General features: G+C 38.9%; 1 protein-coding gene across 1 annotated transcript; it reads left to right on the top strand.

The window, feature by feature from the left end:
- Nucleotides 1-34,959: 34,959 nt before the first annotated feature.
- LOC126457830 (acyl-coenzyme A thioesterase 9, mitochondrial-like) lies at nucleotides 34,960-131,251 on the top strand. Its single transcript, XM_050094462.1, has 11 exons — nucleotides 34,960-35,313; nucleotides 35,431-35,483; nucleotides 61,919-62,043; nucleotides 74,131-74,251; nucleotides 77,499-77,614; nucleotides 95,337-95,559; nucleotides 100,849-101,051; nucleotides 102,586-102,671; nucleotides 119,186-119,273; nucleotides 127,615-127,765; nucleotides 131,062-131,251. The coding sequence occupies exons 1-11, from the start codon at nucleotides 35,243-35,245 to the stop codon at nucleotides 131,145-131,147; spliced, it is 1,323 nt and encodes a 440-aa protein (XP_049950419.1). The 5' UTR covers nucleotides 34,960-35,242; the 3' UTR covers nucleotides 131,148-131,251.
- The last annotated feature ends 12,928 nt before the right edge of the window (nucleotides 131,252-144,179 follow it).

Genomic DNA, 144,179 nt, shown 5'->3' with positions numbered 1-144,179 from the left:
AGCTTTATCCTATTTATTGCTTTTGCTGTCCATTCGTCGTAAAAACCACTTGCCATCCGTAATAATTTCTGATAGTAACTTATTTTGTCAGATTTTGAAATTTGACCTGGGTTATAAGGCCAATTTCACCAGTTGGAGGAATACTTTCAGGTAGCGAAATTCGATCTGAAGTACGATTTCTTGGACCTTGTAAAAACAAGAACACTACAATCAGAGTTTCATACAACAGAAAATAGTATTGTTTTAGTAACAGTCTGTCGTTAGTAGCTTTATTATTGGAAGAACTATTCAGAGTATTGATTCTGTTCGCACGACTTAAGGTTTTAGGTTAGAGGGTCTCGGGAAAACAAAAAAAGGACTTCAGTCACAAAGGGTGCAGACCGAACACAGGAAGAACGTAGATACAGGAAACCTCCCAATTCAGACGATACAATTGCTGAAAGGTTCAAAGAAAGCTTGAGTTTGATTTCAAACACATACTCGACTCATTCAATTTTTGTTGTTGGTGACTTAACTTACCCTCGATATGTAGGCGAAAATACATGTATATGAAATTGTGCTAAACGCATTCTCTAAAAATTATTTCGATCAGTTAGCTCATGAACCCATGCGATTAGTATACGGTTGTGAAAACACACTTGACCTCTTAACAACAAATAATCCTGTGTTAAAACGAGCATCAAAACGGATACGATTAGTGAACACGGGGTTGTAGCGGGATTGACTACTGTAATCCCCAAATCCTCCAAAAATAAACGAGAAATATACTTGTTCAAAAAAAGGAGATACAAATCCACTTGGTGGCTTCCTGAGAGACACTCTCCACTCCTTCCAAATTAACAATATAAGTGTAGATCAGATGTGGCTTGAATTTAAACAAACACTATCGGCAGCAATTGAAAGATTTATACCAAATAAATTAACAAACGACGGAGCTGATCCTCCTTGGTACATAAAACAAGTCAGAACACTGTTGCAGAAACAACAAAAAAACAAGCCAAATTTAGACAAACGCAAAATCTCCAACATCGGCTATCTTTTACAGAAGATCCAAATTTAGCACGGATTTCAGTGCGAGATGCTTATAATAGTTTCCACAACGAAACTTTTTCACGAAACCTGGCAGAAAATCCAAAGAGATTCTGGTAGTATGTGGGGTACGCTAGCGGCAAGACACAACCAATGCCTTCTCTGCGCGATAGCAAAGGAGATACTATAGAAGAGAGTGCTGCCAAAGTAGAGTTACTAACAAACACAGCCTTCTGAAATGCCTACACAAAAGAAGACGAAGTAAAAATCCCAGAATTCGAATCAAGAGCAGCTGCCAACATGAGTAACGTGGAAGTAGATATCCTCGGACTAGTGAAGCAACTTAGATCATTTAGTAAAAGCAAGTCTTCTGGACCAGACTGTTTATCAATTAGGTTCCCTACAGGGTCTGCTGATGCAATAGCTCCATACTAACAATCATATACAACCGTTCGCGCGACAAAAGATCCATATTCAAAGACTGAAAGTTGCACAGGTCACACCAATATTCTAAAAAGGTAGTTGTAATTCACCAAATTACAGGCCCATCTCATTAACGTCGATAGGCAGCAGGATTTTGGAACATATGTTGTGTTTGATCATTATGAATCACCTCGAAGAAAACCGTCTATTCATACACAGTCAACACGGATTTAGAAAACATCCTTCTTGTGAAACACAACTAGCTCTTTACTCGCATGAAGTGTTGAGTGCTATTGACAAGGGATCCCAAATTAATTCCGTATTTCTGGATTTCTGGAAGGCTTTTGACACTGTACCACAGAAGCGGCTTGTAGTGAAATTGTATGCTTATGGAATATTATCTCAGTTATGTGACTGGATTTGTGATTTGCTGTCAAAGAGGTCATAGTTCGCAGTAACTGACGGAAAGCCATCGAGTAAAACAGAAGTGATTTCTGGTGTTCCGTAAGGCAGTGTTGTAGGACCTTTGCTATTCCTAATCTATATAAGCGATTTGGGTGACAATATGAGCAGCCGTCTTCGGTTGTTTGCAGATTTCGCTGTCGTTTAACGACTAATAAAGTCATCAGAAGATCAAAACAAACTGCAATACGATTTTTAAAAAATATATGAATGGTGCGAAAAGCGGCAGTTGGCCATCAATAACAATAAGTATGAGGTCATCCACATGAGTACTAAAAGGAATCCGTTAAACTTCGTTTACACGGAAAACCAGTCAAATCTAAAAGCCATAAATTCAACTAAATACCAATCAATTACAATTACAAACAACTTAAACTGGAAAGAACACACAGAAAATGTTGTGGGAAAGGCTAACCAAAGTGTTTTTTTTTTATTGGCAGGACCCTTAGAAAATGTAAAAGATCTACTAAGGAGATTGCCTATACTATGCTTGTCCATCCTCTTTTAGAATACTAATGTGAAGTGTGGGATCCTTATCAGATAGGACTGATGGAGTACATAGAAAAAGTTCAAAGAAGGGCAGCACTTTGTGTTGTTGTTGTTGTGGTTTTCAGTCCTGAGACTGGTTTGATGCAGCTCTCCATGCTAGTCTATCCTGTGCAAGCTTCTTCATCTCCCAGTACCTACTACAGCCTACATCCTTCTGGATTTGCTTAGTGTATTCATCTATTGGTCTCCCTCTACGATTTTTACCCTCCACGCTGCCCTCCAGTACTAAACTGGTGATCCCTTGATACCTCAGAACATGTCCTATCAACCGATCCCTTCTTCTAGCCACAAACTCCTCTTCTCCCCAATTCTGTTCAATACCTCCTCATTAGTTATGTGATATACCCATCTAATCTTCAGCATTCTTCTGTAGCACCACATTTCGAAACCTCCTATTTTCTTCTGTCCAAACTATTTATCGTCCATGTTTCACTTCCATACATGACTACACTCCATACAAATACTTTCAGAAACACTTCCGGACTCTTCAGTCAATACTCGATGTTAACAAATTTCTCTTCCTCAGAAACACTTTCCTTGCCATTGCCAGTCTACATTTTATATCCTTTCTACTTCGACCATAATCAGTTATTTTGCTCCCCAAATAGCAAAACTCATTTACTACTTTAAGTGTCTCATTTCCTAATCTGATTCCCTCAGCGTCACCCGACTTAATTCGACTACATTCCATTATCCTCGTTTTGCTTTTGTTGATGTTCATCTTATACCCTCCTTTCAAGACACTGTCCATTCCGTTCAACTGCTCTTCCAAGTCCTTTGCTGTCTCTGACAGAATTACAATGTCATCGGCGAACCTCAAAGTTTTTATTTCTTCTTCATGGATTTTAATGGCTACTCCGAACTTTTCTTTTGTTTCCTTTATTGCTTGCTCAATATACAGATTGAATAAGATCGGGGATAGGCTACAACCCTGTCTCACTCCCTTTCCAACCACTGCTTCCCTTTCATGTCCCTCGACTCTTAAAACTGCCATCTGTTTTCTGTACAAATTGTATATAGCCTTTCGCTCCCTGTATTTTACACCTGCTACCTTCAGAATTTGAAAGAGAGTATTCCAGTCAACATTGTCAAAAGCTTTCTCCAAGTCTACAAATGCTAGAAACGTAGGTTTACCTTTCCTTAATCTTTCTTCTAAGATAAGTCGTAGGGTCAGTATTGCCTCACGTGTTCCAACATTTCTATGGAATCCTAACTGATCTTCCCCGAGGTCGGCTTCTACCAGTTTTTCCATTCGTCTGTAAAGATTTTGCGTTAGGATTTTGCAGCTGTGACTTATTAAACTGATAGTTGGGGTAATTTTTACATCTGTCAACAGCTGCTTTCTTTGGGATTGGAATTATTATATTCTTCTTGATGTCTGAGGGAATTTCGCTTGTCTCATACATCTTGCTCACCAGATGGTAGAGTTTTGTCAGGACTGGCTCTCCCAAGGCTGTCAGTAGTTCTAATGGAATGTTGTCTACTCCTGGGGCCTTGTTTCGACTTAGGTGTTTCAGTGCTCTGTCAAACTCTTCACGCAGTATCATATCTCCCATTTCATCTTCATCTACATCCTCTTCCAATTCCACAATATTGTCCTTAAGAACATCGCCCCTGTATAGAGCTTCTATAAACTTCTTCCACCTTTCTGCTTTTCCTTCTTTGCTTAGAACTGGGGTTCCATCTGAGCTCTTGATATTCATGCAAGCGGTTCTCTTTTCCCCAAAAGTCTCTTTAATTTTCCTGTTGGCAGTATTTATCTTATCCCTCGTGAGATAAGCCTCTACATCCTTACATTTGTCCTCTAGCCATCCCTGCTTAACCATTTTGCACTTCCTGTCGATCTCATTTTTGAGACGCTTATATTCCTTTTTGCCTGCTTCATTTACTGCATTTTCGTATTTTCTCCTTTCATCATTTAAATTCAGTATTTCTTCTGTTACCCAAGGATTTCTACTAACCCTCGTCTTTTTACCTACTTGATCCTCTGCTGCCTTCACTATTTCATCCCTCAAAGCTACCCATTCTTCTTCTACTGTATTTCTTTCCCCCATTCCTTTCAATTGTTCCCTTATGCTCTCCCTGAAACTCTGTACAACCTCTGGTTCTTTCAGTTTATCCAGGTTCCATCTCCTTAAATTCCCACCTTTTTCAGTTTCTTCAGTTTTATTCTGCAGGTCATAACCAATAGATTGTGGTCAGAGTCCACATCTGCCCTTGGAAATGTCTTACAATTTAAAACCTGATTGCTAAATCTCTGTCTTACCATTATATAATCTATCTGAAACCTTCTAGTATCTCCAGGGTTCTTCCACGTATACAATCTTCTTTCATGATTCTTGAACCAAGTGTTAGCTATGATTAAGTTATGCTCTGTGCAAAATTCTACCAGGCGGCTTCCTATTTCATTTCTTAGCCATAATCCATATTCTCCTACTACGTTTCCTTCTCTTCCTTTTCCTACTGTTGAATTCCAGTCACCCATGACTACTAAATTTTCGTCTCCATTCACTACCTGAATAATTTCTTTTATCTCATCATACATTTCATCAATTTCTTCATCATCTGCAGAGCTAGTTGGCATATAAACTTGTACTACTGTAGTAGATGTGGGTTTCGTGTCTATCTTGGCCACAATAATGCGTTCATTGTGCTGTTTGTAGTAGCTTATTAAACCTACTCCTGCATTACCCCTATTTGATTTTGTATTTATAACCCTGTATTCACTTGACCAAAAGTCTTGTTCCTCCTGCCACCGAACTTCACTAATTGCCACTATGTCTAACTTTAACCTATCCATTTCCCTTTTTTAAATTTTCTAACCTACTTGCCCGATTAAGGGATCTGACATTCCATGCTCCGATCCGTAGAACGCCAGTTTTCTTTCTCCTGATAACGTGTCCTCTTGAGTAGTCCCCACTCGGAGCTCCGAATGGGGGACTATTTTACTTCCGGAATATTTTACCCAAGAGGATGCCATCTTTATTTAATCATACAGTAAAGCTGCATGCCCTCGGAAAAAATTACGGCTGTAGTTTCCCCTTGCATTCAGCCGTTCGCAGTACCACAACAGCAAGGCCGTTTTGGTTAGTGTTACAAGGCCACATCAGTCAATCATCCAGTCTGTAGCCCCTGCAACTACTGAAGGGCTGCTGCCCCACTTCAGGAACCACACGTCTGTCTGGCCTCTCAACAGATATCCCTCCGTTGTGGTTGCACCTTCGGTACGGTTATCTGTATTGTTGAGGCACGCAAGCCTCCCCACCAACGGCAGGGTCTATGGTTCATGGGGGGGGGGGGGGCACTTTGTGTATTATCCGAAATAGGGGAGAGAGTGTCACTAAAATGATACAGGATTTGGGATGGACATCATGAAAACAAAGGCGTTTTTCGTTGCCGAAGTATCTTCTCACGAAATTCTAATCACCAACTTTCTCCTCCGAATGCGAAAGTATTTTGTTGACACCGACCTACATGGGGAGTTACGGTCACCATGATAAAATAAGGGAAATAAGAGCTCAGACGGAAAAATATAGGTGTTCGTTCTTTCCATGTGGTATACGAGATTGGAATAATAGAGAATTGTGAAGGTGCTTCGATGAACCCTCTGCCAGGCACTTAAATGTTATTTTCAGAGAATCCACGTAGGTGTAGATGAGGTAGAGTTTGAACTACAGTATCAACGAAAACAAAAGAGAAGAAGTGAATGAAGTCAGTGTTTAAATACCGATGTGCAATGGCGACAGGAAGCCAAATACAAAAATTGGATTGCTAGAAAGAAATAGGCAGAACAAACACTCCATTGACTCATAATTTTTTGTTAAATGGAAAATGTAGAAAAACGTGAGCTCAGTTGTTTAGCTAAGGATTTAAATAATTCATTGCTTTAAAAATAGCTTTGTTAACGTTTTATACAGTCTAACGTTTAGTTAGGTCCCACACTTTGTTTAGGATATTATATGACATTTGGCATGGTTCAGGAGTAATAGTTTCACAAAGGTTGCGGACCATTTTGTTAGATACTGTTGTGGTAGCCGAAGTTTTGTTAAGTGCTTTGTGATTAGCACAGTGAAGAAACAATAAGTGTATTGTTTTGTAACAACCACAAAGCGAACAGCACCTACAATATCTCTACAGTTTCAGATTCTTTTTATACTGCCCATCTTTCTGGCAACTCCACATACCATGAATGAGCAAGACAATGCCTGGACACACATGTCGAGGATGTGCATACCATCAGGATGTGTGTGCCTTCTTCAAATGACATAAACGGTTTCACTGGCCTAACACTTCAGAAGTTGGCCATCACTGGGGAGATGGCATATTAATTTCATGTTCGCCACAGCTCTCCAGCAACTGTTGTTGACTGATGTATGTTTTTGGGTTTGGAGTTGAGTTGGTACTTGCATATTGTGCAGTAAAAAGTATTTTTCTGCTTGGCTGGGAGTTCGATAAGATTCTATTAATCAACCACAATGAGTAAATTTCCTAAATCAAAAATACTGTAACTGCTTTGTTTACTTGTACACACATCAAATGTACAGAGATTTTGTTGTGTACTAATTCACACACAACGGTAAGAAGAAGTGTGCTATAGAGTGGTGCAGCAGCTGTTATCAAAGGGAAGCTGGACAGGAGCAGAAATGTTACCAAGCATGTAAGCAGTGAACAGAAGTGTTAGTTAACTTGTAGCTTTCTCCAAACATTGTGAAGAAACTTCACAAACGAACAAACAGCAATAAAGTACAGCTGTTACCAGAAGCAAAGTAAAGAGCGTAGTGCAGTGTGAAAGTCCTGCTGCCAATGCACAAGCGAATTGTCGAAGGCTGATTGAAATTGAAGACTGTCCAGGACTACGACTGAGATTGGGCATGTAGCTCTAACGGTCATTCTATATTGCAGAAGCAGAGGGTGCTCCTAGTCGGAGCTGCTGAAGCCATGGCTCAGTAGGCATGCATCAGCAGATCTGCCAGGCCTGTGCGACCGCTATTGGCGGCTGTTGGCCAACACTCGCCTCTTTCTACGCTTGTCTTAACTTGTGTGACGCAAATACCTACACATTATTAGATTGTTTGCGTCATTAAAAACCATATACATGTTTAATACACTGCCTGGCAACAAAAATGAAGCACCTAGAAGACATGGTTGGAAGTCAATGTATCTTTTGGTACTGCACATCATCTGCGATTAGGTATTTGACTAGGGTGACCACCAGAGTGCAACAATACTATTCGCGTTTAATGATGTTACCAGGCCTGGTATGGCATATAAGGGGCAAAAACAGCTTCAGATGTTCAGTAATCAGTGTGAAGAACACGGGGATGTTGGTTACACATGTGAAACACCGTTATCAGGACCTGGCAGAGTTTGAAATTATTCTCATTGTTGGTCTCCATTTGGCTGGCTGGTCGAATTATGCAATATCTCGATTCGTGGGACATTTGGATATGACAGTGGTCCAATGCTGAACTGCACTGGAACGTGGGAGCAGGCATTCTCGTGTGAGGATACTGGTTGACCACGTGCGACCACCACAAGAACAGGTCATCGTATTGTCTGCCAAGCACATTGTAACCCCTACACATCTGCACCTACCATTCAATAACAAATATTGCAGTCCCCGTAACATTCTGTGTCATCCTGCAGCAGCCAGATTAGGGCAGTCCTGTCCCATGTTTAGTCTGTCACGAACGACTGGATTTGGAATGATGGTATGACCAGGAATCAGGAACTGCTGATGAATGGCATCACACTGTGTTCAGCTATAAATCGCGGTTCTGCACTACCCCAGATAACCATCGTCAGTAAGTATGGCAGTGACCTGGGAAGAGTTCCTGTTCTTGCAACGTTTTGGACAGGCACAGCGGTGTTACTCCTGACGTCATGGTGTGGGAAACCATCGAGTATGACTTTAGGTCATGGTTGGTAGTGATTCAGGGAACTCTGACAGCGCATCATTACATCACAGGCATTCTGTGTCCCTACATATTATCTCTCAAGCAACAGTATTTGGTGCCATTTCACAACAGAACAATGTTCATTCACACATGTTGCATGCCTGCATGGTGTTGAGGCACTCCCACGGTCAGCAAGAGACCCAGAAATGTCCCTGATAGAGCTTGTATGGGGCCAGCTTGAAAGTCAACTTCATCCAAGTGCCAGTACCCATGATAGCAAGGACCATATACAACAACTGCGGATCAGCTTATCTCAGGAGAGGTTACACAACAGGTTTATGAACCCTTCCCAACCAAAGCAGCGCAAACATCTAGGCCAGAGTGGTTGCGACGTCAATAGTGATAAGTGGGCTCACACTGCCAGCTTCATTGTAAATTTGACTCAATTTTGTAATCACCAAAACAGAATCACATACTTTCTCAACCAGTGAAGTTTCATTTCGTTTTCTTCTCCCCTTCTGGATGTTTCACTTTTTTGTCCAGTAACGTATTTTTACTATTATTTACCCTTAGCATTAGGTGATCATAAACCAATAAGCACTCAAGCATGGCACCACTTGGTTCTATTTTGGGTCATCCGTTTTCTGGTGTGTGTAAAAAATCTTCTGCTTGCATTTCACTTTTTTCAGAAATATAAATTAGTATCAGTCCTCTTACTGAAAATGTAGCTACTGAATGGATAACTATCAACAAATTCTTCAAGGCAAACAGTTTATTCTAACGGGGTCTTTTGGACGACCGAGTAAAATGTTATTGCGTTCATTTGCTGTTAGGATGGGATGTGTGGGTGTTAGTTCCAGGTAGTGCAGAATGTGGAACACGAAAAACTTAGTTTTACCATTTATTAATAAAGACGGTGCGACAGTGCATTACGCGCGTCTGGTAACCCGTCATCACTGTGTCGGGAACGATACATGTTCGCAACTGGCCGGTATCAGACTGCTCTTCGTAGCCGGTGGCTGTGTACACGCCACGGCGCGCAGCTCAGCTTGCATTTCCCGTCAGCATTCCGCGTGAGAAGCGCACAGCGCGGCGACTCTGGCGCTGTCCGCTACGACCGTACAATTCTGCCGTTACAATCACCCTCCCTCATGAAAACGAGCTACCGAAGGTTGCTCGAGGCGACCTCCTGGGCGTCATGCGTTTGTTTCGCCAATGGCGGCGTTGGGGGGGGGGGGGGCACTTCAACATTTATCCTGCTTGCAGACCACTGACGATGGGCACTGACGAGCGGGTTTTCAGGACAACAATTTCATACATTACATAGGCTGTACATACAAGAGACATCAATAAAAGCACAAAAAACACAACACTGACAATCAAATATGGATTAGCATTATCGGAAGATTCAATAGACTAAATTTTAGTTGCTACTTCTAAGAAATTTAACTCATTATTAGTATTTATTACACTTTCATGGATATCCGCAATTAAATTGTCATTCTCGGGTAAGCTGGACAGAGAATGATTTGCATAGGTCAGTAAGTATGATTCATTGTAATAAACAAGTAACATTCTTGTTAAAGGGAATTTTGCATCTGCATGAAAGGTGGTTGGTAATACAGAAGGCATTTCAAACAGATCACATGATAAATCACAGTGTGTAACATTCAGAATTAATCCACTACAAGTTAATTTGAATGTGAAAGGTAGTTCAGGATCGTCAAACGTTTTACAGGTAAATGTGATTTCGAGAGTTGAGTTAAACGAATTTATTATACCTTCAGAATTTCTTTTAAGGAATGGTTGATTAAGATGCATTAAAATCCTAGGGCAATCACTGGGAGGCGGATTGTTCATGAACAAATGTTTCTCACAAATGTACACTCTAGTATCTAAGAATACTGCCATCTCTGGGCAAATTAGCTTATGACTACGTTTACACTTACGAGCATCATGTTCATTCAGGGATACAAAATATCTTCTATCTTTACTGATTAATAAATAATCTTTAACTGATACATTGCGTGAATACCTACTTGGCTCCATTTCACAGGGTAAGTATGAATTTTACACATTTCAAAATTATGCTTTAATCTGGCAATCGGTATAGAAAAAATTACAGTTAATTGATCTTCAATCATTAAAGAATATGTGGTAGTTAATCTGTAATAAGAATATAAATTGTAGGAATTGACATGGTAAATGATGATGCATCTAGCTTATGTTCAATCAACATCAACATTTGTAAAAATTGGTCTGGGTGCAATAAAACACTACTGAAGCAATCGTTTGAACTACTTTCTAAGGCTATTCTTAAATTGAGAGCATAAAATTTAGTGTTTGATAAACTGTCAGTAATTCTTAACAGTACTGTGTTTAAATCTAAATGTGCACTCACAGCTTGAAGAATTGCATATAATTCACGGATGGTTGCATTCATTTCACCACGAATTGTGTTAAAAAGTGTAATGAATTCTTTCACAATTTGTTCAACAAACAATGTGTCATTAGTAACGGTCTTTTGCATATTTCTTAACATAATTATTTCATTAGAAAGGTAATTGAATTTGTATTAAACTGCTGCTCTAGAGCTAGTATTTTATCCTTTACATCCAATACATCTTGGCTAGTTAAGGTACCAAATACAACATGAAGAACTCTACCTCCAAAATCAAACCAGGCACGTTTGCGCCTAATCAAGCTTTTATGTGGCAAGAGTTTTAAGAAAAGTTAATCTCTTGCTCATAGCTAGCGAAAGTGGATTCTACTTGTATTTTTGCAGTAATCCAGTTGTTAGACCAAGAGGTTCCAGTTTCCAAGACTGTATCATTATTCTTAATTGAACAGATAAAATCAATTTGTTTTTTAACAGAATCAAATTGTTGGTGAATCTCAGACAAATAATATTTAAGCACAATTGTAGCACTGTGCGGTGAGACTGCCATGTCTGATTGTGGTTCAAACAACACAGCTGCATTCTTTGATACTACGTCTACAGCGTTAATGGAATACACTAACATAACAAAGAATGGAATTACAGTAAACATGGTTAATAAGTTCTACACACTAGAATTAAACAATGAATATGAAGAAATATGCGTCTTCGGTGACCTGTGGAACAGATATTATTTACACTTGAGCACCTTGCGCAATAGCTGCGATTTTATGTTGCACAGCACATTCACATATGCACTTAGCTAAACGCAACACACCTTGCATTCACTCACACTAAACACGCTTACGAAGGTTGTGGTAAGTGTGCCTTGGGCTAGATAGCTGGGTTGGCGGCGGCGACACCTCGGGCTCGAAGTCTGGACTGTGAACTCGCGCTGCTCGGCTCCTGGATTTTGGGAGCAGCTGGTCTGTCCCTCGGTCGGTCCTCGTCGTCGTCCTGCGTTGCTACAGGGAATCTACCCAGGTAGGGCTTTACACAGTTGACATGGACGACAACCGAACGAAAAGGCAGTTGGAGCTTTAGGGTGACAGGTGACACTACCTCCCATATCGGGTATGGTCCCTTCCAAAACTTCTTAAACTTTTTGACCTGCGATTTCTTTAGCACTACGTTGCTCAGGTGGACAAAGTCTCCCACTCGATACTGCTGCGCGACTGCTTGGCAATCATGTTCCTTGGCTTGCTGAAGGAAGGACTGATGATTCCGCTGTTTCACTCCCCTCCATGCGTCCTTCAGTTTGCGAGCTAACTCCCTTACGTGTTCATTGCTGATTCCAGCTGTCGATCGTGCAAAGTCTAAGCCCATATACAATTTCATAGGGACTGAGGCCCGTTGATGAGTGCATTTTAGCGTTGTAGACATTTACAACATATGGAAGACAAACGTCTCAATTATCGTGTTTGCTGCTTACATAGTGGCTAAGCATTTTAATGATGGTTCTGTGTACTCTCTCGACGCGGCCATTGCCTTCAGGGTGTGCTGGTGTGGTTCTCAACCGCGTTATTTGCATCAGCTTACATGTTTGGTTAAGTAAATCACTCATAAAATTCGTCCCTTGGTCACTGATAATGCTTAATGGAGATCCAAACTTCAGAATCAATTCCTTCACAAAAACTTTAGCTATGGTTTCAGCACTTTGATCAGATATTGGTACCATCATAAGATATCTGGAGAAATGATCTAATATCGTCAGTATGTACTTGTTTCCATCCTTAGTCTTCGGCAAGGGACCGACGACGTCTAACCCAATTTTTTCAAAAGGTTCACTAGTCTCCGGCAGTTCTCGTAATGGTGCCTTAGTTCTTCCCGAATTATTCCGTCTGTTGCACTAATCACATGGTGAAACAAACTCAAATAAGTGAGCCTCACGACTTGGCCACGAATACTTTTCAGCTACTTTGATATTCATTGCCTTTTTACCGCAGTGTCCTGATAGTAAGGAATCATGTTGTTCATTTAGGATTTGCTCTCTCATGCTTCCTGGAATAACTAGGCGATTCCCTTTGTTAGTAACTTTGTACAGCAGTCCATCTATTTTAGTGAACTGTTGATCATTTTTCCATATTTCGCATTGTGGATCTTCTTCTTGGGCTGCTTTTAATTCCTCTTCACGGCTTATGGCGACACAAACACGAACCTTACGGCTCATCGCATCAGCATTCACATGTTGTTTCCCAGGACGATGGATAACTGTGAATTGGTAAGCGCTCAGTTCTAATGCCCGTCTTGTTAGTCTCGAACTGGGATCCTTTAAGCTCAACAGCCATTTAAGTGCGGCATGGTCTGTGATTACAGTGAATTCTCTTCCCGTTAAGAAACATCTGTTTTATTTGATACCAAAGACCAGAGCACAAAGTTCCTTTTCAGCGGTAGTGTAGTTACATTCCACCTTATTTAATTGCTGGGAAGCAAATCAAATTTTTGGGACAAAATAGCACCAACTGCAAAATTTGAAGCATCTGTAGAGAGGATGAAGGGCTTACTGAAATCCGGATAGGCCAAAACTGGAGCTGTAGTTAGAGCAGTTTTCAGTTTTTCCATTGCATTTTTGCATTCTGTTGACCAATTGAATGTAGCTCCTTTTTTAAGTAACTGTGTCATTGGCCTTGCGATATCTATATAATGGGCTATGAAGCGACGATAGAAATTCGATGAACCCAAAAATGATTGTAGTTCTTTGACTGTTTGTGGTTCAGGAAAAGTTTTGACAGCTTCGACTAATTTTGGATCAGGGCGAACACCTTCACTGGTTATATCATGTCCAAGGTACTTCACTTTGTGCGAAGTGACATTTATCCATTGATAAAGACAAGTTCGCACTTCTGATACTCTCAAATACTGCTTGAAGTCTCTCAGTGTGTTGCCTCATGTTTTCACCAAAAATTATCACATCGTCAACGTATACAAGAGCTTGTGTTGGGGTGAGCCCACGTAAAACAGAATCCATTAGGCGTTGGAAGGTAGCTGGGGCGTTACGTAGTCCAAAAGGCATACGGAGGTATTAGTACACTCCTGCTGCAGGTACAAATGAAGTTTTTGCTTGGTCATCTGGATGCACTGTTAATTGGTGATATCCGCTAGTTAGATCACAGACTGAGAATATGCGACATCTGCCCAAATAGTTCAGGGTTTCTACCAAGTTTGGTAACGGGTCAATGTCTGGTGTGGTGACGGCATTTAAAGCTCGGTAATCAACGCAAAATCGGAACTGTGGTTCGCCCGAAACAGATTTCTTCTTTACTAGGACCACTGGTGATGACCAAGGTGGATCAGTAGGATCTCTTGGTTCAATAATTCCGGCCTCTAGTTGTTCCTTGACCATATCTTCGACCAGTTCTCTTTAACTGAATGGAATTCGGTAAGGCTTCTGCGTGATTGGTGCTGCATTTCCAGTGTGTATTCCATGCTGAACTAAGTGAGTAACAGGTAAATTTGAACGTTCTCTGAAAAGATCTGAATACTCTAACAAAACATGTGCTAAAATCTTCTGATCATCAGCTGACAAATGATCAATCTTCTTCCAAATTTTGTTCTTTAATTCGATTTCATTTTCAGCTCCTTGTTTCAATGTTTCAATATCACTACAAGAATCTGTTTCTGTGACTGCTACATCTGCTGCTTCGTTTGGAATCGGTATTACATCATCTTTACTTATGCTCGACACTTCAGCAACCTTCGTTCCTCGTGGCAAAACGACATCTGTATTGCTCATATTCGTTATTGTTATTGGGACTCTCGCCACGTTCGGACTCTCCATTGTAGCTACGACTTCGGGCAACATAACTATGCATTGTGCCCAATAACTCACAATTTTCCGACCGTTCGGTCAACAACAGAGCTCCTTTTCTGATCAGTGGCGACTTTACTTCAACATGGATTGTCTTTCCTGTTCCCTGAGGAACTTGCTGTGGCTGAGTAATGTGTACTTCGACTCGGAGGCTTCCAATTGATGCGTCGGTCGGCGTGATCGGTCCCTCGATGTCAGAATTTCGGCTGCTTTGAGTGCGACATGAAGAATGATTTTCCAGGTTGTAATTGTTAGACCTAGCCTGATCCTTCCTTCTGCGACAAATATCTCTGCCCCATTTGCGGATAAGAAATCAAATTCAAGTACACCATCGTAGCGCGTTTCATTATTAGAAGTCACTTGCACCGTTGCTGTTTATTTGTCCTGGCCTAGGCACTATTCTACGTCAACTTCTCCATAGTTACGTAGTTTCCCACCGTTCAGCCCCCGCACATTAAACATTGGCGGTCTCAGCTTGTCCCTTTCGTCTATAGAACACCACATTAAAGAGGTCTGCGCTCCCGTGTCGATCAATAATTTAATATTTTTTCCGCGACAAACAGCACCTATCACGAAGTCATTGTCGAATTGATTTTCAGCTGCACTAACAGGAATCACTGCCTCGGGCAAGGGGCGGACGCTGTGGTGGCACGTACGTCCCCACACTCGTTTGAAGATCTGCCGAGTTGTCTGCTGCTCACATTTGGTTTCTTTTTGTTGCAACAGTTCCTCGGTAAGTGACCCTGTATCCCACAGTTGTGGCAGGTCCTGTACTCATTACAATCCTTGCACTTGTGACCGGGCCTATTGCATCGGTTACATTCCACATTTGAGTTGAACACGCGACGTTCTTCTTTTCGCATGTCATTTGGGCGTCTCAGTGCTTCGACAAAACCAACAGCTGCCTCTACTGCTTCTTGAAATGTTTTACAGCGTGCGAGTCTGACTGCTTTGTTTACTTCTTCCCCATACAACCCATGGGTGAATGTGTCAAGTGCTCTCTGATCAGCTTCGAAAAGCTGGATCCTGTTCTCATTTTCGTCCTCTACAGGCTCGTAAGTCTGAGCATTTATGTTTCAGATTCTATCAGCGAATTGCTCGATAGATTCGTGACGCCGCATGCGCAAACTATGAAGTTTCTCACGGTAGAATCTGATTGCATTTTTGCGTTTGAACCTCTGAACCACTACCGTTTTAAAATCATTGTAAACTTCTGTTTTCACGCAAATCGGCTCCGCGCTAATGAAATTTTGTGCGCCTCCTTGGATTTTCAATTCAGCAACTGCTAGCTTATTTGAATCAGTCCACGATCCCAACAGAGCTGCGCCTTCGAGTTTCCGAAAAAATACTTTCACATCTTCCTCAGGTTTTCTGCGGAACACTGGTACAGATGGCAACAGTGAAAAATTCTTTATTGGAACAGAAGTGCCGTCATGTGACAACTCAACCGGGAGGCTACGCTCGCTTTTATCTACTTTTAATTGTTGAATCTCTCTTCGTAGTTCATCTATAATGGTTTGGAGATCGACCGTGTTACTCGCGTTTGCCTCTACCATTTTGAATGCAGTCTATACCGGTCACTCAATACAGAAATATTTAAAATCCGTCACTGTCTTTCGTTTTAAGCCAATCTGAGTAGACTAACCTCAATTCCAGCACTGGTTTGTTGTCGGACGATGTCCTTGGCTGTTGCTGCTTGCTGTGCTGTCGTGAAGATGCTCCGATGTTAAGTTTACACATCGCTGCACTTTTCAGGACTGTAGGTTTTCCGAAAAGAATCCCACACATGGCACCACTTTTCTAACGGGGTCTTTTGGACGGCCGAGTAAAATGTTATTGCGTCTATTTGTTGTTACGATGGGATGCGTGGGCGGTAGTTCCTGGAAGTGCAGAATGTGGAACACGGAAAACTTAGTTTTACCATTTATTAATAAAGACGGTGTGACAGTGCATTACGCGCGTCTGGTAACCCGTCATCACTGTGTCGAGAGCGATACATGTTCGCAACTGGCCGGTCTCAGACTGCTCTTCGTAGCCGGTGGCTGTGTACACGCCACGGCGCGCAGCTCAGATTGCATTTCCCGTCAGCATTCCGCGTGAGAAGCGCACAGCGCGGCGACTCTGGCGCTGTCCGCTACGCCGTACAATTCTGCCGTTACATTATATTTAAATTTCTGAGGGGGCTTGTTACATATAATCCAGCACTTCTCACATAAGTTATCAAACCATACAAACAGTCCATTCAAACAATGAAATGCAAGAAGTAGACAGCGTCAAGTTTTTGGGACTGCTGAAAAAAAAAATAGTGCAGATGGAAAGACGACGTCGATTTTGATCCGATGATGGCATATGCCACCTGGGGGATGGTAGATGTACTGATGATGGTTTCAACGTCGTCCGCCAACAGAGAGCGAAGTGGCATAGCTACCAGAGTGCCATCTGTGTCTACTGTTTAATACGGAATGCTCACAGCCAAAAGGCTCAATGTGGTGCAGATGTGTGAAACAAGCAGGCAACCATGCCACAGAGACGCACTCGTTCTTCCTGCAGCCAACTGAGTGACTTTGAAAGTGATCGAATTGGGGCCTTGCGAGTGGCGGGATGGTTCTTTCGGAGAATTGCCACACAACTTTGACGTGCTGCGTCAGTTGTGCAACGATGCTGGTATCAGTTGTCACGTGGACATTCTCACACCCACAGACGAGGTTCTGAACGTCCTCGCAACACAGAATCGAAAGCATACTTGACCTCTTAGCAAAAAATAATCCTGGACAAATAGGGAGTATCATGACGAATGCAGGGATTATCGACCACAAGGTAGTTGCTGCTAGGCTGAATACCGTAACACCCACAACCATCAAAAGAAACGCAAAGTACATCTATTTAAAAAGCTGATAAAATGCTCTTAATGCCTTTTTAAGGAACAGTTTCCACTCCTTCCGATCTGATCACGTCAGTGAAGAAAAGATGTGGAATGATTTCAAAGAGATAGTATCGACGGTAATTGAGAGATATATACCACATAAATTAATAAGTGATGATACTGAACCCCCATGGCACACAGAACTGGTCAAATCGCTGTTGCAGAAGAAACGAAAAAAGCATGCCAATTTTAAAAGAACGCAAAATCCCCAAGATTGGCAAAGTTTTACAGAAGTTCGAAATATGGCACGTACTTCAATGCGAGATGCTTTTAATAATTTCCACAACGACATTCTGTCTCGTAATCTGGCAGAAAACCCAAAGAGATCCTGGTCATACATAAAGCACAACTGTGGCAAGACGCAATCAATACCTTCACTGCGCGATAACAACGGTGAAGTCACTGATGGCAGTGCCACTAAACCAGAGTTATTGAACGCGGTTTTCGGAAACTCCTTCACCACAGAAGACGAAGTAAATATTCCTGAATTCCAATCAAAAACAACTGCCAAGATGAGAAACATAGAAGTAGATATACTCGGTGAAGCAAAGCAGCTTAAATCACTTAATAAAGGCAAGGCTTCCGGTCCATGTGGTATACCAGTCAGGTTCCTTTCAGAGTATGCAGGTGCAATAGCTCCCTATTTAGTAATTATATACAACCGTTCATTCACATTAAGTTCCGTACCTGAAGACTGGAAAGTTGCTCAAGTCACACCAATGCCCAACAGGGGAAATAGGAGTAATCCGCTGAACTACAGGCCCTTATCACTAACGTCGATTTGCGGTAGGGTTTTGGAACATATACTGTATTCGAACATTATGAAGTACCTCGAAGAAAACGATTTATTGACACATAGTCAGCACGGATTCAGAAAATATCGTTCATGTGGAACACAACTAGCTCTTTATACTCATGAAGTAATGAGTGCTATCGACAAGGGATGTGAAACTGATTCCACATTTTTAGATTTCCTGAAGGCTTTCGACACCGTTCCTCACAAGCGTCTTCTAACCAAATTGCGTGCCTACTGAGTATCGCCTCAGTTGTGCGACTGGATTCGTGATTTCCTGTCAGAAAGGTCACAGTTCGTAGTAATAGACAAAGTCATCGAGTAAAACAAAAGTAATCTCCGGCGTTCCCCAAGGAAGTGTTATATGCCCTCTGTTGTTCCTGATCTATATGAACGACATAGGAGACAATTGAGTAGCCCTCTTACATTATTTGTAGATGACCAAATTAAATTGTAGAATGATTTAGATAAGATATCTATGCGGTGCGAAAAGTGTCAGTTGACCCTGAATAAAGAAGAGTGTGAAGTTATTCACATGAGTACTAAAAGAAATCCTCTAAATTTCGATTACGCGATAAGTCACACAAATCTGAAAGCTATAAATTCAACTAAATACTTAGGGATTACAATTACAAATAACCTAAATTGGAACGATCACATAGATAATGCTGTGGATAGAGAAAACCAAAGAGTGCGATTCATTTGTAGAACACTTAAAAGGAGCAATAGATCTAAGAGTACTAAAGAGACTGCTTACACTATACTTGTCCCCCATATTCTGGAGTATTGCTGTGCGGTGTGGAATCCGTATCAGGTGGGACTGAAGGATGATATTGAAAAAGTTCAAAGAAGGGCGCCTCGTTTTGTATTTTGTACTATCGCGAAATAGGGGAGATAGTGCCACAGACACGATACATGAATTGGAGTGGCAATCATTAAAACAAAGGCGTTTTTCTTTGCGACGGGATCTTCTCATGAAATTTCAGTCACCACTTTCCTCCTCCGATGGCGAAATCATTCTGTTGGCACCCACCTACATAGGGAGAAATGATCATCACGATAAAATAAGAGAAATTAGGGAGAAATTTAAGTGCTCGTTTTTCCCGCGCGCAGTTCGAGAGTGGAATGGTACAGAGACAGCTTGAAGGTGGTTCATTGAACCCTCTGCCAGGCACTGAATTGTGAATAGCAGAGTAATTACGTAGATGCAGATGTAGACTCCCGCTAGGATTGTCGTATTGTAAGGAAAGCAGTGGCAGATCATGCAGCTACCACAGCACAGATAAGAGGGCTTGTAAGCCGAGACATGTCAACTATTACGAACCGGTTATTAGAAGTGGGACTATGGGCACACATACCCCTAGCTTGTCTTCCACTCATATCACAGCAACAACTTGTACAACTCGACTGGTGCCACCAGAGCATCACTTGGAAGATGTAATGATGTACTGCGGTCTTCATTGATGAAAGCAGATTCTGCCTACACAAAACTAATGGTTATTTGTACGTATGACATAAGCTGGTGAGCGCTGTCTCGTAGAATGCATTCGTCCAAGACACACTGGCCCCAACCGAGGCCTTATGGTTTGGGGTGCGATAAGCTACAACTCTCGTTCATCTATGGTGTTTCCGAAGGGGACACCAGCCAGTGCTCGGTACGTGTCGAATGTTGTTAGATCCATTCTTCCGCCATTCTTGAAACAGAAAGGTGACGTGCTGTTCCAATAGAAAAACGCTCGCCCAGACACTGCCCATAACACTCTACATGCTCAGCAAGACATGCAACTTCAGTGGCCGGCACGATCTCCAGACTTGTCACAAATTGAGTGCATGTGGGATATGACGAGACGAGAAGTGGTTTGTCAGCCAACAACTGTTACAGAATTATGTGAATAGATCGAGCAGGCACAGTGTAATGTGTCCCAGGACAGTATTCGAAATATGTACAATCAACAGGATGCCTGAGTCAGCAGCTGCATTGCCACCAGTGGGGGCTACACCACATACTGACATGAGTGTTTCAGAATGTACTAATTCTTTTCCACGAGTGCAAATCAATGTACAAAAGGGTTGCCATAATCTGTAAAATAAAAAAAGGAGTGATGACTCGTTATTTGTTTATAACAACATTTTCAGAACTGAAGTAGGGATTTATATAATATCATACTAAAGTACATAGCCCTTCCATATATTTCACATGATACACAAAATATTACTAGTGCAGAACTGCACATCAAAAGTACACAAAAAGTACATATTTATCATTTTCAAGACTAGTCAGTCCAATTCATATCGAATCTAATTGTATTTCATTGAACTTCTGGTACTTTTTAATGGCTGAATATTACTCTTTGCAAATTTAAAAAATTCTGCACATCACATGCTTTCATGGCTGACTGTCATCTGGAGTTCTGCCTTTGTTAAATCTGTTAAACATCTGTTTCTTGTGTCATACCATTTAATCTTCATGAATAAAAAGATTCGCTCCACAAAGTAGTTGTGACACAGAACAAAAATTCTACCACTATGAAATATTTGGTACACCTTGCTCAGGCACTGAAGAAAATAGCTTAAGAAGTTTGCACCATAAGAACCTTCTTCACAGTCATTTCCACTTTAGTGCATCCACAAGAAAGTAGTTGCAGAATCAGGGTCACTAAAAATATAGGACACAAGTTTGTTTCCACAGTCAAGACTTGAATAACTTATGTTATGTTTCACTACCTGATACACCAAACCAAGTTAATATGCAGTGCTTTTTCATACTCTTGTTTACTGTTTAAGTTAAAGAAAAAGCTTGATAGCTTATTTGAATTTCCAGAATTACACTTTTACTTTGATGTCTCTTGTATTTTGCATGTTGCCTCAGGTCAGTCTGAACCCACGCAAAATACTAAAATGCCTCATTCACGAAATTCAACATAACCAAAGAAACTACACACATAGAAAAAAGTTTTGCATTACCCCAGTTCCCAGAACTCCTGAACATAGACATTGACTGTAGATATTGTATCACAGACACAGTCCCTTTGACTGTTCAGAGATGTCACTAAACCCACCCGAAGATATAAACAACCATCCATGAGTTGCGCCTGTTAGACAGAAGGGGTCCGATAGCTGGTCAGTTCCATTCAGTCCACCAGGAAGAAGGTACATGGCACGTGTTGTCTGTAGTTCAACCATGCCTAGACGGTCAATACCACGGCTCGATCGCGTCCGCATTGTTACTTTGTGCCAGGAAGGGCTCTCAACAAGGGAAGTGTCCAGGTGCCTCAGAGTGAACCAAAGCGATATTGTCAGGGCATGGAGGAAATACAGAGAGACAGGAACTGTCGATGACATGCCTCACTCAGGCCACCCTAGGGCTACTACGCAGTGAAAGACAGCTACCTGGCTTGGAGAAACCCTGACAGCAATGTCACCATGTTGAATAAAGCTTTTCGTGCAACCACAGGACTTTCTGTTACAACTCAAATTCTGTGCAATAGGCTGCACGATGTGCAACTTCACTCCAGACATCCATGGTGAGGTCCGTTTTTGCAGCCACGACACCAAGCATCATTTCGGTACGCATGGGTCCAACAACATGCCAAATGGACTGCTCAGGCTTGGCATCTCATTCTCTTCACCAATGAGTGTCACAAATGCCTTCAACCAGACAATCATCGGAGACGTGTTTGGAGGCAACCTGATCCTGGCTGAACGCCTTAGACACACTGTCCAGCGAGTGCAGCGAGGTCTAGGTTTCCTGATGTTTTGGGGTGGAATTATGTGGGGCCGACGTATGCTGCTGGTAGTCATGGAAAGTGCCGTAAGGGCTGTACAATACGTAAATGCCATCCTCTGACCAATAGTGCAACCATATGGGCAGCATATTGGCGAGGCATTTATCTTCATGGACAACAATTCGCGCCCTCATCGTTCACATCTTGTGATTGACTTCCTTCAGGATGACAACATCGCTCAACTAGAGTGGCCAGCATGTTCTCCAGACATGAATCCTATCAAACATGCCTGGGATAAGTTGAAAAGGGCGGTTTATGGACGACGTGACCCACCAACCACTCTGAGGGATCTACGCCGATTCGCCGTTGAGGAGTGGGACAATCTGGATCACAGTGCCTTGATGAACTTGTGGATAGTATTCCATTTGAATACAGGCATGCATCAATGCAAGAGGACGTGCTACTGGATATTAGAGGTACCGGTGTGTACAAAAATCTGGGCCACCACCTCTGATGGTTTCACTGTATAGTGGTACAACATGCAATGTGTGGTTTTCATGAGCAATAAAAACGGCGGAAATGATGTTTATGTTGATCTCCATTCCAATTTTCTGTACAGATTCCGGTACTCTCAGAACTGAGATGATGCAAAACTTTTTTTGATGTGTGTATGATAGTCATTTTTCAAGAAAATGAGTTATAAAATTACATTTATTCCATAAAATATAATAGACTTAAATACAAAAACTGAGAATATTCACTGTGGCTAAAAAGTAAATGGAGGCAGAAATATTGTGAGAAAAAACACACGAATTCGTTAATAGTGGAGTGTCTCTTAACCCAAACATACAATGTCATAGAACAAGAATGTTAGTTCAGCGATATTTGCACTAAGCAAATTTTCATCTGGTTCTTTACAATTAAATAAATAGTTCATACTGCATGTTTTCACTCATCAATGAGTAACAGAATCAAATGAATTTCAGGTTTTCAGTCAGTCATCACTGGCTACAAGCCCAAAATTTGTTTGAACATTCACTTAGTTGGGAAAATTTTAAAACGCAAAAATGTGTTACAGGCATTATATCTGCTGTTACTTCTAGAACATATTACAGAAGAACAAGATATTTTGAGAACTCTTTCAGAAGACACAACTCATCAATGTCATCTGCTGTTACAATTTTTTTTCTTTTTTCAAAAATAGTGCAAAACGTGCATATAATACTAGAACCAACAACAAAGCTCTATAGTGACTACAAGCATTTGACATAAAGTAGTCAGATAAATCGATATACATGTATTCAAGAACCTACCAGAATATTATTATTATTTCGAGTCAAAAACATTACAACAATATTTACAATATATACAATATAACAAATCAGGTCAAATCATAAAAGAACAAACTAAACGGTATTAGCCCAAAATTGTGCAACGGCAACAGCATTGTCTGAAACATCAACAAGCTCTTGTGTGGAACATGATACAGGACATCTAGGACAGTTAATTAAATGTTTGGTTGTCTGTTCTTCTCCGCAGTCACACAAGGTGGAAGATTCCTTCATGAAGCCCCATTTAAACAGATTGTCCTTAGTTCGTCCGACGCCACTCCTGAGCCGATTTAGAGACTTCCACACTGTCCAGACTTGATTTCCACCAGGAGGAAGGGTCTCAGAAGGAGTCATCCAATCGTTACTGTCAGATTTTGCTGTCCACTGAGATAGTCTGGCTGCTCCAGTCCGACCGGTGAGGGGTGTAGTAGTTCTCATGAAGCTCCTCCTAGATTTGAGTCTACTAATTGGTAGCTGGTATCCATGTAGCAGGTGATCGGTGTTATGATCTGCTTTATGTCTCTCAAGTTTGGCTGCGACTTCACGCCTTATGTCTGGAGGAGCAATACCTGCTAGTTTATGGAGTTTATCAATAGGTGTAGCTTTGAGGCATCCCGTTACTGTCCTGCAGGTTTCGTTCAGGGCCACATCAACCTGCTTTGCATGAGATGACTTGTACCATACAGGACATGCGTATTCAGCTGCGGAATAACACAAGGCCAAGGCTGATGTTCTTAGTAGTTTGGGATCTGCACCCCAAACGCTGCCAGTGAGCTTCCGCAGGATGTTGTTACGAGCAGCAACTTTCTGCTTGGTGTTAGTGCAGTGTTTTCTGTAGGTCAACGTTCGATCTAAGGTGACACCCAGATATTTGGGGTAGAAACAATGTTCAAGCTCTTGATCTTCCCAAAACACTGTAAGTTTTCTATAGGCCTCTCGATTGCGTAGGTGGAAAGCACAAACTTGAGTTTTAGCAGGGTTCGGTCTTAAGTTATTGACTCTGTAGTACTCAGATAGGTCCTTGAGAGCAACAGTAAGCTGGTTTTCTACTGTGTCAAAATCTCTGGCTTGTGTGACTAAGGCAAGATCATCTGCATAGATGAAACTCTTTGTAAGAGAAGGTTGAGGCTGGTCATTTGTAAATATGTTGAACAATATGGGGGAAAGGACACTACCCTGAGGCAAACTATATACCAGAATATGCCAAATGTCTTATGCATAATGTGGTTAAGTTTATGACTGAATTAAATAACTTTAAGTTGGGGAACTTCTTCTACTCCCCTGAAGATTATCTTCTCAGAAAGTATTAATATAAATTTTTAAGTTACACTTTAATTGAACTGCTAAGTGGAGCAAGTAAACACGGCTGCTTTTCTTAATTTTATGGGAAAGACAAAAAACTGCTTCATAAGCCCTGAAGCAAACTTATTCTATATTTTTTCAAATATATATATGGTTATGTAGTGCTTTAGGTTATATAATTTTTATCCAACTTTATGTAATTGGAAGCTCAACTATTTTTCCCTTTTTACAGTAAACAATGTGGAACATAAAAGCCTTATGTTTTGGAATATAAATTAAATTTTTAAAAAGTACTTTCTGCATTTAAGATGATTATGGGTAGTTTGGCTTTGTAGGCAGTTTCCTTGGTAGTTCTAGATTCAGCGAAGTATTCCTTTAATAAAAGCTCTCGGCTTATAGGCCATTGATTTTAGCGTTTATCTTAAATTGAGATACCTATGGTGTATCTTTGCTGAAGCTAAGTTCATGATGCTTTGATAGGGCAAAAGAAATGTTTTACTCCTTTGGAAATCTTTCCCGTACGAATCCTTACCAAGGCAAGTTTTTTGTATAATGTTGGCTACCAAGTACTGTAATTGGTAACGTCTTCTGTTTTCATGGGAAAAACACTAAGCTTGTCTTTCTTCTGTGAAGAATCCAGTACAAGAGTAGTAGGGAACAGCCAGTTCTAGCACATTTTGTCTGTACAGGTTGCCTACATCAGGAGCAAGCATACATTCAGGGGCAAACTTGATTGATTTATGACTCACTCACCCTTCCCTTAACCTATAGTTACTCTAATTGATTTATGACCCTCTAGGGATAATCCATCATTCTCAGAAACACCCACCCTCCCTTTCTCCTCCTCCATCCTTCTGGGAAAACCCCAATCCTCTTGTCTTCCCTTGGTGATGCAAGCACATTATTGATATCAAGTTAATTGACTAATTAATTAAATTGTTTAATTAATTACCTCCTCCCCTCTTGAAAAGACCTTCAACCCTCCCTCACCCCCCCCCCCCCCACACAGAAAGAAAATTGGTGGGAAAATCGCTCAGTCTGTGCAGACCTGCTGGTGTGGAACTTGCAAGTATTGCCCTACCCAGCAACTACATATCATAATTATATAATTACGCTGCTGGAGATCATTCTCAGAAACACCCACCCTCCCTTTCTCCTCCTCCATCCTTCTGGGAAAACCCCAATCCTCTTGTCTTCCCTTGGTGATGCAAGCACATTATTGATATCAAGTTAATTGACTAATTAATTAAATTGTTTAATTAATTACCTCCTCCCCTCTTGAAAAGACCTTCAACCCTCCCTCACCCCCCCCCCCACACAGAAAGAAAATTGGTGGGAAAATCGCTCAGTCTGTGCAGACCTGCTGGTGTGGAACTTGCAAGTATTGCCCTACCCAGCAACTACATATCATAATTATATAATTACGCTGCTGGAGATCAGAGGTGTTGTCTTGTGGAAAAATTTTTGTATGTGTGCTCACCTTGATGAGCAGGAATCAACTGAGTTAGTGCACAATGCCACTACCAGAGGATGAATCACTCCACCACCTCTCGCCCCATCCCTCTCCAACCTCCCAGAAAAAATTGGTGGGAAAAGTCGCTGAGTTAAAAAATGGCTCTGAGTACTATGGGACTTAACATCCGTGATCATCGGTCCCTTAGAACTTAGAACTATTTAAACCAACTAACCTAAGGACATCACACACATCCATGCCCGAGGCAGGATTCGAACCTGCAACCGTAGCGGTCACGCGATTCCAGACTGACATGCCTAGAACCGCTTGGCCACATTGGCTGGCCTCGCTGAGTTAGTGAACTGGGAGGATCCCATGACAGGAAATTCAATTGCATTGCAGAAGGTATAATAATATATTGTGTATTTATAAAATTCAGTTTGCTGGAATTGGATTTCTTTATTTAGTGGGGAAAGCTCATCAATCTCTGATGTTTATTTAATTTTGTAAGATGCAGGTCATGTAAAATACATCAAAAAGAAGTAACTAAGTATGTAAATAAGTCTTTTTTTTCTTCAACCTCAACAAAACTCACCACACATAATTACACTGTTAAAAACCTTCTGACCACATCTTCTCACTAACCACAGGCAACTGTCACGGGGGCTGAGGAAGCTGGACCATTGCTTCTTCATACATCCATGAGCCAGTCACTCCACCATAAGTGCAACACGTACCACTGGCCTAGCCAGGACAGGAGTGGAGGTCTGCATGTGCGCCAACCCCTTTCAAGTGGCTACTTCCTATCGAGCAAAACATCATGTGATGGTAATATTTTGATATTTGATACCTATGAAACCACCACTGCTCTCTCTCAAGTGACTACTACATGTCTGTGAGTGAACCAACATGTGCAAACACACATAGACCAAGATGTTTCTCTACCATCCCCACCATTCATGCAGACCTGGTGCTAGTAGTCGGTATATCCCTTTCTCCTCATGCTTCTGGCTCTACGGAAACCTGTAAACGATGAAGCAAAGGCATTCCAGAAGGACTAGGTAGCGTCTGTTGTGGGCCACCAGAAACCACTCTAACTCTTCCACTGTCCTAAACTAAACAGTGGATCCTGGAAAACCCCTAACCTTTCCAAAGGTGCTGGGCTATGGATGTCTTGGAAATAGGTTCTGCACTCTATCAAATTGATTAACTAATTAATTAACTCGATCCCTACTGTTTGGGACAGTTTTTCCTTGCATCTTATTGGTGGATACTAACTCCTGACTAACTATTCCGTTTGAACAGGTCTCAGGAGACCCAGTGGTACTGTCTGACCTCCATATCATCCTCAGCCTATAGCAATCACTATTTGTGGATATGGAGAGGCATGTGGCCAGCACACCACTCTCCCAGTTATTGTCAGTTTTGATGACCAGAGCTGCTACTTCTCATTCAAGTACCTCCTCAAGGTGTCTCACAAGCATTGTATGTATCCTGGTTTCCAACAGCTCTCAACAGACCAGATGGTCATCCATTCAATACTAGCCAACCCTGCAGTACTTAACTTTGGTGATGTGACAGGGACAGGTGTTACCACTGCAGCAAGCCCATTGGCATTTGCAGATACTAGGACTGGTATAATTGGCAGCGAATTTTGAAATTTGAACCCTCAACTGCCCAGTTTCCAAACCCTACTCTTCCCCCTTATGGATTTTTTCCTTGCATCCTGCTGGCAGATAGTGGCACAGGTAGGTCTTTGACAGGAAGTTCATTATGTCAGAGGCAGCTGATAACTTAGAATCTCAGCTCAGTTGCACTATGTCCTTAAACAATTTGCAGGAGATGAGGCAGAGATTTGACTGGAGTGTGCTCACAATACCACTATCGAAAACAATAGATTGATGAATCAGAAATTCGATGTTGCTATTGATATTTAAATCACTATATAATTCTTACGTTGGTTCTCTCAGCTACACTAGTTCGAAGAATGAGGACGAGGAGGAAGGGTCTACCACATGGTAGGATAATAATAACAACAACAATTACCATTTCCAACTCCCCCCTGCAATACTGAGTCCCCTGGACTGTATTGGGAAGCATTAAACACCACACACTTAAATCATATTCCATTCCATAGTAGTAGTTGTTACCACAGGAGATAGGACATGTACAGGGGGGACATTTAGAGACTATCATTCAGTATCGATGAATTGTAGGAGCTACGCTTATGAATTTATTTGTGCACTGGAAGTTAGTGTTTTTCTCACTGTGATAGCTCCTTACCCAGTCAGTGATGGACGGAGGACTAGACAGCCCTCTACTTACGAAAGAGTACTGTTGGAATGTAATGGGCTTTACAGGGAATTAGTAGGGGTCTGTGACTTGGTTAGGGTATCAGTTCTTCCTTCTCTGGCAAACGCCATCTATGATGCAAGAACATACATAATGTAAATAAAAATGCGAGGGCTTTTTAATTGTAATTACGCCCTGTATTCCTCGACAAATATGTGATAACGACAATATGGCGGAAGGTTTTCGCTGCTGGGAAGCTACTGTAGGCTTTGCAAAACAGCGCCCAGCTGGTGTGAACATGGCCATACCATAATTTTTCGGATGCTATACATTTATAAACCATAATCGCGCTACCTGTCGGAAATGTGATGCTGTTGGAATGTAAAGTTACTATGGCTACTATCCCATCATATCACCAGACGTCTGCTGGAAGTGATCAGACTACTGTCCCTGTAAAAAATTATGTGTGTCTGTATGGGGGGAGGGGATAGATTGGAGGTGGGGAATTGTGATTTCGATGCATTGAGGACTATATCCGACTGTGAGGGGTGATAGATACCTTTTTGTAAACACCTGTGCGATATACCAATGCAAGGGTTCAACTAGACTGCTATAGCACATTAGCAGAGTGGGCAATACCACTGTAACCAAAAGAATACATATAACGTCCTCTTATTGGTTCCTCTAAGCAGATCGTCAGATGCTCTTTGTCACACTATCAACTGCGATGTTTATTACAGTACACAAACCCATATTGGTGATGTCCTTCGAATCCTTTCGTCCACAGGAGTGCTGTTGATTATTGCATAGTGCTAGACACCTGTGCTTTACATTTGCCTGAGAGAGTTTTGGTGGGATGCAGCACCTTTCGGAAATGGTGATTGAAAATACCTGCAGCCTATTCTCGAATCTGATTGGCTGAAAGATTCAAATGTCAAATGACTTCCTAGAACTGAGGAGAACCGAGACACCTAGCCAGTGTCCATGTGGATATACTATAATTTTTTTTTTGGAGGCTACACAGTATTTGTGATGATTCGCTCATTGTTGAATGTCATCAGACTGAGACTACAATCGTAATATCTAACTGATAAATAGGTGGCTGGTTTCCTAGGAAGATTTTGCCTGGATTCTGGGTGCATGGTGGAAGTAGCCAGTGACTGGAACGATTGGACGTTTCCAGTTTAAGGTGTGGGCTGCCACTGGGGTGTCCAAAATGGTCAGGTGGGGTTCTCACCGTAACGCCCTCTGAATGGGTGAATGGGTGAATATGCGTTGGGCAGCCTTCGTGATCGCATGTGTTTGATATTCTCTGATTTTTACGTTGATATTCGAGAAGATTCAATATCGATCACTGAAAGGTGTTGGCGCTGAACATATTGGTAGCATCCGAATTCTTGTTACTCTGGTCATGCTGGACACCCTCCACAGCCGCACGGTCCTCTCCAATGGGTCGAATCCGGCTGCAGACCTGGCTCGCTCACCGAGTCGCACGTCCATGGCGGCAACTAGCGCCTCGCGACCTCTGACCTGGGGCGCTGCATGTGGACATTGGGACGTGAGCGCGTAGGATGTACAAGTGTTCCAGCATTCTTCAACATCTAACTATGACAACTACAACTATGGAATGGATCGTGGTTTAACATTAGAACCGCCAGAGCGCTCAAAACGACCGCAACACGTTTTCAAAACGTTATTTTGACTGCAGTTTTGTCGTATTCCAATGAGGTCCAGTGACTTTTCTAGATTAAAGACCAGAATCACTCGTACTAAATATATTTATTATTTGAAAAATTGTTAGAACGCTGTTAACAAATGTACCTAGAACTGCGAGAGTGGTCGTTTTGACCGCTTTATTGATTATTGTAATAAAATGTCTTACAACATATCCTTCTTCCCCTGGTTGAGATTAAATCTGTTAACAATCAGTCTCTAAACAGTAATAATACCCACAATAATGAAATTCTTTTAATTTATTTATGTCCACTGTTTGTCTCAGCGTCTCCAGTCATATTGCTATTCGCTAGCTTGTAGCAGCATAGTGATCATGGCTCACAGGTCTCCGTCGCTTACCGTTGTAGAATTGTTCGCTCTATTCCGTGATATTCCAGATGATAAGTCTGAAGCAGAATGTGGCCTAGATGAAGAAATCCTAAGAGAAGATGCAGACGAGTATTACCGTCACTCTGGAAGCAGTGATTCAGATTATGCTGAAAACGTAGTTGTTCAGTCAGGTTAATAATAATTGTGAAATGCGTTATTTGCATGTCAAAATTCAACTGTCATATAAAATTTAGGATTTAGATGACAATTATTCTGAGCAGACACTTCTAATTTGAAGTTTCGTATTGTTCTGTTACGACAGCAGAAAATGTATCACGTAAAAGAAGACATCAGAAGGGACAGATCAACACATGCCTCCCAGGACCATGTAATATGTTGTTGCTGGGTACTGATGGCATCACGGAGTGGACTGCAGCTAAGTCTGGAAAGACCACATCTGGTAGATTGACGAGCCATAACATCGTAAGAGAAAATGTAGGACATACATCATATTCAAAGTGATATGTTTCTGATGCCAGTGTAGTGAGTGCATGGTGTCTGTCTATTGATGAATCAATTACTGAAGATATAAAACAGTGTACAGAAATGGAGGCAAAATGTGTTCCAGGAAATGAATTGTGGAGTGTAAGTTTGGGGAAACTGGAGGATTTTATTGCTTTATTATATGCTCGTGATGTTCTTGGAACCTATAGTACTGAACTTGATGAACTGTGGTATAAAACCGGGGCCCACCTATCTTCAGTGATACTATGAGGAGAAACTGCATTCGAGAAATTCTAACATTTTTGCGCTTCGACTTTAAAAACACATGATCAGAACATTTGAAGACAGATAAATTCGTTTCAGTATCAAAATTTTGGAACAAATTCATTGAAAATTGTCATTTGATCTATATTCCAGGTGACAATTTGACTCATTAAATTGCTTTTTACAAGCAAAACAAGATGTCCATTCTTACAGTATATGCCATACTAACCAGATACATTTTGTACAAAATTTTGACTTCTGGTCGACTTTGACTCAAAGTTTCTGTGCTATGGTATCCTTATTTAGGAAAAGACGACCACAGATCACACGACCAGACTCTTCCTGAAAGTGTAGCATTGAAGTTGCTGGAGCCAATTCAAATGAAGGGGCGGAACATGACTACGGACAATTTTTTTGCAACAGTGAAACTGGGCGAAAAGTGGAGAACTAAAGGTACTAGCATTTTTTGAACAATTAGTCATCAAGAAGAGAAATCCCTAATGCTGTCAAGGCAATGAAGGCTAATCTTTACGACTCAGATCCCTTCAAACATTCCATTGGCACTCTTACTGTATATCAAGGCAAATGAAACAAGAATGTTCTTCTGTATAGCATTTTGCAATCAGAAGTTGAACTTCAAACTGGTCCAAAAAAAACTCCAGAAACAACAGATTTCTACACCAATACAAAATATGGTGTTCATGTGATGAATCAAATGGTAAGAAGATACACTGTTCGAGCTGGTACTCGTAGATGGCCACTTCATGTATTTTATAATAATCTTGAGTTGGCAGCTATCAATTCATGGGTCATTTTCACGAAAGTAACAGGGATGAAGATCACTCGTCAAAATTATATCCTGAAGCTAGCAGAGAAGCTTTGTATGGGATGCATGCACTTGAAAATTAACTTTGTGGAAACAGAAACTGAATCTGGAAACTCTGCAGAAGAAAATAAAATGAGGAGACAATATCAAATATCATATTGGCAAAAAGTGCAAACGGCGAGTGTGTGGTTCTTGTTCAAAGGACATAACAAAGGACGTGGTATGTAGTTCCCACTACTAAAGATATTTAATCCACATCAGTAAGTGCACATGAACTGAAGAAAAAGTCAGGCAGCGTTTTATAAATATGATCCGGTATGTGGATTTGGCAAACAGATTTCATGACTATGAGCGCAGTACATAAAATATTACAGCATATAAAAAAATCAGACAGCAAAATGACAAGAACATTTTTATCTTAATACAATAACAGTTCAAACTCATTTATACTGGAACTGTTGCAGCTCACATTGTTTTTGTCATAGTTATACAAGACCACTAGAACAAATTATTGAGCTTTTGTACCCAAAATGTTTAAAAATTTATATGTCCTGAAATTATTTTTCTGGTAGCTTAACAAACATTACTTCTCGTCATTACATCACACACTTGTAGGGAATCACTTCAAACTACACTCATGCCAATTGAACATTAAAATTTCGATTAATACTATATACTAGTGTAGACAGTTTTTTTAAAAAAAGTGGTGAAACGTGTGTTAACTCAATTTACCATACTTATTGGATGGATCATCCTAATCAGAATAGAACTATTTTCACATGCAGCATGTAGCCATAGAAGCATTTGAAGTAGGAGGAGATTAGTGTTTAACGTCCCATCAGCAATGAGGTCATTAGGAACGTAGCAGAAATTGGTATTAGGGAAGGATGGAGAAGGAAAGCGGCCATGCCATTTCAAAGAAATCACCCAAGCATTTGCCTTTAGCGATTTAGGGAAATCACGGAAAACCTAAATCAGGATGGCTGGTAGCGGGTTTGAACTGATGTCCTCCTGAATGTGAGTCCAACTAGCCTTTTCCATCAGAAGCATTTGAAAGATGTATTTCTATTTTCACTTAATACCATACCTACAAATTCCAGTTCATAGTGAGCCATGTTAGAGACAATAAACTATTGTATTAATTATAGTAGTTCAGCAGTCTGTCATAGAGAAGCTGAGACTGCATTCTATATATGCCAGAGGAGTACTCAAGTAAGGCAACGTGAAACCTGTCTACATGACGCACGGAACAAGCGACAAATTAATCTCAGTTATCATTCATGCTAGATTAGCAGTGCATAATAGAAAAACAAAAACAAAAAAGCTCAGCCGGCTGGAGTGGCCAAGCGGTTCTAGGCGCTACAGTCTGGAACCGTGCGACCGCTACGGTCGCAGGTTCGAATCCTGCCTCCAGCATGGATGTGTGTGATGTCCTGAGTTTAGTTAGGTTTAAGTAGTTCTATGTTCTAGGGAACTGATGACCACAGAAGTTAAGTTCCATAGTGCTCACAGCCATTTGAACCAAAAAAGCATGGATTATTGCAAGACAGAAAAAGAAATAGGCAACGCTCTTTTCCAAGGAACTATCCTGGGATTTGCCTTAAGACATTTGGGTAAACTACGAGAAGCCTAATCAGCGTGACCGTACGGAGATTTGAGTCGCCATCCCGCCGAATGCAGCTCCACCGTCTTACCAAGTGGAGAAACAGGAAGTATTAGATATGTCCCAGGTGAGTCCTCAGAGAAAAGCAAATGAAACGCGTTGAAGGCTACCAAATAAATACGGAGAGATAGCGAACAGTTTAAAAATGAATAAACAAAGACAAATAAGAAAAATTGCCATCTTTTTAAGCTGAGGTACCTGTATAGGATATATTAATATATCACAAATTTGAATCAAAACAGCTAAATCGAGTAAATAAAATGGTGAGTCTTTTGGCACGCGGTATTGAAAAAAAAATGTTGGAAATCCTATTTTCTGACTTGAAGACAACAAGAAAGTGGGTGTTGTTGTTCCAAAGTTAACTTCGATTCAGATTTGTTATTGGAGGCGGTACGTACAAAAGGGGACAGGTGGATTCTGTAGAATAACTGTGCCTTGTCGTCTTTTAGCCTAGTCTGATACATAGATTTCAATTTTGCATTGAGAATAAAGAGACATGGTATTTGTTTGATCTAGAGATAGAATAATAATAACAGTAGCGCTAAGGCCTTATATGTTAATGAAAAATATATCGCTGTTTCACTATTTTACTAAGACTATTAAATATAAATAATTCAATTTCACTTTACACAATCGAGGGAAGGAATCAACTGGTTTAAGGCTCTAACGGAAGTATTGCATTTACTACCTTTATCAGCGAAACAAAAAGAAAATATTCAGCAGCTATCTCCAGATCTTATCTTTCCCCGGAAATTTTCCTTTGCTTTCATATTGTCGCAGCGATGTCACAGATTTTGACGTGCGTCACAGGAAGGCAGTGACATGACATGTCACGGGACGGGAGTTCCGAGGTTCGGAGGTTGATTGAAAAAGAACACTAAGTCGTTGGCCGGCGGCGTCATGTTATTCGTTTTCTTGGAGCTGAACTTCGGAACTTTTGTATACGTGGAAGTGGATATATTCTAAGACGAAAAATATACGGAGCAGACCCCCCCCCCCCTTCCCGTACTCCGAGATGACATTAGGAGAAAAAAAAGAGAAAAGGCAAAGAATTATTGCACCTCCATGTGTCAAGGGGATAGCGCGGTTGTTGGAAGCCTTTGAATATAATTTTATTGTACATACATGCAGTTTTCAAATAAAGAAATACACCAAAAACGAAATTTACCATGATTACAAATTGCAGTTATTACAACCTTTCCGTTAGCAGAAAAAGTGTTTCGTGGGCTGTCATGGTCAAATATAACCATGGCCTCAGTCAGTTCACGATTCGTGCAGGATGCCGGCTTGATGAGTCAGTCCTTGGCGAGCTGTACTTGATACAGCGATTATCGACTACAATTCAGTCTGCTGTCACTGCATAACACAACTGGCATCATAATTCCAATTATAGTCGGTGGATTAACGACGGCGAGAAGAAAAGCAAAGGACGATGACAGGGGCCAAGTGAATGTTTATCGGCATATCGAAACCCACATGTCTGTACAGTAGTGGTATAATTCATTACCGCCACTTACCATGTCGTCCTCAGCGCTAAGAAAAATTATAAAAGCACGTTTCTTGTTAAGTACAGAAACGAACGTAGTTAGGTAAGTTGGAGCATTTTTATTTCACGAGTCGCCTTTAACAACAGTTCTGGAGACGCTAGTTCGCATTCGTACACGTCTTGCAAATACTCTTTTGCTATAGTATTTTCTCCTCAACAGAGGCGTGGTTTGTCAGTACAGTCAGGAGGCCCCTGTGGAAACTGTACAAGATGGTAAGTAAACCTGAACGATATTGCGTTTAGCAGACGCATGTTTGTTTTCAGGGGATGCGCTTCCACTGCTAAAATGTGCTTACTCTCACTGACAGCTCTTAAAAGCAATTATAACTCCTGCATAGTTTGTTGTTTGTTTTTGGACTGCACGTTATTATAAATATCTGGTCTTCCCTTCCGAATCTTGCTCATTAGCACTGTGCTTTCTGTGTTAAATAAATTTACCTAAACAACAGTGAAGTATGGGCATAACACTTGATTGTACTATGTCCATTTTCGAGTGGGGTTCCAGCCAAGCTACTGGTCTGCAATCTCCAGAGTTCATATTCAGAGCATACTGTAATAAAGCATTGATTCTAAATTATATCTAACATTTATTGAGTAGCCTAAGTGTTCACACTGTTGAATAGCCAAAGTCAGGGAAGAAGACTGTGGCAAGTGATGAAAGCATGTATTCTCTGTAGAGTGAACTTTAGTACTAACTCAAGTATCTTGCATGGACACTTTATCCACATTAACAAAACTGTACAATTCAGGAGTGTCATTTTTCTAGTACTTCAATTTTTGTGTATGAACTTTTTTTAAATAATTGCTCTTTGTAAATTAATAGCTTCATATCTAGTTACATGGAAACAAAAGCTAGCTTTCAGAACTTCTTTCACAATAACATGTATAATTACAGGTTTGCCAAGATACAAAATCACTTACAAAATATGATATGCACAAATTTACAATTGATTTGGGCATTTTTTTAAATGTGAACTAGGGGGTGCAGTAATAAGCACTGACTTCAGCACTTAATAGCCCCTCTGAATTGTGCAGAAATTGAGCTTTATGTTGAGCACACCATAAAGGATTATAGAGAACTATATGAAAGACCACGTCCCACTACCAGTAATCACATGTCCAAGAATGCCCTTTGTACAATTTCTCAAAACTGTGGAGCACAAAAATATTACATAGATAATTGTTTAAGAAAATATAAGGTCTCCTGTATATATCTCCTGCATTCAGAGAACAGTTCTGAAAAATACTTCATGAATTTGTGTTCTGTCTGGTGCTGAACTGTACATTACACAGCAAATTTCATAGCATTGTTAAAAAAAAAAAAAACACCTGATCAACTATGTTCATCCTGTTAAGGCTTCTTGTTTTTGCTCATAGGGGAATTTGAGACTGTATTGATTGTTTGACAGTGATAAGCAGGTAATTATAAGTAAAAATGCATTATTAGTATTTGAGCATCTTTACAAGCAATCAGTGTGTTAAAAAATACCTTCATAAATGTCAGTACATAAAAGGACAATAATTAAAACATATACTGCACAGTTATGTAAATGACAATAACAGTAAACAATTAGCCTATGTAACAGACAATTAAAAAATATATGCACTACATAACTAGGTAACTGACAAGGCAGTAAACAAGGAAATACTTAGAATGAAGACAAAAAGTATGAAACAATAATAAAATACAAGTATACCTGAAAAATAGATAAAATAGGTACCAGTATCCAGCCTGTTGTTTATTAATAGTTAAGTCATTTAAGAAATGTAGGTCTTTGTTTCGAACATTTGTGGAACCACCGATCAAAGTAAAATTGGTCCATGTATCATATAAATAAATTGTTTTGCTTTGTGTAACTGCAATGTAATTATTTCCAAAGGTGATGTTAAGGCATTAGGAAATCCTGTAACAGAAACTTGCCTTACCTTTCCCTACCTCTCTTTTTCCTTCATATCTCCTTGCCCTCCTCCTCTTATCTCCTAAATTCCAGTCATACATGAATATTTCAAATTTTGTGTGTTTCCCACATCCTACAAGTGTTTCTCAAAGTCTTGTATGTGTATGCATGGATCACGTCACACACCTTCTTGTCAAAAACATATTCACATGATGTCTGTGAATTCTTTGGTAATTTGACAAATTATGGGAGAATAGTTCTGATGAACATATAAATTCTGAGTGGAATACTGAAACAAGAGTATCATCAAATGATTGTTCCTGAGTGAGTTCCATTATGCACATCATAATCTGAATGCTGCTCCCTGGAGGGTTCTTGCACAGCTAGTTCATGAAACCAGTTGCTGCCGCCAGAAAAGTGCATTAGCAAGTATAGTTTTAATAGAAAGTGAAGTATGTATTACACGACACAGATTGATGTATTGCATACATGTTTCTAGCATATTTGACACAAAAAAGTGGCAAATAGCAAATAAATGAATAAAAACTTTAATACTGATATGAGAAGGCAAACAAATTGAATCAAAATGGCAATGAAAAACACACCAGTGTACACTGCAGTGTTTCCTGTTTATATGTGTATGTTCTCAGATTAGAGGTTCTTTATTTCTCATAGTTTTTACCTTCTGCACTTGAAATATGCCTATGGATGACCATAATGGTGCAAGGTTATCAGACTTCATGGTTGATATCACAGTCTTGTGTAATGCTGGAACTGAAATGCTTCAGGGTATATGGAACTTTTATAAATAAAGGTGAAGAGTTTCTGCTGTAACTATCTCCATGCATTGTTCCATATCTTCTTCCAACATGACTACATGGGAAACATCACCTAAGAGAGTGTGACAGTTTGTTACATGAATGAATATCTCGTAAGCTTCATCTGTGTCTACCTGGATCTCTTACAGTACTGTTACACTATTGGCATTTACTCTGGGCATGCTCCATTACTCCAACCTGGTATGACAATGCATGGAGTTGCACAAACACTCATGCAGGTATTTCATCTTGTGGAGTTACTGCAATTTTCACCCTATCTTGAAGACACACAGCATCCCTCTATACATTTGTTACATGCAAAAATAAATGAAACTTCCAAATAGGTTGATGCCCAATCATTCATCAGCTGTGTAGACACACAGTTACACATCACTCCACCAGAGTAATACAACACTTCTTGCTGCAAAGACCCATCAAAACCTTTAGTATTAACTGCTGTATGTAACATGGACATAGGAACACAGTTATGGTGGCTGTGGGAGAATCGCTGTGGCAATAACATTTATGCTTGTTGTTATTATGCCTGATAAGGCAGAAGCCAAACCTTTCCTATGAAAATAAAATTAAGACAAGTAAATTTTGATAATTTAGGGTTGATTAGAGACAGTGAAAGGAGTGGCTGTTACTCAAGCAATGAAGGTGAGTACTGAATTGCACATATTAATGAATGAACTGTGAACAGCCCTTTGAATACTGTAATCTTGGCACTCATAAATACATACACTATTATTCTTTGATAGGTTATTATCCTGGAAAAGAAAATATCCTGTTAAACAGGCTCATTGAGTATAGTGATGTTTCCAACTCACAACTGGAAAGTTGTTAAATGCAAGAAACTTAAATATATCATCAAATAAATCTATACAAAGCATGCAAAGCTGCTGATGGTCATTTTGACTGCTCCTGACAGTAACAGACACAAGGATGACATAGGGTGTAAAACAGGAGATGTCATCAATTGGCAGCAATGCACATAAACAACTGGTAATAAATTACTCGCTCATCAAGTGAAATCAGTAGAACATCATGGCAACTCTTTCATTTATTCAGTATGTCACACATGGTGATCTGTAAATGCCATCTTGAAGGAGTGTGGAAGAAATCAAATTGTACACTAACAGGGAGAAAGAACTGAAGCCTCCTTCTGTAAAGTATACAACAAATTATGACTAGTGCTAATCTGCTTACACTGATGATTACTTCCAGGTTACTGTGATGTATGTATGCATGTATTAATTACAAGAAAAATGGCTTCTCTGAGAAAATGTCAGTGCTGTGTCTCTTAAAGTATTCAGTTGCTAGAATGAAATTTTCACTCAGCAGCAGAGTGTGTGCTGATCTGAAACTTCCTGGCAGATTAAAACTGTGTACTGGACCAAGACTCAAACTTGGGACCTTTGCCTTTTGCAGGCAAGTGCGTGGTACAGCACTTGCCCAAGAAAGATAAAGGTCCCGAGTTCGAGCCTTGGTCTGGCACACAGTTTTAATCTGCCAGAAAGTATTTAGTTGGTATTTTTATGCAGTTCTGAAAACAGAGAATTTATATGACTGCAGAAACTGCTATCAGCTGTCCATTTACTGGCAAAGTCAACATCTACTTGATGTAAACATTAGTGTCATGTTGAATTTATATCCCCAAGTCTAAATATTTGGATAAATTTTAGGAATGGCTAATGATGTATTCTTTTACTTTCAATAACAGCAAGTTCAAATTCCTGATGGTGTCCACTGGAATACCTGTTGTCCATTGAACTCTAGAGAGGTATACATAGTCTCTGTTGATGATGGTTCTACTTCTAGTAATTTGGTTGTGAATTGCTAAGTTCATCATAAACTCACTCGTGTCAGTTTTCATGAATACCATTACAGAGTATAGGTATTGACACAAAGGTGTAATAATCCATGGATCCCAGAAGAGGCATATGCAAGATGCTTGGTTATCAACTGTACACAATATTTTTATTGTTCACTTCTGTAGAATAAATTCTGTATTGACCTTAGCTGTGATTATCCAGTAGAACAATATTGAGTGAAAGTATGTTCTCAATAATACAATGTGAGAGATTTCGGACTACAAAGAGGGCAGAGCTGAACATTCTGATTAATCACATTATGGTGCCACCTTACCTCAGTTTTTAACTGTATGGATTAATAAGAATTAATGCAAGGAGGTTGTGTGGGCACATCAGTCCCAACTTCCACTAACTGTAAGCAATTTTTTGTTTGTTCACAATTATATAACACAAGTTTTTATAAGATGAAGGATTACACTGTTTGGTGTGAGCCAGTTGTAAGCGTGCGCCACTGTACTCCTGGCTTTGTCTGGATTAAATTTGTTTCTGGCCCTTCATCAATGTAGTTACCAGCAGTAAACATCACAGTTTTTGAAAAGCTCTCTAAAGCCTTTTGGGACTTGGTATTTAATGTTTGCAATCTCAAATTTAGATTTACTCTTGTCGTATCATTTGTTTTCCGCTATTAAGATATGACTCAATTCATGATATGGATATGCATTTAACATCATACCCTGTTAGTCAACCAGTAATCAACAAATATTTCATAACACAAATAAAACATTTTAAATTTGTACACACGCTATGATAGTGAAAGTAGAGAGAGCTGGGATACTGGAGCTGCAATAACCTACTTGTTAAAGTTATTTAAATACTTAGCTGTTAACATTTGAAATGATAAAATATTAAATCACCTTGTAAATTTTAAGTGAGAAAAATAACTGCCAATTTTTTTATTTTAAGGGTTTCTACATATCTCTTGATTTTCTACTGAGGAATATTGTAGAAGAAAGAGGCATTGTGCAACATTAAAACTTTTAATAATCTTTCTTCACTGAAGTTGCCAAGAATATTATACTCTCCCAGTTCTTCGTCACAGCAAGAATTGGAGATGTGAAGCTATTTACTGAGAATGGAAACCCAGTACCATAAATGGATTTTTTTTTCTATCAGTCTTCTGGCTGGTTTGATGTGGCCCGCCACGAATTCCTCTACTGTGCTAACGTATTTATCTCAGAACACCACTTGCTCCCAACATCCACAGTTATTTATAGATATACTCCACTCTCTGTTTTCCCCCGTGCAGTTTTTACCATCTACAGCTCCCTCTAGTGCCATGCAAGTCATTTCCTTATGTCTTAACATGTGTCCTATCATTCCATTCCTTCTTCGTGTCAGTGTTCTCCATATTCCCCCCCCCCCCCCCCCCCCTCACTGATTTTGTGGAAAACCTCATCTCCTATCAGTATCAGTCTACCTTATTTTCAACATCCTTGCTTATAGCATCACATCTCTAACACTTCAGTTCTCTTCTTTTCAGGTTTTCCTACAGTCCATGATTCACTTCCAGAGAATACTATGTTCCAGATGTACATTCTTAGAAATTTCTTCCTCAAACTAAGATCAATGTCTGATAATAGAAACTTCTTTTGGACAGGAATGGTCTCTTTGCTTGTGCTAGTCTGCTTTTTGTCTACTTCTTGGATTGTCCATCATATGTTATTTTGCTTTTAAGGTGGCAGAAATCCATCAGTTCATCTGCTTTGTGGTTCCCAATTTTTATGGTAAGTTTCTCATGAAATATATTTCCGCTAGTTCTCATTACTTTAGTCTTTCATCAGTTCACTTTCAGTCCATATCCTGTCCTCAGCAGACTGATCACTCCATTCAGTATGTCCTGTAATTCTTCCTTGTTTTCATTGAACATAGCAATGTCATCAGCAAATCTTATCATTGATATTATTTCACTTTGAATTTTAATCACACTTCTGAACCTACCTTTTACTTACTTCAATCATCGCCTTTTGGATGTATGGATTGAACAGTAGGGGAGAAAGGCTGCATTTGTCTTACTCCTTTTTAGTTCAAGCACTATGTTGTTCGTCCTCCATTCTTATACTTCCTTCTTGGCTCTTATACATATTGTGTGTTAACCAATCTTCCCTTATAGCTTACACCAATTTTTCTGAGAATTTTGGATGTCGTGCACCATTTTAAATTTCAAATGCTTTTTCTAAGGCGACAGATCCTACTAATGTGTCTTGAGTTTTCTTGAGTCTTGCTTCCATTATCAAGTGCAATGTCAGAACTGCCTCATTAGTGCCATTACATTTCTTAGGCCTAACTAAGCATCGTCTAACATGTTTTGGTTTTCTTTTCTGTTCTTCTGTATATTATTCTTGACAGCAACATTGATGCAAGAGCTGTTAAGCTGATTGTAGGATAATTCATGCACTTACCTACCTTTGCTATCTTCGGGATTGTGTGGACAATATTTCTTCAAAATTCTGAAGGTATATTTACAGTCTCGTAGGTATTACATACCAACTGAAAAGTTGTTTAATTGCCAAATCTATAAATGATTTTACGAATTCCAAAAGAATGTTATCTATGCTTTCCACCAAATTATCTCAAGTCTTCCAAAGTTCTGTTAATCTCTCTCCAATACTAGATGTCAAGTGTTTTTCTCATTGACTTCTGTTTCTTCTTCTATCTTGTCATCAGACGAATCCTCCCCTTTGTAGAAGCCTTCAAAGAACTCTTTCCAGTCACCCAGTCTCTCCTCTTGCATTTGATAGTAGAATTCCTTGTACATTCTTAATATTGAAGACTTTGGATTTAATTTCACTGGAGGTTGTTTTGACTTTTCTATATGCTGGATTTGCCCTTCGAACAATCATTTCTTTTTTCATTTCTTCACATTCGTCCTGCAACCATTTCATCCTGTGTATTTTATCCCTGAGTGACTTACATTTCTCTATACCTTTCTCTTCCTGCACATTTTTGTACTTCCTTCTTTCATCGATCAATTGAAGTATTTCTTCTGTTACCCAAAAATTCTCCGCAGTTACCTTTGTAAGGTCTCACTTTTGAATTTTATATATATTAGTATGTATGTAGTTGTTTTTCTGTGATCAGACCTTAAAGGGCAACGACTTACAACAGATCACATCAGGCACAGAAATAAACCATCTACCAGTTGTTCGTGACATTTCTCTAATTAAAGTCAATTGACTTGGAAATTACGCTTGATCAGTATTTGTTTTAAACGAGAAAACAATGTATTTGAACTTAGTTTATTAGCTCCCAATAATGAATGCTTCGAGCTATGCCTTCCAAACCTTCACTTCTGTAATCCACACAGATAATTTGTCTTTACAGAGAAGTCACTATTTAATAGATCTTGATTCTTTCATTTACATCAGTTTCAACTTTTACTACAGTCTCCTATAGGTCATAATTCTTCCTCTCAATATTGCATTTAGCTTTTACTGCTGCCAATCTCCATCTTTACAATCTGACCAAAACTTCTAGTTCTAGGCACCTACCTACCTGTCTGTCCACTCTTTACATATTGGAACAGTGAGGTGCATCTTGACAGTGCTCCTGCCACCAAAAACAGGTGCATTCCAGAATGTCAAGCCTTCTGGCTGGTGCATGCTAACGAAAGAGTGCAAGTGTAGTAGACATAGTACTCTTACTCCTTTCGTATCCCAGTATTTGTCTGTCCAACTTCTGTTATACCCCTTTTGGAGATGTTAATTCCCTTTTAACTAAACTGCTTACTGTACCTGCCCGGAAAGCAGTGCGTGTTAAAGCACCATTTTCAGGATGGGGAAGTGCACTGGCCCTGGATCGAATCCAACCATTGGATTGGTGGCAAGGATCGATGTGCTGGACAGCCTGGGTGTGGATTTTAGGCAGTTTCCCACATCCCAATGGGTGAACACTGGGCTGGTCCCCAAGTCTACCCTCTGTTATATGATTCACAAACATATAGAAAACTTTCACATGAATAACACCTCTGCAGACAGTTGAGGTATACATATTTGGCTCAGAGGCGGAGGTGAGGGGTGATAAGAAGGGCATCAGGCCACAACTTAAAGTAACCGTGCCAATCATACACTGACATGTGACAAAGGCACAAGAAAAAGAAGAAAACCACACTGCTTACTGTGGCAGTCATTACTGCCTTAAAGAATTACAAACTCACATCATTCCTTGGTACTTCTGTACCCCATTCTTTCCACATTGATTTTTCTGGAAAATGCTCTTAAACTTCATTCTATGCAAATTAATCTCCTCCTGAGCATGCCTTACAACCCACTCATTTCTGGATCCCTGTCTCACCAATATGTAATTCAGGTGGAATCTTCCCATGTCTCCATGTCATGTCCAAGTACACCATCTCTGCTTGTGATTTTTGAACAGCTAAAATTTATTGCAGAACTCAATTAGTCTTTCTCCTGTCTCATTCCTTCTACCTGGCTGATATTCCCCCATAACTCAGTTTTCTATTCCTTTCACTATGTTCCAATCCTTCACGATTATTACATAATCATCTCCCCTTATGTTCTGAATTGTGTGTTTACTACCTTCATATACTTTCTGTATCTCTTTATCTTCTGCTTGTGACACGGGCATGTCTCCCTGAACTGGTGCTGGTTTGCTGTCAATTTTGAAGAGAATAATCCTATAACTGAACTGTTCACAGTAATTTACACTCTGCCCAACCTTCCATTCACAATGAAACCTACTCCCATTATACCATTTTCTGCTGCTGCTCTTATTAACCAATAGTCATCTGACCAGGTATCCTTTCCTCCTTTCCATTTCACTTCACTGACTCCTTTTATATCTAGACTGAGCCTTTACAGTTCTCTTCCTGATTTTCTAACTTTCCTACCACATTCACACTTCTGACATTCCATACTTTGAATCATATAATGTTACCCATTTGTTGATTACTCAGCATTTTCTCATTTTTACCTCCACTCTAGCAATCTCCTTCCAGAGATCCGAAAGGAATCTTTTGCTAATAGAGAGATCATAATGACACTTTTTCAATTACAGGCCACCTGTCCTGTTGGTACATTTTGTCTTTAATACAATGGTTTTCATTGCCTTCTACATCCTCAAGCTATTGATCAGTACTGATTCTTCTGCCTTTTAGGGGCAGTCCCACACCAAGGGCAAGGTGATGCCCCAACTTCTGTCCACTCCTTTGCTCTTTTCGACAAGGCTGTTGGCAGAATATGTGTGACTCCATATACCAGAAGTCTTGGGCCATCTTTTGTGATGAGATTTTTTCAAAATTCAAACAATGGCTGGAATTAAACCTGAAACGTTTTGACTACTAACTGAGATCGCTACCTCTAGACCATGGTGACAGGTTTCCATACACTATATAGTACAGAAGAGGACAGCTTTAAGTGGTGTGACATGTTGGAATGAAGAGGAAGCTTGTCAGTTCGTGTGACGTCAGATGGAAGCTGTGTACTGCAATGTTGCCTAGAGAAATGGGGCTGTGAGTACAGAACTGAATGGTTCAATCAGCTGTAGTAGTATCAGTGAGAATAACATGGTGAGCACAAGTAAAACAAAGCAGCCAGTTTTTCTGTCTGTATGGGATTCTCTTTTTTTCTATTTGTGTGATGTGGTGAAACTGCAAAACATTTAGTATGTAACGAAGAAGTGAAGAGCATTAAGAAATGTAATTTACAGTGTCATTATTCTGTGAACCATGAGATGAATATGAGAAATGGCAAGGAGAACAGGACTCAGTAATATTGGAATTAAAGGAACGTGCTGATGTGGAGGCCTGTCAAGGAAGCAAAGCATCTGTCTATGTGAGCCACAGAATAGTTCTTCTTATAGCAAAGAAAGGAGGGCCATTTACTAGTGGAAAATTTCCGAAATAAGTAATTGTGATACCTGCTGAACAAATGTGTACTCATCAGGTGGAAGACTTTGAAAGAGTAAGTTTGATGTATTCTTCTCAGGCTATCAGCTGAGTGGTGGCATTGTCTTGTCGCAACGTTTCAATGAATTTTGTACCCATCATCTTCTGGCGAAGTGTCTGGATGCTGTGTTCTGCATATCTAAATAGCTGCTTGGCCATCGTCTGCTTCTGTAGGCTGGCCAAGCACATTCCTCCGGAAGGGGGTGCCATGTCGGTGGTGGTGGAGGGCCACGGCCCGGCTATCAATCTGTCTGCGGACGCCGCTGCCTTCAGATTGGAGCATTCCTGACGTATTTTGTCAGTTGCGGGATTCCACGCTGCACTGAACTGAAAACCACAATCCCTGTTTACTAAATTGTTGTGCAGATGTACCTCCACTGCCTCTTTGAAGATCAAGTCCCAGAAACCGTTGGCGCTGCACAGCTTCTTTGAATGATGGCGACAAGACAGCGCCACCACCTGGCTGATAACCCGAGAAGAATTCATCATTGGAATACGCCGAGAAAGACTGCAATCGCAAGAGTAAGTTTGTCTCCTAAGACTACTGCATTGTGTATTCAGGAAATGGGTGTAGATGTCCAAGAGAAACTAAGTGTTATGACACGTAAACTTGTATATTATTCATCGGCTGTCGATGAGTGTGAGATGTCAAATACTGGGCAGTTAGCTGTTTTGATTAGGGGTGTCATCAATGACAAATTGAACATCACAGAGGAAGTATTGGATTTATTTCCCCTTAAGGGCACCACCGCAGGGTTGGACACTTTCAAAGGTGTTCAAAGAGCTGTTGAAAGTGCTGGCCTGATTTGAAATTAGATGGTTTCTGCCACAGATGTGGCTCTTTCTGTGGTAGGAGTCAATGCTGGATTAATAACACAGATGAAAGTACATATGAAACATGTTCCTTGCAAGACTTACGATCTTGTTGCAATCCACTGCATCTTTTATCAAGAGAATCTTTGTGCCAGGTACATTAAAGTTAAAAATGGTGTGGATACCATGTTTTAAGCTATAAATCCCATCCTTTCAAGAGACCTTAGACACAGAGAGTTTAAAATTTTTCTTGAAGAGTGTGGCAGTCTGTATTGTGATCTCCATTAGCATTGTGAAGTGTGCTGGCTAACCAGGATAAGGTGTTAGATTGGGTTTTCGAGTTAAGAGATGAAATAGCATTATTCATGACAAATTAAAATAGTCCACTTCTTGGTTGCAAGAAAAAACCTGATTTTGTGACTTAGCTTTCCTTGCTGATTTAATTTAAATAAATCATTCCAAGGCAAGGGCCTCATCATAATAGGAATGTATTGTAGTATCAAAGCTGTCCAAATGGCATTGGATCTGTGAACAAATCAACTGCTGGCTGGATACATTGTGCATTTTCCGAAGTTGTCACATATGTGTACTCCAGATATTAGTCTCTCTGATGAATATGTGCAGATCCTACAAAATCTTCTTAACCAGTTTAAGTTCAGGTTTCATGATGTAGCAACATCACCTATTATGTTTCTTTGCAACCCTCTATTCAGTAAGTCATCAAAGTTCCTACTAGCAACCAAATGGAACTGTTAAATGTACAGTGTGATGATTTATTGAAAGACAAGTATTACCACAAGGAAGACCTTGTCGATTTCTACAAGAATGTTAGCCAAACCAGATTTTGTGGTTGTATGCACTCACTCCACAGATATTATGTATCTTTGTTTCAACTTACATGGGAGACCAATTCTCATCTGTTACAAGTCCAAATCCTGAAGCACGTTGTCAGATCACAACCTAACACCCAGTCTTGGATTACAAACATCACAGACATTATGTCCTAATATTGATAAACTAGTTGAAGAAAAATGAAACAGAAAATGTCTACATAATTGTTCTGTATAGCTCTCTTTTAAATGTAGCAAAAATAGTATTATGCTCTGTTCTAGTTACGTTATAATATGATTGTCCTACAGTCACATAGATACAAAATGCTGTTATTGTTGTGGTATTCAGTCCTGAGACTGGTTTGATGCAGCTCTCCATGCTACTCTATCCTGTGCAAGCTTCTTCATCTCCCAGTACCTACTGCAACCTACATCCTTCTAAATCTGCTTAGTGTATTCATCTCTTGGTCTCCCTCTACGATTTTTACCCTCCACGCTGCCCTCCAATACTAAATTGGTGATCCCTTGATGCCTCAACACATGTCCTACCAACCGATCCCTTCTTCTAGTCAAGTTGTGCCACAAACTTCTCTTCTCCCCAATCCTATTCAATACTTCCTCATTAGTTATGTGATCCACCCATCTAATCTTCAGCATTCTTCTGTAGCACCACATTTCAAAAGCTTCTATTCTCTTCTTGTCCAAACTATTTATCGTCCATGTTTCACTTCCATACATGGCTACACTCCATACAAATACTTTCAGAAAAGACTTCCTGACATTTAAATCTATACTCGATGTTAACAAATTTCTCTCCTTCAGAAACGCTTTCCTTGCCATTGCCAGTCTACATTTTATATCCTCTCTACTTTGACCATCATCAGTTATTTTGCTCCCCAAATAGCAAAACTCCTTTACTACTTTAAGTGCCTCATTTCCTAATCTAATTCCCTCAGCATCACCCGACTTAATTCGACTACATTCCATTATCCTCGTTTTGCTTTTGTTGATGTTCATCTTATACCCTCCTTTCAAGACACTGTCCATTCCGTTCAACTGCTCTTCCAAGTCCTTTGCTGTCTCTGACAGAATTACAATGTCATTGGCGAACCTCAAAGTTTTTATTTCTTCTCTAGGGATTTTAATACCTACTCTGAATTTTTCTTTTGTTTCCTTCACTGCTTGCTCCATATACAGATTGAATAACATGGGGGAGAGACTACAACCCTGTCTCACTCCCTTCTTAACCACTGCTTCCCTTTCATGTCCCTCGACTCTTATAACTGCCATCTGGTTTCTGTACAAACTGTAAATAGCCTTTTGCTCCCTGTATTTTACCCCTGCCACCTTCAGGATTTGAAAGAGAGTATTCCAGTCAAAATTGTCAAAAGCTTTCTCTAAGTCTACAAATGCTAGAAACGTAGGTTTGCCCCGAGGTCGGCTTCTACCAGTTTTTCCATTCGCCTGTAAAGAATTCGCGCTAGTATTTTTCAGCTGTGACTTATTAAACTGATAGTTCGGTAATTTTCACATCTGTTAACACCTGCTTTCTTTGGGATTGGAATTATTATATTCTTCTTGAAGTCTGAGGGTATTTAGCCTGTTTCATACATCTTGCTCACCAGATGGTAGAGTTTCGTCAGGACTGGCTCTCCCAAGGCTGTCAATAGTTCTAATGGAATGTTGTCTACTCCTGGGACCTTGTTTCGACTCAGGTCTTTCAGTGCTCTGTCAAACTCTTCACGCAGTATTATATCTCTACATCCTCTTCCATTTCCGTAATATTGTCCTCAAGTACATTGCCCTTGTATAGACCCTCTATACAGGGTGTTACAAAAAGGTGCGACCAAACTTTCAGAAAACATTCCTCACACACAAATAAAGAAAAGATGTTATGTGGACATGTGTCCGGAAACGCTTAATTTCCATGTTAGAGCTCATTTTAGTTTCGTCAGTATGTACTGTACTTCCTCGATTCACCGCCAGTTGGCCCAATTGAAGGAAGGTAATGTTGACTTCGGTGCTTGTGTTGACATGCGACTCATTGCTCTACAGTACTAGCATCAAGCACATCAGTACGTAGCATCAACAGGTTAGTGTTAATCACGAACGTGGTTTTGTAGTCAGTGCAATGTTTACAAATGCGGAGTTGGCAGATGCCCATTTGATGTATGGATTAGCACGGGGCAATAACCGTGGCGCGGTACGTTTGTATCGAGACAGATTTCCAGAACGAAGGTGTCCCAACAGGAAGACGTTTGAAGCAATTGATCGGCGTCTTAGTGAGCACGGAACATTCCAGCCTATGACTCGCGGCTGGGGAAGACCTAAAACGATGAGGACACCTACAGTGGACGAGGCAATTCTTCCTGCAGTTGACGATAACCCTCATGTCAGCGTCAGAGAAGTTGCTGCTGTATGAGGTAACGTTGACCACGTCACTGTATGGAGAGTGCTACGGGAGAACCAGTTGTTTCCGTACCATGTACAGCGTGTGCAGGCACTATCAGCAGCTGATTGGCCTCGACGGGTACACTTCTGCGAATGGTTCATCTAACAATGTGTCAATCCTCATTTCAGCACAAATGTTCTATTTACGGATGAGGCTTCATTCCAGCATGATCAAATTGTAAATTTTCACAATCAACATGTGTGGGCTGACGAGAATCCGCATGCAATTGTACAATCACGTCATCCACACAAATTTTCTGTGAATGTTTGGGCAGGCATTGTTGGTGATGTCTTGATTGGGCCCCATGTTCTTCCACCTACGCTCAATGGAGCACCATGATTTCATACGGGACATTCTACCTGTACTCTGCTAGAACATGTGCCTTTACAAGTATGACACAACATGCAGTTCATGCATGATGGAGCTCCTGCACATTTGAGTCGAAGTGTTCGTACGCTTCTCACCAACAGATTCGGTGACTGATGGATTGGTAGAGGCGGACCAATTCCATGGCCTTCACGCTCTCCTGACCTCAACCCTCTTGACTTTCATTTATGGGGGCATTTGAAAGCTCTTTGTCTACACAACCCCGGTACCAAATGTAGAGACTCTTCATGCTCGTATTGTGGACGGCTGTGATACAATACGCCATTCTCCAGGGCTGCATCAGCGCATCAGGGATTCCATGCGACAGAGGGTGGATGCATGTATCCTCGCTAACAGAGGACGTTTTGGACATTTCCTCTAACAAAGTGTTTGAAGTCACACTGGTACGTTCTGTTGCTGTGTGTTTCCATTCCATTATTAATGTGATTTGAAGAGAAGTAATAAAATGAGCTCTAACTTGGAAAGTAAGCGTTTCCGGACACATGTCCACATAACATATTTTCTTTCTTTGTGTGTGAGGAATGTTTCCTGAAAGTTTGGCCGTACCTTTTTGTAACCCTGTATACTCCTTCCACCTTTCTGCTTTCCCTTCTTTGCTTAGAACTGGGTTTCCATCTGAGTTTTTGATATTCATACAAGTGGTTCTCTTTTCTCTGAAGGTCTCTTTAATTTTCCTGTAGGCTGTTATCTATCTTACCCCTAGTGAGATAAGCCTCTACATACTTACATTTGTCTTCTAGCCATGCCTGCTTAGCCATTTTGCATGTCCTGTCGATCTCATTTTTGAGACGTTTGTATTCCTTTTTGCCTGGTTTATTTACTGCATTTTTATATTTTCTCCTTTCATCAATTAAATTCAGTATTTCTTCTGTTACCCAAGGATTTCTACTAGCCCTCGTCTTTTTACCTACTTGATCCTCTGCTGCCTTCACTACTTCATCCCTCAAAGCTACCCATTCTTCTTCTACTGTATTTCTTTTCCCAATTCGTGTCAATTGTTCCCTTATGCTCTCCCTGAAACTCTGTACAACCTCTGGTTCTTTCGATTTATCCAGGTCCCATCTCCTTAAATTTCCACCTTTTTGCAGTTTCTTCAGTTTTAATCTACAGGTCATAACCAATAGATTGTGGTCAGAATCCACATCTGCTCCTGGAAATGTCTTACAATTTAAAACCTGGTTCCTAAATCTCTGTCTTACCATTATATAATCTATCTGAAACCTGTCAGTATTTCCAGGCTTCTTCCTTGTATACAACCTTCTTTCATGATTCTTGAACCATGTGTTAGCTATGATTAAGTTGTGCTCTGTGCAAAATTCTACCAGGTGGCTTCCTCTTTCATTTCTTACCCCCCAATCCATATTCACCTACTATGTTTCCTTCTCTCCCTTTTCCTACTACCGAATTCCAGTCACCCATGACTATTAAATTTTCATCTCCCTTCACAATCTGAATAATTTCTTTTATTTCATCATACATTTCTTCAATTTCTTCGCCATCTGCAGAGCTAGTTGGCATATAAGCTTGTACTACTGTAGTAGGCATGGGCTTCGTATCTATCTTGGCCACAATAATGCATTTACTATGCTGTTTGTAGTAGCTTACCCGCATTCCTATTTTCCTATTCATTATTAAACCTACTCCTGCATTACCCCTATTTGATTTTGTGTTTATAACCCTGTAGTAACCTGACCAGAAGTCTTGTGCCTCCTTCCACCGAACTTCACTATTTTCCACTATATCTAACTTTAACCTATCCATTTCCCTTTTTAAATTTTCTAACCATCTGCCCGATTAAGGGATCTGACATTCCACGCTCCGATCCGTAGAACGCCAGTTTTCTTTCTCCTGATAACAACATCCTCTTGAGTAGCCCCCTCACGGAGATCCGAATGGGGGACTATTTTACCTCTGGAATATTTTACCCAAGAGGACGCCATCATCATTTAACCATACAGTAAAGCTGCATGCCCTCGGGAAAAATTACGGCCGTAGTTTCCCCTTGCTTTCAGCTGTTTGCAGTACCAGCACAGCAAGGCCGTTTTGGTTAGTGTTACTAGGCCAGATCAGTCAATCATCCAGACTGTTGCCCTTGCAACTACTGAAAAGGCTGCTGCCCCTCTTCAGGAACCACACATTTGTCTGGCCTCTCAACAGATACCCCTCCGTTGTGGTTGAACCTACAGTACGGCTATCTGTATCGCTGAGGCACGCAAGCCTCCCCACCAACGGCAAGGTCCATGCTTCATGGGGGGGATATGCAATTGTTCATAATCTGTGATCCATATATAATTTAAACATTCAGCATTACAATTATGATATCCAAGACATCAGTTGTGTTATTAACACCAGACCTGTTTGCTGCATCCCACATGCTTCTTTCCCTGCCAACACCAGTACAGAAGACATAGACATCACATACTGAACTCCTCTTCCTTTGGAGCATGTACAGAGCTGTGGACTGATGTCATACCAGCACTACCGATTCTCCTTTGATAGAGTCTATAGATGGAGACTAGGCATACACTACTAATGAGAAATTTAACTTTTATTTTATTGACAAGCAACCCGAGGATCTGATGATTCTGATCTCAGGCTCTGAGATAAACACTCAGGCTTGGGCTGAAGTGTCTGTGAGCATAACTCTGCCAAGGTTTAGCACTATTCATTTGTGTCATGGAGCTGGGGCCTGGTAGGCTAGCATATCACAGATGGGTTGTTGGAAATTTTACTGCACTTGCAAGTTCCTCACACGTTGGAATTCTGATCTTAGTGAAAGGCTGCTGGGAGCAATGGATTAAGGGTACCTAGGTAATGGCTTTAGGTCATGAGATACACCTAGCTACTTCTGTTTCTGTGACTTTCTGTACAAAGTTTGGCTGATGACACATTAGAAAACCAATTGCTTCTATTTTCTAACATTTTGGGAGAATAAATTGCAGATAGAAGAGAAATTAAGTTACATCAAACGGACTACAGTAGTATTATTAGGTGGGGAAAAAACAGAGGCCAAATGAAATTAAAATTAAATCACACATTTCATTACAGAGGAACTGAGCTGTAAATTTAAGATTAGAAACAATATTATAAATAGAGAAGAGATCTTAGACATAACAGCAAGACTTATAAAAAAATGTTGCATGAAAATCATTTAAGTCTATGCACCAATGTCCTCCCTCTCTGATGAAATGACAGGAGCTTCTGCCTTTACTACTTGTTTCGAAGATTAATTCCTTCCATAGTCCTTAATGAACCAATAAAGCTTGTGACATCATTTCTGCAAGGTCCTGTGTCTTCTGTTTTTCTATCTTGTGCCAGTAAGACACTGACACTGCATATTTTCCTATACCACAATAAGAGCCCTCAATTTATTGCACAAACACAAGATACCATAAATAGCATGGTGGAACAATGAGTTCACTTGACAACAATCGCTAGTCTACCAAGCAGAGTTTTTGAGACTAAACAAAGTATCAAAGCAGTATTTGTTGTCAATGGGTCCACATAGCAGATCACAATGGTAAACAACATAGTCTAACAATGTTGATGTTGAAATGGTAATTGATCTTTATCCCAGACACCATGCCACTAAGGCCTTAACACGACATTGCCCTGCTCTTGTGTGCTTCCCTCTCATGAGAGACTGCCCCAAGCTGCATAGCCATCTCTGATGGGCTTGTATGAATAGTGCTTATGGATACTATATCCCTCCCCATTGGGTTCGGTACAATAGGCCAAAATGACCCTGCAGCACTGACAGTCCCCAGTCTGGGCACAGCCTGGCCACTGGAGCATCTGGCTGAGAGACCCTGGTTGTGATCTCCATTAGAGGGACTTGTTAAAACTGTGTGTCCGACCGAGACTCGAACTCGGGACCTTTGCCTTTCGCGGGCAAAGGTCCCGAGTTCGAGTCTCGGTCGGGCACACAGTTTTAATCTGCCAGGAAGTTTCATATCAGCGCACACTCCGCTGCAGAGTGAAAATCTCATTCTGGAGAGGGACTTGTGTCAGTTGGAGCAGGAGGTGTGGCTGTCATTTGGCTCAAGTTGCTACAGAAGTTACAGAGGATGAGGGGAGGGAGGGGGGGGGGTGCAGTGGTGGTGGTGGTGGTGGTGGTGGTGGTGTCACCATCACAGCTACAACTGATTTTGGTGTCTTCTCTGCAGGCCCCACTACTGGCGTCAACCTCATACGTGAGGTAGCCCTGCAAAGACATAACCGTGGATGAATAAAAGGTATCGTCTATATGAAACAGAACATCCTAGTGTGTGTAAACACAATGGTTGTTAGGCTCATTATGTTCTTGACTCTGGAGGCAGGAGATGGAACAGCATCCTTGGCTGACAGCTGTGAAATACCTCAGTCAGGCTCCTTCCATTAGTCACCATTGTTCTGTAAGTGTTAAGAAATAGTTAGAGCTGTGTTCTTGGATGCCTCCCCAGAAGTTTTCAGCATCTGCTGTTCAAATGTCATGATCTTACTTTCCATTTTGCCATTGCTTCAAAGGTGAATAGTGCCAATTTCCTGTGTTATATACCATTCTTATATCAGAAATCCTCAAGGTTCTTCATTCTAAATTGTGGTCTATGGTCATAAATTATTGTCTGAGGTGGTCTTCAATAAAAAAATTAAAAAGAAAACTTTTGTTCATTGCCCTAATTGATGTTTCTGTGGTAGTGGATATAATTTTATTAATATAAGGGAAGTTTGACAATGTGTTCACCTGCACAGACTTCACCACCACCACCACCACCACCACCTTCATGGAACTGAGGAAGGGACCACCAAAATCAATATGGAGTCACTGCATGGATGTTGACAGAGATGCAGAATGATGGTGAGGCTTAGGCGATAAACATATTGGGAGCCCAAGCTTTTCAGTCTTGTCATTCCCAATTGGCTCTGGTGGAGTGAAGGAAAAACTCATTGTTTCAATACTGTGGAAAAATGGTGACATGACACTGCTGATCATCATCTGTGGAAATCATTATGCCATTTAATAGTTGTACTGATGGCATATCAGGAAAAAGTGTTGAGCTGCATGTCCACAAGGTGTTTTTTCAGCCATTCTGTTATGTATATGACAATCTGTAATGAGACTGAGCTGTCACTTGTAACTTGAGCAATGATCAGGGATGTCACAGGGAAGTTGTTGATTGCTGAAGTTCCAAATCTAATTGTAAGCAGATAACTGTATCCTTGTATGATGGTCCCTAACCCGCAGGTAAATGAGTCTAGGCATCAGTGCTTGCATGTTTCCCTGTTAACTTTTAGTAGATGGCATGGTTGTACTAACGTAGATACAGCGCTCACCACTGCAGTCTTTGAGCTGTCTTTTCTGAGATTTGTTGTCCGTGGACCAAATTATCCAAGGAATGGTTTTTGGTCAGTGACCAAATGGAATTTCACATCATTCACATATATGAGATTTCTTTAGTGCAAAAATTACAGTAAGTGCCTCATTTTCAATTTGTGAATAATTTCTTTAGACTGCTGTTAACGTCTTCTAAGCAGAATGAATGGGCAACTCTGCTACACCTTGATTTTGAAGTGCAAGCACCGCACCTAGACTATATTGGGACACATCTGCTGCTACCACTGATGTTTTTCTAGGTGTGTACATGGCTAGAAAGGGTCATGATTGGAGTTTCCATTTCAGTTTTTGGAATGTTAATTGTCATTCCTTTAATCAAATAAACATTAAATCTTTGTAGCATTGTTTGTTGAATGAATGCAGGAGATCAACTGCTTCTGTGATAAATATTGAGTAATGGCTGAGTTTCCGTAAGAATGCTTGTAGTATTGATAGTTTCTATGTGTATGGTAGTACACTGATAGCAGCTACATGGTGCTCTTCGTGTATGGTGCCTTTTGTGCTAATCCGTGCTGAGGCACTCTACTTTCTTTTTGAAATACTTATATTTGTCAATGTTACGCTTTAGGTCGGCTTCTTAAAGATGACAAAATATTGCATGCAAATTCTTCAGGTGCTCAGTTTTGCTATGATCTGTCTCTAAGATATTGTCAGGTAACTTGTGCAACAAGTGAAGATGCTCATAGTTGCTCAAGATAATACTGAGAAATTGTTGGCACAATTTTGACACAACCAGAAGCAGTATATTTTTGCACAAACCAAAGGACTTTTGGTAACCATTATATTTTGTGAATTTTTGTCTAGTGGCAACTGCAGGCAAGTATCTTCTAAATTTGTTTTTAAGAAATACTCCCCTTGAGCTAATTTTGATAGCAATTTTTGTAGCTTGGGGATTAGACATGAATCTATGATTGACTCATAATTAATTGTTGATTTTAAATCTCCACATTATCTTAGTAATTCACTTGGTTTCTTTCTTACTGTTGTCATTATATCCTAATTACGTGACATGAAAGGTTTGAGAATTTCCAAACTTTTTTGGTGGTCAGGTTCTTCTTTAATTGATTGTGTTGCTGCAGTTGGCACTAGGTATCCCATGCAGAATTTGGATGTTGCTTCAGGCTTTAAAATGATATGCACTGTGAAATTGTTAGTATACTAAAGACCTGGTGCAAATAGTGACTCAAATTCCTTATGTAAGTATTTTAGGGTTTGAAGAGAATGTCCTGCTCAATTAAACGTACTGTGACCTGTATGTGGATTCAAAATTTGTAGATACAGTGTCTCAAAATATTTGTTATTCTATACTGATCCACTATCAATAGTTGCAAGTCACTTTCTTATACTTTGCTTCAGCACTGAATGTGTCCATATTCGAGTGCTCTGATCACTCTATGGCACCAAATGTGGGATAGCTCAAAGTAATGGCATGGACACAATTTGATGATAAATTTCCAAGTTGATTAAAGTTACTATAGCACCAGTGCGATTAAGAAACACCTTTGGTATTACTTTATAGTTAGGTTCACTGACATTTTGTAGGATTTTTTCCACCACAGGTTCTGTAATATTTAGCTACTACTGTGTCTATTTTTCATGCTGAACCTTCCCAGAACCCCTGCACTTAATTGCTATAGTACACAACTACTGAATGGCCTTGTTTGTTACAGCACTGTCATACCGCATCACAGAAACAGCAGTTAAGCCAGTTGTATGAAGTGAAACATTGAGTGCAAGAAATGAGAGCACAGTGACTGCTGAAGTGTGAATGTTGTATACATTCCCCCTGTATTCTATGAGGTGGGAAAAGTTTCAGGTTGCTGTCCAGGCTGGCATGCTATTTGCTTGCTCTGGACTGATTTTTGGCTGAAGCCTGGCTAACAATTTGATGCTGTGGCAGCATTTGAACTACTCATACATGAGCTTCTATAGCTTCATACTTTAACTATATCTGGAAGCTAATCTATAAGTTCTGCATTGGTCCATTGAGTGAGGTCTGTTGCTTGAGTAATTTGGATTTAGTAATTTTAATGCTTTGTGGCAGATTTCTTTATCTGCATATCATTACTCAGTGAATTCATGTATGACACTGACCACATATATGAGACTGACAACATTAAAATGAGCACTTGTGATCTAAACCAAGCTTTGATAAGCTTGGCCTGACTTTTTTGTGACTGATGAAAATGCAGTATAGCTGCTACTATGGGTGTTTGCTTCTATTATATGTCATTAGCAATTCACACATTTCTACAAAAGGCAACAAATCAGGGTCTGCTGCTGGAGCTAGTTTATGCAGTAACTGAAACATATCTGGACCATACCAAGAAAGAAAGACTTGCTTCTGACTATTGAGATTGGTTTACCTCAAATGCTGTGAAGTGCTGTTGCAGTCTATAGGATTACTAGTCTTCTTTATCATCATTGAATGCCGAGAATGCATGTGGCAAGACTGCAGGCTGCTTTGGTCCTGCTGGCAGCTGCGGGAGGGGGGGGGGGCTGATGGTGGGTGCTATCTGCTCCAGATGAAGCTCCAAAAATTGTGCTCCTAGCTTTCATTCTTGCTGCTCCTGTTGCTCAAGTCGTTGCTCTTGCTGTACCCACTCTTGTTCCATTTACTGTTCTTCCTAGTCCATTTGTAGCTGACATGCCTTTACAAATTCCAGATGCATTTTACTGGTTTTTGTTCACACACAATTGAAAATACCTCATAACCACACTTTATTGAACTGATACAAGATACGTTAATGTCAGGATGGAACACAGAGTTCACTCAGCAGTGTAATACTAGGCTACACAGCTTGAATATCAGTTCTACTTAAAATGAAAAAAAAAAAAAAACTAGTTAAATAGTTATTGTTTTCAGAATGAAATTTTCATTCTGCAGTGGAGTGTGCACTGATGTGAAACTTCCTGGCAGATTAACACTAGAATGGCAGAGTTTCTGACATTCCTAAAATGGCAGAAAGGACTCATTTTGATTCCACATAAAATATTTTCATATTTGACTTAAACAAGTACTTTATTTTAGTTTTTGTTATTCCATTCCTTTTTTACTAGTAGTCACAGTAATTATTTAACATGATAATTAATAATTACTTATTTATTTCAACAAGAAAATATCCTACAAATTGATTGTTGCTAATGCCAACAAATTTCTCAAACTATAGATTTTCATTTATCATCTATCTGTACAATCTTCTAGACACATTTAGTATTTTTGGTCCATATCACTCTTACAAGTGTTCTACAACTCAAGTCATTGGACTCTGCTAGATACACTTAGCACAGGTGATTTCTGTTTTACACCCACATTTTCCTCACACAGCTTTGAGACAGTTTACAAAGTTTTCACTGGTCTTGTTGCTTTTGCAGAGGCTGATTTGGCACTTCCTCTGCTTTCTACATGATATCAATCCCATATCCTCTTTCTTTGCCTGATGTTCTTGCTCTTTCGTTCCCTTGAGTTCATTCACCAGCTGAAGTATGAACTTCTTCCTTTCCATTTTCCTGTTCGTAACTATGTTGTAGACGACTCCTGAATTTATTGCCACCATGACCAAGATGTTGCAGAAGGCTTGCATTCGCCATCTCCTACATGCAATCTCTGTAGCATATTTACGGGTCATTTGGTCAACCACGTCCGCCCCATATTTTGCTGCTTTGTAGAATGTTAAGGCCTCAGGTTTCTTCTTTCTTTCCTTCCTTGCTTACTGCTACTTCAGCATGCAGTGTACTCAGAAGAATGACATCATTTTGATTGTTATTTTCTTGGTATAAAGTCTTATGGCACAGTCTGTGTTGCCAGTATGATGTAGGATGGTGGCGGAGTGTGTTTCGGCATTGGGCTTCCTTACTTCATGGGGGATTTCACAATGAATCTTGTTCATTGTACAAACTAATGAAGTTTTCTTTTCTTTGGGTGTCTTAGCAATTTGAAGACACATAAAGAAGTTGTCTCATCACATTTCTTCTTTTTTTCCAAATGACTGCATGACATACAGAACAGTGTACTTTCCAAATGGTTGCTTCTCTCTATGCATGTCCTCTTTGCTGAGGTATGGGAAAGCATTTCATGTATACTTTGTTGTTACATCGACAGCCAACCAGAATTTGAGACCATATTTGTGTGTGAATTGAGTGAACTTGCATCTTGTTTTGCTTGTTGCTCATCAGTGGTCATATTTTCTCCAGGGTGTTAAGAGGGAATACAGTTTTCAGTCAACTTTCCCCAAATTTCAGCTACAAGAGCAAATTTGTTGGGTGCCAGACATTCAGCTCAGGTCCCCCAAGAGTGCGACATACCTTTTGCACAAATGACACCCCAAGCCTACTTGATGGCTCTCGGTATCTGTATTTCCTCAAGTGACACAATCCAGCTATTGGTTTTTTAGTATTTTTTGAGCATTTGATTCTTTGTATTTCTTCATGAGACATAGCGTTCCTTCATCAAAAATAAGACGGGAGGCACTGATGACAGAGTCAGCTACTCATGTAAGCATTGGGACCTCCTCTCTCCTTTAGAACATTCACAGTTGACCTTTTTCCAGAAAACAAAAAATTGGCAATCTCTCACATGGTTGAAAAATTGGCAATATCGCACATTGTTCCATCCATGGCAACCATCTTTGTAGACACTTCCAACTGTACCTGTTGTGATGAAAGCTGTGACAATTGATGTAGATCAGCATATGAATACTCTTCCACTAATCGCTCCTTGGTCACATGTCTCAGGTACAGTATCATCATCTTCATCAGTGAAGTCAATCTCTGATTCAAATTTAAAGAGATGTAACACTTCTTCATCAGAAAGTCCATGCTGTTGACACATGTTTGAAAACATTTTTCATGGACAAAAACTATTCCTAAATGACACAGTAATAACTGTGATAGATTGGAATTTACAGGTGGCAAGTTGCAACAATAAGCAGCAACTGCTCTGCATGACTGCTGACTCTTGCTTCTTCATCATTGGATAATTTATACGCATTCAGAAGAATTTTACCCCTTCTGTCATTCAAGATATATTAAATGAAATGTTGAAGAAAAAAATATATTTCGTAAATCCTAATACATCACCATACACAAGAGAAACACTTAGGAAAAGTCATATGATTTCATTAATGAAGTAAATAAATTGGATATGACAATGAAAGAAAAAAGTACGACAGGGGTAATTTTGACTGCTTCCACCATTCTAATGTCAAAACTGTGGACCGGACCGAGACTCAAACTCGGGACCTTTGCTTTCCATAGGCAGTTGACTTTCATAGGCAAGTGCTCTATCGACTGAGCCACCCAAGCATGACTCACAACCCATCCTCACTGCTTCACTTTGACCAAGGCCTCATCTCCTACCTTCCACACTTCACAGAAGCTCTCTTTCATGCCTGGAAGTAAGGATATTGTCAAGATATGTCCTAGCCACAGCCTGGGAAGTTTCAAGAATGAGATTTTCACACTGCAGTGGAGTGTGCTGAAGTGAAACTTCCTGGCAGATTAAAACTGTGTGTCGGACTGAGACTCAAACTCAGGACCTTTGCAAGAATTATGTTCACCCAACTTGACTGAAATCTGTTATATTATTATATTACGAAATTTCAGAGCTATATTGTCAATTTCGTGACAGCCCTGCATTCTTTTGTGTGTATACTTTTACTCCTGCTTTCTCTCTCTCTCTCTCTCTCTCTCTGACCAACTGATTATTTTCCAAGTATTTCTCATAACATGTGATCACTGCATATAAATATTTTATTTTGTTTTAGTGTGAATGTGTTATTTTCTTTCACTTCTCAGAACTGTTTCCTATAGTTTCTTGCATTTACATATTTCAGGAACTTCATGTAATTATTGCAAACCACATTCTATTTCCCTGAATTTCAGCAAGGAATTTACTGTTGGCTAACAATGATAAGAATCAATATTTGCACTGATTTTCTGTTGCAGCTATCCTCCTTAAAGCATCATGATCATCATCTGTAGCTTTGTTACATCTCCTCATTATAGCCAGATCGATCCATTTCTTTTATTTTCTTTTTAGGTACAACCAACTGGCATTTTGTGCATCCCTGAAGACTTACTCTCTTTTTCCATTCTGTTCTTTCAGTTATTTGAAGCCACAGCATGATTAGGGCTTAGAGATGAAACAAAAGTTTAGCTGTCATATTTATTTAAAAATACCTTTAGTAACTAACATGTTTATGTTATCAGGGCAAAAAAATACTATATATTCATGGCACTGATCACTTGTTAATGTCAATATCACACACTTGAATGTGCCTCTTTCTTTTTACTTGACAGTGAAAAATCGTCTTATAGAAGTCATGGGGATTCAGCGCAGCTACAAGCCATTACAGCTGAGTCGGAGTCATTTGCTGGAGTACCTACCAAAGAGCCAGGATGAACTTCCTGTTAGGAAGATGAAGGTATTCAGAAAACAATTTCCTTGAACGTGTTTGTGAAGAGAATTCTAGCTGTTTCATATAAATTAATAATTTATTGAGACGTATACATGTACTTTTAATGGGACATAGTTGTGAGGTAGAAGAAAGATATTCATAGTGAAATATGGAATAAGCAGTAGATATAGTATCATCATTACAAAGATTGCAAATTGGACAAAATTTCGTGAATGAAATAGATGTTGTATAACATCAATAAAAATATGACTCTAGTCGTGATCACCTCCTATCCTCTCCTATCAGTTGTGGAATCTGAAATAAGACACAATTTTAATTTATTTTACTGATGTATTTCTTTTTGAGATTTTATTTATTTCCTGTACGTTATGCATCAAACCTCTGTCAATTCTTCTTTTACTATATGCTGTTGAGGAAATTCATGGTTCAGAAAACTTATTCATTTTCTTATCTCATTTCCTCTCCATTCATAGCTCTACACCTTACACCCAAAGCAATTTCCTCTATTACTATGTAATTGTATGTGTACCACTTTAGAAGGCTTAAAACAGAATAGCAAAGAATGTAATAATTGCAAGGATTTGAGTGTAAGACATTTCAGATAATGACATATGTGATATGTACACTTTGTACACTTTGCTCTTCAATCATATCCGATATTTCATGACAATAGAGGAGAGTGTGAGTAGATGTTGGCTATTCACATGAAGCTGTTTAATGACATCCATCACATATGTTCAACCTGTAATGTTGTCTGTATCTGAAATTTACAAAGGTAGAAATTTAGAAGCAGATTTGACCTTGCATGTTTGAAACATCAGTCAGAATGGTCATTATGAAGAACATGATGGTTTATACAAGCACATAATATGCCAAGATGATGATTTGTGTCCTGATGATGATCTTATAAATAAAAAATGACAGCTCAGTAAATAGAATCACTTTTGATGTATTTTCCAACATGATTTTCATAAAATACATTTCAGTTGTGGAGTTCTGATGACTGGAAATGATTCATATAATGAAATGAAGCCTATATGTTGCCCAAAGGTACACTCAAGATATCTGCAAAAAATGCTCTGAAAATTTGTCTACTAGTTTTGGAGATTAGTGTATTCAGACAGGCACAGCAGTTTTACAGTTTCATTATTAGAATTGATTAGTGGTGTGGACACACTCAGTAAAGTGCTGTGAAATCCTTATTACCAACAATTTGCATTTGAGATGTATAGTTTACTGATAAATTGACCAAAAAAAAGTTAACCTTCACACAAGAAAAAGTATTATTCCGCTACATAAAACACACACACAATTAAAAGACATTTATGCATAATCTTTCAGCCACAGACTCTGCCAGGAAAAAAAGAGAAACACATCATTCATTCACACAAGGAAGCAAACTGCATGCATGCATGACTGCCAACTCCAGTAGCTCAGACAAGTATGACTGAAACTATACATGCCAGGAAAGTTCTCAGGACTTCCAAATTAGCTAATAACATTCCTTTGGTCAGCTGTACTTCATCAGCACCAAAATTATCTAAATTCACAGACACTACTTTCGTTTACATTCATCCCGTATGCATACTATACTTCTCCTTAAAAAGCAATGTGATGTGTCTAATTTGTCATTTTCACCAATGGTTCCACAAAGCCCAATGCATAAATGGGCCATTCCAGTCCCATATTTACCTAGACCAACTTCCTGCTTACTTGCAGCATGATATCATGTGAATTAATCTTTAGTGTGTTGGCAGCAGTTTAGGTGGTTCACTCCTTAAGATTGGTGCACCTCGCATTTGTAATATCCTGGCAGCCGTATCCTCCAGTTGGAATGTTGTCCCTCTACCTTCAACTATACATCATATAAGGTCAATTTTGGCATACTGCATTATCAGAAAGTCTTAGGATTAGACCATGCAGTGATGATCACTTACCTGGACTACAACCTCTATGCACTGCTTAAAACACTACATCCCCACCTGAAAATCTACCATTGCTGAGCCTAAAGACTCACTATCTCCAACTCCACCTTATTTGTAGTATGGAGGGTTTAATCACCTCTGACCCACAAGGTCCATATTTGCTACTGACACACACTCGCCAGTGACCAATAACAACTTGTGCTTCATACCCTTCATTATTCCCTCTATACTACATTCCACCTCTGCACTCATACTAGTAGAATTGGGGTGTCCTTTTTCATTTAACACTTGCTTATTCATCCCGTTTCTCCTTACCATTTCTACAATCACATTGGTGGTGTCCATGTCCCATTGCCCAACAGCTGCAACATCTCACATTAATAAAGAACACTTTTATCCCGTATTCCTGTTACTACATCAGTTTCTTCACACTTACCGATAGATAAACTGACCATAGGATATAAATAATTCGGAACACCCCTCCTCACCCTTCCAGGCACATCACACGGCGAACCCCTTAAAAATGCGTCCGATGCCCTCTGTTCTGTTTCATGGAGTAGATCTCTGTTTCCATGTCACTCTCCTCTAAATCATGTGTCAGCACATTCACCTTCTGTATTCTGCCCACAAAATTCTCTACCGAAGAGTAAAAGAATGGATCTGCAAAATTACACACCAATATCCTTAACATCGGACTGCTGCAGAATTCTTGAACATGTTCACGAATCAGTAGAGTTTTACAAAGTAATACTCATGCAAAACTCAGCCTGCCATTTTCTCTCATTATATACTGCAAACTATGGATGAAGGGCAACAGGCAAATTCCATATTTCTCCAAAAATCATCTGACATGGTGTGCCACTGCATGCTGTTAACGAAGATACAAGCATACGCAACAGGTTCCCAGGTATGAAAGTGGCTCATAGACCCCTTAAGTAGTATGATTTCCACAATGGTGAGTGAAACGGCATCATCAATAGTGCCCCATGAAGTGTGATAGGACCACTGTTATTTTCTATATACACAAATGATCTGGTGGACAGATTGGGCAGCAATCTGTGATGTACAGGAATGTGTCGAAGTTGAGTGACTGTAGAAGGATACAAGATAACTTAGCCAATGTTTTTAGATGGTGTGATGAATGGTAGCTAGCTGTAAATGTATAAAAATGTAAGTTAATGCAGACGAGTAGGAAAAACAAACCAACATTGCAAAGCAATATGAAATGAAATGAGCATGAGCATGTCAGGATTGTAATGGGGAAGGTGAATGGGTGATCTTGTTTTCTTGGGAGAATTTTGGTTCACCTGTATAGATCACTGACATTCATGTTGGCTTCCTCTATTAGCCGTAACTTTGTCACCTCTAATAACTTATCTCGTGACCACCCCTCCTCCATCTCCCCCCCCCCCCCCCCCCCCAAAAAAAAAAAAAAAAAAAAAATTAGCTGCTAACTGCTGGTCATTATGTCTTCAGTTGACTTTTCAGAGAAGGGTGTGATCGAACTGGCTGTGGCTGGATCTAATAAAGGAATAGCTTGTTTGGCTAATTCTAGCCATTCCTCCCTAGCTGTAAGCCTATAATGCAAATATGCATTATCTGCTTTCAGTTGCACCATTTCATTTCATTAATCAATGTTTGAACTGTCTCCCAACTAGTGACACACTACATTTGAGACTCTACCATTGAGGGACCTTAATCTCCAAAACAAACTTAAAGAACACAAAATATTCTCACAACAGGCTGTATGACACAGCTCACACTGACGTATTATGTTTTATTATCATCCATCATGACCCTGTGCACTGACTAGGCCCTTACCAATGACAATTAACACGAATTACTGGTACTGAATCCACACATGGTGCAGAATGCCCTGGCAAATCACACTAACCACATATCACAAGCAGTAAATAATGCTCCTTTGTATTGCCACAGAATTGTGAACGTTGAGCCAGTTCTCCTGGCTGTACAAATATAACCATCAAATCCCTGTGTATCACTTGCTTAGACTACATGCCCTCTACACATAAAACAAAGAAAACAACCACAAAAATCTGTAGTCTTCTCACTCACCCCACTGTTTGATGAAACTGCATGCTGTGGTTGTGAAGCCATGCTGTGTGGAGATCGACTTTTTTGGCCGGTTGGCAGATGAGGTCCACAGATACTTCTGACACCTCTCTGTAGCAAGCTAGGAGGATTGTGTCTACTATGATGTAGAGGTAGTTGACTGGCAGGTTGTGAATGTTGAATGCATGTTATTTGATATCAAGCTACAAAATCAAAGTGCTGCGATACCCGTGCTGTCTGCAGGCACGTGGTCCACTGGCGGTACCAGTGATGTCAAGAAAGTCGTGGCAGCAGGACGCCGTTTGATATCCACTTCCTGCTTTGCTGACGCTGTTCACCCCACTCATCAGTGCATGCCTCAGTTTACACTCTTTGGCCCTGAATGAGCAAAGCCAGCAATGTAAACATCTGCTGAATTCTCACAGGCACCCTTTGCTACTGATTTAGAAGTATGGCTGCATTATCGCCCTGGCTGCAGATTGCTGCTCTCCAAGGCAGGGCTTCAGTGCTGCCATGGAGCCTGAGGGTGGCTTATCTTTAGTGATTTTCTAAGTCCATGGGTGTGGACTAAAAACTTTGAGCTGGTCTCGTGGAGCAGACTGCCCAGACTGATGTTAGCAACTGGTTGGGCCATGGTGTGAAGCATGATAGAGACTCCCATGGACCCAGAGTCATGGAGGGTGCTATCAGACTGTGCAAAGCTGTGCTATAAACAGAGGTTAATGCAGTGATCAATAGCACACTTGTTGTCATGATTCATTGCTTCTAGGCACATCCAGATCAACACCTCATGATGGTGTAGAAATACTCTGCAGGCTGGTTTTGTAATGGCATGGTCTCTCTGCAATGTCACCATGATTGCATAGCATGGCCTAGCCACCTTGCGGTGTACAAATAGACTCGCTTGGGAAATTACATATGGAGCTGCTTTTAACTCAGTATTGCCCAAACTTGGTGACAGTGCCCGTATAGATATCAGCAGAAATAAGAGATGCAAAAAATTAGCATGAGCATTTCTTTTTCAGTATTTGAGTAGTTTTTTTCTGCTTTATTGAGCTATCTAGAAGTGTATGCTAGTAGGTGTTCTTTCCTGTCTCTTTCTGTCTCTTGGCAGCTTAAGACACAGCCTAGAGCACAGCTGCTCAAATCACAGGGCAATATAAACTATTTTTGGTAGTTGGGAAAAGCAAGGGTGGGACCACAGGCTAGTAATTTTTTCAATCACTCAAATGCTGTTTCGCAATCTGAAGTCCATTGTAACTTTACTCCATCCTTCAACAAAGGCATAAGGGGCCTTCCTACATCTGCATATTTTGAAATATATCTTCAGTAAAAATTGCTGATCCCAAGATATGACTGCAACTCTTCTACTTTGTTTGTCGTTGGGAAATCTTGTATGGCTTGTACTAGTCATGGGTCAGTTTCGTACATCATCATGTCCGAAAATATGGCCTAAAGAGCAGGCCTCCTGCAATATGAAGTGGCAATAAGAGTCAGGGTCATACCCCTGCCGTACCCATTCAGATACCTCTCATAGATATACCATGTGCTCCCAGATGTCCTTGAAGAAAACAATGATATCATCCAGGAAGACCATGTATTCTTTTGGATTCAGACCCCCATAGCACTCCATCCAACAAGCTGTGGAATGTTCATAAGTCCATGAGGGTAAAATATCAGCATTGCCCCACACCGTCTAAGGTCTCCGTAATGTTCCACATGGGGTATTGATCAGTTGTTGTTCACTGGTTTAAATAGCTATAACTGCAGCAGAACCTATAAACCTTCTTACCATCTCAGGACTTCTCCGGCACAATGACAACCAGTGCTGACCAGGGACTGGGATTTTCTTCTATAATTCTGTCCTGCAGCTGTTGTTCAGTAAACTTCTATCACTGCTAGTGGATGATGGGGGCCCCAATATCGTTTCTTGTACATAGGCAACCTGTTTGCAGTGGCAATTATGTGCTGCACTAGTGACATAGCAGGCACTGGTCCAGGCAGGTTAAATAATTCTGTGTATTCCTCTAATAATCTCTCCGTGTCCGCTCTGTCACATCTGTACAGATGCAACACCTTTCCCCTTGGTGCAATTAAACTGACAGACTGTCCTAGGTTCATGTACTCTACACTGAAATCCCCAGTCAACTCATTCTTTGTTCTCTGGCTTCATTACAGATGAAGTATTATCAGCAAGTCAGCTCCTATATCGAACCAAAGCAGTCCTCCCATCCTTTTCATATTGTATCCCACAAGTTGTGTCTAAGAGACCATGTGTTCAGTTTAATTGGTTTTCCTTACATTTCAGGTGTTCTTTGCAACAGTTTGGTTCTCTCAGCACTAAAACCAAGACAGAATGTCCCATCCAGCTATTGTAGATTGACATTGGTGTGATGTTTAACAGGGAAGTCCTGGCCAATAGTGACATCGCAACTTATGCCTATGCTAAGGTGAACTTCCACACACACCCGGAAGTTCCTCCTCCACACTCAGAAATCCAACAATGCCAAACCGAGCAAGTGAGCACTATTACTACCTACACGACTTAGCCTACAACATGTTTGATGTAAATTGTCTGCACCAACACTGATTAGCCAAGGATACCTGCCTGTGATCATGTATCCAAAAAAAAACATACACAGTCTTCCTTTAACATAGCCAGACAGGTAAATGTCTGCCACTGATTTCACACAGGGCTGTCCTGTGGTCAGACTTACTGGGAGTGTTGCGCAGAGATCACAGCACCCCCATCCCATTTAATGGAGGTACACATGTTACCCTGATTCCATCTTCAAACAGCTGCTGCTATTTCTGAAAAGAGTGCCCCACCTGTTTGCACCTTTTAGACTGTAGCTTTGTAGAAAACCACTGAATGTGGTGAGAGCCACATCAATAACATATGACCTCTGTATTAAAAACTACCCGCTCCTCTCTTGGTCTAGTCACTGACACTGGCACAGACAAAGCTGCCACAGTTGCTACTGCTTCGTTCAAGGTTTTCAGGAATTCCATGCACACTTTCCATGGCATCTCAGCTGCAGACACCTTAAAAACACATCAAGTGCCCATTGTTCTGCTTCCTGCAGAATAGCCTTATTGGCTGAATCATCATTTGTGAGTTCATGTGTATTAACATTAAAAAATTTTCTACCAATACCCATGCTTTTTATACTAAAAGACTGAACATCTGCAACTTCTCATAGCCCATTACGTATGCTCTAGCATCCTGTACTAATTTTAAACAAGCTGTACTTAACAGCTGCTTGTTACTCCATTTACCTAACTTCATGGCTGTATGTGGCCTAAAGAAAAAAGAACATCTTCCTCAGTTTATACGAAAATGGGGCACACCAGTGAGTCAGTATCAGCATCAAAGGTGCGTGGAGACACGTTAGAAGTCGGCCATTTCTTTCTTTCGTCCATTAAACAATGTGTTTCCCTACACAAAGCCTCATTATCAGCTGGTTTTTTGGCTATCTCATTCAGCAAATCTATATCATCACCGGAGTTTAACTTTCTCACCGACAGACATTTTTGGTTGCTACTACCATCACTGGTGTACAGAAAAGAAAGGAAAGAAAGAAAAGCAAAACCTTAAAGGCCCAGACAAAAGTTAAAGTGCACTTACTTGAAAACTTGCACTGATTGCCACTGCTGCAGCATCGTCTTTGTTTCTGCCCTGAATTGGTTCACCAAAACAGCCTTCAACAGTTGTTCTAAAACCAAGTGTAATGGGTCATTGTTATGGGAAGGTGTGGGTAAGTTGTTCCATGTTGGAGGTGGGTGGAAGTGCTGCCAATTTAAGCAGCCAATCTGTTGTCAAATCTCTTTATTAACAGCCATACGTGCCATGCAAATAAGTGCATCTGCAACAACCAGACAATTTATGGTGAACAGTAATGAGCCACGTGGCAGCCAGGGCTAGGCAGGCAAATCTAGCAGGAATACTCACGCAATGAATATGGAATTACCAGTTGGTGAGCGGTGGTGGGCAGTGGCGATTGCTGGGCTGTCTGGAACTCCTGGCTTGACCTAGATCATGGAGGCAGAGGCAGATGCTTGCAGCCCCAGGTGACACTATCAGAGAGCAGACGCTGCTTCACAGCCCAGAGACAGCAAATGTACTGTAGTGGTGTCGTGCGACAACCTGGCACAGGCTGTATTTTATAGAAAGGCCCAGCTGTGCCGATGGCGACAGACTGGACCTGGGAGTTTAAATATGGCAGTCCAGTGCTGAGTTTACAGGAGAGCCATGTTTCTACATCGCGTGGAAGCCTCAGGAATGGGAGCTGATGACCAGGATCCAACTGTTGTGCAGCAGTCAAACTGCTGAAACTTACTGAAGACTGTTCCACTCCTATGTCAGTGGCACATACGTATGGTGGTTACAGAAGTGTCGGAGTTTTTTGGATTACAGTATCAGCAGGGGCATTGTTTGGCAGGATGACTGTGGCTGAGACCTGGTTTTAGTATTGGGCAGCTTTCCATGCTGCTAAAATTCTAAGCCGTTACAAAATGGCACTTAAGATTACTGTTGTTGTATGTTGAGTGTCAGTTTGATACTGTAAATTATGTAAGAGAGAAATAGAAGCTATTTGATGTAAGTGAGCTTTCTTCAAAGTGGCAGCTCCCTGTGCAACACAAATAATTCGTAGTAGAGTAGTGATAATTTATTGACTGCAGAAGACTCAGACTAATATATATCAAAGAGTCATGTATTATAACTTTATAAGCAGTGAGTACAAAAAGTTAAGAGGATGACAGATTTCTGAGAGACTGCAGGAAATGGATTATACCTAAGTGTTTAAATCCCCCAGAATTAAATCATGTAGTTGGGGGAGGGGAAGAAGAAGAAGAAAAAGAAAAAACCTGAAGAGTTGTGCTACCAGTTTTTCTTTTTGTTAAATGTACCTGTATAGCTTAAGAAAATGTGCATTATAAATCCTCTGTGTTGTGCTATTAATGAAAGAATTACAGATATAATGTTCTAAGTTAAGCTCGTGCTTTTTTGGTCACTTGTTGGAAGCAAATTAATTACTTAATTAACTGCTGATACTGTGAACAGAAACACTTATTCATAGCTGTGTTTGTTGTTAATGTCTACCAAACTCATTAGCAGCTCTATAGGTTTTGCTCCATGTTGTGATCCATGAAACCCTATTAATGAATCAGTAAAGAAATGCTCAAACAGAAACTATTTAGATTTTCTTCTATCCTTCTTACTGATATACTTCAAAGAAAGCATTTTGTTTCCACTCAGAATCCTAAGATAATGATGTATGAAGGTGTAAATGTGAACGAAAGCTAACAGTTAACCTCTCTTGAACTTCGTATTTAGAGTTATTAAGGATGTCCAAATAACTGAATTATAGATTTCTTAAAAATATCTGTTTATTTTGTATGGCACTTATCTTACTAAAATAACATGTAAAATACAAGTCCATTGCACATTTATCTGATGTTTTGTGTTGCAGGTTGAAAAAATTGTTTTTTATGGGTGATAATTAAAAATGTGTAACACATGGATTTTCCATAGATGGAAAATATTTGCTGCAGTAAGAATGTCTGGATAATGTAACAGAGAGTTGTAACTTAAAGATAATATAATTTAATACTGCATACTTTACACTTCAACAAAGAACATCCCTTAGTTGTAAAACATATTATTGAAAAAGAAATGTTGTATTATGGAGTGTGTTGCTTCATTTTCTACTTTTATTTTTCTCCAGTGAATGAAGCATCTTAATTGTGTTCCTGAAAATGTATGGCATTTGTGATGAAGCAAGCTGGGATATTTTTTACTTCTACTCTTGTTTTGCCATCTGCCTCCTTAAAATTCATTTTTTCATTTTTAACCAATTACCATTAACGTACGTGAATATAATCTGCATTTTCATAAAAAAGAAATGTTGGCCCTCAGTTTTAAAGAGTATAACACCAGATCTAATTTTGTGTGTAGTTTTATGTATGTAATTGATTTTCTAATTTATTTTGGCTATTCTTGGTTAGTATTTTTCATTATAGAACAAAATCAGTGATTGTTTTGTAACTTAAATTCTGTTGTTGACTTACAAACAAATATAGTTTTTGTACTAAATATAAACATTTGGAGGAACAACTAATAGTAATCTTAAAGGATCTATTTGGCTCTATTCGAAAATATGTCAGCAAAGCCAGACCTAAAGTAATTAACAGTTTTGTCAAAAGTATTGTTTGTATAACTATATATGTTAATTTCATGATTAAAACAAATAATTTGGCTTAACTCTTGCAGTAGGAGAAACTGTTAAAAAGAACAATTTTTCGATGTATTCAGTTAATTTAATGAGTTAAGTTTTAATTGTAATTTCTGTAATTTCAACTTCAAACAATTTGTAGTGTCAGTACCTATTATTGTGAGGATATATAAGGGCCCAATTTTTGGTCCTGAGACAATCAGTCCACATCCGAGTTTGAGACAAGAACCTATGTTGGTTAGAACAACAACAGTGCATCAAATTAACTGTGAAATAAGTGTAACACAATTAGGCTGTGTGTTAAAACAATGACAGTGTCTATTCAATATGTACTGCAGTAGTCTGCAGGATTTGTGAACTGTGTGGTTAGGTTTTTACTTCTTGTAGATATACAACAGTAAACTATTGAAGCAATCTGTGGATGTTCACCTGCAAGCTATTAACGAGACTTATCAAAAGTTAAACAATAGTGCACTGGCCATATAACTGTGTATTATTGGAGGGGGGGGTTATGAACAGGGAAAGTAAACATATGTGAAACACCTGTCAGCTACATCATTTAAAGTAGTCTGTCTTTGACTTCCACCCCCCAAATTTTTCAGCCAGTATAGCAACACCGAGGTCAACAAACGAAGAAATAAAGAAGGTGAACCATCACACGTTGTCTGAAGTAGTGCAGCAGGAGAGCTGGTTTCAAGTATGAGAGCCACTAGGCTAAACCCATCTCCCAGTATGTAAATTAATTTTTTCATAATGTCTTTTAGTAATAATAAACTGGAAGCCATAATAGTTCCCATAATAACACTACAGGTAATCTTCTTCCTTCAGACCCATAGTATAAGCTGATGTTTCACACCTAATGATGTCACCATTGATTAGACATTAGATAAGTACATTCCTTCAATTTGAAACACCAATAAAGAAAGTAGAAATGTTCTTTCTTGCATTTTTTGTATCTACATTTCTTGTTCTATGTTTCTTGTCAGTTAATTATCCCAATCGATGTGTTATTTTAATCTACAGATTCAACCCTGAAAGATAATCTTCAGAAACATGGAGTGGTTCAATGTATACATTTATAAAAGTGAAGCATCTGTTAGAAAGTAAATCTGTATACTATATTAACAATAAGCTATGTCTGTACTGATATATATTATTGGTCTTTACATGGGCTAAATGTTTGACACAGTAAAATTAACAGGAAATAAGCTAGTTTGAAAAAGTTGTTAATTTCATAGTTTATTTAAACAGCTGCTATTTAGCTCATACTACTAGTCAGATAGATACATGACTGCATTGCAAGAATAACAATCATTTACATCTTCAGTGATAGAGAACAGTTTGCAGTACACACTGCTGCTTGTCATGCAGCAAATAAGAATCTTCAATCCTGGAATACAGAGAATCAGGCAGCTTCTAATAGTGGATATTAAGAAATGTTTTTCATTTTCTTTTAAAGTTGTAATAAGTTTCAGTTTCTTGCTTCTGTGCAAATGACTGGTATTACATAAATGATCTGGCAGTTGTGTTGTTACTCCATTTGGTTCTATTCTGGAAACTCCTTTGCAGTTACTGTTACTACCTTAAATTTCTAGTGGAGTATTATGAAAGATGTCATTTTTGGTTACATGTGGTTTTTGCTCGTCATTCCTGTTCTTTCATCTGACTTCCTTTACATAGCATATTTTCTCATTAGGTCAATTTCTTGCTCATTTTGAGATATGATTTTAATTAATGTTTGATATAAATGAATTTCTCCAAGCATTTGCTGGTGAACATGATAAAATGAACAACTCAGTGATAATGTATTTCACTATCTTAAACTATTGTATCTCACTGTATGGACATTTTTGTTTCAGGATAGCTTTTCCAGTGTAGTAATTCCACTGAGCACAGATATAACACTGCAAGAAAAGTATGTGACATTTCTTGGGCATGTACGGCTGGGGAGACTTATGGAGGACATGGATATATTTGCAGGTGAGACATTGTTGGGAATTTGTCTACATTATATGTCTGCTTGTGTCTGTATATGTGTGTGTGTGTGTGTGTGTGTGTGTGTGTGTGTGTGTGTGTGTGTGTGCGCGTGTATACCCGTCCTTTTTTCCCCCTAAGGTAAGTCTTTCTGCTCCCGGGATTGGAATGACTCCTTACCCTCTCCCTTAAAACCCACTTCCTTTCGTCTTTCCCTCTCCTTCCCTCTTTCCTGATGAGGCAACAGTTTGTTGCGAAAGCTTGAATTTTGTGTGTATGTATGTGTCTGTTTGTGTTTCTATCGACCTGCCAGCGCTTTCGTATGGTAAGTCACATCATCTTTGTTTTTAATTATATGTACTTATGAAATTTAAGGTCACCTCAAATACAACGTGCACTCCCACCTTCTGCATGCTTTCCAAAATTCGTAAATCTAACCATCCAAAATGCCCCACAGCAGCTGGTTACCGTGTTCCTCTGGAAAGAACCTCCTGAGTTGACAAACACCTTCACCTTCATTTCATTACCAACAGCCTACTTCCCACATCAAAAACACAGACCACTTCTTTCATTGTCTCTCAACCATTACCGTATCACCCTGGATTGGAAAACTGAACCATACCCTTCACCAGTTCTTTGATTACTTACCGTATCCAGTAAATGAGCAACATCCAACCCACAATTCTTCAGACTCCTCTCAAAGTGGTGTTCAACCAACCACCCAGTCCACAAAATATCCCGTTGCATTCTTATGTCACACCCACTCCTAACCCCTTACCACATGATCATTCACCTGTGGAAGATTCTAGTGCAAGACCTGTCCTATGCACTCATCTAGCACATTCTGCTTGAGTCTCATCATAAATATATTCTAACCCATCATACACAGGGCTGCCTATGAAGACAATCACATCATATACCACATTTACTTTAATTTAGCCTTTTATGTGGGCATGACCACCAACCAGCTGTCCATTCAAATTAATGGGCACCAGCAACCTATAACCACGAACAGAGTTGACCACCCAGTAGTGAAATATGCTGCTAAGCACAATATGCTACAATGAATAATTTACACACATCAAAAAAAGTTTGCATCAGCGTGGTTCCCAGAACTCCTGAAGATAGACGCTGACTGTGGATACTGTATCACAGACACAGTCCCTTTGGCTGTTCAGAGATGTCACTAAACCCACCCAAAGATGTAAACAATTATGCATGAGCAGCACTTATTAGGCAGAGGGGTTCCGACAGTTGATCAGTTCCAGTCATTCCACCCACCAGGAAGGAGGTACATGGCTCGTGTTGTCTGTAGTTCAACCATGCCTAGACAGTCAATACTACAGTACTTGGTGCCAGGAAGGACTCTCAACAAGGGAAGTGTCCAGGTGCCTTGGAATGAAACAAAGCGATGTTGTTCAGACGTGAAGGAAATACAGAGAGACATGAACTGTCGATGACATTCCTCGCCCAGGCCGTCCAAGGGCTAATACTGCTACCTATGGATTACGGCTTGGATAAACCATGGCAGCAATGCCACCATGTTGAATAATGCTTTTGTGCAGCCACAGGACTTCGCGTTAAGACTCAAACTGTGCACAATAGGCTGCATAATGCGCAACTTCACTTCACGGCCATGGCGAGGTCCGTCTTTGTAACCACGACACCATGCAGTGCAGTACAGATGGTCCCAACAGCATGCCAAATGGATCGCTCAGGATTGGCATCATGTTCTCTTCACCAATGAGTGTCACATATGCCTTCAACCAGACAATCGTCGAAGATGTGTTTGGAGGCAACCTGGTCAGGCTGAACACCTTAGATACACTGTCCAACAAGTGCAGCAAGGTGAAGGTTCCCTGCTGTTTTGGGGTGGCATTATGTGGGACCGACATAAGCCGCTGGTGGTCATGGAAGGCACTGTAACGGCTGTACGGTATGGGAATGCCTTCCTCTGACCAATAGTGCAATGATATGGGCAGCATATTGGCGAGGCATTCATCTTCATGGATGATAATTCGTGCCCCCATCGTTTACATCTTGTGATTGACTTCCTTCAGGATAACGACATCGCTTAACTAGAGTAGCCAGCATGTCCTCCAGACATGAACCCTATCAAACATGCCTGTAATAGATTGAAAAGGACTATTACATGACTCACCAACCACTCTGAGGGACCTACGCCGAATCGCCGTTGAGGAGTAGTACAATCTGGACCAACAGTGCCTTAATGAACTTGTGGGTAGGATGCCACGACGAATACAGGCATGCATAAATGCAAGAGGGCGTGCTACTGTGTATTAGAGGTACCAGTGTGTACAGCAATCTGGACCACCACCTCTGAAGGTCTTGGTGTATGGTGGTACAACATTCAATGTGTGGTTTTTACAAGCAATAAAAAGGGCAAAAATGATGTTTATATTTATCTCTATTTAAATTTTCTGTACAGTTTCTGGAACTCTCGGAACTGAGGTGATGAAAAACTTTTTTTGATGTGTGTATAACCAGTGCCACCTGGATTTCCTCTTTCCCCCTTCCTGCAATACCAGTTTCTCTGATCTATTTAGATGTGAATAATCTTTACAGCACATCCTACTATCTCGCAATCCTCCTGGCCTTAGTCTCCATTAGCTCCTGCCCAGATTTAAATCCACCTCCACCCCTGTCCTCATGCCTCATATGAAACTTATTCTACACTCATATCTTCCTCTTATATATTTATTCCTAACACACCACCCTCTCACATCACTGTGCACAGCACATAACTCCTGCTGTCTGCACCAGAGCGAGCTCACGGTTACCACCCAGCATCAACCTCCATTCCTTCCAACCCTCCTGCCCCTGGCCCAGCCACCTTTCTCCACTCACCCACTTCATCCAGTACAACCCCTCACCCCATTCGAGATGAAGTGCTGGGATAAAGTTGGTGTGCAAGTGCAGGTGCAGGTGTATGTGTGTTCTGTAGTTACCGCCAGTAAATGATGTCATCTGCAAACTTAACAACATTTTCAGTCTTATTGAGTTGTTCCCCTTTCCCCAGTCACTGTTTACCCTGCAATTTTGTTTCTCTGATTTCTTTTCTAGCAGTCTGTATCACTATAGTTCCTTTGCTTGGATGCATCCAAATAACAATTCATTTTAGATATTGTTTCTCTAAAACTCAACCTTATTTCTGACGGAACACACAATTCTTGTAAAAATTTCTTGTTATTTTATCAAACCATAATGATATACAAAAATTTTTTCTCAACAGCTTGGGTGGCTCACAAGCACATCTTGAACCCAAGAAAGCCAGCTGGACAACCAACACCATATGTAATTGTCACTGTACTTGTTGATCAAATTGATTTCACTGACATAACTCCTAAGGTAAGAAGTTGTGCTAACAATGCTACAGTTGGAATATAAAATGACCTGTCAGCATGTTTGTACTGTTGGTACCATCATATAGGTTGCCCTATCAGAAAAATTATAAATAATAGTTGTGAATGGTTTATGGCTCGATCGCTGAATCCTTCAGTATTATCCAACAAATAGTCAATCAGAGGTCAGTCATAGTATACTTATTATTGTGCTCACATGTCAAAATGTTTTGTGTGGTATAAAATTCAAATTGCTCTATGATTCAGACTCCACATTTCTCCTGTGGGGTCTCTCTACTAGTGACTGTGAAAGTCAGTTCACTCATCATAGGGAGGCAAAGTCACACATCTCCAACAAGACCATCCCAAGTGAAACACAATAGTTTTCATGCAAACCTTCCCTTTACTGCTCTCTTTACTTTTATATGATTTGTTGTGCATTTGAACATTTTTGTACACTGGCAGACACAAACATAGTACTAAATTAAACTAAATTTGGCTGCTGTTAAATGTTGTTTTTGTTGTTGTTGTTGTGGTCTTCAGTTCTGAGACTGGTTTGATGCAGCTCTCCATGCTACTCTATCCTGTGCAAGCTGCTTCATCTCCCAGTACGTACTGCTGCCTACACCCTTCTGAATCTGCTTAGTGTATTCATCTGTACGATTTTTACCCTCCACATTGCCCTCCAATACTAAATACTAGCCAACTCACAAGCAACGGCTGAGGAACTGCTGCAGCTGCTGTTTGTGCACGTTTCTCGACAAGAAGAACAATGACCTGCTGCAGCAAGGGAGGAAAGGGGCTCGGCAAGGGTGGCGCCAAGCGGTACCGCAAGATGCTCGACAGCATCCAGGGCATCATGAAGCCCGCTATCCACCACCTGGCTCGGAGGGGCGGCATGAGGCGCATCTCGGGTCTGATCTATGAGGAGACCCACGGAGTACTGAAGGTGTTCCTGGAGAATGTGATCCGCAACGCGGTGATGTACACTGAACATGCCAAGCGGAAGACTGTGACGGCCATGGACGTGGTGTACACCCTGAAGAGGCAGGGGCGCAACCTGTATGGTTTCGGCAGTTAGGCACGCTGCTGTGCTGCGGCCGGCAACGGCCTTCCGGCCGTGCTTTGGGCGGGGAAGGGGAGAAACGAAAGCCGCCCAAAACCATGGACCATGCCACAGTGGTATCACTTGGATGTCTCAATAATCAAGACAGCTGTATGGTAGGTGCAATCACATTGGCCAGACTTTTATATAGTCCCTGGAAGCAGTCAGCTGCCTTAGTCAGCTGTTTAACGACCGCTGCAAAGCTCACTGTGCTTGGCCCCAAAATCTCCACACCTCCCTAGAGATACCTGCTGCTTTCACATCTGGGAACCCATGCTCCCCTACCTCAGTGCACTTCGCTCTCCATTGTTACCTCACCCAGAGTTGCTAATGTCCAGCAGTGGCATCTTCATGAGCTTTGCACCTGAACATACCAAGTTGCACATTGCCCATGCCCAGTCTCTACCAGCTCATCTCGATGAGTTCCATCATATATTTCAAGACACAGATATCCATGTAATCCTTTTGTCAGAGACCTGGCTCAAACAGAGTATTCCCACAAGTTCGCTAAGTCTAGACAGCTACATCTTTCTAAGACAACAGATGTAACAGATGAGGGGGCATACATATGCTAGTGTACTGCACACATTCAACAAAAATGAAGATAAACAAGTGGAATATATGTTCATAGAGATCAAATCCATTAACAGAAAGTGCCTGATGTATGTCCTGTTCAAGCATCCTAAAGTAGGCAGGTTTGCCTGCTTCGAAACTGCTCTTTCAAGTCTCGAATGGACATTTGAGCATATAATTAATACTGGCGACATTAACATAAATTTCTTGTGTGAAATTTAAGTGGATGCTTTCTTCTTCAAACATTTCACTATTTCACCTTGCTCCTACCCATCATAAGATTAGTGGTCACACTCTCAAAGATATATTTGCAACAAAATCCCCAAATAGAGTAATTCATGCCTCTCAAATGTCTGCACCTGGCATGTTTGTTGATGAAATAATTTTCATGATGTACTTACTAGAATGTCCCTGAAAGAAACCACAACTGACTACACAACGAGACTTGAAATCCTTTAATTTATCTTAACTTGCAACTAATGTGCAAGAAAGAGTTTGGGGGGATGTCTTCTATTCCCTTATTGCACATAAATGATAAACTTCATGGATTTACTAACAAACTTGCTCAACTACATGACAGATATGCTCCCTTAAATACTGGAAAAGTAAGAAGGAAACCTGTGCCATGCCTTTCTGAAGAACTAAAACAGCTCATGAATCTCAGAGACACTGCACATTGGGCATACAAATTGTGCCCCATGCCTGAAAATTTTATTGCTTGTAAGCAGAAGTGGGGAAGAGTTAGTCAAGCTGTAAGAAATGCAAACCTCAGGAATGTCCATACATTAACTAGCAGTAGAAATAGTTCAGCTGTCATATTGGGGGGGGGGGGGGGGGAACTGCATTGTCTTGATATAGGCAAAGTAAACGCTGCAGCTGATCCATTTGTCCAAGCAAAAGAACTGGACCCGCACTTCACATTACCTCAACCACAAATTAACCACAAACAAAACAGACTCATCGACCACTTTATGCATATCAGATCAGCATCTACTGGACATGATGGCATCGCAGTCCAAATGACGACGCTTATTATTGACGTACTATTTCCCACTGGAACATAATATCAGGCTAAGATCAATGTCCAATATTTCAACATTGAATTAAATTAATTCACTGTTGAAACATTGGACACTTAATGAGAAGATCAGACAGGTAGCTACTAGAGATGTTAAAATATTATAAGATTCTCATAAAAGTACAATGAAAAATAATGTTAGTATATTGCATCAGAATATCAGGCAATTAAACAATGAAGTAGATGAGCTCCTTCTTTGTTTAGAAGATTTAGAAACTGAGGGTGGAATATATGTACTACCCCTGTCTGAAGATGATATAGTCACAGATATGAAAGGTATATGTAGGTGCATATAAGCTTTCTGCACATATAAGTAGGAACACTGTAGAGAGAGATGGAGTTGCCGTGTATGTAAAACGTCCCCTTTGAACAATTATACATGACTGTCCTTAAATTGACACACAATATTTTTAGCGCAACGCAATCTGACTTTCAATAATCCCTACAAAAGAATGGCCCTGACTAACATTAACCTATACCTTTCACAAATCACTTACCTCACAAAAATCTTCGTTACTCGAACTACTGCAATACAGCGAGCGCCACTACTGCCAGCTAAATAAAAGATTCAAACTACGGAAGGCACTAACTACTGATAGGCATAGTTAGCAAATGAAAGATTTTAATAGAGAACAAACAATGTATTTACCTTAATAGTGTTGAAAAATCATAATATACATAGCAGTTCATGACATCCAGTCTTACAAATTTCAAAACTCCACCATTTCTCTCCCCACATCCACCACTGCTGGCGGCTCACCTCCAACTGCGCAACGCTACGCGCTGTTCACATCCAGCTGCCCAACACTACAATGGCAGACAACAATGCAAACTAGCCACAGACTGCACACAGCACAGCCAGTGATTTTCATACAGAGCGCTACGTGGCGTTACCAATATAAAAACCTAAACAGCCTACTTACATATGTTAAAATTTATCATAGTGTAAAAAATTTAATGGTGGTACTTTTATAATTGCAGCTATGTATAGGTCCCCACTGGGAAATTTTCAGCTATTTCTGAAAAGCCTGGGTTCTTTGTTGTGCTATCTGTCAGACAATGGGAAGCAAATCATTGTTTGTGGGGATTTCAATGTAGATTTTCTGAAAGAGTCTGACCAATAGAATGACCTTAAATCATTACTTAGTTCTTTTAATTTGACATCAGTTATTGATATTCCTACTCAGGTAGTACAGGAAAGCAGCACACTAATACATAATGTTTTCATTGACCATGATAAATTTAATCAAATAAAACCTTTTCCTGTCAAGAATGGTCTTTCTGATCATGATACACAGCTAGTTTCAGTATATGGCATAGCTGCATACAGTAATGCAAAACAGTTCTCCAAAATAATGCATTCAGTTAACAATTTAACAATTGCAAATTTTAGGGAAAGGCTGCAACAGTTACACTGGGATAAGGTGTATAGGGAACTTGATGCTAATTTAAAATGTAACATATTTCATGATACCTCTTTGAGTATGTTTGAAAACAGTTCCTGTAAGAAAACGACTAAAAATAATTGTAAGAAACCATCTAAAAAAAACATGGCTTACTTAAGGGATAAAAATATCTTTTAAACAGGAAAGGAAATGTATCTTATAACTAGAAGGAGTAATGAATCAGGAACAGTCAAACATTATAAAAACTACTGCACTGTATTCATAAGAGTTATTAAAAAATCCAGACGTATGTGCATTTGTCTGAGATTAGCACCTCTGATAAGAAAAGTAAAACAATTTGGATAACTGTTAAAAAGGAAATAGAGAAACCGAAAGCACAGGAAGACTGTATTTCTATCAAATGCAGTGAAAAGTTTGTCAACAAATAGAAGCAGAAAAGATTTTAATAATCATTTTTAAGTGTTGTAGAGAATATAGAAAATGCAAGGCTGTATAAGGAAGAGGCAATACCTGTACAATTTGATAAAATTGAAATTAAGCCCACATCTCCTACTGAAATTAGGAATATAATAAATTCACTTAAAAATAAAAATTTATGTGGAATTCATCGCATTTCCAACAGATACTAGAGCACTAAAAACTTGTTCCCAAGAGATAAGTAGGATTCTCAGCCACGTATGTACACTGAAACAGGGCATTTCTCTGGATAGACTGAAATATGCTATTATTAAACCATTGCATATATAGGAGGATAGGTCTGATGGTAACAACTACTGCCTAATCTCACTTCTGGCAGCTTAGTCCAAAATTCTAGAAAAAGTAAGGTATTCAAGAGTAGCTTCACGTACTTGTTAAAATGAAATGCTAACAAAATGTCAACTTGGTTTTCAGAAAAGCATTTTCAACAGAAAATGCTGAATATGCTTTCTCTGATCAAATATGAAATACTCTGAATAACCAAACATTTTTTGTGATCCCTCAAAGGCTTTTGAGCGTGTGAAATCATGATATTCTTCACGAGAAGCTTAAATATTGTGGTATGATTGGGACAGTGCACAAATGGTTTAGTTCATATTTAACTGGAAGAATGCAGAATGTTGAAATTAACAGCACAGGTAGTCTGCAAAAATCAGCAGAGTCCTGTAACTGGGGAGGTATCAAGAATTAACTGAGGAAGTTATAAATAATGTCTTTCAGAAAGCTATTAAGTGGTTGTTTGCAAATGGGCTCTCACTAAATTTTGAGAAAACACAGTATACGCAGTTCTGTACAGCAAATGCATAACACCATTAATAAATATAGACTTCGAACAGAAGTCTGTTGCTAAGGCAGAATATTCATAATTTCTGGGGGTGTGCACTGATGAGAAATTGAATTGGAAAAACACGTTTATGATCTGCTGAAATGTTTGAGTTCAGTTACTTATGCTGTTAGGGCTATTGCAACAAAAGCATGTAATCAGAATAATAGCTGCAGCCCACCCAAGATCGCCTTGCAGACATTTATTTAAAGAACTAAGGGTATTCACAGTACCTTCACAGTACACATATTCACTTAGGAAATTTGTTATTAATAACCTTAATATCCCATTTTAGTTCAAAAATAAGAGCAAAGTGCATAGTTACAACATTAGAAGAAATGATGGTCTTCATTGGTCTGTGTTAAGTCTGTCTTTGGCAGAGAAAGAGGTGAATTATGCTGCACAACAAAGTCTTTGGTCATTTATCAAAAAACATTAAAAGTCTGACAGTTAACCAACCAACATTTAAAAACAATTTAAAAGAATTTCTGAATGACGACTGCTTCTACTCAGAAGATGAATTTTCAAATATGAAGTAGTAATTGTAAAAAGAGAAAAAAGAAAAAAGTCAGACACATTCCACATCATTACAAAATGCTGGGTTCATGATCTATGGAAGAAATATTAATGTAATTTAATGTGATATCTTTAACCTCTCCCTGAGGCATAGAAACAAGGACCAATTTAGCTACTATGTAAAATGGACATTACCACACCACCCTCTGATTTCCGACCTACTTGCATTCTTCCTGCATTGTCCAAGGCCTTAGAATATATAATCCATTATCAATAAACAAACTACTCAACCACAAATAGCAGACTAGACAAAAACCTATTAGGTTTCCGTAAACATCACAGCACATCTTCTGCCTTTATAAAGGTAGCAGATGGTCTGAAGCTTGTCATGGATGCACAAGAGGTGACAATCACTTACTACTTCGACATGTTACTTGCCACATTTAACAGCCTAAATTTCTTGCTGAATGCAATGCAGTGGTTTCGCTCTTGCTCGATGTCTTACCAGCAATGCGTCATGAAGTCACAGGGGGGGCAGATAGTATCAGGCATCCACAAAGGTTTGATGTTAGATTCTGTACAATTTTCATTGTATGTCACTGATGTGTCATCAGTTTTGTCATATTGCAAATACCACATGTATACTGATGACCCTTAGTTTTATCTAACAAGGACCCCTTGAGTGTGAGGCCACAAGTTCAGTCTTTGGTAAGGCTCATTTGAAAGAGTTATGACAGGAAAAATATTAGCTCCTAATGACTAGCTATGTGCATCTTGAGGGTGACAGAAAATGAGTGTCTGGGAGGTGCAGAGATCAACCTTCTATGGAATGAACCCATTACATTCATCAAATTGACATTTTGGACATTCAAGAAATTTTTAAAACAAATCATTAACTTGCACCATGAACACTGAATGTAAAATGGCGTGCCACAGTGATCACAAAGGTTCGCACCATCAAGATTGAAGCCAGACTCCTTGGGAATTACAAACTGTGCAGGATGTTCAGGTAGATATCCACTCTTAAAGAATGTGTACAGAATCATATTGGTGTAATGGGATGATGAGAACTGATGAAATGTGATGACATGCAACTGAATACGAAACAGTCTCTTGTGAAACTTATTGTGAAATGGCTATCCTTTAATGTGTAGCTGTGGATAGGGCAATAATATGTTTTATAGGCATGGAAAAAACAAACGTCCAGAGGCAGAATTTGTCCCTTGGTTCCAGGTGGTATGAATTAAAGTGTCACAATTTTCATGAGGGATAGTGTGCTCTAGAGAAGTTTGTGTGCAGACCAGAAATCAAGCAAAAGCAAGTTAATATTGACCAGCTATTGACTCAAAGCAGTGCTCATACCAGAATTGTAGTTCCATTATGCCCGTTTTCCCACTCCTGTTTGCTGTGATGTAAATGTTTCCTACTGCCCTTGCAAGATCTCACACATGAGAAAGAATCGTAGGGGGCAGGGCGCCTCCAACTTCTCACAGCACAATAAATAACTTTCCAGCCAATTTACCATTGAGATGAACGGTTGACATAGTTGTATATGAATGCGTTAAGGCACTGATGTTAACTGATCCTGATACATCATCTTAATACCTCCAATTTCCAGGGTTCCTTTCATATGTATTTCCTCTTCAAATCCTGATTGGCTGACTGGTTGGAGTTGAAAACAAATTTGTTACTGAATGATGGGATACGTTTGTTTATCTCATCTACACATTTTCAGGTTGATTCAGCAGTTGGCTGTGCATCACCAAGTTGACACTTTCTTTAAAATTTTGTTAACTTACATCTTCCAGTTCTGTAGCACTGTTTGAAGTTATGCAGCCATCCACTGGAGATGGGATTTGTGGCTACATGTCTGACAAGGATGATGAACTACATGGCTCGACACCTGTTTCAGTATGATTTTCACTTGTTAAGCATGTACTGCCTTCATTGCACTCATCATGTACTTTGTCCACACCAGTCGAGTGTATGTGACACCACTGACTCATCTTGCAGTAACACTAATATTTCATCTGACACTTCTTTCTCAATCTCCAAAATTCTGACAAAATGTAAACTTCAGCAACTGTTTTCATAAACATAATACAATGTTTGGTTTGTTTAGCATTGTCATTGCTCTGCTTTGTATCGATACCAATAGCATTGTTGTGAGTTACACGTTGACTAAGCAGTTCAACTACGCCACATAGTCTGATGATGCGCTCACCATTGGACACCTCCAGTCCTGTCTCCTGTTGTCATTACCAGCCAATATTGTGGCTGCATAGTAGACAATATGTGGGGCATTGAATGCCGTAAACATCACTGGCCTTTTGCGACCTCTCATTCCAAGAGTTTCTTGTAAGTGCAAAACTAATAAAACCCAAAGACAGCCACTGAGAATCTCACTACTGACCTGTGTGGACTATCAAAATGGGTGCAGGATATAGGGTTAAATTCAAACAATCCAAAACCCAAATGGTACTGGTTGGTCATTCTAAGCCAATTAGCCCAAATTATTGGGAATCCCTACCATCTATAACCCTGAAAGGGACAAATATCAATGTATGTCCTTCAACAAGAGTAGTCTAGGAGTAATCATAGATGAAAATCTAAATTGGACAGAGCACATAACTGCAGTGTGCAAAGGTGTATCAGCATCTCGCCATGCCATACAAAAATATAAAAATCTTTTCTTCCTTGACCTGAAAAAGAAACATGTACAAACACTAATACTTTCAATTGTTAATTGTAGTGTTGTTATCCTGCAAGACCTTTCTCAGGAAAGCTCACAGCACCTGGAAATGGTTATGAATGCCTGTGCTCATTACGTGTATGATGATTGATTCTTTGATCATATTTCACCATCATATTCACAGCTATCCTGGCTGCATGCAGACAAGCATGGAGATTTCCGTACCCTCAGTCTTCTCTACTGTCTTATAACCTGCAGTGTCTGCCATATCTCTCCTTAACTTGTCTGAACAAGATGGCAGAAACACCTGTTCCCATCAGAGCAAAATCCTTTCTGTCCCACTCCATTGTTCGGCCACTTTCTTCTCAGCAGCAGGAACGCCACTCTGGAATAACTTGCTGCATCATATTAGAGAACTGAACAAAATCTCCTGCTTCAGAAGAGAGTTATGACTTATCTGCTAAAACAACAATAAAGATTACCACTGTTCCTGTATACACTCGTTACACTTGTACAACCATCTTTACAACCAGATCTTCCTTATTTGCCAGTATTCTTAGCTGGTGCAGTCTCGATAAATTTCCTTATCCCAGAACTAGCTATATCAGAAAACATCTGTTTTGTACACCTATAAATTCCATTGTCATTATTATAATTATTCTCATTATTATAATTATTACCATTATTATTATTATTATCTTCACTTTCTCAGACGTTAAGTCCGGTTAAAAATGGAGTGACGTGGACCTTGATCAAGCGTCACTTCCTTTTAACTGTACGGTATGTGTTATATCGCATTTAGGAACTTTCGGGTAATTGAACATGTATCAATAACTACGGATTTCTGTAGCTGTATATATATGTTTGGATGTAGCTGTATTGCATTGATGTACTGGTGGATATTGTGTGGTATGACTCCTGTAGTTGATAGTATAATTGGTATGATGTCAACTTTATCCTGATGCCACATGTCTTTGACTTCCTCAGCCAGTTGGATGTATTTTTCAATTTTTTCTCCTGTTTTCTTTTGTATATTTGTTGTATTGGGTATGGATATTTCAATTAGTTGTGTTAATTTCTTCTTTTTATTGGTGAGTATGATGTCAGGTTTGTTATGTGGCATTGTTTTATCTGTTATAATGGTTCTGTTCCAGTATAATTTGTATTCATCATTCTCCAGTATATTTTGTGGTGTATACTTGTATGTAGGAATGTGTTGTTTTAAAAGTTTATGTTGTAAGGCAAGCTGTTGATGTATTATTTTTGCGACATTGTCATGTCTTCTGGGGTATTCTGTATTTGCTAGTATTGTACATCCGCTTGTGATGTGATCTACTGTTTCTATTTGTTGTTTACAAAGTCTGCATTTATCCGTTGTGGTATTGGGATCTTTAGTAATATGCTTGCTGTAATACCTGGTGTTTATTGTTTGATCCTGTATTGCAATCATGAATCCTTCTGTCTCACTGTATATATTGCCTTTTCTTAGCCATGTGTTGGATGCGTCTTGATCAATGTGTGGCTGTGTTAGATGATACGGGTGCTTGCCATGTAGTGTTTTCTTTTTCCAATTTACTTTCTTCATGTCTGTTGATGTTATGTGATCTAAAGGGTTGTAGAAGTGGTTATGAAATTGCAGTGGTGTAGCCGATGTATTTATATGAGTGATTGCCTTGTGTATTTTGCTAGTTTCTGCTCGTTCTAGAAAGAATTTTCTTAAATTGTCTACCTGTCCATAATGTAGGTTTTTTATGTCGATAAATCCCCTTCCTCCTTCCTTTCCGCTTAATGTGAATCTTTCTGTTGCTGAATGTATGTGATGTATTCTATATTTGTGGCATTGTGATCGTGTAAGTGTATTGAGTGCTTCTAGGTCTGTGTTACTCCATTTCACTACTCCAGATGAGTAGGTCAATATTGGTATGGCATAGGTATTTATAGCTTTTGTCTTGTTTCTTGCTGTCAATTCTGTTTTCAGTATTTTTGTTAGTCTTTGTCTATATTTTTCTTTTAGTTCTTCTTTGATATTTGTATTATCTATTCCTATTTTTTGTCTGTATCCTAGATATTTATAGGCATCCGTTTTTTCCATCGCTTCTATGCAGTCGCTGTGGTTATCCAATATGTAATCTTCTTGTTTAGTATGTTTTCCCTTGACTATGCTATTTTTCTTACATTTGTCTGTTCCAAAAGCCATACTTATATCATTGCTGAATCCTTCTGTTATCTTTAGTAATTGGTTGAGTTGTTGATTTGTTGCTGCCAGTAGTTTTAGATCATCCATGTATAGCAAATGTGTGATTTTGTGTGGGTATGTTCCAGTAATATTGTATCCATAATTTGTATTATTTAGCATGTTGGATAGTGGGTTCAGAGCAAGGCAGAACCAGAAAGGACTTAATGAGTCTCCTTGGTATATTCCACGCTTAATCTGTATTGGCTGTGATGTGATATTATTTGAATTTGTTTGGATATTAAGTGTGGTTTTCCAATTTTTCATTACTATGTTTCGGAACTGTACCAATTTAGGATCTACTTTGTATATTTCCAATATTTGTAGTAACCATGAGTGGGGTACACTATCAAAAGCTTTTTGGTAATCAATGTATGCGTAGTGTAGGGACCTTTGTTTAGTTTCAGCTTGATATGTCACCTCTACATCTATTATCAGTTGCTCTTTACATCCTCGTGCTCCTTTGCAACAGCCTTTTTGTTCTTCATTTATAATTTTGTTCTGTGTTGTATGTGTCATTAATTTCTGTTTAATGACTGAAGTTAATATTTTGTATATTGTTGGTAGGCATGTTATGGGGCGATATTTAGCTGGGTTCGCTGTGTCTGCTTGATCTTTAGGTTTCAGATATGTTATTCCGTGTGTAAGTGTATCAGGGAATGTGTATGGGTCTGCAATGTAACTGTTAAATAATTTAGTTAGATGTGAATGTGTTGAGGTGAACTTCTTTAACCAGAAATTTGCTATTTTGTCATTTCCAGGGGCTTTCCAATTGTGAGTAGAATTAATTGCTTGGGTGACTTCATGTTGCAAAATTATCACTTCAGGCATTTGTCGTATCATCTTGTATGTGTCTGTTTCTGCTTGTATCCATCGTGCATGCCTGTTATGTTGTACTGGGTTTGACCATATGTTGCTCCAGAAGTGTTCCATGTCTGTTATGTTTGGTGGATTGTTTATTTTAATGTGTGTGTTATCTATTGTCTGGTAAAATTTCTTTTGGTTTGTGTTGAATGTTTGGTTTTGTTTCCTTCTATTTTCACTTTTTTTGTATCTTCTGAGTCGTTTGGCTAATGCTTGTAATTTCTGCTTCTTTTCGTCTAATTGCTCTGTCGCTTCTTGTTGTGAGATTTTACCTAACTTTTTTCGTTTTTTTTCCGAGATTTCATTTCTTATAAATTGTGTTAGCTGTCCGATGTCTTTTCTCAGTTTTTCTATTTTGATCTGTAGCCTGTGTTGCCATGCTGGTTTTGTGGGTTTCTTCTGTGTGTTGGTTGGTTCTGATCTCTGCCTAGTGTGTATATTTAGTGTAGTGAGTGCTCCTATTTAAACCAGTAGTTGTAACTTTTCCATAGTTGTGTTTTCATTTATTTTGTTGTGTATGATTGTGTTGATAGTTTTTATGGTTGTTTCGACTTGTGGGTTATTTGGTGGTCTACGCAAGAATGGTCTAATGTCTGTATTTGTGTCTTTGTATTCTATATATGTTAGCTGAAATTTTTCTTCTATATCTAACATCTGTGTCACTTCGTGTTCTATTTGTGCTTGTTCTGGTGGCTGTCTTAAGATTTCGTTTTCCTCTGATTGTTTAATTGGTGCGCGTTGTTCTTTGTTTGTTTGCTCTGGGATGTTTGAGTCCATTACTGTATTTTCTTCTTCTTCTGATTGCACATTATTTTGTTCCAGTATTTGTTGTACTTGTTGTTTGATGTTTTCTAATTCTGAATGGTGTATCCTGTTATTTTTGATTACTACACGGATCTGATCAGCTAGTCGTTGTTCTGTTAAAAATTTTAATTCTGGGTATCTGGTAATAAATGTTGTGTATACTTGTGATCTGTATCCAGTTGTGTTGGTTCCTAGGTTTGTTGCTTGGTAATAACAGAACATGAGGTGTCGATTAACTTCATCTGACCATCTCATCCTCTGTCTTTGTTTTCCTTCTAGGGTGGTTGCAGGAAGCATATCCTGCAAAACACCTCTATTTGGATTTAAATCATTTTCCAGTTGGCTAGCAGTGTCGTTACCATTGTGGGCGGGCATAGGGTTCAAGCGTCGTCCCCGACCATGACGGCGCTTGTCCGAAGCTTCTTTAGTTCTGTCCTGAACCAACTAATCACACTAAAAGGGGGGTTAGCCCTATTAGTGGTTTGTTCTTTTCGTCGCCTTTTACGACTGGCAGAACATACCGGAGGCCGATTCTTTTCCCGGGCCTCCACAGGGTTTATTATTATTATTGTTATTATTATTATTATTATTATTATTATTATTATTAGCAGCAGTAGTACAGGTGCTGCCAGTATTAACTTTATTAGTTCAAAGTCAGTATTATTTACTCACATTGTCACTACAGACAATCAAGTCATTTTGATACTATTTGTCATATTAAAGTTGTTATTTCTTAGGCACTGTGATGTAAAAAAAGGTACTGTACGTTTGAAACCCTGGTCTGATGCACGAGGGGGCCTAATGGCTCAAATCAGATAAGGTTCAATAATAAATAATATTATGAAAAAAGAAGAGTAAGTAGATGAAGAAGAGTGGGAATATGGTACTGTGAGAATAATTTGACAGAGCACTGAAACGTTTACATCAAAACGAGACACTGTAGACTGTAAAGATACCAAGTGTTTTGCACCTCGTAAGTTTCATGGAAGTTCATCTTCTTCATCTTCATACATCTTCCTCAGCTAATTAAAGCATCTTTCAAAAGTAAATAATTACTTTACATGACACTATAGTCTAATTTACTGGTGTAGTGAATAAGGTTTATTGCCTGAAATATATAATAATCAGCTTTTAGTTAGAAACTTTCACAGTTAATTTCACATGTCTGTAACTCAAAAACTCAAATTATTGTAACAAAATTTGATAAGTAGTAATACAGACAAATATATTTAGATGCAGAACGACCACTTCAGTCATCTAAACACTATGACCCTCTGAATGAACAAGCTGAATGATATAGCAATTGCAGTGACTGACTGATATAGAACACTACAGACTGACTAAATGGCATACAATTTATGCAATTGGATAGATAAAAAATTTACTCACCAAACGATGGCAGAACACACAGATAAAAGACTGTTGTGACTGGCAAGCTTTCGGAGCCAGTGGCTCCTCCTTCAGGCAGAACGGTTGAAGGGGAAGGAAGAAGGGTGAAGGAAAAGGACTGGAGAGTTCGAGGAAAAGGGGTAAATTTTGGGAAAGTCACCCAGAACCGCGGGTCAGGGTCCTATCGTCCTGTCACGTCTCCTTATCAGTGTTTTCCACATATTCCTTTCCTCTCCGATTCTGCACAGAACCTCCTCATTCCTTATCTTATCAGTCCACCTAATTTTCAACATCCATCTGTCATCTCAAATGCTTAGATTTTATTCTGTTCCAGTTTTCCCACAGTACATGATTCACTACCACACAATTCTGTACTCCAGACGTACATTCTCAGAAATTTCTTCCTCAAATTAAGGCCGATATTTGATATTAGTAGACTTCTCTTGGCCAGGAATGCCCTTTTTACCATTGCTAGTCTGCTTTTGATGTCCTCCTTGCTCCATCCGTCATTGTTTATTTTGCTGCCTAGGTAGCAGAATTCCTTAACTTCATCTATTTCGTAACCATCAATCCCGACATTCAGTTTCTTGCTGTCCTCATTCTTACACTTCTCATTACCTTCATCTTTCTTCGATTTACTCTTAGTCCATATCTGTACTCATTAGACTATTCATTCCATTCAGAAGATCATGTAATTCTTCTTCACTTTCACTCAGGATAGCAATATCATCAGCATATTGTATCATTGATATCCTGTCACCTTGAATTTTAATTCCACTCCTGAACCTTTCTTTTGTTTCCATCAGTGCTTCCTCGATGTACAGATCAAACAGCAGGGGCAAAAGGCCACATCCTTGTCTTACACCCTTTTTAATACAAGCACTTCATTCTTGGTCGTCCACTCTTATTATTCCCTCTTGGCCATTGTACATATTGCATATGACTCATCTCTCCCTATAGAGTACCCCTGCTTTTTAAAAAATTTCAAAAATCTTGCACCATTTTACATTGTCAAACGCTTTTTCCAGATCGACAAATCCTATGAACATGTCTTGATTTTTCTTTAGTCTTGCTTCCATTATTAACCACAATGTCAAAATTGCCTCTCTGGTGCCTTTACCTTTACTAAAACCAAACTGATCATCATCTAGCGCATCCTCAATTTTCTTTTCCGTTCTTCTGTATATTATTCTTGTAAGCAACTTGGCTGCATGAGCTTTTAAGCTGATTGTGCAATAATTCTTGCACGTGTCAGCTCTTGCCGTCTTTGGAATTGTGTGGATGATGCTTTTCCGAAAGTCAGATGCTATGTCGCCAGACTCATACATTCTACACACAAACATGAATAGTCGTTTTGTTGCCACTTCCCCCAACGATTTTAGAAAGTCTGATGGAATGTTATCTATCCCTTCTGCCTTATTTGACCGTAAGTCCTCCAAAGTTCTTTTAAATTCTGATTATAATACTGGATCCCCTATCTCTTCTAAGTAAACTCCTGTTTCTTCTTCTATCACATCAGACAAATCTTCCCCCTCATAGAGGCTTTCAATATATTCTTTCCACCTATCCACTCTCTCCTTTGCACTTAAGAGTGGAATTCCCGTTGCACCCTTAATGTTATCACCCTTGCTTTTAATGTCACCGAAGGTTGTTTTGACTTTCCTGTATGCTGAGTCTGTCCTCCCGACAATCATTTCTTTTTCAATGTCTTCACATTTTTCCTGCAGCTATTTCATCTTACCTTCTCTGCACTTCCTATTTATTTCATTCCTCAGCGACTTGTATTTCTGTATTCCTGAGTTTCCCCAGAACATTTTTGTATTTCCTCCTTTCATCGATAAATTGAAGTATTTCTTTTGTTACCCATGGTTTCTTCACAGTTACCTTTTTGTACTTATGTTTTCCTTCCCAACTTACTATTATATTTAATTACTATGCACTTAAAGCAATGACATGTTCGTGATTGTGTAAAAAGAATAAAAAGAAAGAAATCACTGAAAACATGATGCAGCCACAATGACAAAATTAAGTTGAGTACAGAAGTTCACAGAACTATAGCTTATAGCTCTTGTTCATAGGTTGTTGGGCACAATTTAATGACACCTAATAAGAAAGCAATGTCTTGTCTGTTCTCCAGTCATTTTTATTCTTTACTAGAATTCTGCTAGCATGTGGCCCATCTGAATTGTCTGTAGTGTGTGAGAGAGAGTGCCAATAAACTTCGTATAGCTTGGCGGAAGTTAGCAAAGATGAGTGACATTGCCTCAGCTAATGAAATAGCCAAATGTCTGTTGTCAATAGCCAAGCAGATGTCACAGGCATGTGTTCACTTACACATATGTTGTGAATCTGTAATGTGCACATGAGTGATGCACTTCCTTTACCACTGCACATTGCATGGCACTTCCTTCCTCTTTCTACTCAGTGTAGTTACCATTACCTACTGTAAAAAGTTCCAGTAATTAATGTTCTCAGTTTCCTTGTGACAGGGTACTATGTAGCTTATTTAAAATGCTTTTGTTAATTATAAATAAAGAATTGTTATAAGTTGTCACATACATCAATATAAATATTTTTCATTTATTCTGTCCAAAATCTGTCTCATTGTCAGTGTGATTTCAGCTGGAGACTGAATGAAAGCACTATTTCATCAGCTCTTCCTTCACACAAAATTAAGGTTCCACAGCTAAATCAGTGACCATAATAACATGTAATATTCCATAAACACATTTTTCATCATATGTAATCATTCTAAGCCACTTTGGTAATATTTGTGGAATGTCAGATGTACAGCATACACTTGCTCCATAGAAAACATGGAAAATCGACAGTTAAAAAGAAATTCTTATTCTAAATGGATTCAAGTGCTTGCCAAGCCTATTATAGCTGCTATATTGTGATGAAGCTGTATAGAGTCCATATTTCCCTAGACACATAGACGCGTGTTGCCCCCACTCAGCGAGTGAGGAACAAACACCATTCGTGCTGGTCTGCCACAGATGCAGTGCTCTATTCCATACTATTATTTGTCTACCAATAATACAACTATCTAACAATGTTCAATCACCAGCAAAGTCATTTAGAATTTGAGCAAAACACCAAAATGTGAAACTATCAATAGTGTTAGGGGACTGAGTTGAGTTCAGCACAAATTTTAAAGTTATATGTGTTTGCAGCTTTCATCGAGCAGTAATAACAACTAACTGACTTCTACATCAGATTTCTTGTTTAATATTCTGGAAGTGGAATTTCTGTAATGTGGCATTTTAGACATCAGTTACTGCAATCCATTCTTTTTCCAAAAAACTGGAGGATGGTTGTGAGTGCATATGTTAGTATGTAGCACTTTATTTTCTTCTTGAATATGGTATATTAGAATGGAGACACATCCTTACCGATTAAAATCATATCCCATACTTATTGACAGAATGACGACATTGTCTCGTGCTGGGAGAGTTGTCTGCAAAAGTCAAAGATCTAAGATCAAGCCTTTATTCGGTGTGTTGTTTTAATATGTCCTGGTGATTCAAAAATGTGTAACATAGCAGAAGAGTAGAAGTTTCATCCTGATAATGTGACATTAATTGTTGTCTCAAGCTTTTATTTTTATTGTAATAAGCCTGTGACTAACAACAATATATCATGGAATCCGTAGTGATGTGCATAATATTTATGCAGATGTTGTTTGGTCCCCATTGCTAATCTTTATTGTTATTTATGTTTCATTTCTAGGTTTATATTAAAAAGTTGTATTCTTCTCGTTTGACAGCACGATGGTGATATCAGATTGTCGGGGCATGTATCATGGGTTGGGAAGTCCTCAATTGAGGTGACTGTGTGGCTGGAACAGTTATTGCATGGTTCTTGGCAGAAACTGACTAGAGCAGTTTTCCTCATGGCAGCTCGAAATTCTATTTTATCCGGGCCAGCAATAGTGAACCTTCTTGAGCCCGAAACTGAAGAAGAAAAGGAAATATTTAGAGGTGGTGAATGTAAGTATTGCATTCTCTCTCTTGTATATTTTCCCTGTTTGTGTGTTGAGCCACTTTTCACATGAAAAATAGATGCACTCCATAATGGTGTAGATCCTATATGTCCTGGTAGGTGATTGAGCTAGAAAGCACAAATGCCCATGCATAGATATGGCATGTCTGTAGATTACATGGTGCTGGTATCTGCACATGTTACAGGCCCAACACTGTTAGGGACCTAGAAGCTGCACTGCCCATTATTACAAAAGAAAGATAAGTATTGGCAGTTCTGAATTAAAATAAATATTATTACATTTTGCGGAATATGGAGGCCATGCAGTTCATCAAGGCTATGGGTCTTCTGCAGATTTAAACTTGCTCTGAGATGGCACTCAATGATGTGTCATAAATTTTCAGTAAGCTTAAATATTTGGCAAACTTAATTTTCAGCACATTGCAATTGGGTAGCTCAATTTTCCACATCATCAAAGAATAATTACAAACAAAACTACCCATTAGTCATTGTAATTTGTTTGGCCTCTAGCTAACTGCTGGCATTACAGTAACTTCTTGTTTTGGTTTAAGTGCAGTGTAGTGAAATGTACTTAAATTAACATAGTATAGTGCATTGAATAGTATTTTCAGTAATATAATTGGTAATTTTAAGCAATATCTAGTATCACTCAGGCAAATGGACAAGTACAACTAAGTATTACAAATGAAGTAACAGAATTGTGAAATAATTATTATTACACCATTGTTCAGATAAATCCAGTAGCTAAATATGGTCAACATACTGTACTCTATTTATTTCCCTAGTTAAGTTTTTAGTGCAGTTCAGATCAAATCCCATTAATTTTAGCTAACCCCATCACTATAAATATGCCAATAACCATTGCTATTGTTATTATTATTATTATTATTATTAGTAGTAGTAGTAGTAGTAGTAGTAGTAGTAGTTGTTGTTGTTGTTGTTGTTGTTGTTGTAGTCTTGTCTCAAGTAAGCACATATTCATTTCAATTATATTGTGCTGAAAATTATAAGATAGTGAGTTATTTCATAAAACAAATCAGCTCTCCACAAGAACTTCTTTATAATAGAAACAACAGTGCCAGACAAGTAGCATTTAAACACAAGGTAGTGATACTGTAAATATTTCATGAAAATTGGCAACAACAATCTTTCACCAAAATGTTCAGCCCATTTACAACAAATTAGAACATTTAAATATGTTAATAATACATGAATTCATCTTTGGTTGACTACTATTGGAAACCTGGTGGTCACTGCAGGGAAGAAGCCATGCACACCCAAGGCAGTATAGAAGTTACTAATATAGGTAATATTACCCTCCAAAGCAGTGAAAAAGACTTCAAGGAGGCAGTGATTAAAATTCTAAAGTTACATTTGATAATAGCTGTAGTATAACATTCTCCATCAGACAAATTAAGGATATTTCTGGAAAAAATGGAATGGTCCCAAAATAAAGTAAGTGCAACAAGATGTGATGTTATAGTTTGTGGTGGCTTTAAAATAGAATTGCTCATTAAATGTAAATAGAGAGCCATTCTGGTCAGTCTTATCAGATAATATAATCTTACTGTAAACCTCGTAATAAGAATAACACCAACCAGTCAGCCAGACTTGGATCAATTCCTGATTGATAAATAGAATTTAAGTGGTCTGTAAAAGCGTTCAGCACAAGGTTCCGTGACCATAAAGCTTTAATAATTTATGTGATGTTAAGTCTTATGTTATGGAAACCCAGTGACTACATCAAAATTTGGAGGCTTTCAACTAGTTTTTCACGAGAAGGAAAGCTGCCCGAGTTTCAAATAATTTAATTAGACACTGATGTTACACTCATTGTAAATGCCTTGTTAAAAAGGCAAAATGTGTCTAGGCACATAAATGAAATAAAGAAATCAACCTGGAGCATGTAAAAGGCATTTGTCTTGTAAGCTACAGCAATTTATTTATAGTTGCTGCATAAATGGCCACCACAAAGAACATGTTGTCTAGAAGAGTACTGTGGTTTACCATGTCAGAAGTTGGTTAAGTTGAAAAATATACATCTGTATGATTACTTTGCAGTTCACAATTAAGTGCCGACAGAGGGTTCATCAAATCACCTTTAAGCTACTTCTTTACTGTTCCACTCTTGAGCAGTGTGCAGGAAAAATGAACTTATCAATCTTAACACGTGAGCTCTGGTTTCTCTTATTTTATTATCATGGTCATTTCTCCATATGCAGGTGGACACCAACAAAATATTTTCACACTCTAAGGAGAAAGTTGGTGATTGAAATTTCGTCAGAAGGTCTTGCCACAGTAAAAAATGCCTGTGTTCTAATGACCGCTATCCCAATTCGTGTATCATATCTGGGCATTCTCTCCCTTATTTCATGATAATGCAAAATGAGCTGCCCTTCTCTGAATTTTTTCAATGCCCTCCATCAAAAAATCATAGTTCAACTGGAACCATGTACGGAAATGCGTGTTAGATATCTGAAGATGTGTCTGCAAGATGTGCAGTTACCTACTTTACACTATATTCTCACTGCTCAATTTTTCTGGATAAATAACTTATTAATTATAATTGCATTTTCCTACAATTCAAGTAGAGAATAGGGAATATAAGCATAAAAGACAAGCTCACACTTTGCTGAGTTTCTTAATCAGTCTGACTATATGTGTAGTATCAAATTTATATTGTTGCCCACTTGGATTATAGGAACTTTTAAACATAGTGTATCATTTAGTGTATGGTCACTACTACCTCTTTGAGGTCTTTTCTTTAAATTGTATACATGAGTCTTCGTGTTATTAAAGTCACTCATCTGTTTAATTCACATATCATGTTCTGTAAATCCCATCATGAACAAGAGCTGTCAGGGATGTGGAACAAGTCAAATTATACATTAACAAGCAGCAGCAACAACTGCTGCTCTAAAGTATACAGACAACAAATTATGGCTATTACTAATCTACTCCCACTGATAATTATGGTAACTACTATTAGATTACCTCATATATTAGAAGAAAAACAGCCATTTAAATAAACTGCTACTTTTCCTACATCATTTGTAATATTTCTGTCTATTGTGAGCCATGAGTGGGCCTTGTCATCTGTATATGTACTGTGTCTGTTACAGTTCAGTTTGGATAATTAATTAGTATGCTTGCATAATCAGAAAACATTTCCGTTTTTGAACAGCCCTCTTAAAATCACCAGAATATCATTTATGTAGGTTAGAAAAGGAGCACACCCAGTATTAAACATTCTGGATCTCATGGTTTCCCTATTCTGAGGTTAATTTTATTACTGTAGTGCAGTTTATCCATGTGACCATCTGATTTCCATTATGGTGGTAAAACAGGTAAAGGGAAAGCCATAACTTCAGTTTCTTTAGTTGAATTTTATACCTTACACAAGCAAAGTTGTTGACTAGTTCATAGAATATACCCAACAATCAGGTTTTAATAGTTCAGCTCTGAAAGGACTTCATTTCTGAGATCATGTATATCTTTCTGTAGATAACTATTTTGAGAAGCCAATATGAGAGGCAGTTGATATGTGTGCTACTATCTCAACACAATTTGAAGAGACTGTAGTGAGTAAAAGGGGTCACTAACGGGAGGTCTCTATTTTTATATGAGAGCATCACTAACCCATTTTTAAGTTTATCAGGAAACATGCCTAGAATTGTTGGCTAATTACAAAGACAGGATAAAAGTTTGCTACCAAGTCAGTACAAGATTTTCACTCTCTGATTTCAACACCACTACAACTAAAAGAATTACTACAATTTGCAACAAAATTAATTTTATAAAATCATGAGATGCTGTATTCTTTTATTTTTTTTATTTTTTTTAATTAATGGCTGTTGATGGAATAAACTGTTGATGGTATATAACTACTCTATCTGTATTTAGTTGTCTGTTAACAGATGCTATTTTTTTGTCATTGTGAAGATGTAATGATAGAATTTGGTGGCCAGTGATTTCTGTTAATCATAACTTCTGTCACAGATTGTCTGCGAAATCAGGAACACTCACAACACCGTTTCCTTTCCCTGGTATAGTAATTCTCAGATTGTTTTTACTTAATTCTTCATGTTATATTTTTTTGCGTGTTTTACTTATTTGATAACAGACAAAGGAAATTTGTAATACTGATGTCAAGAGTTTGAACTCTTAGTTACAGACTGGAATGTATTGGTCATGATTCCATTTCACAATATTTTTATCTTATGATCTTTGGCTACCTGTTTTACATGTTTTATTCAGAATATTTGACACTTTAGTTAGATAAACCATTTACTTTCACATTTACAGCTAATTAACTAAAAGTATTTGGTTCTGAGAACAATTTATCATTATCTTGTGTTGCAGTGTGATTTTCAACCTTTTTTGGGAGCTTAGTGTTAGGCCTAAGCAAAAAATGGATGTCAACAATTATAGATGTCCTTGGTATGCACTCCCCCACAGGAAGACAATATTAAAGTCATCACAAATATTGAGTCTCCAATTAAGAACACCTAAAATTATAAACTACAATCGATGTTTCTGGGTGGAATAATACATCAAAGAAAGGAAAGGCAACCATTTACCTATGACTGATTGATGTGTTCTGCATAGAAATCTGCAACAGAAAACAATATTTCCACTAGCTTTCAAGCTCTTGCTCATTCTCTGGTTAACTTTCACACATGTCTTTATACTTTTAGTAGAAGAAGAGCAAGAGCTGAAAAGCTAGAACAGGAATGAAAGATAGAAAAGGTAAAAACCTAAGGCAGACAGAAAATAAAAATGGAGCAAGCGGTATTTATCCCTGCATCTTAGTTTCTGATAAGCAGTGTAGTAAGCCATATTCAGTCCTTTTGCGAAGTAGGCAAGTTCTCAGTCGATAATAACTTCATTGGCTGCTGTAAAAAACATCAAGTACACATGGGCATTACTTGTTACTATATTCCATTTGCATTGCACCTCATGCATTTTGATATAAAACTTTCCAGCTGCCTGCTGAATGTAGTCATCTGTCATTATTTATAAATGCTGAAGGAAGGTAAGTGCAAATAGATGTACTAATACTCAGTGTAAACAAGGAAGAAATGTTTGGAAAAGCAAGCTATGTATATCTGCTTTCTCTCAAATGTCTCATTAATTTTCAGTGAGAACTCTGTCATTAGTGCTAAATTTAATTTAATATGGAACAACACTTTAAACATCTACAGAGTCCTCTGTTATGTGTTTATAACATAGTTGCAGAGTAAAAGAATCATTTTTGTATATGACATGTGTTTCAGTAAGGAAGAAACGACGTGTAAAAGTACAGCAGGAGTCACTTTTCAAAATGACACCAGATGTTAATGAGCAGAGATTAATCCATGACCTTTTCCTGAAAACAATTGATCTACATAGAATGTCGTTCCACAAAAGAATTCTGCCTCCCAGGAGCTTATGGATGGAAGATGCACAACTCAGCAATATTGTTTTTAGTCACCCCGAAGTAAGTATGTATATTCATAGTTACAAGTAACTTAAAGGTGTGCTATGTCATTAATGGTTTTACTGCTGTCTTTCCAAACTCATTTGTCTTTTCATAAAGTTTTACTGATAGTTTCTGCATGTGTTATTGCTCTGTTTTGTATAAGACTGTATTTAATTTAGAGCAAGCAGAAACAACTTCTCATATTGCTTCAATTCCACAAAGGCTCTCCAACTAAATGTCCAGGATTTACAAAGCCGTTCGTGGCAATTGTCACAATAATTAGGTATTAATATTTGTGAGAATTTTGTTCTAACCTAAAGCATGAGTCTGTCTTTTCACTCTTATTTTTGAATAACACTCTTAGTCAGTGAATGAAATTATCGTATGGCATTGTTGGCCGGGTGGCCCCATGCGGGGAAGTTCGGCCGCCATATTGCAAGTCCTTTTTAGTCAGTATGTTCCCATCTTAAATAAATACTACATTGCGAGAATGTTGCCTGTCAAGCGTGTTTCACAACCTTGACTCTTTTAGTGATGAGTAGTATACATTTTCTACTCATATTTAGATTTATTTTGTGTGCATTTGTGCCGTATGCCTATGTGTATGCGGCCTACTTGTCAAAGTTATCTTTCACAACTTATATCACATTTTGTAATCATTCTTCTTATCTTTATGTTCACTTTTTTTCCAAGTTCAAGAAACAGCAAGTCTTTTTGTTTTTGCATTAAGCAAATTCAAAAATTAAGTTTTTTCTATTTTCCCAGTCTAAAAAAGAGCTTATTTATTATTCTTTAGATATTGAAATATATGGAGATGATGAAATAAGACAGCAGTTTGGAACAGAAAAGACTTCGTAACAGTAGAGATAGTGATGAACATTTTATGATATCAGTAGTTACATTCTGAGAATGATTAACATTGTTTCATGTATTATTGGAACAATTTGAGAGCTAAGAATCATTCACATTAATAAATGTTATGAAAAGTTAATATGGCAAATATCGGAAAAATTTCCCTTCACCTGTTCGGTTTGAACCATCAGTCTTTGAATTACTACAACAATTGTGTTATGATAACAGGAGACTCCAATCTAATTTTCAAAACTGTATGTTTGCCTGACTACGTGCCTTAACTCTTTGCAGTATGTGACCAAATGCTTCTTGTCATATATTAAAAATGTACAAACAGCAGAGTGTGTCATGAGCTATGTGGACAGTTACATTCACTTGCCATTCTGGATATCATGATATGAGCAACACTCAAGAATGGAATGTTGCACTTTTTTACTTTATATTCCAATCTGGACATGTTTTCCATCTCTAGTGGCCCCATCACTGATGAAATTCTAAGCTCTATTCTTCCATTCTTCTCTCTACTCTACACAATAGTTAATTGATTCTGGTGATCGCAACACAATTTGTCATATCTGCTCAAGATAGGTACATTTATCATATAAAAAGACTTTTAAAGAGTTGTCTTCTTCCTTATTCTCCACAATGTTTATTGGTGCATACAATGACTGAAATGTGTGAAATGATGCACATTTTCTAGGACCGTAACCTGCACAACAAGGTTTTTGGGGGCTTTCTTATGCGACAGGCTTTAGAACTCTCTTGGACTGCTGGTTATTTGTACAGGTATGTAACATCATAATTATGATTTACTGTTCTACATTATTTTGGTATTGCACACACAAGATATAATTTTGATGTAATGATTTTTATGGTGCTCTTTATTTATATATTCATTACTGGAATATTCAAATGGAATTACACAAGCATTCTGTCATTGAGAGTTAGTTGCATTGTCTCATATATTTTAGAAGTTGTTGGCAGCTATATGTATTAAGTAATTTATCCTTAGTATAGATATGTAAGAAATGGTCATTCAGTCTCAGGCACTTTGTATAACCACTACCTATTATATAGGAAGAGTTAACAGTTTTCCAGTCTTATATTTCGACAAATGTTAATGTTGTTTTTATTCGAAATATTGCATCTGAGTATGTCGTGGGACACCACCAGATCATCATCATCATCATCATCATCATCATCATCATCATCTCTCTCTCTCTCTCTCTCTCTCTCTCTCTCTCTCTCTCTCTCTCTCTGTGTGTGTGTGTGTGTGTGTGTGTGTGTGTGTGTGTGTGTGTGTGTGTAGCTGGGAGGTGTGGGTGGGGGCGAGGGGGCACATGATGGTTGTTTATTCTTCACTCAGCCCTTTCGCTATATATGGTGTGGTTAGGTTAACTCATTCTGTTTTATGTGTTCCGCCCATAAGCTCCAGTATCAATTAAAACTAAAGCATATACTTAAAATCTGGCATCTTGTAGGTGTCTTTTAAATGGTCTCAGCATATGTATTTTCAATATATTTACACATTCCTATATTCAAAGTTAATAACAAAAGTCAGATCTAAATGTACTGTGATATTCACAATGACAGTACACGGCATTAGAAAGAAGTCCCATATGGATCTTATGTTCTTGTTTTGTGTTTCTTATTTCAATGGAAAACCTCTTAACTTGCTCACAGCGTACAGCAGGTAGGAGAATATACATCTCAGGAAATTAAAAAAAAAAACTGTTAGAGGTATTTCTTTGTAATCGTTTCTGCTATTAATTACCTGAATCTTTGGGCTCTGGAAATGCAGGAATTGAAATTGTTGGTAACAATATCAACTGTGAATTAATGCTGTTTGCTAAAAGCAAACTGCTCATATGCTTTTCAGTGCCTCCAAAAACTACCCTACCTACATGAGGCTCATAATAATTGAGGATGAAACAATAGAGCAAGTCAATGGGATTAAATTCTGGGTGTCTACGACCTGGGGGATCCAGGAAAAACCCGGGAATTTTTTTCATCCGGTAAAAAACCGTGAATTTTTTTGAATTCCGGGAATTTTTCATTGTTTTTGTTCTCAGTTAAATTTTTGTAATTTTAACTGGTAAGAATGAATACTCTAACAAAGGATATTACTGTATCCTGCTACTGCAGAATAATACTGCAGCAATAAAACATGAACGAGAGAAAAAACTAAATAAAACTTAAATTGCAAAGGAAATGCGCCATATACAGCTACAAAACACAGTGCTCATACAAGCGTCTTCCAACAGCAAAATGTTTCAAAGGCTTCAGGAAGACTATGCAATGCTTCATAACAACAAATTGCCTCCGATGAGCATGACATCACAACTGTTAATATTAGATTTGTTTTAGCAGTTATGAGTGGGATCATGCGCATGCGCAGTTTAGTAGTATCTTCTTCTGCTTCTGGCTACAGAAACGTGGCTGTTGGATGTGTAAGCAGTCGCAGCAAAAAAAAGGGGGGGGGGGCGGGGGGGGAGCAGCTAGGTGCTACTGGTAAAAATTTTACAGGCGCGCCCAAGCCACCAGTTGCACAACAGCCCTGGCTCAGAAGTGGGGGGGGGGGGGGGGGAGGCAAATTCATATAAACCTTCTTTTTCACAAAGCACCTAGTATCCAGCGCACGTTGGTCTATCGATTATTTGTATGACTTTGAAACGTCTCCCTGTCGGTTTTTGAACATTGTTGAACACATTCTAAGTTGATTTCTGAATGAATCATAAGTTGATTTGTGAATGTGTGCATAGTGTACGTGATGTCACTGTCAGTGGAATCCTCATCACATCTAGAAATAAACTTTCCTGCAGACAAAAGGGGCTATACAAGCTGAGCAGAGTATAGCCGAACGAAAGAAAGCCAACCACTGTCTGATTATGTGGTTGATTGGGTTTGTGAATGATGAGCGTTGTTACGATTACCAGCGAATCCATAGATTCAGACTACCAGAGTGCGAATAAACGACTAACAGGAATAACAGGTAAGAAAGATTATGTATTATCTTCTCGGTGTATCCAAGAAAATGTAATTTTGACAGAAAATTTTTGGCCAGATCGCTATACTAGCAAGGGCCAGTTGTACAATCTCCAGCAAGCAGCTGCTTTAAGGTCTGTTCTGGAAGTAGCGTGGAAAACGCGTTGTACGAACACGTAACAATACCTAACCAGAGAATAACTGCGGGATAACTAAACTGTTGATTCTGGCAGAGTTAGTGAAGTTAACCGGCGAATAAGCTTTGACATTGGCAGGATTAGATACAAAATTAGTGATGACAACATTGTTTGTTAGAATGAGGAAGGAGAAGAAACGGGGACATCACACAAATTATGGAAGCATAAGACGATTCCAAATTGATATAAAAATTTTACACTACTACTTTTCGATCTCATGCTTAAGAAACTGGAACGTATGAATGAAGTGTAAAACTGTTTCCTAATGTAAAGCTTTTTGCTTGTAGTAGGCCTAATAGGCATTTGATATTGGTACTTTGTGGATTATATTCTGCCGTGTTATAAAAATGACCATTTTTGCCAAAACAGTCTCGTTTATTTGGCATGTGTTAAAATTGCTGCAGTATTATAAAGGCCTATTTTGTTTTATCTCGCAGACAGTTACAAAATATAGGTAATCAGAGAAACCACACCAGTCTTGGGCCTATTTGTAATTACAGCTTTTTCAGTATTAGACAACGACATTTTGATTTTTCATGTAGCAAAACGTTTGACGAACTTTGATGAGGTAACAGATCCTTTTGCAGAAAGGAAAGCATGCTATGTAAAGCTGTATCAAGATTAGAGAGAAAAAAATTCTAGGAGCTAAGGATTGAAGAAATGTGTACTGTCTTGCTTGTCTCTTCTCTTTACTGGTTTTATGTATCCTATACTTAATTTTATGTCACACAAAGCAGCAGGTTGTTATCTAAAAGGGAATAAAGAGTGCAAGTTTTCTGAAGAGTTTAAAAAAAAAGAGGGGCAGGATGTCAAACTGGCCTACTGGAAGCAGGAGAGGCACCATAGGACATTTTAATTTCCACTGTCCTGAATATAGTTTGATGGCATCCAGTACAAAATATACGCGTTTCAATTCCACAGACCGAAATACAGTGAGATGCGATAGAAGAATGCTGTGTGAAGAGGTGTGGCGCTGCACTTTGGCACACTTAAGATGAGTTAACATATCTTAAAATTCCTTCGACAAGTATGTTTTATGTATTAGAGTCTTCAGAAAGATGTGCGCTACAGAATGATCATATTTTTGAAAATTCGTTTTTTTATTTATGTCCTATCTCAAACGCTCGAGGGACGCCACTATCTACCCCAGTTCGGAAATATTGTAGATACGGGTCTGATGCGCAGAGCAGTCTGAGTTATAATAGGAAAGTGGGTTGTCTCGATGTGACCTGTGTTTACATTTAGTGATTTTGCTGTTTCCTCTTTGTCTACTGCACTCATGTCAAATGAAAACAAAATTGATTTCTTTGGCCAGGAGCTATCATGTCAATTAAAATACGTTCACATAATTACGGAGGCCAAAATACGTTATTAGTTTCAGATTTTATTTTATTTCCACCTTTCTGACAGTCAAGCATTAATTGCCATGCAGAACAATGAAGTTATTTTTATCGGTTTGCTGAAGAAATTTTCTTTCATTAATCTTTACCGCTGAGGCAGTCAATGTATTTGAAACAAAGAGTTTAATTTCAAACTATTGGCTAGTTTCAACTGTTCGGTGCATTTCAAGTTTACGTTTTCATCTTCTATCACATATGGCATTATGCCATAACAAAGAACCAGACATGAAATAACAAAGTACTGGTACCCAAGGAAATTTACATCCCGAAACCACATTGAAAAGCTTAATATCAGGTCGATGCCTACTTCACTGGGAATCTGGGACTCATTTAAAAATCAGCTCTTTGATAACGAGCCACTTGGAAGAATTTATAGCCCAAAAGATCACACTTTTATGTCGTTATTAAAAAATTTACTGGCACATTTGTGTGATACATCTTAAAATGTAATACGTGCATAAAAGACCAACATTATACGTGAAAGCTTAGGTTCTCTTGCAGCATATTGGCCTTAGAGACCAATTTTATATGAGAAAGCTTTGTTTTTCTAGTAGCAACATTACATATATTAATGTAAACCTTTAACTTTTCCTGTTCGTGTGTTCGCGCTACTTAACAGTGATGTTGCTATTGGCTGACTACACCACTGGCGAGATCACGTGACATGAGCTATGACTGGCTTACAAATACACATCGCAACCTCGATTTCAATGCTTCGGAAAGTAACGTGCGGTGTTTGGGTGGAATTCGAATTTATACTTTCGTAATAAGAAAATATGCAATGTACATGTTACTGCACATCAAACATCTTTCCAAAAGGTGTTTCGTTTTCTAAAGCGCCGCGAAATTCTACGCCCATGTATAAAACCATAACCATTCAAAGGATTGATAAGTTATACAGTTCCGAGAGAAAATATACTGTCAATTAACAGGGAAAAACTATGTTTCCATCCTGGAGAAAGTGTATTTTTAACCGGGAAATCTGGGAATTTTTCTTCCTTGTCCACATATACATCCTGTAAATTTCTTGAAGTGTGGATAGACACTAACTTACAATGGAATATTCACAGAGAAAAGCTGCTAAAGAAATTGAGCAGTCTGTACTATGGTTTTCAGATTCTTAGTCAATCTGTGATCTCTCAACACTAAAAACAGTTTATTTTGCTTTAGTATACTCAATTCTCTCTTATGGAATCCCACTGCGTAAGTCGGTGTTTGGTAAAATTTTTGTGGTGCAAAAAAGGCTCCTAAAGATAATATAATAATAATATAATAATGGTTTATTTGTCCATAATGACTTTTACAGTGGTGGACATAGTCAGTAAGTACATACATGAACAATAATAATAGTTTAGTAGTAGAAATAAAGTACACACAACATTAAAAATCCTTGATGGAGTACAAAGGTTTAGCAATTAACAGATGCTTTAATTTTATTTTAAATATGTTTCCTTTTAACATTTTTATGGTATTTGGCAGTCTGTTGTAAAAAAATCTTCCAGCGGAAAATGGATTATGATTGGTTGCTTTTTTATTTCTTCCTTGTTGTATTATAACTATGGATATCACTATTTATTATACTGTGCTCCATATTTTCTTTTACGGACAGTATAGTCCTTAGAACATATAATGAATACACTGTTAGTATACTATACTTAATGAAGTATTCTCTACAGGATTGACGTTTACTAATATTCGCTATTATCCTAATTGCTCTCTTCTGGCCTCCAAAAGCCCTATCCATGTATACTGTTGGTTGCCCACCCCAAATCTCAATACTGTTATTGTAGGTGGGAGTGTATAATACCAAAATAGATTTGTCTGGTGACACTATTATACTAGAAAGGCGTTTTAGCAGGTAGGTATTACACGAGATTTTTTTACACATGTAGCTGATGTGCTCCTTCCATGTAACATGTTCATAAACTATAATACCCAGGAATTTATGTTTATCAATTGTTTCAATTGATAACTCTGGCTCAGTATCCACTTGTCTTGATTTGTAATTTAGCATAAACTCCATTAGAACTGTCTTTTCCTTATTTAATGCCAATTTATTTTTAGTCATATATTCTGTGATGAGGCTAGTGTTCTTCATATTATTTTGCACTGTTAGCTGTTTTGTAGGGCCCCAGCTTATGGAGGAGGTGTCGTCGGCGTAATTCACAAGGTCTGCATTTTTTGGAATTATTATATCATTGATGTACCCAATGAACAGAAAAGGCCCAATAATACTTCCCTGAGGGACTCCAGAGTTGAGAATTTTATAAGATGATTTTAATGTTTGTATAAGTCCCCCAGTTGTATGATACAACTTAACAGCAGCAAGGTATGATCTTAACAAATCTAATGCCACTCCTCTGACCCCATAAGTTTCTAACTTATGTAGAAGAATGGAGTGATTTACAGTATCAAAAGCCTTAGCTAGGTCTAGAAAGGTGCCAATAACTTTGTTTCCATCATCAAATTTATTCACTACTGCTTGAGTAAATGTGGCTATGGCTGTTATTGTAGACTTGCCCTTCCTGAAACCGTGTTGAGAACTTTTTAATATATTGTACTTAGAGAAAAATGATTCCATTTGATCAAAAAATAGCCTTTCCAACAACTTACTAAGTTCTGATGTCAATGAAATAGGCCTATAAGTTTGTACATCAGTAGTTTTTCCCTTTTTATGCACTGGTCTTATTTCAGTGACTTTTTAACAAGTCAAGAAATGACCCCTGTCTGAAAGAGCTGTTTATTGAATGTTGCAGTGGCTTTATTAACTCATTACTGCATTATTTCAGAAATTTGGCTGAGATGTCATCCCAGCCACTGGATGTACTTGCTTTTAAGTTGGAAATGGTTCTCAGGATTTCCTGTTTTGTAACACACCTCAGGAAGAACGAATTACTGACATTAATGGGATTTAGCACCTGCGGTGGGTTGATCACATCCTCCTTACTCATATTACTAAATTGATCTATGAATCTCTCGCATACTTCTTTTGGGTCACTAACCAATTTTTCATTGCCTCTTATTATTATGTTGTTACACAATGCCTTGTCATTCCCCCCACTTTCCTTCTTTACTATATTCCACGCTGTTTTGCTAACATTACAGGATTGACTCATCTGTTCTGCATACTTCTGTTCCTTTAATGTCTTAAGTGCTTCCCTATAGGTTTTTCTACAGGCTTTGTATTTAGACTGAAAGTACTGCAGTTTGGTGTCTTTAAAAAGAATATATAGATCATTCATGTCATTCTTTAATTTCATCACATTAGGGGGGAGTTTAAGATTCCTGGAACTGTCAGTTTTCTTTAGTATTTTGACCCTTGGGCATACTTGATTTAGACAATGGGTTAATGTTGTATAAAATGTTTCCCATTTTTCATTAATGTCTTCTGTTGCATATAGGCCTACCTGATACCAGTTGGTGTGTGCCAGTTTTTCCTTTAATGCATGATAGTCAAGCTTTCTTTTATAAGTAAATTGTTCCTTATGAGATACTATTTCTTTGTCAGTTTGAAGCTCTAGGACTAATGCACTGTGATCCGAAATGTGGTTCTCAACAGTTCCAACTACAAGGTCCTCCTTACTTAAGTTCGTAATAACATGGTCAATACATGTCTGAGAGTCACCTGTAATTCTTGTTGGTGTTGAATTCATGTGGTTGTAATTATAGGACTGTAATATATCAATATATCTAAGGTAACTTACACTATTAGTTAAGGAGTCAATGCTCACATCCCCTACTATTATAGTCTGTTTTTTATGAGGTGAGAGTTTATCAATAAGTTCCTCTAAATGGCAAAAGAATTCTTCCATGTTACTGTTAGGGGATCTGTACAGGCTAGCTATTATTAAACTGCTATATCTGAGCTTTATTCTTATGGCAGCTATTTCAAGGACCATCTTACATGCAAGTTTATCTATCCGATCAATTTTTTCACACTGGACATTATTTTTGACATAAATACCAGAACCACCACCTTTATGTTGTTCCCTACAATAGACACTGACAATTTTATAACTACTTAAATTAATGCTGCGTAGTTCTTCTAGTTCATTCACAAGATAAATATGAGGGCTACTAACACTTAGAAATTCGTCAATTTGTTCAATTTTATTGGTAATATATTGGACATTTTGCGATGTTATTTTGATTTTACTGTGATTTGCGGTGTTGTCAAGTACTTCGCCTTCACGTATGTATGGTGAAGGCTGAGTTAGTCTAAAAAAGTTTCTGTCGGACTTCTTTCAGTTGTAAACATACTGTTTTTATATATTTAAGTTTTTCAGTTCGATTCTTTCCTTTATGATTAAATTTAATTTTTCACACAAATAGCGTTTACCTGCATAATTTAAGTGCAATCTGTGGGATATGTGTTGACCTCTATCCAACTTTCCTATATCTAGAATAGAACAATTTCCATAGTTTGAACATAGTGCCTTAATTCTAATATTCGTTTTTCGTATTTCCTTGTTTACGCACGAGTTGTAGATCAGATTGTGCCAATGCGGAACAGTAGCGACATTTGTATTTTTCTGCTTATTTTCTTCAAGGAAGTTCTTCAGGGCTTCAATGCAGATATCAGCTTCATTTCTTCCCATGTCATTTGTACCACTTACACAAAATACAAAGTCGTTGCTACGCAGCATTTTTCCTTTTATGTCGGCGTCTTCTATAAAGTTTTTTGTTTTCGCGCCAGGTTTCACAACACTGCTCACTTGAAGATGATTGCTCGTGTCATTTAGGATTTCCGCGAGATTTCTTCCATGACTATCTGAGAGTAGAAGCACATGCACTTCAGAGTTTGTTTCATACTACAAGAATTATACAGTTCGTTGCAGGAGTCACTAACTTCATTGCAATGTTTATATTCACTCTGTGAACTGTATCCATTTTCATTATTAATTGACATTATTCCGTTTGTTTTTGGGAGTTCATCACACTTCGTTTTGGCAATTTTCAAAGGTTCCTTACAATTTTTAACTGAGGATCTCGTATTGTATCTTACTTTCGTACTTTTCACAGTGTTTCTTTCAAGTTTTCATTTACTATGTTCTTTATCAAGTTCTGTAGATTTACTGTGAGCACTATACCTATTTTTATCAATAATATTTTGTTCACTTGCTACAATTGATGCCCTTTTTGCTTTTTCAGCACTTACTTGTTTCCAGTCTTGCAATTTAGGTTTACTTGTCTGAGATACAGGAGCATGCGTTGTCTGTGGCTTTTTCAGCACAGAATTTTCATTTGTTACGCGGGAAATTTCACGTCTTAATGCATCCATTGTGAACTGTAGACTTAATATGCGCTCTTTTAACTTCATAATTTCTCCATTGCAATCACTACAAGGTCGCTTTTTTACCATTCCACTGTAACTTTTGTTCACTTTATCATCACATAAAACTTCACTTGACGCCATCTTGGAAGTCCATGTGTCTCCATATACCTCCACTAACTTTATTTTCAGTGAACTGAAAAATACTGCTGTTCCCTGCATTTATATCTTAGAAACAGTGGCCTTTGTTAATCAGAATCTGCATTTGTTTGAGACCAATAAATGTTTTCATGTTCATAATACTAGTTGTTGTGCAGACATTCATGTAAATAGCCAAAGACTGCCCAAAAGCCTGCTTGGTATTAGAAATATGGGAAGTGAGCTTTATAATAAACTACCCCTCTCAGTTACAGCAAGTAGAAATGCATATAGGAATAAAGAAAAAAAGTATGTTAATGGAATAGTATATAATTGGACTGAGTTGTTCTATTATGATTTTTTTGCTAATTTGCAGTTGATCAAGATTTTAACTGTAAATCTAGTCTAATGGCTGTGCTGTGCTCAGTTATTAGTGAATTCTCTTAAACAAGCTAGTCTGTTTAGCAATACTGTATAAGTTATAGTTAAAAGCTTGTATCACATAAAGAGAATTATATTCTAAAAAATTCGGTTTATCCAATATCCCTACATATCTTGTACATGTAGGATTTGATGCACCAAATAAATAAATAAATAAATTAGATAAAAAATTTTCTCTTCATCATTAACTGTTTATCCACACTAGTAGTTAACAAGATGCTGTTTTAATTGCCTTAGATAAGTAATACAAATATCCTGATGGTAGTATATAGAAGCATTTCACCATACTTGCATCAAACTTAGTGTGCTTTGATTTGTTCCACAACCCTTGAGGTTTTCTTTCATGATGGAACATGCAGAATACAACTTGTGAGTGAATTAAAGTTGGTTTGGATGCTGTCGAACCACAGAGTGGACAAAGTGGACATAATAAAAGTCAGCGAGATATCTAATGACATAGCTGAAGAAAATTATTCAACTGGAAGGAACACAAACTATGCTTTGAGGAGATGGACTCATTCCAAAGTCAGTACCTCAGTAATACCATAAATATGAAATTGAGTCATGCAAGCATAGCATGATCAATGAATAGGAGCTAGTAGTCCACAGTGTGAAAATTCCAAGGCCATCCAGTGAGAAAGTTGTACTGTATAACAGTCAGTTAAGACAAAGTCTGAATGACAGTTTTGTACGTATAGTGCCAGTTTCAGAAGAAATGTATCAAACGGCTACAGGTTATTGTTTCCTTTTCAAGTATAGAGGAAAATGTTGGGAGAGGGAAGAGTTGGAGACAGTTGACTCTCAGAGGCAGTTGCAAAGAGTTAACTGATTCTGTCACTAATTCTAAAACAGTAGCAGAAAAGCAGGAGAAATATTGGTTGGGTTGGCTAGTTGGTTGGGGGTTGAGGGACTAAAGAGCAGTGGAAATACAGTGAGAATTGCAATACAGAGACAGAGTGGGGAAGTGGCAGAGTGGAAGGGTGGTGCAGCAGCATAGTGGCAGCTTAGAAAGGGGCAGAGAGGCTCTTCGCAGCATGGGGAGCAGTGGTCTAGCTCCAGAATGGTGGAGTGGAAATGTGGTGAAACAAGAGAGTGACAGTGGCACAGCAGAAAAGCAGCGGAGTGAGATATGGCAGAGTGGGAAGTGGCACAGTGAGAGAATGTTGTGGAGCAGTTAAGCAGCTGAGTGGTGGAGTAAGAAAGCAGGACAGAGGTAATGTGGGAATTGGAGGGCAGCAGGTTGGCAGTGGGAGAATGGCACTGTAAGACTGGGAGAGGGGCAGATTGGTGGAGTAGGAGTCCAGTAGTAGAGTGAAAGAATGATACAGCAGAACCCAAGATGTTAGTGTGGCACAATTACAGAGCAAAAGACTGTGTAAGAGAAGAGCAAAGGCAGTGCTTGATTTGTGACGATGTGCACCGGCACACTGTGCCGGTAGCTCTGATGAAAAAAAAATCAGAACTCTTGCTGCAGTTGAAGCAATGTAAAACAAATGTTGTATTCATACTTTTAAAATGATCATTAAAGTGTTAAAATAACATTCTAAGACGTCTAAACTTCAAAACATCCCCTGGAACATTGCAGTGCTGGAACCTCATTTTTTTAAAAATCAAGCACTGAGCAAAGGTATAGGTTAATAAAAGACAAACAGATTGTACAAACTTAATATGTATATACTGTATTAACAACAATCTCTCACTACACTGTTCAATAAAATTCATGATCATTACAGTTAAATTGAAGCAAGTAAATTAATAATAAAGTTGCTACTTCCTGAGTTGTATGAGAAAACTACTATTTACATCCTAGTGGTAGCTTAATATTTACTTGAGTACAGTGGATTTTGTGTGTAGTTGGGTGGATTTTGTGTGTAGTTGGGAACATACACCAGAACTAGTCTTGTCTTATACTATGACTTTGTAGTACATAATTCCGATGAAATTTATTTCTGTTATAAACAACAACAACCACTAAGGGGTTAATGTATAGAGGTTAGTCTAAGAACTATAAGATCCATAAAAAGGCCAGTGCAAGCTGTCTGGTTATCTACTTTACACAGTTACCTTATTACTTACTTCTGCCGTAAATACTTTATTTATTTTAGATGCACTTTCCCAGGAGATAATTCTGTAAGACAACAAGAAGTGAAAACATGCAAAATAGGACAACATTCTTGTGTTTAGGTTAATACAACGTGTGATGCTTCCAAGAAGAGAAAATGAAATTCTTGACTAGTTTTTCTATGTGCTGACTCCATTTTAACATGTTACTCAACCATACCCCAAAGAATTTTACACAGAATATGTCATTTGGTGTGTGACCCACTAATTCTTCTAGTGGTGCTAGTGGGTCATTTCTGTTTGTTTAAATCAGTATATTATGAGTCTTTGTGAGATGAATTACTTAAAAAAGTAACTGAAACCAGCAGTAGGCTTACTGCTGCCTTCATCTGAGCTGTGTCTGGTGAGACTGAGTCGGGAGACTTGATGAGCATGCTTGTATCATCAGCAACCATTATAATTTTTGAACTGTCCTTTAAACTCACTGGAATATTATTTATGTAGATTAAGAACATGAGTGAGCTCAGTATTGATCACTGCAGGAGCCAACATATTATGTTTCCCCATTGTGAGGTTAGTTTCACGTTTGTGACAGTTTGTCAATGTCACAATTTGCTTTGTGTTATGAAAGTAGTACTCCATCCATTGAAGATGGATGTCATTTGTGCTGTAACAGTAATTTTCCAAATTGAATTCTGTGATCCAGACAGTTGAACGTGGCATGGTCACAAAATATACTAACAGGGTCATTTTTCTCATTTAGCTTTGCCAGGGACTCGAAGGAGTGAAATAGGTCTGTAATTAGGGGAGGATTGCTTATCTTCTGCTTTATTGGTGGGTGTTACTACCATGATTTCTGTGTGTCAGGAAATATACTCTGAGTCATTGGTTGATTATAAAGACAGCTTAAGGGTAATCAAAGCAAGCTAGACGGTATTTGAATATTCTGCTAGAAACACTTATCACTGCTAGCTGAATTACTACATTTTGTAATTTCATGAATGTTGCAATCTATTTACATATTCATACATTCATTTAGGTATCATTTCACAATGATACAGAATTTGTCATTGTAATATGAGTACAATGAAAATAATTAGATTCTATGTACGTACACACTAAATATATAAGTATGTTTATGAGGATAGGAGAGGTGGTAGGCCGTGGCATTGCTGAAGCAACAACCCCGGAATTTGCCTTAAGTGTTTTAGGGAAACTACAGAAAACCTAAATCAGGATGGCCAAACAGAGCTTACTCCATCCTCTCAAATATTAAGTCTGTGTTTTAACAACTGCACTACCTCATTCAATCGTCAAGCTCCTTAGGGGTTGTATTTTGGAAACTAATGTCTGTTCATAGTACTTACAAGTAAATTTACAGCACATGTTTATTAATGAGTGCAATATTTGGTTCCACAATGAGGAAATTATCTTTGAATCTGATGGCCAGTGATTGCAATATGTTGTCATTTCTGCTACCGCTATTTTCAAAGGGCTCAATTTCATTTCCAACTGCTTTGACCTTATTCTTGGATGTGTTTAATTTCTCAGTCATAGTGCTTGTGTTTTGGTTTTTTAAATAATTGATTGGAATATTTTACAATGCTGCTGGTAATGGAATTTCCTCTCTTGACTGTGGATTGTCCCCTGAATAAGGTGGACTCTCTCTTCGTAGCAAAAGATATGTAAATCTTAGTAATTATCCATTCCTTGTTCTTGCTTCTATTCAATTTAGCTTTGTTTATTTTAGGAAAAATGAGACTCAAAAGTGCCCTGTGAATATGTTTATGAAAGGGTAAAATTTTTTAGATGTCCATACATTTATTCCCTAATTGTTTTTTTGTGGTTGATAATAAGAGTATGAGGTAATAAGAGTTAGATAAATTGTGAATTTCACAACCACAATACTGTAATTATTACATATTAAATAAAAAATAGAATACTTCATGTAACAATAAGTACAAAATGTACCCACAGAGGATAATGTAGCAAATATTGAGGCAGGTATCCATCAACTTCCACAGCAGTCTGCTGATGTAATTATGATGGAAACAGCTAGGATTTTACTTACATATAAGCCACCTAACAATAATTTGTCACAGTCACAAAGGAAGGCACTGAGAGACATCAACACAGATAGAAACATTATTGTTCTTACTGTAGATACGGGTAATTCCATTGAAGAGTGAGGACTATCATGGAAAGATCAATGATATTTTGGTTCCCTCCAACTACATAAAACTTCAGAAGGATCCTCCTATGAAGATTTTAAAAATAACCAATCGACTGGTGAAAACGTCTTCATTCTCCTTCGATGATAAGAAGCTGCTTTGTAAAACAGAAGAATACCCACCTAGACTTTAGGGATTACCCAAAATGCATAAACCTGAGGTTCCTTTGAGGTCAATTGTCAGCGTAGTAGGCTTTCCCACCCACGAGTTAGCTAGACACCTTATGTTGGTAGGAATGACAGTCATATTAAAAATTCAGCTCATTTCATTGACAAGTTAAGGAAAATGAGTGTTGGCCCAGATATCCTCATTAGTTTTCATATTGTATCGCTATTTACTGTGATTCTGGTAAACGAAGCTGTTTCATGCATAGCGGATATTTTTCCTACCGATATTGTGGCATTATTCCGACACTCCTCATCACAACCTGCTTTCAATATAATAGTGACTTTTATGAACAGATGGATGGAGTGGCTATGGGCAGTCCTCTCAGTCCTGTGGTCGCTAACTTGTTTATGGAGACTTTTGAGCAATGGGCATTGCAGACTGCCAGTAAGAGACCAACCAGATGGTATCGCTGTGTCAATGACACTTTCATTATGTGGACACATGGAGCAGTGGAGATGAATGCCTTCCTGACACATCTAAACAGCATTAATCCGAAAATCAATGTACTGTGTGTCTGTGATTAAACAACGGGGCAGAACAGTGGGCCATATGGTGTATAGAAAGGCCACTGATCTTTATCTGCATAAAGATTCAAACCACCAACATAGACAAAAAAGAACTATAATAAAAACCTTGGTAGACAAGGCGTACAAAATGTGTGAACCTGTTTATTTAAAAGATGAGATTGAACACCTACAGTCGACTTTTGTGAAGAATGGCTATTCTAGCAGAGAGATAGATCAAGCACCTCGCTCTAGGCAGAGAATCAGGAGCAACGATGAACAACAGTTGCCCAACGGCAAGATTTTTCTTCCGCTCATTAGTAAGGTCACAGATCTCATTGGAAAAGTGTTAATCAAGTATAGGCTGGAAACTATTTTCAGACCCACTAGGAAAAATGAAAGAATATTTAAGGTCGGCAAAAGATGCATGACATCCTTTGGCTACACCAGGTTATATAAAACTCCTTGTAGTTGGGGACAGGTTTATATCGGTACCACAAAGAGAAGTGTTAACACCCATCTTGTTGAACATAAGAGGATCTGCCACCTGGGTCACACAGTTAAATCAGCCATAGCAGAACATATTTACCAGGAAGGTAATCATGAGATAAAATGCAGTGAGACAAGTGTCATATCTAAAACCTCATTATTATGTGTGCATTTATTGAGAGGCTATAGAGATTGATAAACACCATAATAATTTTAATAGGAAAGGGGAAGGCGTTAAACTTGATAAAATTTGGATGTCAGCGTTGCACTGGAAGTGTGACAATCGATTACATTTAATTGAGAATGCTGACATTACCAAGACAGTCTCATAGCCAACGCCACTTGCTGGACAGTGGCGCCCTCTGTATTGCCTATCCCTCTGTACTGCCTTTATCATCAATGTTTCCTGAAGTTCTCTCTGCAGTTTGGCACTTTGCGTCAGAGGATGTCTCCCACAGTCGGAAACAAAACGTCCAAGTTTTATACATCGACCACGGCCTATCAGCCCGGAAGTTTTAAGTGAAGACAATCTCGGCTGTGAAAGCCTACATTGTATGACCACAACAATAATTTCCATGTAGTCTACGCATACTAGACGTGGACCAGGAAGGAGTTTTACATACTGGTGAAGGAGTCTATAACAAGTTGCTGGAGGGAATGAGACAGGAAATTGGAAATCCTTAATATTCAAAACTTAAATGAAACCATACTTTATTAAATACTCCTATAATTTATCAGGATATTTTGAATCCATGCAGTCAATTACAGTTACCACAGATTCCCATAATAAGAAATCTTGACTGGCTCATAATAAGAAATCTTGACTGGCTCATAATAAGAAATCTTGACTGGCTCATAATAAGAAATCTTGAAAGGCTCATAGTGTTATGTGAAAATTACATAAATGCTTAGTTTTTGAGTATTTGTGAATAAACATAGCACCTGAGTAGTGTAAGAGGAACAGCAGTGCCATTTATAAAAGTAATTGATTTTTTGCTTACAAGCTATTCTAGAAGTAAGTCCCATAATTATAAATGAGTGTGATTTAGCATTAATTGTATTTTTTTTTTTAGTATATGTTCCATAGGTAGCCTAAAGTGGCTTCTTCTGTCAGTTAACGTATAATTTGACTCATTCCATACACCTGAAGGCTCTCCTTCATGTTGGGATTTATGGATTAATCAGTGAAACATATCCAGTGGCAATTGAATTTCTAGGGATAGAGAACTTTGTGAATGAGAAATTACAACTGTTTGAACAAAATACTATTGTTTAGTTATCTTATGGCTCACAAGAGTTTGAAGGTAGGTCCAATAATTCACAAGTATAAACCACATGCATTCAGAGGATTTCTTTATTTAATTATTTACGTAGTAATAGTACCACCACACAATTATACCACTTCTTTATTTCAGCAAATTTCGCCCCAGATTGTGTCACATAAGTGACATCAGTTTCCACAAGCCAGTTGATGTTGGATCACTTCTTCGAATGAACTCCTTGGTATGTATGTAATTATACAACACTTTAAAAACTTAAATCTAGTTTCTACATTCTTCTTCTTCTTGTTCTTCCTGGCTCTATGGCCCTTGAAGGGCCTCGGCCTGTTCTAGAACGTCATTCCATTCGTCCCTGTCCAGTGTCTTGTGGCTCCATCCTCTGACACCAATAATTTGTAAGTCTTCTTGCATGTCATCCAAGATCAAAGCCTTGCAAGAAACCTATGCAAGATTGCAGAAGGCTAATGATGTGTACACCATTCAGTGCCCCACATATTGTCTATCATACAACCACTACATTGGCTGCTAATGGCAAGCAGGGGGTGAGACTGGAGGTATCCAATGATGAGCACAGCATGAGGCTACAGTGCATAGTTGAACTGCTTAGTTGACGAGTGACTCACAACAGTGCTGCAGGACTAGTGGTGTTAATCCAAAGCAGAACAATGGCAACTGTAAATAAAACAAACATTGCATTATATCTACAACAACAGTTGCCGAAGGTGACATTTCGTCAGAGAGGAATCCAAGAAATTTTGCAGAGTGAGAAAGAAGTGGCAGATGAAATATTAGTGTTTCACATTGAGGCAGTGGAATGTGTGGTGTCATATACACTTGACTGTGCAGACAATGTAAATGAGGAGTACAATGACGATGATACATGCTTAAAAACTGAAAGTTATACTGAAACAGGTGTTGAGTCATGTAGTTCATCATCCTTGTCAGACAGCGAGTCACAAATCCCATCTCCAGTGAAACATAGTAAAGGACCATTGTTATCCGAGGAATACCAAACATAATTACGTGCATAGAAGGTCATCTGCAGCACAGTAAAAAAAAATTTTACAAACATATTTCGAATAAGTTCACAGCAGTATGACCGTGCAGTGCATAAAAAGAACTATGTGTATTCAAGGAAGGACAAGGTGCACTTGTTACAAAATCTGGTGTTTGCGTGTTTCAAGGATTCGTGGTACAGTTGACAGGATGTGCTTCATAGCCACAGACTATGTCACACACACCAAATTGCACATGGTATAGATTATAGTGATTTCAAGAAAAGCAGTGGATGGTTAAATAACTTCAAACAATGCAACAAAATTTGAAGACATAAGATAACGAAATTCCAAACAAAGCGTCAACTTGATGATGCATAGCAAACTGCGAAATCGGCCTGAACATTTGTAGGTGAGGTAAACAAACTTATCCCATCATTCAGTAACGAATTTGTTTTCAACTCCAACTAATCAGGATTTGAAGAGGAAATACAGATGAAAGGAACACTGGAAATTAGAGGTACTAAGAAGTTGTATCAAGATCAGCTAACATCAGTGCCTTAATGCATTCATGTACAACTATGTCAGCTGTTCGTCTGGGTGGTAAATTGGCTGAAAAGTTATTTATTGTGCTGTGAGAAGTTGGAGGTACTCTGTCCCCTACTGTTCTTATCATGTGCGAGATCTTGCAAGAGCAGTAGGGAATATTTACATCACAGCAAGGAAGAGTGGTGAAATGGGCTTAAGAGAACTACAACTATGGTATGAGCACTGCTTTTGGTCAATAGCCATTCAAAATAACTTGCTTTTGCTTGATTCCTGGTCTGTTTATTAACTCCTTTAGAGCACACTATGCCCCCTAAAAAGTGTGTGACACTATAATTCATACCACCTATGGACAAACTCGGCATCTGGATGTTATTTTTTCCCATGCTCATAAAACATATTATTGCCCTATCCACAGCTACAAATTGAAGGATAGCCAATTTCACAATAAGTTCCACAAGAGGCTGTTTCACATTCAGGTGAAAGCCATCACATTCCATCAGTTCTCATCACCCCATTACGCCAATATGATCCTATATGCAACCGTTAAGATTGGATACCTAGCTGAATGTCCTGCATGGTTTGGAACTCCTAAGCCTTCAATCTTGATGGTGCGAATCTTTGTGATAACTGTGGATGTCGATGTGCCACTTTATTTCCATACTATTAACAATCTGGGCCCCCCCATGAACCATGGACCTTGCCGTTGGTGGGGAGGCTTGCGTGCCTCAGCGATACAGATAGCCGTACCGTAGGTGCAACCACAACGGAGGGGTATCTGTTGAGAGGCCAGACAAACGTGTGGTTCCTGAAGAGGGGCAGCAGCCTTTTCAGTAGTTGCAAGGGCAACAGTCTGGATGATTGACTGATCTGGCCTTGTAACAATAACCAAAACGGCCTTGCTGTGCTGGTACTGCGAACAGCTGAAAGCAAGGGGAAACTACAGCCGTAATTTTTCCCGAGGGCATGCAGCTTTACTGTATGATTAAATGATGATGGCGTCCTCTTGGGTAAAATATTCCGGAGGTAAAATAGTCCCCCATTCGGATCTCCGGGTGGGGACTACTCAAGAGGATGTCGTTATCAGGAGAAAGAAAACTGGCGTTCTACGGATCGGAGTGTGGAATGTCAGATCCCTTAATCGGGCAGGTAGGTTAGAAAATTTAAAAAGGGAAATGGATAGGTTGAAGTTAGATATAGTGGGAATTAGTGAAGTTCGGTGGCAGGAGGAACAAGACTTCTGGTCAGGTGACTACAGGGTTATAAACACAAAATCAAATAGGGGTAATGCAGGAGTAGGTTTAATAATGAATAGGAAAATAGGAATGCAGGTAAGCTACTACAAACAGCATATTGAACGCATTATTGTGGCCAAGATAGATACGAAGCCCACACCTACTACAGTAGTACAAGTTTATATGCCAACTGGCTCTGCAGATGACGAAGAAATTGAAGAAATGTATGATGAAATAAAAGAAATTATTCAGATTGTGAAGGGAGACGAAAATTTAATAGTCATGGGTGACTGGAATTCGAGTGTAGGAAAAGGGAGAGAAGGAAACATAGTAGGTGAATATGGATTGGGGCTAAGAAATGAAAGAGGAAGCCGCCTGGTAGAATTTTGCACAGAGCACAACATAATCATAACCAACACTTGGTTTAAGAATCATGAAAGAAGGTTGTATACATGGAAGAACCCTGGAGATACTAAAAGGTATCAGATAGATTATATAATGGTAAGACAGAGATTTAGGAACCAGGTTTTAAATTGTAAGACATTTCCAGGGTCAGATGTGTATTCTGACCACAATCTATTGGTTATGACCTGTAGATTAAAACTGAAGAAACTGCAAAAAGGTGGGAATTTAAGGAGATGGGACCTGGATAAACTGAAAGAACCAGAGGTTGTACAGAGTTTCAGGGAGAGCATAAGGGAACAATTGACAGGAATGGGGGAAAGAAATACAGTAGAAGAAGAATGGGTAGCTTTGAGGGATGAAGTAGCAAAGGCAGCAGAGGATCAAGTAGGTAAAAAGATGAGGGCTAGTAGAAATCCTTGGGTAACAGAAGAAATATTGAATTTAATTGATGAAAGGAGAAAATATAAAAATGCAGTAAATGAAGCAGGCGAAAAGGAATACAAACGTCTCAAAAATGAGATCGACAGGAAGTGCAAAATGGCTAAGCAGGGATGGCTAGAGGACAAATGCAAGGATGTAGAGGCCTATCTCACTAGGGGTAAGATAGATACTGCCCACAGGAAAATTAAAGAGACCTTTGGAGATAAGAGAACGACTTATATGAATATCAAGAGCTCAGATGGAAACCCAGTTCTAAGCAAAGAAGGGAAAGCAGAAAGGTGGAAGGAGTATATAGAGGGTCTATACAAGGGTGATGTACTTGAGGACAATATTATGGAAATGGAAGAGGATGTAGATGAAGATGAAATGGGAGATATGATACTGCGTGAAGAGTTTGACAGAGCACTGAAAGACCTGAGTCGAAACAAGGCCCCCGGAGTAGACAACATTCCATTGGAACTACTGACGGCCTTGGGAGAGCCAGTCCTGACAAAACTCTACCATCTGGTGAGCAAGATGTATGAAACAGGCGAAATACCTTCAGACTTCAAGAAGAATATAATAATTCCAATCCCAAAGAAAGCAGGTGTTGACAGATGTGAAAACTACCGAACTATCAGTTTAATAAGTCACAGCTGCAAAATACTAACACGAATTCTTTACAGACGAATGGAAAAACTAGTAGAAGCCAACCTCGGAGAAGATCAGTAAGGATTCCGTAGAAACGCTGGAACACGTGAGACAATACTGACCTTACGATTTATCTTAGAAGAAAGATTAAGGAAAGGCAAACCTACGTTTCTAGCATTTGTAGACTTAGAGAAAGCTTTTGACAATGTTGACTGGAATACTCTCTTTCAAATTCTAAAGGTGGCAGGGGTAAAATACAGGGAGCAAAAGGCTATTTACAATTTGTACAGAAACCAGATGGCAGTTATAAGAGTCGAGGGACATGAAAGAGAAGCAGTGGTTGGGAAGGGAGTGAGACATGGTTGTAACCTCTCCCCGATGTTATTCAATCTGTATATTGAGCAAGCAGTAAAGGAAACAAAAGAAAAATTCAGAGTAGGTATTAAAATTCATGGAGAAGAAATAAAAACTTTGATGTTCGCCGATGACATTGTAATTCTGTCAGAGACAGCAAAGGACTTGGAAGAGCAGTTGAATGGAATGGACAGTGTCTTGAAAGGAGGATATAAGATGAACATCAACAAAAGCAAAACGAGGATAATGGAATGTAGTCTAATTAAGTCGGGTGATGCTGAGGGAATTAGATTAGGAAATAAGGCACTTAAAGTAGTAAAGGAGTTTTGCTATTTGGGGAGCAAAATAACTGATGATGGTCAAAGTAGAGAGGATATAAAATGTAGGCAAGGAAAGCGTTTCTGAAGAAGAGAAATTTGTTAACATCCAGTATTGATTTAAGTGTCAGGAAGTCATTTCTGAAAGTATTCGTATGGAGTGTAGCCATGTATGGAAGTGAAACATGGACGATAAATAGTTTGGACAAGAAGAGAATAGAAGCTTTCGAAATGTGGTGCTACAGAAGAATGCTGAAGATTAGATGGGTAGATCACATAACTAATGAGGAAGTATTGAATAGGATTGGGGAGAAGAGAAGTTTGTGGCACAACTTGACCAGAAGAAGGGATCGGTTGGTAGGACATGTTCTGAGGCATCAAGGGATCACCAATTAGTATTGGAGGGCAGCGTGGAGGATAAAAATCGTAGAGGGAGACCAAGAGATGAATACACTTAGCATATTCAGAAGGATGTAGGTTGCAGTAGGTACTGGGAGATGAAAAAGCTTGCACAGGCTAGAGTAGCATGGAGAGCTGCATCAAACCAGTCTCAGGACTGAAGACCACAACAACAACAACAACAATCTGGGATGTTGCCAGTACTCCCAGATAGGCAAATTCACTAACAGATTCAGTTTGCACCTAGTCAATTTCTAACATTGCATTTAGTTCTGGCCATATTATTTGTATGTATTTGGTTTTATTGATACTGTGCCGATGCCAGTGATTCTGTTCTTGCAATAATATCGACATCATCTGCATGGGTCAGAACTTACGCCATTCTATTGTATATTGCACCTGTTGTGTTGATTTGAGCTGTCCTTATTACCTTATCTAGTGACATGTTGAAAAGCACATGTGAAAGTGCATCCTTTTGCCTAAGTCCACAGTTAGTTTCAAAATTTTGGTGTTAAATTTCCTTGTATCCATACTCTATATACAGATTTTCTCTTAGTCAGACTTACGAGGCATATTACATGTTATGGTGTGCCCAATTCGTTCATGGCTTCAATAAGTTTATTTCTTCTTATGGATTCATATCTGCTTTAAATTCAATGTATGTATGATGTGTTTCTATATTGTATTCCCTTTTTTTTCTGATATCTCCCAGCTGCTTTTTCTGCAAAAGGTTTTTTCATTGATACAAAGTAGAGAGGAAAATATTTTATGTATTGTGTTCAACAATGTAGTTCCCCTACAGTTCATACATTCCAGGATGTCCCCTTTCTTATGTATAGCACATATTATGCCGATATTCCAATCATATGGGATGACTTTTTGCGTCCCTATATCTGAGATCTGGGCATGCATGTATCTAACTAGATGTTCTCCATTTAATAAGTTCAGCTGGCATGTTGTCACTGCCAGGTGACTGATTGTTGGCTAATTTCTTTAATGGTAGCCAAATCTCTTGAATCAAGGGCATCCCATTTTCCTCTTCTTCCATTTCTTGGTCTTCAGTTAGTTCCAGTGCTTCCGCATTCCCCAAGTATAATAATTCTTTAAAGTATTCTGCCCAACAATGTAACACTCCTTCCTGTGATGCTATAATTTACCTTTTTCCCCCTATACTGCTGTTGTTTCTGGATGGAATTCCTTTCTAAGGTTATTGAGTTTAGTAAGTGTTTCAATGACCTGCAAGTGTCTTAACTCCTCACACTATTCATCATACAATTCATTCCTTCTGGTCTATTGTTCCATACCAATCACTCCCTCTGCAGCACCCTGTATTTAATTTCTGGTTGCATTCCACTGCTCTTATACGTTTTGACTATAGTTGTGCACAATTCCTGTCAATCTATTTTCCTAATTAAAAGCTAGGTGTTCAGCCTTCCTTAGGTCCTCATGTTCTGAGATATTATACTGATTTCATCTTTCTCCTTTAACTTTATGTGCATTTGACATGCTGTCTCTGATTTTTGCAATGAGGAGGTAATGATCAATGTCCATATTAAGCACATATGAAACTATGGCAGTCTGGCACATCAGAGCAATGCCTGGTAGCTATTAATATATGATCAGTTAGGTTCCATGTATTGTTGTCTGGTGACACTCAGATCATTTTATGTATATTCTTATGCTGGACCCACATGCTAGAAACTGTTAAGTAAAATTTATCAGGCAGAGTCCATTGTCATTACTCTCTTTATTGAGGCTGTATTTCCCCAGCGGTAGGGGAAAAGACCTGCTCCTACCGTCCAGTAGCATTAATATCTCCTATCACCATTTTTATATCACTTTTTGGAAACTGTTGATAAGCTTGCTCCAGCTCCTCATAGAAGGTCTCCTCTTCTGCTGTCTTCTACTCAGTAGGAGCATGTGCATTTAGGATACTGTAGTTAAAGAATTTCTCTTTAATTACATGTAATATATCCTTGGACGTATTGCTTTAAATCCTATCACTAGTTGTACAGTACTATGACTGACTCTAAATCTCACACCAAAAATGCGTTCACTATTGTGGCCTCTGTAGTACATAGTACACTACTGTCTTTGGAAGGTTCACTGTCCAGTCCATCTTATCTCTTGCAAGCTCATGATACCCACCTTGTATGTTTCCACTATTTAGGCTTCCAAGGGTTCCAGTTCCATATAATACCAGTATGTTCCATGATCCAATTATCATGTTCTTGTTACTTTTCCATGTCTTTGCCTTGGGGCCTGTCTAGCAGTATTTTGTGGGATATCATAATAAGACTTTATTCTGGGTGTGGGTTATCTGTCCATAGTCCAACCCCCTGTACTTCAGAGAACCATTACTCCTACCCCCATCTGTTCTGAATCTGTTTCCCACTGGGGTTGGCGACACAATCTTCGACAGGGTTGCTCACGTTCCTACCAATTTAGGAAATTTCTTTGTTTGGTGTTTAGCTGAAGTCACAGAAAGGTATTTTAATTCACATTTGCTTATTAGAATGAGCAGACATAAGATTTAAGGCTTATAGTAGCTATCTGATAATGTGTTCTACTGGCACTTGATTTAACAGTTAATGTTTATGAAATTGACAGTTCTCTGACACTGCTGATTTGCTACAACTGTATATTACTGTTGTGATATTTTATTACTTCTTGCTTTCATTTAAGTGCAGTGAAACATCCTTGTTATTATATGGAACAATGAAAGTTCTCTGCTATCCAACTTTTGGACACATACTAGTTGTCACTTAAGGCATTTCCTGAAGTTTTTATGGTTGTTGTCCATCATCATTTTTTCTTATATTAAATATGCATAAAACACAGTTGTTTTACTAATTGTCATATATTTGTATCAGTAACTAAATATTATTTTAATAGTGATTCTTCTCTCACACTGAAACTGTGGTTCAACAATTTTGACAGGATAATGCAATGAAATCAGTGCTGAAACTTGTTTGCTCCATTGTTTTCTCTTGATGTATTGAAGAAGGACAAATTTAAAGGTATTCAGGGTTTTCAGAAAATGTTGCTCTATATTAAAATACACAGATTGTACATAGTATAGTTCACATCCCTTTTTCTCCCATCCCATAATGCTCTCCCTTTCTCTCCTCCCTCCCTCCCCCTCCGACCTTGCTTTCATCTTCATCTAATTTATGCTTTTATTTTCGTCTAATTTATGTACCACATTATTGTACCAAAATAAAAATAAATCATTCTTCCAGGTTACATATACAGAATGCAATTATGTGCAGATAACAGTTTATGCAGAAGTGTTTGACCCTCGTGGAGGGCAGCAAAATACAACTAATGTGTTTCATTACACGTATGAAATGCCTGAAGAAGTGCCACAGATAATTCCAAAATCCTATCAGGGTAAGTATTCTCACTATAAAAGGACTACTGGATACGTCTAATTTGGACATTTATAAATCCAGTCGGACACAGATAACTTCCATTGTCTTTTACTCGTATAGGCTTATTTTGTAATCATTAATTAAAGTGCATTCATGGAATGGGGAAGGGCAGAAGAATAGGAAAATGGCTTCATCAATAGGAAGAAGTGGTCATTGTTACACTGTTAGATAGTACAAGAAGCGTTTGAAAAGTCCATGCAAAAATAAAAACTACGTACGTGTTTGAGGTAAACCTTTTTTATTTTTTGACATAGTCTCCTTTTAGACTTACACACTTCGTCCAACACTGTACTAATTTTTTGATCCCTTCCGAATAATAGGAATTGTCCAAGTCTGCAAAATAGCTATTAGTTAGTGCAATCACCTCCTCGTTTGAATAAAATCTTTGTCCCGCCAGCCATTTCTTCAAATTGGGGAACAAATAATAGTCCGAGGGAGCCAAGTCTGGAGAACAGGGGGGATGTGAAACGAGTAGGAATTCTATTCCTATTTCCAATAATTTTGCGACCACAACTGCTGAGGTCTTTATGATGTATTGTCGTGATGGAAAAGGACTTTTTTGTGGTCTAATCACCAGCGTTATTCTTGCAGGTCATTTTTCAAACTGTCCAGTAATGATGAATAATATGCACCTGTAATAGTTTTACCCTTTTCCAGATAGTCAAGGAGGATTATCCCTTGCGAATCCCAAAAGACAATCGCCATAACCTTTCCGGCCAAAGGAATGGTTTCCCCTTTTTTGGTGCAGATTTTCCCTTGGTAACCCATTGTTTAGATTGTTGTTTGGTCTCAGGAGTATAGTAATGTATCCATGTTTCATCCACAGTGACAAAACGATGCTTAAAGTCCTGCAGATTCTTCCTGAATAGCTGCAAACCACCCTTGCAGCACTTCACACAATTCCATTTTTGGTCAAGCTTGAGCAGTCGCAGAACCCATCTTGCGGATAGCTTTCTCATGTCCAAATGTTTATGCAAAATATTATGTACCTGTTTATTCGAGATGCCCACAGCCCTATCAGTCTCACGCACCTTAACTCTTCTGTCATCCATCACCATATCATGGATTTTATCAATGATTTCTGGAGTCGTAACCTCCACAGGGTGTCCAGAACGTTCAGCATCACTTGTGCCCATATGGCCAATCCAAAAATTTTGAAACCACTTATAAACTGTTCTAACTGAAGGTGCAGAGTCACCATAATGTTTATCAAGCTTCTCTTTAGTCTCCTGAGGCGTTTTGCCTCTCATAAAGTAATGTTTAATCACCACACGAAATTCTCTTTCGTCCATTTTTTGACAATCACTCGACTTCCTTGATTTACACGAATGCAAACACAAAGAAATAGACCAATATGGCTGAAACTTGGTGTGCGTTCTTTCCAAAGATGCTACTAACTAAACATGACCTCGATACATGCTGGTGGTGCCATCTCTCGGACTTTGCACGGACTTTTCAAACGCCTCTCGTATATTATTAATTACAATACATAAAGGGGCATTACTTACCATGCCATAATGAAATGATACACAATGTAATGCACGTAAATATAATGCAAGGAAAATATAAAAAAGACAAATAACAATAATATTAATTAGGACAGATTGCTACCCACCATGTAGCAGTGGTGTTGAACAGCAGAGATGCACATTCAGAAGTGACTGTTCGATACTATTAGCTATCATACAGTCCTTCATCAAAGGTAAACACACACACACAGCCATTCTGACAGCATTGAGTGGCAACCTCACCTAGAATAGAATAGGATACTCTCAAATGGACAAACATATACCTCTAAAAGAAGCTAAGTAGAAAGCGAAAGATGATACGAATATGACTGGAGCTTAAAATCAAACAAGTAACAACAAAATACTATGCCCAAAAAAAGTTAAGTGCAGTAGAAAGGTTACAAGAAAGTTAAATTAGACATGTGTTAAGTTATGCAATTGCTTTGCTTTCCGCCCTGTTAATGTTCTGGTTGTAATTTTTCGTTTGCTGCTTGTTTTCACACCTTTCTGTGTCCTTAGCAGCAATTTCTCACCTAACCCCGCAGTCTCTACTCAGTAAAGTAACACAGTTCATTCATATACTTACGTGCCTACTTTTGAAGGCAACAACATGGGACATGATAGTCATGATAATGCTTTTGTTCATTAAAAAATATTTTTTGTGTTTAAGAGGTATTTCTTGTAGGTTATGATGTATGCCATTCATTCAAGAGGTGCATAATTAAGCTGGGAAACCCTACATTTTTTCACTCTTCAGAAGCTGAAGAAAGCTTCAAGGGTATTTAGTAATTTTATATCCATTAGATTAACCATTTACAGAAAGACATATAAAGTAACCAAAAGTTTTATTTTTGCAAATAATACTGCACCATAATTTTTTATTTATTAGGTTATTTCATAACATGCTTCGGATACAGCCATAATCAGACCTAGTAATAAAAAACAAAAGAATGTAAGAAATATTATGTGTATGCCAGCAAATCAACAACTGTCAAATTTATGCTTTTTGAGCCAAGTTGGTTGCTGATACCTTGCCTTGGCATAAGATTTACTGAACTTTTGTTTCAGAAGTTCTAAGTTTGGTGGGTGATATTTTTATTGCTGCTGACTTTCGTTTTTAACTATAGGGTCTGATGACGGTAGTAGGTGAAACATGTTAGAAAAATGTAATTTTTTAAAAAACCATTGCGAGATCTAAACAGTGTTATTTGTAAAAGTTCACAATGATTGCAGATTCATTCTAGGAATGTATTTTCTTTGTTGATAATCAAAGTACACTTGATATGAAAGTTACTTCACATGCCTTCAGATGTGTTCTTATAGGGTGCCTTGGAATTTGAAAGAAAAAGAAGCATCTGTGTTGCCAGTTGTGATGTCAACTAAAATATAACAATTATATAATTTTGTGAAAGATTTACATTTTATGTAGTTAGTTGAAGCCAAGAGATGACATAGAAAAAGTAGAATTGAAATGTTTGTGTGCAGCCAATTTCTTGTGAAGGGGCAAGGATCGATGAATACTAATGATGCAATACATTGAAATACTATAGTATCAGTGCCCTCCATACTAGTACTTAGCAGCTTTATTAACTTTCTGAGGCTTGTTTTTAATTTGAACTTCACTACAGGTGTTGATGTTCTTTCTTCAATATTTACAGTCAGTTTTGAATTTAAAACAACATGTAGTTTAATAGTACTTACCTGAAATCATGCATTTTATGAGATTTGTGCATTATTTTTGTTTCAGAGGCAATGATGTACCTGGATGGCAGACGACATTTTCAGCATGTGATGGGTCTTTCTGACAATACACATAGTTCAACAGCCACATAAACTTGCTTTGGTCATCTTATTTGCTAAATTATTCATTCATTAAAGTGCTCTCTCTCTCTCTCTCTCTCTCTCTCTCTCTCTCTCTCTCTCCCTCCCTCCCTCCCCTCCCCTCCCCTCCCCTCCCCTCCCCTCCCCTCCCCTACCCCTACCCCTACCCCTACCCCTCCCCCTCTCCCTCTCCCTCTCTCTCCACACACAAAATGTACTTAATGCCAATGTGGACTATGTGTCAGATTAACCTCCCTAATAGTTTTTGTGCTGTAACATCATGTTGGCATCTCTGTCAGTATTACTTAATGAAGGTAACATAAAATTTTGAAAATTTTGTTAAGTGTCTGGGAATATTGATGTAAATACATGTTCCAGCAAGAATGAGAAAACGATAGCATTAGTCATTGAAAGCATTTGTTTGGAACATACCTTATCAGAAAAAGTGCACAAAGTATAGAGTGTAGTGGTATGGTGATCCAAAAAATAACTAAGTTTCAGACTTGTACTAATGCTGATATATATAATGAGCTGTCCATATAATGGCTATTGTTACTAAAATAAAGAGCAGCTTACATATGAACTGAGTCTTATTTTTTAACTCTGACAGTTGTTACCACATTTCCTTAGAACAGTCTGCACAATAGTTACATCACCCTTATTTTTGATCAGCTGAATTATAATTTGTGCTCAATGAATATTTTATTTTGGAATCAGAACCTCTCAGAAAACATGTAAATAGGGAATCTGTTAATCAACATCTTTAGTTTAGAGCTATCACGCTAATTTTTCACATAGGCCTATGGCTTTGTATCCTACAATATTTGTTTTCAACTCTACTTATGAATTACCAATTTTTATTCTGACTAGTGAGAGACAAATATCTGACAATATATAACACTACTACCTCAAAAGGATGTGTAGATTCTGGCAATCTTCATAATGAAGTTTTGCGCCTATTATTCCACACACATTTGGCAAGGAAACACTCAGTGTGTGTTTCTCTAGACCTCAACTGTTTTTGCTATCCGTAATGGCTTTATGCTTATTACACATTCAAATGCCACCATAGTAGGGATAGATAATAGTTTGTTGAAGTGACTCTGGTGAATGCAGATGTTACCCGTTCTTTTTTATGATGCAAAATTTTATCTTTGGCTATGAACTCTGACAGGTATGGATATCTTACACATTTCTTATTATATTTCTGAACTCATTTAAAATCATAATTTCTGATTCATCTGTCTGCAAAATGTTGACTTTATTATTTCAGACATCAGAATGCTAATGTGAATTGCTCAGTTTGTGCTGTACAGTGAAGTCATGTTCTATCAACTGAAAAAAGTCTGGATAAGGCTACACAAGTATTTTTAGTATTACTTATAACGCATAATCAAGATCACAATTACGAGGTGCATTCAAGTTCTAAGGTCTCCGATTTTTTTTCTCCGGACTGGAAAGAGATAGAAACATGCGCATTGTTTTAAAATGAGGCTGCGTTCATTGTCAATACGTCCCAGAGATGGCAGCACCGTATGGCAGATGGAATTTTACCGCCAGCGGCGAGAATGAGAACTTTTTTAAATACTTAAAATGGCGATGTTTTCCTTACTTGAACAGCGTGCAATCATTCGTTTTCTGAATTTGCGTGGTGTGAAACCAATTGAAATTCATCGACAGTTGAAGGAGACATGTGGTGATGGAGTTATGGATATGTCGAAAGTGCGTTCGTGGGTGTGACAGTTTAATGAAGGCAGAACATCATGTGACAACAAACCGAAACAACCTCGGGCTCACACAAGCCGGTCTGACGACATGATCGAGAAAGTGAGGAGAATTGTTTTGGGGGATCGCCGAATGACTGTTGAACAGATCGCCTCCAGAGTTGGCATTTCTGTGGGCTCTGTGCACACAATCCTGCATGACGACCTGAAAATGTGAAAAGTGTCATCCAGGTGGGTGCAACGAATGCTGACGGACGACCACATGGCTGCCCGTGTGGCATGTTGCCAAGCAATGTTGACGCGCAACGACAGCATGAATGGGACTTTCTTTTTGTCGGTTGTGACAATGGATGAGACGTGGATGCCATTTTTCAATCCAGAAACAAAGCGCCAGTCAGCTCAATGGAAGCACACAGATTCACTGCCACCAAAAAACTTTCGGGTAACCGCCAGTGTTGAAAAAATGATGGTGTCCATGTTCTGGGACAGCGAGGGCATAATCCTTACCCATTGCGTTCCAAAGGCCACTACGGTAACAGGTGCATCCTACGAAAATGTTTTGAAGAACAAATTCCTTCCTGCACTGCAACAAAAACGTCCGGGAAGGGCTGCGCGTGTGCTGTTTCACCAAGACAACGCACCCGCACGTCGAGCTAACGTCACGCAACAGTTTCATCGTGATAACAAATTTGAAGTGATTCCTCATGCTCCCTACTCACCTGACCTGGCTCCTAGTGACTTTTGGCTTTTTCCAACAATGAAAGACACTCTCCGTGGCCGCACATTCACCAGCCATGCTGCTATTGCCTCAGTGATTTTCCATTGGTCAAAACAGACTCCTAAAGAAGCCTTCGCCACTGCCATGGAATCATGGCATCAGCGTTGTGAAAAATGTGTGTGTCTGCAGGGTGATTACATCGAGAAGTAACACCAGTTTCATCGATTTCGGGTGAGTAGTTAATTAGAAAAAAAATCGGAGGCCTTAGAACTTGAATGCACCTCTCGTACATGGACTAGTTTCCCAAATAATACTTGAAAATCTTGTACAAATTAATTGCAATCTTGATTGTACATGTGTGGCATAAGCGATACTGAGGACCAGTTTAAGGTCCAAGTGACACAAGCAACTGTTTGAAGCATCCAGCTGAAAGGGGCGCCACAGACTCCCCGTGCAAGTATTGTATAGGCACCAAAGTGAATTTATGTATAGGATGTATTATAATTGGTAGTGAAAATTAACACAGGTGAAAGTATATGACAATAGAAGCAAAAATGCTGCACCAAACATAGGTTTGTAAACGTGCCATTTGAGAGAGAACTGTGAATTATGGTTACAATTCACCATTGGCTTAAGTATAAAATATTTGTCATATCTGTTGTAAATGTATTTGAAATGTAAACTTTTCAATTCAGCCATGACCTACCTCCACAATACTACTTCAGCAATTTAAATGTTATTATTTACTGTAAAGTTATACTTGGTAAAGGAGGTCTTTTCACATGTATCTTCCTCATATTTGGAGGCAATACTACAGTCATCTCTGCAGTCAGTATGAATTCTTTTGCACACCCCCAGATTAGCTAGCATAAAGACTGCTGGAGAGTTTGGAAGTTAGAATTTATGCCAGTCTGCATTCCTTCTTTGCAAATTTATGCATACCAAGGCCAGTAACAGAGAGAGCAATGTGACTCCCAGGTCCACTATAGCTATAACTGGCCTGATCTAAGTGAGGGAAGGCTCATTGATCGTCTCAGAAATGCCACATGATCAATGCTGATACCACACTGGCAGTAAGGCATGAGGGCCCCCACCCCATCACCCCTGCCTCGGGAGGAAGAATCAAAAATTTCAGGACTGTTACAATACTTGATAACAATTTTACATTCTACACCTCTCCATCTCACAAAGGCCCATGTGACATGGTGATCTTGCTGTGAATGGAGACTTATAACTATGGGAGAAGAAGAAGATGAAGAAGGGTTTAATGGTGTTACATTCACAATATGCAATTTTCAAAGGCCATGAAAGCAGCAATAACAATAACATTTATGTGGCTGGCCTTCCAAAGAGCGGTAGCTGTGGCCTGGCGATGCGATGGGGACAGTAGATAGAACAGAGTAACTGCCAGGCTGGTACCGGTAGAGATGTGAAGCAGAGCTGAAACTTGTATGAATCATACGAGCATAGTGACTGAGGAATTACTGCATTATAATCCTGCTGGCAGGGCTATGGAAAATTACAGTTTAAAACTTTTGGTTAAACCGAGATTTTAGAAGGTAACAGTAATTTCTATGGTTTTTACTTTTTTGCTTTGAGAATGAAATAACAACATATTACTGCTTTAAGAATAGCAATCACAAAATCAAAGTTAAGTAGTTTATATATCTTTCTGCATATTGTGAGAAATCAAAATAAATTAGATCTACATAATCCATTGTAAGCACATGTAAATCACTAGGTAGCTACATATTCCCAGTGCTTCATTAGGTTCTAAATTAACTACCTTAACAATGATTAAGAAAATAAGTGGACATTAGTTTGATCTCTTTTGCTCATCTAGGACCAAGTTAAATATAGCAAAATGACCAATTTTATCTTCAGAATTAACTGATAAAATGGGGAGAGGTTTCCTACATAGGTATCATAATTGCCACAACATTCTCCTCTAGTTACTCATACTCGCAAGAATAAATCATGAAACAAAATAAGAATTACATATAATTGAGCTCTTCAGCAATGGGGTTATTGTAGGAAAGCTAGACCAGTGCTAATGTGAATGTGAAATTAGTAGAACATTCCTGGTGCCTGTACACTGAGGCGACAAAAGACATGGGACAGCAATATGCACATACACAGATGGCAGTAGTATTGTGTGCACAAGGTATTAAAGGGCAGCCATTGGTGGAGCTGTCACTTGTACTCAGGTGATTTATGTGGAAAGATTTCTGACATGATTATGGCCACACAACAGGAATTAACAGACTATGAAAATGGAATGGTAGATGCACGAGACGTTCCATTTTGGAAATTGTTAGGGAATGAGCCACAGTGTCAAGAGAGTGCCAAGAATACCAATTTCAGGCATTACCTCTCACCATGGACAACACAGTGGCTGACAGCATTCAATTCGGGTTCAACCGATATCATCACGAGCCCAGGAGACAAGCTGCAGTGGAGTTGTGATGTTAGCAGAGACTCTCTCACCTGTTGTCTGCTGCTGTAGTCCATTAGCTCCAAATTTCGCTGCCCTGTCATTATTGATACATTCATTATAAGTCCCACATTGATTTATGTGTTATTTCATGCTGTGTTGCTTGTCTGTTAGCACTCACAACTCTTCAGAAATTATGCTTGCTATTCAACAACCAAAAGGTAAGTATAATACATGTGGAACACAATGACTTTCAATTGTGAGGGAGGATGGGGAGAAGTAGATGGGATAATGCCACTTTAGACTTCCTCCATACCATGTATGCTGTTCAAAGTATACTGATCTCTCAAATGGGTACATCATTCAAATGGCACAAGATACAGCAATATAACGTAGCATGATCTGTTCCTTAATAGAGGTAAATATAAATTAGTGAATAAATTCCCAAAATATTAAGTAAAAATATTTCTTTCAAATTCAATGACTAACATACATGGAACAAATTGAAATGTGGTGCCACACTTTGCATGCTTTTACTATGCTTTAATATGGTATATATAATTTGCACATGTGTAAGGATAAAAAATATTGGATTACTAATACACAGTTATTCATTAGTATCAGCTGATTATTGGGAGGCTCCAATTTCCTTCAGTATATGGACTAGGCAGGGCAACAGCAGGCAAAGGGGTATCTTTCATTCTACAATTACTCCAATATTCCTATGATTAATAAATCTGCAACTGTAAATGATGTAAATTGGAGTAAGCATTTTGGTATGATAACGCTACTCTGGAAATAGGGAATTGCTTTTTTCCTATGAGAGTTGTAAGTAATTCACCATTAGTAGAATTAGGCAGTTTTGGTAAAAGGTCAGAATGTTCTAAACTGAGCATGAAAGGTGGAAACTATAACAAGTTAGATTGGTAGATGGAAAACATGTAAAAATGAAATAAGAATTAGTAGCTGCTAGTGATGCCAAAGTGTTTGTGAGAACAAAAGCAGAAGTGCTGACCTGAGACGAGGTGCAGTAGTGCGACACTGACAGGCAACTGCTGAGAATTCTTCTGGGTTGTGTGGCTTTGGTCCATGGAACTCTGCAATCCCTGATGTTTCGTCCAAGGCTACATTGGACATCTTTGGAGGTGTTCCTGGTTTTGCCGAGTCTTGCCAACAGTCGGCAAGACTCAGCAAAACCAGGAGCACTTCCAAAGATGTTCAACGTAGCCTTGGACGAAACATCAGGGATTGAAGAGTTTCATGGACCACGGCCATACAACCCGGAAGAATTCTTGGCAGCTGAAACATCCGGTCGTGAAAACCTTCATTGTGTGACTGACAGGCAACACTTGCATGTGTCACCACAGGCATTCACAGTCAACTCGTTTATGCAACATCACTGACTTTATGGCACTGTGAAGCTTACTTGTGAAATCAGCATGCACACAGCAATTGAATTCAATGTTGAAAATTCAAATTAGGAAAGGTTCTTGCATACTGCACATTATCAGTGATGTCTGTTATCTGATGCACCAGTTTTCTGCTATTCAGTGGGAAATGAGACAATGTACTTTAGAAAATATATCAATAGGTATAAGGGGACATTAGTGGTATTATTGCATGGTTGGAGGGTTCTATATGACACTGGTCTGATTAGTCCCTCTTAAGGTCTGACATTAATGTACAAAAAAAAGATGTGATCAATAGAGTAGAAATATCAAAACAGTGGGTATTGTTTTAGCATGAACATGTTATCCAAAAAAGGGAATAATCCTAAGGATACCACTAGAATGCGGAAAGCCTCCAACGAATATGTGAAATCATGATGGGCTAGGAAGACAGACTCTACTGGCCAGTCAGGCCATTTTCCTTTCATCAGAAACACAAGACTGTGCTGCTGCAGAAAGATAATAATGAGCCAAGGTTCAAATGCAAGGAGCACACAAATCTAGCTCATCTTTTTATACATTTTGTGTGTTAATACCATCCTGATGTCCCATTGAAACCTATGTACTTTCCCAGAGGAAGAGAAAATCGGTGGATAAACAAAAGCTATGTTCTTACAGAAGGCTTTGCCTTAGGTACAAATAAATCACAAGAACACAAAAGTACCTATATCTTCATCCTCCGATTACTTATGTTACCAGATCACACTCCAAAACCAGATTCTCTCTTCCTTTATACGGGGTCAGAGAAAGTTTAAGTCTCCCCAATTCTCATTTCTCAGGACTGTCACTATGCGAGTGCTGCATGGCTTCATGTCCTCCTGCCAACACATCCACTAATGTCTCAATTGCCATAAGGCTATACTACATGCCAAAGCTAACATTATTGATCGCATCAATTACAGACATTTTCTTCAAACATAAAACATTAGAACCCTTACCATACTTAAAGTTACCCACCACATACGTAATTTCTCACTCAGTACACATAAAACAAGGTACAAAGTGAATAGCATATCATTTTAATCAATAACTGTCTTAATCTATTTACTCTCAGATCTGGTAGGTGCTCAGTCATTTTACCAATGCTGATACAGGGAGTTGATTGTAAATTATAGCGGAGCATAACAGTATACTGCCAGCTGGCCTTTCTGGGTCTGGGGCACTGTATCAGCTGATTTCTGCTGGTCACTGCCATGTCATCCTTGGCAAAGTTGCAGCCATTCAAAGTGCTCCACAAATATTTAGCCTGGCATCTGTAAACCTGCATTTAATTGAGAGGTTAAGCATATTATTCGGTCCAGATTCCTGAGCAACACCCACTGTCCAGGCTGATAATCAAGAATTCTTGCCTCCTTTTGGCCTTGTTTTACTTGTCTACCAACAGCAGTAGCAGTACCTGTTTCCATATAATTCTCACTCATAGGGACAATTGTTTTGCCGCTGTTACATCAGCATCTGGGGAAAACTTATCTAGTTCAAATGACAAATACAGTTTGCATCCATATACCATCTCGAATGCTGTCCAGTTAGTCAGTTCATGCTCTCCTGCATTATATGTGGACAAAGTGAACCAGAGAAGTCTGTACAACTTTGATTCAAATAATGCAACAGCATTTTGAGAATAGACTTATGGACACACTCAACACGCCTGTTACTTTTTGGATGGAAGGGGCTAGTACCTCACTTCTTGATTTTTAATAACTTACAAATGTGCATGAAAAGAGATGATAAGAAGTTGCTCCTTTGATCTATTATGATGTTTTCAGGGCTTCCATGTGGCAAAATGACATGTGTCACAAAAGCTTTGACAACTGATTCTACAATCATATCTGCCAGAGGCACCATAATTAAAAACAAGAAAGTGATCAATAATTAATTAAACATATTTACCCTTGTCAGCTGAAACTGGAAATGGTCCCACAATGTCAAAGGCACCAAGTCAATAGTTTAGTGAGGATGTGTTTGAAGGGGGTTTTTGGTAATATATATTGTGCCTTTGTTCACATTATAAGCAAGAGTGTACATAACTTCTAATGTCCTCCTTACAAGTAGGCCACCAGAACTGTGAGGCTATTTTTCCATTAGTTGTCTTCTTACCCCTGTGGCATGCTTGTATACTATCATGTGGCTTTGGCAAAATTCTTTCTCTAAAGGATTTCAGAATAACCAGCTGACTGCCTTGGTGTGTTTTACTGTAAATAATTTCATCAACACCATGAAGTCTGGTGATGCTGCAAATTACTTACATTCATCATGCTCTAGCTAGTCTTTCTGTAGTTCAGCAGCCAGGATCTTGTTGGCTTGTATATACAGAACTTTTCGACTCAAGACATCAGCACTTTGATGGAGCTTTCCTGGTTTGTCCCTTACTAAGGGACCATATTCACTTAATTTGCTAACAGCCTTTCTGCAGTGGTAACACTGGTTCCCGTCAGATCACCTAAGTTAAGCACTATCAAGCTCGGCTAGCACTTGGATGGATGACCATCCAGTCTGCCAAGCACTGTTGGCAAGAGGGATGCACTCAGCCCTTTTGAGGCAAACTAGGGAGCTACTTGACTTAGAAGTAGCAGCTCCAGCCCCATAAACTGACATACGCCCAGGAGAGCAGTGTGCTAACCACATGCTCCTCTTATGCACTTCCAGTGACGCCTGTGAGCTGAAGATGACATGGTAGCCAGCCGGTCATTCCTTCATAGCCTGTACAAGCAGATTTTGATTTTTTTTTTTTCACTTCACTTCAGAGCCCACCTAGCCAGTCTACTACTAGTGTCCTTGATGCTCAACAATTACTTTAACGGTTCATGACCAGTCACAACTGTAAACCTTTTCCCGTATAAATAACATTTAGTTCACCCTCCATCTCTGTTGTGTTATAGTTGAGCTTGGCCTGATTTAACTGCCTAGATGCAATACTCAATAGACTATTTAAATTCCCTATGAACTGGTACCAAAAACACACCCGATTGCAAAATCACTGGTTTCGCACGAGAGTGTAACTGGTTTCTCAAAATCATGGAGCTCAAAAGAGGTGACTGTGTGAGAATTTCTTTTAATTGGAGCATTGCTGTTTTGCACTCAGGACTATGTAAACATTACTCCATTCTTTAACATTTTGGTAACAGGTTTGTCAATAGTGGTGCATTCCATCAAAAAATTATGATAATAATTTTCCAAACTGAGGAAGGACTGTAACTATTTCATATTACATGGGGAACGAAAGCCTTTTACTGCATCAGTTAATAGTAGATCAGGCTAAAACCCATCCACTGAAATTAAGTGGCCCAAATAATTAATTTGTGCTCAGAGTGAATTTTTAACTCTGTAGTGGAGTGTGCACTGATGCAAAACTTCCTAGCAGGTAAAAACTGTGTGCCGGACTGAGACTTCCAATGGGACCTTTGCTAATCATGGGGAGAGTGCTCTACTGACTGAGCTATCCAAGCACAACTCACAGGTTGTCCTCGCAACTTTACTTCTGCCAGTAACTTATCTCTTAGCTTCCATATTTCACAGAAGTTCTCCTGCAAAACTTCCAGCATTAAATCCCCTGGAAGAAAGGAACCTGCAGGACTGTTTCCCAGGTTCAAATCCAGGTCCAGCACACAGGAAGTTTAGTGAAAATTCTGCTGCAGAATGAAAATTCGTCCTAAAAATAATCTTCCAGACTGGGAGAGCTGACCCTGCAAATGACACAGGAGAACTTCTGTGAAGTCTGGAAGGTGGAAGATGAACTAGTGGTGGACGTAATGCAGTGAGAACTGGTCATGAGTCACACTTGGGCAGCTCAGTCAGTAGAGCACTTGCCCACAGAAGACAAGATCCCAGCATCGAGTCCCAGTCCAGCACGCAGTTTTAATCTGCCAAGAAGGTTTGAATTAACTTGTGGTTCCGCAAATTTACACTTCCCTTATTTCAGGCTGAAATTTGTGTTCTGTATATGGGAAAGTAAAGCTCTTGTTCATTGTGCATGTTCCTCTAGGGAAGTGGAAAAAAACAATGATGTTGTCTAGGTACACTAGGCACATGAAATATTTTGTTCCCCTCAACAATAAACACACAAACCACTGGAATGTGGCGGGTGTGTTTCGTAATCCAAGAAGCTCTCAAATACTCTTCAAGCCCTGACAGTACTACTACAAGTGCAGTTTTCTCGTGATCTGCTACGGGTGAGGGATATTTGGTGATATCCAGAATACATGTCTAACACTGTTAAGTATTGGCAGTTGCCTAAATGGACCAAAATGTTTTGTCTATCCTTGGGAGGAGATATGAGTCTGGAGTGGTTACTTTATTCAGTCCACTTATGTTGACACACATTCAGTAAGCTTTTTCTCAATTTTGTGCCTTTTAGGGACAATGGCAATAGACAAACACCAGGTACTGCATGATGGTTGTATTATCCCCCCTTCCAACTGTCCTCTACTGCTGTGTTCAACCACAGATTGCAAATAACATGGAATTCTACATGGTTTCTGACTGGTCAGCATTGCATCTCTGGTAGCAATTCATTATGAATCAAATTTGTAGCAGACAAATCTTACTGTTCCTCAAAAACACAACTAAATTTTTCAAGTAATGAATACAACACATTTTTGTTCTATTTTTAAGGTGGTCATGACATCTACATTTACATTATATACATATTCTCTTCTACATCTTAATTTTCTCCTGTTCCTTCTTTTTCTTTGTCTTCCTATTTCCCAGTTTCATTTGCTGGCAACTCTCGTACACTCACTAAAATGTTCCCTTGGGTATCATGGCATGTGTCCTACAAAAATTATCAGTACTAACAGCAAAAAATATTTCTTCATTCAGTACAAACAGGTGACACATAATTATTTTCATATGCACTTGCAACTTATTGCTGGGGACCGGATCCCCCAGATAAAAATGGTATGCTGGGAATTTAGATTTGGCCTTCACCCAGGGAGCCCATCTCATGTCACTGAGTATAGTTTCGTATTCAGTTGTTTTAAGCACTCTATCTTTCAGTAATGGTAGGATAGATTCTGTCATGCCCTTTTCAGATGCTAGGATGGATTCTTTCATGCCCTTCTCAGATGCCTGTGCTCTAATGTCACTGCCAAACAAGAGTTCTTGATCACCTATTCAAAAAGTATGCTAAAAAAGTCAACTGTACTGCAAACGCAGCACAGGAAATCACTCCCCAGAAGCATATCAAAATCTGTATTTTTCCGGTGACAATACCTCTACTGGTAAGCACAACTACTTCCAAATCAATCTTCAAATTAATCTCCCATGAGCCTACAGGGAGTATTATTTCACCTCCTAACCCCCTCAGAAGACAGTGAGGCTGTCACAAGACATACCTGTCTCTAAAGGGGGCTAATATTAAACTCACCTGTGCTCCAATGTCATAAAGTATCTTCACTTATTTCTTATCTAATTCTCCGACCAACATCACATTTCGTGCCTTTTCTAATCCTTGGTTCCTCACCAAATTAATCCGAATCAATGGGAGCTCAAGCTCTTGACTACTCCAGCTCCTAATGCATTTCGGCCTCTATTATTTCCTCTGTGAGTGCCTCTGATACTTGTCAGATTCCTTTTTTGCTGGTACCATAGTCTATGGCATTCCTGTTACATATGGACTACTAATGTGAATGCTTGCAACATGGTGCTCGGAAATTGTGTGCACAGCATCAGTCGCACATCTTGCAGTTGTTACAAATTGGTTTGCCCCTCCATTAATAAAGCAAGTCATACCACTTCTTGTAAAGTATCAGGGGACATGAACTTCATCTTGCTTTCTACTCTGAGATCAACCCCTTTTAAAAGATATCAATTGAGCATGCCCCTGCAACACACAGCAAGATATCATTGTGTTCTTGGCATTCTATTAAACATATGTCCGGCAAGAGACAGTCCGGGTTCTTCTGTACATAATTCAAAGTCTTTGGCAGGTTTTTTTCTTCAATGTGGAGAATTTATTCTGATAAAAACCAACACATTTTTTGTCTGTTCTGCCAACCTTCTCAATAGAGGAAGTCTTTATAAGTAAATCTACTGACTCAAGACAGCTCCTGTCATCACCAGACAATTTAAGTTGAGCAATATTCCAATGAAACACAGTTGTCTTTGCATGCATAACTCTACATCTATACTCTGTAATCCACCGTGGGGGGCATGGCAGAGGGTTAATTCCATTGTACCAATTATTAGGGTTTTTCCTGTACAATTCAGTATGATGTGTGGGAAGAATGATGGTCTGAATGCCTCTTTGCATGCAGTTATTATTCTAATATTATCCTCATGACCCTATGTGAGCAACGCATAGGAGGTTGTAGTATCTTCCTAGAGTAATCATTTAAAGCTGATTCTTGAAACTTTGTTATTAGATTTTTGCAAGATAGTTTACATCTACCTTCAAGAGTTTTCCAGTTCAGTTCCTTTAGTATCTCTGTGACACTCTCCCACAGATTAAACAAACCTGTGAGCATTCGTGCTGCCCTTCTCTGTACACTTTCAATATCCCCTGTTAGTCCTATCTGATACGCGTTCCATAAACTTGAGTAATATTCTAGAACAGGTCACTTTAGTAACTTGTAAGCACTATGCTGGGGTACACACCCGAAGTTACTTCTACATTTGATGATGACTCCCCGTCCAGGATAACATGCTGTGTCCTCCCAACCAATAGGCCTCAATCCAGTCACAAATATCACTTGACATCACATGTGATCGTACATTTGACAT

The sequence above is a fragment of the Schistocerca serialis genome, chromosome 2 (assembly GCF_023864345.2).
Source record: "Schistocerca serialis cubense isolate TAMUIC-IGC-003099 chromosome 2, iqSchSeri2.2, whole genome shotgun sequence".
NCBI lineage: Eukaryota > Metazoa > Arthropoda > Insecta > Orthoptera > Acrididae > Schistocerca > Schistocerca serialis.
The sequence above is the reverse complement of the archived record's forward strand: the minus strand, read 5'-3'. Positions and strand labels throughout refer to the sequence as shown.

Coding starts and splice junctions, on each gene's coding strand:
- LOC126457830 (XM_050094462.1), top strand. CDS start 35,243: ATGTCGTCCTCAGCGCTAAGAAAAATTATAAAAGCACGTTTCTTGTTA. Junction 62,044..74,130: donor TTCCTGTTAGGAAGATGAAG/GTATTCAGAAAA, acceptor TTTTTGTTTCAG/GATAGCTTTTCCAGTGTAGT. Junction 102,672..119,185: donor ACTGCTGGTTATTTGTACAG/GTATGTAACATC, acceptor TCTTTATTTCAG/CAAATTTCGCCCCAGATTGT.